The sequence below is a fragment of the Erythrolamprus reginae genome, chromosome 1 (assembly GCF_031021105.1).
Source record: "Erythrolamprus reginae isolate rEryReg1 chromosome 1, rEryReg1.hap1, whole genome shotgun sequence".
In the NCBI taxonomy this organism is placed as follows: domain Eukaryota; kingdom Metazoa; phylum Chordata; class Lepidosauria; order Squamata; family Dipsadidae; genus Erythrolamprus; species Erythrolamprus reginae.
Genome location: NC_091950.1, coordinates 143,128,646 through 143,272,824, shown reverse-complemented (window position 1 = coordinate 143,272,824; position 144,179 = coordinate 143,128,646). Strand labels below are relative to the sequence as shown.

The 144,179-nt window shown below is 42.9% G+C and overlaps 3 protein-coding genes across 7 annotated transcripts in view; 2 read left to right on the top strand and 1 right to left on the bottom strand.

The window, feature by feature from the left end:
* P2RX3 (purinergic receptor P2X 3) overlaps window positions 1-21,990 on the top strand; it is a 70,241-nt gene extending 48,251 nt beyond the window's left edge. The window contains exons 4-13 of the mRNA XM_070747549.1: window positions 230-301; window positions 780-846; window positions 4,089-4,182; window positions 5,584-5,661; window positions 6,713-6,854; window positions 7,435-7,571; window positions 9,753-9,846; window positions 12,613-12,678; window positions 15,218-15,295; window positions 20,062-21,990. Coding sequence (XP_070603650.1) covers window positions 230-301; window positions 780-846; window positions 4,089-4,182; window positions 5,584-5,661; window positions 6,713-6,854; window positions 7,435-7,571; window positions 9,753-9,846; window positions 12,613-12,678; window positions 15,218-15,295; window positions 20,062-20,190 — 957 coding nt within the window. The 3' untranslated portion in view covers window positions 20,191-21,990. The remainder of the gene's footprint in view (window positions 1-229; window positions 302-779; window positions 847-4,088; window positions 4,183-5,583; window positions 5,662-6,712; window positions 6,855-7,434; window positions 7,572-9,752; window positions 9,847-12,612; window positions 12,679-15,217; window positions 15,296-20,061) is intronic.
* Window positions 21,991-27,747: 5,757 nt separating this feature from the next.
* On the bottom strand, window positions 27,748-94,569 carry SLC43A3 (solute carrier family 43 member 3). Of its 4 annotated transcripts, XM_070727335.1 has the most exons (14): window positions 94,426-94,567; window positions 71,855-71,983; window positions 68,647-68,873; window positions 66,544-66,673; window positions 49,087-49,133; window positions 47,353-47,429; window positions 46,069-46,161; window positions 40,117-40,256; window positions 38,285-38,433; window positions 36,419-36,601; window positions 33,867-33,986; window positions 33,576-33,762; window positions 28,636-28,759; window positions 27,748-28,439 (listed from the first exon to the last, which is right to left on the bottom strand). In XM_070727335.1, exons 2-14 carry the CDS (start codon window positions 71,890-71,892, stop codon window positions 28,314-28,316), a joined length of 1,641 nt encoding a protein of 546 aa, XP_070583436.1. In that variant the 5' UTR covers window positions 71,893-71,983; window positions 94,426-94,567; the 3' UTR covers window positions 27,748-28,313. The 4 variants fall into 4 exon arrangements, with proteins under 4 accessions (XP_070583436.1, XP_070583445.1, XP_070583452.1 ...); XM_070727344.1 differs by lacking the exon at window positions 71,855-71,983 and having other exon boundaries at window positions 94,426-94,569; XM_070727351.1 differs by lacking the exons at window positions 71,855-71,983; window positions 94,426-94,567 and adding an exon at window positions 94,106-94,213.
* A 21,160-nt stretch (window positions 94,570-115,729) lies between these two features.
* On the top strand, window positions 115,730-129,332 carry RTN4RL2 (reticulon 4 receptor like 2). Of its 2 annotated transcripts, none has more exons than XM_070736199.1 (3): window positions 115,730-115,781; window positions 123,699-124,174; window positions 125,739-127,476. In XM_070736199.1, exons 1-3 carry the CDS (start codon window positions 115,730-115,732, stop codon window positions 126,564-126,566), a joined length of 1,356 nt encoding a protein of 451 aa, XP_070592300.1. In that variant the 3' UTR covers window positions 126,567-127,476. The 2 variants fall into 2 exon arrangements, with proteins under 2 accessions (XP_070592300.1, XP_070592309.1); XM_070736208.1 differs by lacking the exon at window positions 115,730-115,781 and adding an exon at window positions 116,083-116,513 and having other exon boundaries at window positions 125,739-129,332.
* The last annotated feature ends 14,847 nt before the right edge of the window (window positions 129,333-144,179 follow it).

Genomic DNA, 144,179 nt, shown 5'->3' with positions numbered 1-144,179 from the left:
GTTCTCCAGAACCTCTCCCAACCTGCTGATTTCCACCCCTGATTATGATTTATTTATTTTATTTATTTATTGGATTTGTATGCCGCCCCTCTCCGTAGACTTGGATGAGCAGGCAGAAAGAACTAACCAGGGGTTGATGTGCCTTCTCTGTGCTCTTACATTCAAAATATTTCACATCGTATTTTCTCCCCCTTTCTGCCTTCATCTTTTGGATCCGTCTACCTGGCAGGGGACATCAGTCTTTGTCATCATTACCAAACTCATTGTGACGGAGAACCAGGTGCAAGGCTTCTGCCCTGAGGTATGTTACTAAACCGAGAGGGCAGGGAGTGGGATTAAACTAGAGATTGGGGGCTAGGGGTGGTAGCTGTCTTCTGCTTTGCGCAGACTTTGAGCTGTTTCCAAATAACAGGTAGGAGACTCCAAAACTTTAGTGTTTTGCTTCATACTGTCAAGGAATTGTTTTTAGAAAGCTGCAGAGCCCCCATGACTTGAGCGAAGCTGGATTATAGCAAGTTTATTTTTAAAAAATAATAAGGCAGCAGCTTTTTGGCATTCCAGACAGAAGTCTCTTAACAGCAATACCTGAAGAAGTAAAAGTCTCACCTGGGAATAATTTGCATGCACTGGGTATGTTTCTCACTGAGTTAAAAATTGAGTGGTGGACTTTTGACTTTCAAAGCAGCGCGCATCTCCCTTCTTGCCTCATAATATATACATTGATTATGATGTTGGGGAACCAGTTAATTTCTTCCCTTCTCTTTGTCTTCCCCTTGTAGAATAACCTTCGTTACCAGTGTACCTCGGATAGCGAGTGCAAGAAGCCTGTCTCCATCACCAGTGGTGGTAAGCCAGATATCTCACCCGCAGAGGGAGGAGGGAAAATGCTCATCATAGACAATCTGCCTATCTGTTAATTGCCAGCGTGATTGTGGAGGGCTCTTATGGAAACTAAGAGACTTGATTTAACGTGCCGCATGCCTGATTACTGCTTTGAATGACACTGTTTTCCTGATAGTAACTGGATGGTAGCAAAAGCGAATGCAAACATTGCAGGAGGATTGATTTTTGAGTGTGCCTGGGAAAAGGCTTGGCAGACTTCTGACTGGAAGAGGACAAGAGGTGACAGTAAAAGCTGGGAAGAGCAGTGCAGCTTTACGCTAGGCGAAGGGTAGGCAGACCAGACTTTTGCACTTCGGCAAATTAGCAAGGAATCTAAAAATGTGAGAAAGTTTATTGTGTATTTATTCGTTTAGAGAAAGCACAATAGGTTTGAATTATGGAATTGTTTTGCATAAATATACAGATGGAGGTTGGCTGCTAAGAGTGATAAGCACAGTGTATTATGGAAGAAAGCGTGCATGACAATAAATGCTCAGCAAATGGTACACTACAAAGCCAGGGGCAGGACAAGGATGCATTTATGAGTAAAAGTGTAAGGAATCCTTGTGATGATAGTAGAAGTAAGTTGTTGGTAACAATATGCATGTATTGTAATTTTATATGCAGAGAGTGCCGTGTTATGATTTGAGGACCCAAATGATTTGCAGTCAAGGTTAGGTGGCCTGTATAATGAATCCTAGTGACCGATCCGGTCCCACAGATTCAGCCTTCTCCAAGTTCTGTCAACTAGACAATGTCATTTGGTGGGACATAGAGGAAGAGCCTTCTCTGTGAGGGGCCCGGCCCTCTGGAATCAGCTCCCCTTGGAGATTTGTACTGCCCCCTTCTGCAAGAGTCTCAAGACTCACTTATGTCACCAGGCTTGAGGCTATTATTTCTTGCCCCCTGGTCAATGAATGCGTTGAGAGAATGTTGAGTCTCCAGAGAGGGGCGGCATACAAATCTAATAAATAAAATAAAATAAATAAAATAAATAAATGGAATGACTGTTTTTTGATGGATTTTTTGGTTTTTTTTAGACTTTTAATTAATTAATTGGATTTAAGAAACTGTATATTATTTATTATATGTTGTGAGCCACCCTGAGTCCTCGGAGTGGGCGGCATAGAAGTCCAATAAATAAATAGATAAATAGATAAATAGATAAATAGATAAATAGATGATAAATAGATAGATAGATAGATAGATAGATAGATAGATAGATAGATAGATAAATAGATAAATAGATGAATGAATGAATGAATGAATAATGCAATGAGAAGCATGCATGTGGAAATTAAAGTTCTGTGTTGAAGATCAAGGAGGTAATGTTTAGATAATTTTTAAAAATTATTATTTTTTTTAAAAAAATATCTACAGAGGTCATGCAATCACTGCTATACTAATTTGGTTTTAAATTAACTTTAAACAAATTTAGTTTAATAAACCACCATGATGGCATACTCCGGGCAATGCTCTGTCTTAACAGAATGGTTAAAAATCTGTACACACGATGACCAAACTGGATATTGCATCCTTCACAATCGAAAAAAATACAGAGGCAGCAATTTAGACTACAGGAAAAATTTAATGGTTATTCATACAGTATATAAAAGGGGGAAAGAATTGAGCAAATAGATAAATTTGTGTTCCTCAGCAGAATGTTTGCTAAAGAAGTTGAAATGAATGGAGAAAATTTAAGATGGGATGTAGTTAGTTAGCAAGAAAGAAATATGTGTTGAGAGAATTAAAAAATACAGGTAGCTATGTTTAAGATTGCTGTATGGAAACATGAAGCAGAAATATAAAAGCAAGCTGAATCTAGTAGGAATGTTGTACTTATATATGGTCATCCTACAGTAAATCAAGAAGAAATAGAGTCAAGAATGAATGTGTGCCAAATAAATATGGATCAAGTATAAAATTTAGTGGCCAGTATGAAAAAAGAAGTACTGTACTTTATGGTAGTGTAATCCTATCGAGAGAATAAATGAGTATTGAATCACAAAAAATATAACACTGTATGGGTAGAGAGGGGCAAGAAAATTATAGCTAGCTGGAACTAATGAAATTCTCGAAGTGGGAGAGAGGTAAAAAGTTGAAAGAACAAAAGGTAACGTACAGACACGGAATAAGCAATGATAGTTTGCAAAGGTACAAAACAAATACACCCTGTATTCATACTGTATATGAATGTAAATCAAATTAACCATATTGCTTTTTCTCTCTTTTTTTTACTATTACGGTCTTTAATTTACTTGGCTTCCTATTTTTTACAACTTTTCTCTGCTTTATATAATATTGATGAGTAGGTTGTATTGGTATATTGTATTAAGAGACTAAAGACAACAGAGCTGTAAAATGCTTGCATTGGTACAGAAAGAAATAGCATCAAGATCATGTCAATTTGATATTTTTTCAGCCGGCAAAAGAAAATAATGACCATTATATTCGGGGACTTTAAGAGGGTATGCGGCCTATTCTTTATGCTCTGATCCCTAGGGGCTGCAGACTATATTCTCTCTATGCATCTCGAAGACACCTGATCCTCAAAAAGCTACTATACAGAGTTCCCTTCAAGTCCAACTCTATTTCTGCTTCAAATTGTCCCCTCCATTTTCTCCCTCTCTGGCACAATTTATTTCCCAAAACCTGGGTGATGCTGTCATTATATTGGTGAGATTTTGTACCTCTTGAAAGATAAATCTGATAGAAATATAAATTAAATTGTGCACAAAAAATATGGCTTCTAGGTACCACTATTGATGAGTATATAGATATATGACAGCCATGATGGAGCAGTGGTTAGAATGCAGTATTGCAGACTAAATCTACTGACTGTCCACAGTTCAATCCTGACTGGTTCAAGATTGACTCAGCCTTCGATCTTTCCAAGATCAGTAAAATGAGACCCAGATTGTTGGGGGCAATATGCTGATTCTGTAAACTGCTTAGAGAGTGCCGTAAAGCACTGTTAAGTGGTATGTGAGCCTTAAATGCTTTTGCTATTGCTATGTTCTTGCCCTTTTGCTGGAGTGCATTTTTCAGAAAAAAAGCGAGGGGGACATAAAAATTATAAGTCTTCTACTGATGAGGCAGACAGAAGCAGAATTGCCCCCAGATAACCTGTCAAAACATATCCCAAGAGTTGGGGTAAATTGGGCTTCTAGTGATTGAAATGATGGGGCTGTTTTCTTTTTTTGCAGGAATATTAACAGGCCGATGTGTCAATTTCAATGCTACTTTTCGGACCTGTCAGATCCAGGGCTGGTGCCCAGCTGAAATGGACAATGTGGATGTGTAAGCACTTATCTATAACAGTCTATGTTTTCTAGGAAGGGAATATAGGCCATACTGTAGTTGGGAACATAGTCACAGAATGTAAAACTAGTTGACTGGAAATCTAGAATCCCTTCTGGGAAAGTTGACGTATATGAGTCCTCGGAGAGGGGCAGCATACAAATCTAATAAATTATTATTATTATTATTATTATTATTATTATTATTATTATTATTATCATTATTATCATTATCTTTTGTTTTTATTAGCTTTTTTTAATGGGGCTTGGGTGATAAAGGCCTAAGCACATGGAAAGCTATGGATCGGACATTAGCCTCACTATCACTAAGGGAATTTTCTTGGCATGTGATCTGGACAAATTGTTGAATGCAATAGCTAGTTGTAATCATTATATAGAGTTACCATGTGTCAATACTTTTTGGGCATAAAAAAGATGATTTTGCTTAAAATATATATACAAAATGTAACCCTTCCCTGGTACAGAGCTGAAGGGATTGGATACTGTAGCCTAGAGGATAATTCTCTGCCTTACAAGGCAAAAGTTGCAGGTTCAAGTCCCAGTGGGTATGGCTAGCTGATGAGGCCAAAATAAGGCCGAAATAGATCTATCCTAGTCTCCCTTAATTTTCAAAATTCAGCTTAAACATGTGACATATGATGATGGTGAATGTGATTTTGCCGAAACGTCGCATAGACATGCAAAACATTACACAGGGCAAAACCCGAACTCAGAACAATCTACATACATATACCCGTGAAAATTTACGAAAACAAATATATATATATATATATATATATATATATATATATATATATATATATATATATATATAAATTTTGAAGGGTCAAGTATCTGTGTTGAGTTTTATGTAGGCCATAACACAGACTATAGATCATCATTCAATGTACCATGTTCTCTTCTGAAGAAAACTAAGGGTGTGAAATTTAGAGCAGGAATCAAGTTCAATATTGCCAAAGGTCCTTCCTCTTATTCTGTTGATGGAGTTGCATGCCTGCCTACTGTCCCTCTTACTTGTCAGTAAGGACCATGGGCCTCCACAATGACATCTCTGTATTTTCCTCACAAATGATTGATGCTAAATTAGAAGAAGACAGGCTAATAGAAGTTCAAAAAGTGGGGAAGTTCAAAGATCTGAAACCACAGCCTTGGTAAAACGGGGGGGGGGGAGAGATTCCCTCCCCAAAAAGGAGTATTAACTCTTTGCTTTCAATCCACATATTTTATCAAAAAGAGAAATTAAGATTTCCCTGCTTATGGTTTCTCCAGTTTGATACAGATTTCAAGAGGATAGCAAACGATTCTTGAATTGTTTTTCTTCCTTTTTTTAAATTCACTCCTGATTTCAATTCGATGTCAATCAGTATTTTTCTCTCTGCAGACCTGTAATGCTAGAAGCTGAAAACTTCACTCTCTTCATTAAGAATAGTATTCGCTTTCCACTGTTCGATTTTGAAAAGTGAGTAAGATAACACCGACCCAGATTTACTGTTACACCTTGGAATTTACTTCTCAATACATATTAGGTGCCCTTGAAATGAGAATTATTTATCTAGTTCGAAGGTTTTGCCTGATCAATACCACCTGAGTTTCAGGAGGTCACTTGGAAAAGCAGCATGGATAGAAACTGACTCCCACCTGGACCATAAACTCAATAAATAGCATACACCAACATACCTAATCAGTTGTTGGATAATGGGCATGTGTGTATATGTTCATGCGTCTGTGTGTAAAGAGATGGAAGGCAGCCACAAATTCACTCTGATGTGGAATCCAAATTGTTTACACCAGTCATTCTTGACTTGGTTCTCCCCAAATGAGGTGACCTACTCTTCCAATACTTCTTACCAACATGTTACTTATAAGTGAACTAGTTTATGTATCCTGCTAGCAAATATCAAGCAGCTGCTGGTACTTTTTATTAGCTAAGTGTTCCCTCGATTTTCGCTGGTTCGAACTTCGCGAAAAGTCTATACCACGGTTTTTCAAAAATATTAATTAAAAAACACTTTGCATTTCCCCCCCCCTATACCACGGTTTTTCCTGCCCGATGACGTCATACGTCATCACCAAACTTTCATCCACTTTTAATAAATATTTTTTAAATAAACTTTAATAAAAAATCATGGTGAGTAATAATCTAAATGGTTGCTAAGGGAATGGGAAATTGTAATTTAGGGGTTTAAAGTGTTACGGGAAGGCTTGTGATACTGTTCATAGCCAAAAATAGTGTATTTACTTCCGCATCTCTACTTCGCAGAAATTCGACTTTTGCGGGTGGTCTCTGAACGCATCCCCCGTGAAAATGGAGGGAACACTGTAGCTCTTAACTTTTGCATGATCTCTAACTGAGGCTAGATAAGGAAGTAGTTTTGAAAAAATCCCATAACCTACAATATGTTGTGCCAAGTTCACAATTGTTATTCTCTACCCTATCCTCTCTGACCACAACCACCTCTCTGGAGATGGATGGTTTGCTCTTGGGATAGTTTTCTTTGCTTTCTTCACAGGGGAAACCTGTTACCCAACATCACAGCCGAAGATATCCAAAAATGCCACTTCCATCCTTTAAAGCAGCCCTTCTGTCCAATCCTGCGCCTTGGGGACATTGTAAAATTTGCAGGACAAAACTTTACATCGTTGGCAAGGACGGTGAGAATTCCAGTTGCACAGCCATCATATTGGAACATCAACCAACATTTAGGTTTTGTTTATTTGCCTGGAAATTTGTTTTCAAATCCCGTTAGCTACAAAGATTGCTCAGGGTTCATGAAAAGCCATTGTCAGGCTGGCTGAAATTCTAAAATGCCAGTCTCTAACGTCTATGGTAATTTAGTAGTATAAATGGAATTATCAATGTAATAAATAGTGAAAGAGGAGAGCCATTGACCAAAATGAGGCATTGCAATTAGACAAAACAGGATTTTATGTGAACCCTATAGATTTTTTTTAATACAGACGTGTATGTTGCATTAATTGATGTGGAATAATTGCTCCCTCATTCCTAGCCAGTTATTAATAAGAAGCATAACCCCACATCTTAGAGGTATGCAGAGGAAATGTACTTTTTAAAAAATTTGCCAGTGACCTGGATTGTTTGATCGAAGAGTCAGTGGATTAGAAAGTGGATTAATGAGTAAATTGTACCTTTCGAAGCAGCTCTGATTTCTTTCTTTGGCTTAATTGCTAGGATCTCCTGAGAGTCCTCCTAAAGCTGTGCTTTCCTATGCAGGGTGGGATAATAGGAATCAAGATTGGATGGGTGTGCGATCTGGATCATTCTTGGGAGCACTGCATTCCCAGTTATTCTTTCAGCCGGCTCGACAGCGTCTCCGAAAAGAGCAAAGTTTCTAGCGGATACAATTTCAGGCAAGTCCTGCAGAGAAACAATGGACAAAAATCCCCCTTTCCAGTATTGGCGAAGTAAGATTTCTCTCTGCCGATGAACTGGCTTTTTGATTTACAAGTATGCTATCCTCCAGATTCCATCTAGTGAGAAGCTTTTCTTCTGTCTAGACACCCCAGAGACGTTTCTGACAAGGAGGCAATTTTTCATCCCAGGCAAAGCATAAAATAAGCTGCCCAACACACAAGCTCTCACTCTTCTACCCAGAAGCAGAGAATGTAATGGGAGGGTGGGTTATTCAGGCCTAGGCCGTTTGTTTTTCGCATTCAATATTTGGACATTTCCAACGGGGGAAAGGAAAAACTTTGTAGGGGAATTTTTCCAGGCTGAAGGGCCGAAGGGTCTCTGATAAGCAGACTGTCCCTGGGCGTATGGACTAATGGACTGATTTAGTGTACTCTGGGCCTGAGAGCTTTTTATCAATTCCTTTCCAATATACTAGTGGTTTTCTTGCAGCACACTAAGATATCCAGTAGAAAAGGTTTTCACTTACCTTCCCTACCGGTTTGCAAATGTGAGTGTGCCACCTCCACACATAGGCACGGCCTCCCGCGTGTTCTGCCGGTGTGTTTCAACCACCCATAATTACAGGGTAATTAGTCCAGGAAGACACACCCCACACAATAAAAGGAAAACCCAAAAGTTTTTATAAATAGAAAAACATCCATGAGGCTAAAACACCAAGCTGCACTTTTATCTGTAGCACTAATTACAGCAGCCCCACCCAACCACAGGTGGCCTCATTTTCTCTTGTAATAATCCTTCAGTTGTTGTCTCTTATTCATCACTCTACGCATGCGTGGATGTGTCATTAATTCTTGTTCAGAATCCAGGGATAATACAGATGATTGATCTCCTCCTGGGCTGTCTGCCAAACTCCCCTCTTCCCTGTCACTCACGCTTCCTTGGTCAGAGGAGACTTCGTCGGCAGATTCCATCGGGAGCAAAACAGGCCTGCGGCATGTGGATGTTTCCCCCACATCCACCTGCACATTCCTTGGGGCAGAAGTTGGGCCAGAGCTAACCACAATACCGCGTATGTGCTTTACTCATGCGTGAGCCTTCAATGCATGCACCCAGCTTCAAAAACATGCACAAATAGGATAGCATAGAGCCAGGACTCCCGCGATTTCAGCTACCAGTTTGGGTGAACTGGTCCGAACGGGCTGAATACCACCTATGGCAGTGATGGTGAATTTATGGCACAGGTGGCACACAGAGCTCTATCTGCTGGCACACGAACCATTGCCCTAGCTCAGCTCCAATCTGCATGTGTGTGCTGGCCAGCTGATTTTTGGCTCACAGAGAGGCTCTGGGAGGCATTTTTGGCTTCCTGAATGCCTCTGGGGTGGATGGGGGAGGGGGGGTTACCCTCCCCCAGCTCCAGTTATGCCTCCAGGGAGGGTGAAACACAAGCATCCCGGGCCCACCAGAAGTTGGGAAACAGGCCATTTCTGGCCTTCAGAGAGCCTCTGGGTGGCGGGAGAAGCTGTTTTTGCCCTCCCCAGGCATTGAATTATAGGTGTGGGCATTTACGCATGCGTGATAGCGCACACCCACATTCTTTCAGCACCTGAGGAAAAAAAGGTTCACCATCACTGACCTATGGTATACAGTCAACCCAATTGTCACAGATCTAAGGGGACAGAAAGCTCTATCTTTCCTCCCCATCTGTTATGCCAAAAATAGATATGTGTCCCTTCCCAAACCATAGTCTCTTGTAAAACTTCTTCATTGCCATTCTGTTGTACGGCAAATGTTGCATATGTTTGTTCTCAGAGTACCCAGGCCAGTGATGATGAACCTAGGGCAGGCGTGCCACAGATAGCACGTGGAGCGCTATCTGCTGGCACTTGAGCTGTTGCCCTAGCTGAGTTACAGTGCACATGTGCATGCCAGCCAGCTGACTTTTGGCTCATACGAAGGCTCTAGGAGGGCATTTTTGGCCTCCAGAAGACTTCCAGGGAGGGCAGGGGAGGGCACTTTTGCCTTCCCCAGGCTCCAAGAAAGCCTCTGGAACCTGGGGAGGGGGAAAAAACAGGCCTACTGAGCCCACCGAAAGTCATGAAATGGGGCAGTGGGAAGTATGTATATTTCTGTTTGTACAGATATAGGTGCACATACCCCCTTTTCCTTATCCACAGATATGCTAAATATTACAAGCAAGAGAACGGCACCGAGTTCCGCACGCTGATGAAGGCATATGGCATTCGCTTTGATGTTCTAGTATATGGAAATGTAAGTGAGGCAGGGAAAACCTGCCCATCTTGAAGCGCAGTGCTGTTGAAATCTAATGGGGGAGGAATTCAAACATAAAAGAGAGGTTTAGGAAATATCTGGAGGAGGAGGAAGTCCTGTTTTTTTTGGCTTTTGGAAAGGTGCTTGATTCCAGGTGTCCTAGATCATGGGTCTCCAATCTTGGCAATTTAAAGCCTGGGGGACTTCAACTACCAGCTTGCCGGCTGGGGAATTTTGGGAGCTGAAGTCCTCGAGGTGTAAAGTTGCTAGGATTGGAGACCCCTGCCGTAGACTGCAAAGAATTAGAACCATGTATGTAAAATGTGGAGCCACCCTCGCTGGGCCTGCCTCCTTCATCATCCATGACACATTACTTGGTTCTGATCACCTTCTCTGCCGCAGTGAAGGGCTGCAAATTTTTTTACTACCACACTGTGGGCGTGGTGTATGTACAGTATTTATTAAATAATTTGTTTAATTTAATTTATTTAACTTTTAAGCAGCACCTTTAGTACAATCATGATGGGGATGTCTGGGAATCTCCATATCAAAGGTTTCCCACAAAGCACTATTTACACTTTTAAGTCATGGAATATGGCAGAGCTTATTTTCACAGGTGCCATTTCCATTGTTAGACCTTATTAAGTAAAATCATCCTCCCTACTTCTAACAGGTAGAGTGAGCATCTCTTTCTGCAAGAGCCATTTGCTTCATCAAACCAAGGGATGCAAGGCGAAATATCTCAATGAGATAAATCTATTTAATATCCATAAGTTTCATCATTAAGAATTTTGCCTGGGCAATCCAGCTTCTAGATTGACATTCTCCACTGCAGAAGGCACCTTCAAGTGGGCATGCAGGGCCAGGAATCACATCTACTAATCTCCCCTTATCATGGATGATCAGAGGAAGACTTGGAGGATTTGATCTGCACAAAAAGGTTTACAGTTTACCTCTAGACCTAACGTCCTATCGAAGTTAACCGGCCACAACTTCTAATTTCCAGTCCCATGGATTTCATAAGAAATAAGTGCAGCTGAATGACTGTGAATCCAAACGTACTTTCTGAAAATAGTCACCTATGTTGCCATAACTCTGTTCCAGGAAAGAATCATGATTTCATCCCTGCAGAAAGAGCTCCATTGCAATCATGGTAAACAGTTTAATGACAAAAAAATCGACCATCAAGGCTAATACCCAAAATCATTGCCTTGATTAAAAAAAATGACCTGGAGATTTCTGAAGCAAAGAAAAAAGAAAAAAAAACCCTGTGCTTGTGTTGGGTTCCCCCCCCCCCCCCAGAGTCAGACACTGGACTTGTTTGTATTTTGAAATATAACAGCATCTTACGAGCACCAGGACCATGTCACCTGCGTGTGAGAGTTATAGAATAGAATAGAATTCTTTATTGTCCAATTATGATTGGACACACAAGGAATTTGTCTTTAGTGCATATGCTCTCTGTGTACATAAAAGAAAAGATGCAATTGTCAAGAATCATGAGATGCTTACTGGAAGATGATAATCATAATTATCATCTTGCAGTGGGACTCACTGACAATCTTTGTAAGAAGTTAGGCTTTCCAATCTGATTAACTTTAGGTTCAGAAGAAAGTAAACTTTCCCTCGCGCCACAAAACAATTCTGCTATTTACAAAGGGTAGATTATTGAGAGATAATAGGAAATGAATGCCCACACAGTAAAAATGGCAATCCAGAATACAGGTCATCCTCAGCTTATGATCTCCAATGAGGCCAGAATTTCCATTGCTAAGCAAGGTGATTTGTTATGACCTTTCCTGTCATGATGATTAAGCAAATCCATCTTAGCCCATTGACTTTGCTGGGAAGATTGTAATGGCAGCCCTATGATGTTGGCATGGTAAATATAAGCTGGTTGCCAAGTACCCAAATTTTCATCCTGTAAATGTGGGGATGCTATGACGGTCGTATTTGTAAGGGTCAGTCATAAATCACTTCTTCCAGTCCTTTTGTAACATTGTTAAACGAATGGTTATAAGTCGAGGACTATCTATAATTTTAAGATCAGTTTGTGGCTGATTCATGAGAGGATATATATATATATATATAAGGAAGCAATACATGTAGTCCTCAATTTACAACCGCAATTGAACCCCAAATCTCCATTGTTAAACAAGGCAGTGGTGAAATGAGTTTCTCCCCATTTTACAACCCATTGTTAAGTGCCTCATGCGACTATGAGCAAATCTGCCTTCCCTCCCTTGACTTTGCTGGTTGGAAACTGGCTGGGAAGGTTACAAATGGTGATCCCTGGGACAGTGCCACTCTCATAAATACATGTCCGTTGCTAAGCACCCAGATTTTGATCATGTGACCATGAGGATGATGCAATGGCCATTAATGGTGAAAACTGGGCTAAGTCACTTTTCTCAGTGCTTTTATAACTTTAAACAGTCATTAAACAAATGATTGTAAGCCAAGGACTACCTGTATTCTATGAATGGACAGAAAAGCCACCTCACAAAAGAGGAAATATTCAGCCACAACTGCTTATCAATGCCTTTATCCCCTCCACTCCCATCCCCCATTCATTTAAGGCAGTGTTTCCCAACCCATGAAACTTGAAGATATTTGGACTTCAACTCCCAGAATTCCCCAGCCAGCGAATGCTGGGTGGGGAATTCTGGGAGTTGAAGTCCAGATATCTTCAAGTTGCCAAGGTTGGGAAACACTGACTTAAGGGAACCTGTTTCTATTTGCTTACTCTGCCTTATCTTCCCTCAGGCTGGAAAATTTAATATCATACCAACACTAATCAACTGTGTGGCTGCTTTCACGTCTGTTGGGGTGGTAAGTGTTTTGGTCTAACTCAGCTTTTTCTCCAGGTTCCATTAGCTTCCCCTGCCCCGCTGTTGTTTATTCTGTAAGTTTGGATCAGAAAAAACCCACTGTTAAACTGAGTCTGATTTTCAAAGTTTAAAGCATGTACAGTAGTCCCTCGCTATACCGCGCTTCACCTACTGCGGCTTCACTTCATCGCGGGTTTTCAAGAAATATTAATGAGAAAAATCATTCACGGATCTTTGCTGGTTCGCGGGTTTCTGAGGAAGTTGATCGGCAGATTTAAACAGCCCGCCGAACTCGATCGGCAGGTTTTTGAAAAAAAATTTATATAAAATTGTAAATACTGTAAATACTGTATCTAAAATAAATACTGTGTGGGAAGGGTTTATAAACACTTAAAACAATGAAAACTTACCAAACAATTGCAATATAAATACTTAAATAAGTACTATCAGTCAATAAATTCCCCATCGCGGATTTCACCTATCGGGGCCAGGTCTGGAATGTAACACCAGCGATAGGTGAGGTCTTACTGTATCTCCAAAATAGTTTCCTTAAAGCTTGAGAAAACACAACTTTTTTTTGCATGTTTAGTACATTTGATACTTGGCATGACTTTACGTATAAAGAATGTGCTAAATGCAACAGAGTCATTTGAAAGGAAAGGTAGACATGGAACTTTTCTACAGAAAAATTCAGTCAGTGTAAGCCTTGTCTTCACAGTCTTCCATCCTTCTAGTGTTGGTAAAATGAGGACTCCAGATTGTTGGAGGCAGTATGCTGATTCTGTAAACTGCTTAAAGAGGGTTGTAAAGCACTGTTAAGTGGTAATAAGTTTAAATGCTGTTGCTATTTCAGAATTCTTAACTCATTAGAGCTGAAAATAATCAGAACTAACTTTTTGGTTACAGGTTGTTCTACCTCAGTGCCAAGCCCCCAAATAATTACACATACACAAGCCATTGAAACATGAATTGTTGTTGTAATTAAAACAAAGTCTCCTAATAATTTGTTAGGGAAGTAAAAAGCAAAAGAAAAGATAGAAGTTATTCTTTTCACAATCCTAGCTGTTAATACCCTATCTTAATAGCTGGCCAATGTCCAAAAGATAATTGGCAAGTCTTACTGGGCTTGGCACAAGTCCCAAAACTGGCAAATGCAAGAAACAAGATTCTTGCTGGAATGCAGACACAAAAGTCAAGATTTAGAAGCGACGTCCAAACTAGCAAATGCAAGAAATAAAATCCAAACTGGAATGCAAACTGTATCCACAGAAGTCAAGGTTCAGAAACTACGTAGTTCCCTGAAAGTAAGCTCATCGTGGTTAGGACTTAAGTAGTCTAAGGGCATGGCCAATTAGCTGACAGCTCTACTCTCGAGGAGACTTCCTTCTGTGTAGCCACTCTTGCCTGCTAGCAGTCCTGCGTGGCCTAGCATCGAGAAGAAGAGGCTCCTCCTCTTCTTCTGCTTTACTCATGTGCCCCTCCTCGCTATTGGACTCAGGTGCCAGGTGCACGGGCCAATGATACTGTGCCACACCCACCTCTTGGTCCTCAGGATCCATGACCAGCTGCATGGGATGTGGGCGGGCTACAACACAGGTAGTCCTCAACTTAAAATAGTTTAGTGACTGATCAAAGTTACAACAGCGCTGAAGAAAGTGACTTCAGAAAGTGAGCAACATAAATTTTGGGCTCACTTGTGCTCATACATGTATCTGCATCCACTGATACCTCAAAGTTAAATATGTGACATAATGTATTAGATGTTAAGAAATACTGTACCAGTGAGATAGGCAGCATCGAAGTTTAATAAATAAACAGATAGATAAAAATTAACTGCAAATAATTTTGTGACCAACTTTTAAAAATAGTGTATTGCAGGTTTGATTTTTCTGGCAAGTTTCTGTTCTTCTTAAGATCTAAAAATGAAATGTAAAAAGTATAAAATATAAAATTTAAACGGTTAAATAAGGTCCAGGGGGGAAGTGTTTTTAATAGGGAAGTGAACACAAGAACAAGGGAACACAATCTGAAGTTAGTTGGGGGAAAGATCAAAAGCAACATGAGAAAATATTATTTTACTGAAAGAGTAGTAGATCCTTGGAACAAACTTCCAGCAGACGTGGTAGATAAATCCACAGTAACTGAATTTAAACATGCCTGGGATAAACATATATCCATCCTAAGGTAGAATACAGAAAATAGTATAAGGGCAGACTAGATGGATCATGAGGTCTTTTTCTGCCGTCAGACTTCTATGTTTCTATGTTTCTATGTTTCTATATATTACGGTAGATACTTTTTAAAAAGATACATCTTTTATCCTGATTGTGCCATAAATTTTGGGTAGGGCATTAAAGAACACACTTGGGCAGAACCCTCAACATAATTGGATTTCTTCCTAGGCTGAAAGTATTCTGGCTTTTAGGAAATGTAACATTTCCCAGTGTGTTAAATTGTATAATATCAGCCTGTATGTCAGAACTGTACCTTCCACTATAGCAGTTAGGCTAACCATATCACCTGTTTCCTTCTAACCCCAGGGGACAGTCCTATGCGACATCATTCTCCTCAATTTCCTGAAAGGTGCCGATCAGTATAAGGCCAAGAAATTTGAAGAGGTAAATCTATGCAAAATATACCATTAGGCTTGCTGCGGGGGTCTTTCAGCAAGCAAGAGGCAGCAGCAGTCATAACAGAGCCATTTCAGACTTGGGCGGGTGGACTTTAAATGTGCGCTTGGGGCTATTAATATAATTTATTCTGCTATTATAGAAGAAAACAAGTTGGCATATCTCAGACACTTGGAACTATAATCCTCTTGATGAATAGCCATTATCCAAGCTCCCACTTGGATTTTTGGCAGTCTCATAAAAAAAGTTTCAAGGATATCCAATAAAGGAGCCCAGCCAAGCAACCGAAGACCAAATATGCTGCCTTCATTTATTTAACAAAAAGTTTTTCTACTCCCGCCTTCCCTTACGCAAGGCAGTCTCTTCTCTAGAATTATTTTCCATGAAGGGAGGGAAAAAAAACACAATTTCCTTTTCCAATTAATTAATTAATTCCTCATCATTTCCTACTTTGGCTATTTCCCCCCTCTCTTCCTGCCAGATTCAGTTGTGATTAGGCATTTATATATTGTATGCATGTCTGCTTCTTATCATAATGGCTCTCAAAGCATAAGAATGAGAATAGCAGTGAAAATGCTGTTAGAAATAACAATTAAAACAGTTGAATGATGTGCCAGGAATACTGTAAATGTGGACAGGGTGAAAACTACTAGACACTCTTTCATTTAACAGACATTGAGCTCCAATTAAAATTAAATTGCAAAGGATCATTATACTTATAGTTGTTCCCCCTGTGCAAAATGATCTCTTCTTTAGTCACGGCACAAATTTCGGCTTGGCAGCCCCTTCTGAGGGATCAGAGTTGGAGTTTTGCACCAGCTTCTAAGAGTCTCTCGTTCGCATTCCACGGTGTTCAACAAAGCAACCTAATTTAAGTGGAACACCTGCAGTTCTATCCTTAATTCCAGTTTCTATAATAATGAAGAAAAACAGATCTGGATGCTGTAAACAAAGTCTGCTGCTATTAGTAGTCAAATGTAGAAAACCAAGAGGTGAAGAGCTACTTTATGCTTGGAAGCCTAGTACCGTATGTCATTTTTCTCCATACCCTGTTTCCCTGAAAATAAGACAGCGTCTTATATTAATGTTTGCTCCCAAAGATGTGCTACGTCTTATTTTCAGGGGATGTCTTCAATAAAGAAAAATGCAGCTTAGATGGAACAGTGTCGCCGATGTGTGTTTTATATCATATGCATCTTTCTGATCCGTTCCAAGAATTGACATATCAATTCTTGATCCGAAAGATGCAGCAGACCCCCTACCGTATTTACAACTAGGTAGGGTGCAATCCTGCTGCAGCAAAAATGCATGCAAACACGTAGCCGCATGTTGGATGTGTGTTGGATGTGTTTTAAATCGATTGATGCAGCGTTTTGGGATGCCACTGATGGACAGCAGTGTTATATATGTTCTGTTCAGGAGTGCTGCGGAACGAAACGTCTCCTACGTCTTACTTTCGGGAGATGCCTTATATTAGGCAATTCTACGAAACCTCTCCTACGTCTTACTTTCGGGAGATGCCTTATATTAGGCAATTCTACGAAACCTCTCCTACGTCTTACTTTCGGGAGATGCCTTATATTAGGCAATTCTACGAAACCTCTCCTACGTCTTACTTTCGGGAGATGCCTTATATTAGGCAATTCTACGAAACCTCTCCTACGTCTTACCTGTTGGGGGTGAATTATTTTCAGGGAAACAGTGTAGCAACGGTCGCCAACTGTTGGTCTATGTATCTAGGTCCCTCGGAGGCTGTTGGCATGCGTGCGCACCCATCGTTCACGCAAGTGCCCATTGGCGCTAGATTTAGCTTCTGCACATGCACAGCAAGCCAAATCTCACACAAAGATGTGCACGAGAGCAAGATTTGGGCTATTCTCACCAATACTTTTGCTTCTGTGCATGCATGGAAGCAAAAAATTTGGTGAAAATAGCCAAAATCTCACTCTCGCATGTGTTCTTGTGTGAGATTTGGCTTTGTACACATACGCAGAAGCCAAATCTCATGCATGGGGGGTTGCAGCTGTGCACACATCCAGGATTTTCCTACCATAGCCGCACACCTGCTGCTGCCCGCCACTGTGTGTATCACCAGTGGTTCGTGAGAACATTTTTGAGGTCCACAGAAAAACTATTTGAATTTTTTGGTATTGCACTAAATCAGGGGCCCTCAACCTACAGCCCCTGGGCCGGATACATGCAATGAACACTTGTGTTGCCTCTTTGGGGTCTTTTTGTGTGGGTTGGAGGGGGATAGAAATTCCAATTGGGGGTCTGCTTCAGCCTCCGGGTGCGGGGCTTTGGGCGAAGGCTGGGCGGAAGCGCCAGAGGGCCTTGTTCTAATGGGCCTGCATCATGGCCTGGAACTGGTGGACCATCTCAGCTTGCTGAGCCTCCAGGTGCCAATACCTGGTCTTGCTCTCCCTCAGGTCTTCCATCTGCATGGAAAGCCTATGCTCATAGTCCTCAGTGAGGTGCTTCTGCTGAGCCTCCTCAATCAGATCTAATTTGAACTGAGGCAGCTGTCTTGCCATGGTGGCTGCTTAGCTCCAACAACTGCTTCCTGTTGGGGCCCTAAAGACCCCAGGCGGGCAGACAAGCTGTGATTGGGAGGGGAGGAGTGAGCAGACACCAACAAGTTGCACCTTGATGTGAGTAACATCAAATTGGCCACGCCCACCCAGTCACATGACCACCTAACCACGCCCACCCAGCCAGTCATTAGGCAGATCATATTAGTGGTCCGCAGGATTTAAAATCATGAATTTAATGGTCCCCGAGGTCCAAAAGTTTAGGGACGCCTGATCTACAGTAGGGATCCTCTGTGTTTGTGATTTAGTGGGATCCTGTTCTGGGCAGGGATGCTGCAAGGCTTGGACCATTCATGTATTATTCCTCCTGGGGGATAGAGGCCCTTAGAAAGGACCAAGTTTAACAGGATGCTACTGCTAGCTTCTCCCTGTTGTCTGTGTTTGACTTTGTCCTTGCCTAACTTTACAAAAATATTGCTGAAGACTGGTAGTTTTCCATAACAGTTCCTAAGCTTTGAAATTAAACATTTAATAAAATAATTTTTAAAAAGTCACATGAGGGAGGAAATGGGTAGGGGCCAGGGGAATTTTCAGATTCATGCAAGCAAAAAATGCCTTCAAAATATATCTTATCAGAAAACTTCCCATCAGATACCCTTTCAGAAATATTTACCGAATCTTTATGCTGAATTATTCAATAGCTAAATTCTTATGGAATTAGAAATCAGAGAAAAACAGATTCAAGGGGAAAATTACAGTTTTATACTCATTTATCAGAGAGTAAGTGCTACTTAAGTAAGCAAATCTCACATCTGATTAGACATGCAGGATTACACTGAATATATTAACAGAACATGTTATTTTTTTAGAGGAATCATGTAGAGGGAATCTTTCTTTTATTGACTGGTTCAGTATAATAAAATTACTTTAAAAACAGAAAAAAATATCTTTAAATTAGATTTAGTTAGGATAAGATAAAATGGATACATAAAGCATTCCACATTATTATTATACTTCCTCCAAAGAATTCTAGACGACTCAAGAAGACAGCTTAGTTTATCATAATCTATTTAAAGCAATGCTTCCCCTTCCCAAAGAATTTCCCAAACTGCTAAATCATTGAATTTGTTGAGAATTATGTTAAATTATTCTGGCATAAGATGAAGCAAAGAATCTGCCTAAGAACTTAAATAAAAAATGAATTAAAGAGTTAAAAGAAAGCCTCCCTTTTCTTACTACAAGATTTGTGTGACCTTGGCTTCTTAAATCAATTTTCCACTTTATTACATTTCAAATAAAATATATGAAATACAAGATAAAATGGGAAAGATTTCCATAGTGGTTAGAGTAGTCCTCCATAACGTGGTACTTCCTTGATCTATCCATCTTTCAAAATTCTCTACAACATAGAGTTGAAAAAAAAATCTTAAGTAGGGACTGCCTTCTGCCGCACAAATCCCAGTGACCAGTTAGGTCCCACAGAGTTGGCCTTCTCCGAGTCCCGTCTACGAAACAATGTCGTCTGGCGAGACCCAGGGGAAGAGCCTTCTCTGTGGTGGCCCTGACCCTCTGGAACCAGCTCCCCCCAGAGATTAGGATTGCCCCCACCCTCCTTGCCTTTCGCAAACTTCTTAAAACCCACCTCTGTTGTCAGGCATAGGGGAACTGAGACATCTCCCCCTGGCCTATATAATTTATGAATGGTATGTTTGTGTGTATGTCTTGTTTTTTAAAATAAGGGGTTTTTAGAGACTTTTTAATATTAGATTTGTGATACATTGTTTTTTGTTATTGTTGTGAGCAGCCCAGAGTCTGCGGAGAGGGGCGGCATACGAATCTAATAGATAGATAGATAGATAGATAGATAGATAGATAGATAGATAGATAGATAGATGATAGATAGATAGATAGATAGATAGATAGATAGATAGATAGATAAATAATAGGAATTCCTACAAGTTTAAATCCCTGTTTTGCCCTATGGGGACAAGTATCCCTGATCCAAAACCAACTCAAAAGGTACTTGGGAAAGCAGGGATCGGGGAAAGAATTGTGGGAAAAGCACATGTACTATCCTGAGCATTTTGGAGAAAGGATGAGCTATTAAGGTCAGATAAGTCCAAATGTCAGGAATTTATGTAGTGTCTAGTTCAGGTAAATTAAGGAGAGTACAAATGCTCATACTGGATCAGCATTAACAGGTCTCAATGTCCTTCTTACTAGGTATCAGATACGGTTCTGCGTCCCAACAAACTTCCTAGCAACTCTATGTATCGAAGTGACCAGACTTTGGGAGGACGTTGTGAGGAGAAGCAATCGACTGATTCAGGGGCCTACTCAATTGGGCTCTAATAAACAGGGACTTTGAAGCAGACACAAACAAATGCTGGTAACCTGCATGGACGTTGCCTTGCGATTTAGCCTTCACTTTGAATCTTCTTTTCAAAACCTGTGGTTCAGGATATGGCTTACATTTTTTTAGCCTTTTATCAAGTGCTTGTTATTCTTCCCACTTTGTCTTCTTCCTCATCTTAACCAAACACCTGTCATGTCTTATAAAGCCATGGCTTCTTCAGACTTCTGGAAAGCAGTGAGAAATACCAAAACCTGTTACTAACCCGTTTACTAAAACGAGAATAGTCTAAAATCTGAACAAAATATTAATGTATTATTAATTGAAGAAGTCATAAATCCTGGAAAGTTCTAGGCAGCAGCCTAGAACTTGTATGTAGTGTGTGTAACTTGTATGTAGTGTGTGTAACTTACACTCCTAAGAAGAATCCATGAGGCAACTGGGATGAAATACTGCCATTTGTAATCATAGACAGACAGACACACAAATACACATATACACACACACTAGGGGGGGAAATGGACATTTTCAATTATACCAGATGACGCACTGCCCTGCAGAGGAGGAAAACAAGCCATATGAGAAAAAAGAGCTTTGAATTTTCCATTGCGTGGCAAACTGGCAGGCTCTAGGGGAAAATGGCTAATATTTCTTGTAAATATTCAGACATTTGCCTTTGTTCCCAGGCTCTGTTGTTACAAACTCCCTAATTCCATACAGGCTTCTGTTTGATTTACAAAGATAAAAAGCAGAAGAAAGCAAAGTCCTGCATCTAAGTCTGAGATATCCAAAAGGAATACAGAAAGCTGTTTTCCAACATTGCATACTGACTAGGAGACATGGGTCTTTCCGTGGGAAAAAAACACCTACCACTGAATTTGAACCTCAGTTGCTTGAAAACATGGAGAATACTGGTTCTTCTTAAGAATACTGTACTAGCATAGATTCTTGCAATCCTATTTCTGGTCCAGCTTTTCTAGCTTTCTTCTTAAGGGTTTCTTTTGTTCTTTGATCTCTCATATGATCTCAGACCGCTCACTGTTTAGAACAAGTATGGATTCTCCCACTGACCATGTCCACTGTGGATTTGGAAGTGTCCTTTCAACAGACTGATTCTAACATTATGCTATGGCAGCTACACATGACACCAAATGTTCATTTTCGGAGAAGCAGAAACACAGAGCAGTAGCAGTAGAATTCACACAGTGGATTCAATTATTTCCAGAACTGGATTGAGAATGATTCAGATAGCTTCAGAAGATGTTTTAAGCTAAAGCAGAAGTTCTCTAAAAAAAAAAAGACAGGATTCTCACAAAGCTTTATTAGTAATTTGAAATTCAAAAAGTTATATTCGTGCGTCATCTGTGAAAATCAACTCAAATTCCAGAATGTGGATGGGAGGGAAGGAAAAAAGGATGTAACTTTTACAGCTGATGGAAAGTGCTTCTAATCAAAGTAAAGTATTTTAGGGTTTTGCAGTTATAATACTTTATGGGAGAAATGTCAAAATAATGTATCTTGAGGGTACTCACTAGCCTCTTTCAAAAATAGGAAAAAAAGGAAATGAAAGCTTTTTAGTTTGGATTTTGCGGAATTTGGCTAGAAAACACTGGATGTTATTGCCTATTTCTACTCCTGCTTGTATCACATGTATCATTTACTTGCCTTTTATTACATCCCCCCCTTTCTGTTGCTTCAAAGCATCATTTGTTCATTCCTTTATGAATCAATGGGTTATGTATAGAACTGATCCACATGATTGGTTTGCCCCAGCATTTAATAATAATCCCATTATTCTCCTTGGGTCTTGTGTTGTCTTGTTTTTTATTTATTAAGTTTATTTGCTGCCCACCTCACAGTTCAGGTGACTCTGAGCATCCCAACCAATTAGGAAAATAACCTCCAGCCATCTTTTTTTGCTATGCATCAAATGTAACTTAAAAAAATGGGTAGTTCAAGTCAGGCTCTCTGGTTCACCTGCTCTTTTTATTTCATGGTATGAAAGACTTGCACTCGAATTGGCTCCTGTGAATTGTGGCAAGAATCCTTTCCATCCCCACCCAGGTCATCAGTTGCTGTCCTACAAGCCATTTTGTCCTGGCTTTAGAAGAGTCTGCTGAACCTCGTTTTTATCTATATATTTCAAATTGATTGGCACAAAGATGAGCTATTTATGAAAATTAGGTTAAACTGTTTTTTTAACAGAGTTCAGATGAAAGTTCTACCCATGAAAACCACATGTGCACAAAAGCCCATTATAGAAATCTTTCAGTTTAGCTGGGAATAGTAATGAATCAACCAGTTGTTGGCCATAGTAGGCATGGTCTAGAGCAGTGATTTTCAACCTTTTTTGAGCCGTGGCACATTTTTTATATTTACAAAACCATGGGGCACATTGGGGGGGGGGGCTAAAAAAGGTTTGGACAAAAAAATTCTCTCCCTCCCTTTCGCTCTATTTCTCCCCCTTTCTCTCCCTCTTTTTTTCTCTCTCCATCCCTCTTTCTCTCTTCCTTCTTTCCTCTTTTTTGCTCTCTTTCTCTCTCCCTACTTACCTCTGTCTTTCTCTCCCACCTTCCCTCCCTTTCTTTCTCTCTCTTGCTTTCTCTCTCTCTCTTGCTCTCTCTCTTGCTTTCTTTCTCTCGTTCTCTTTCTCTCTTGCTTTCTCTCTCTCTCTCTCTCTCTTGCTTGCTTTCTCTCTTGTTTTCTTTCTCTCTCTTTCTCTCTTTCTCTTTCTTTCTCTTGCTTTCTTTCTCTCTCTGAGCTTCGCGGCACACCTGACCATGTCTCGCGGCACACTAGTGTGCCACGGCACACTGGTTGAAAAACACTGGTCTAGAGAAGTCACTAAATTATTGCTATGGCCAAACAAATGCAGTAATTTGTTTGACAATCTGGAAAAGGAGTGCTTAGTTGGGATATTATTCAGAGGTTTTGCAGAGTCTGTTATTAACTTCTAAAAGAACATGAACTTTTCTATATTGGTGGTGTACAACATCTAGGCCCGTGATGGTGATCCTTTTTTCCTCGGGTGCCAAAAGAGTGTGCGCCTGTACTATTGTGCATGTGTGAGTGCCCACACCCATAATTCAATGCCTGGGGACGGTGAAAACAGCATCCTCCCTCACCAGAGGCCCTCTGGAGGCCGGAAACAGCATGTTTTCCAATTTCTGGTAGGCCCAGTAGGCTCGTGATTCACCCTCCCCAGGCTCCAAAGGCTTCCCTGGACCCAGGGGAGGGTAAAAACTCCCTCCCCCATCGTCCCCCCCCCCGCAGAGGCTCTCTGGAAGCCAAAAACGCCCTTATGTTTACTCTGTGCAAGCCAAAATTCAGATGGCCAGCACACACATGCATGTTGCAGCTAGGGCAATGGCTTTTGTGCCCACAGATATGACTCCATGTGCCATCTGTGACCCCCATGCCATAGGTGTGGCATAACTGATCTAGGCTGTATTAGAATACGTTAATCTGCTTTCAGTTTGTATAAGTATTATAAATTATATTAGACAGAAAACATATTAATTCAGAGAATTAATACCATGTTAAATAGCATAGACATAAACAGACATGCCCATTATGTTAACCAAACTCTCTTTAAGTTAAAGCCAAAACTGACAAAATCATATTTCATAATAGTCCAAAATTAATTACCGTATATAGAAACAATTTGGTATACTTTGAACTGCCTGTATGTCTGTTACTTCAGTAGTTTCTAGTCTGAAAAGTAGCTCTTGTAATAGCAGTTTACAGTACTGTATATATTATCAGTTCCACAGAAGATAATAGTTAGACCACATAATGAGAACTTCACTTTAAATAAATTTTGAATGTGCAATAGGGAATAGTTGTTTTCCCTGAAGCAACCAGTATTTGAAAGCCTTATAAACATGATTAACTAAATAAAGAAGCCCAGAGGCCTGAGGTCACATAGAGGTCACCTAAATAAGGGGAAGATATAAAATGTTAATATCAAAAGCAGTATGCACTCTGATCTAGAATCCTTCACTTTCTTTTATTCCTCTCTTCCCTTTCACACCAAACCTGGACTGTTTTGAACTTCAGCTCCTGATCAACGATCTGTCCAGACAATACAGATGGCCAGCTTAGATTCAAAGTAGGTTAAGAATTACAATGCATACACTTTATTTTGAAAGGGACTGAAACAACGAAGCCAATTCAAATTAATGTCCAACATTTAAGAAAGTCCACATAAGAAAAACACCCAAATAACTCAATCTTATGTTTACTTAGAATGAAGCTGCACATCCCAGTAAAATATTTGGAAAGATCCATTATATCTATGAGTAAGTCTCATCCAAATATTTAGAAGATCTAACTAGCTGGTTGATATAATATATGACTAGTTTGATCTATCTATGGGATTAAGGCAACATATAGTTTCATTAGCTTTGGCTCAGCATATTTATTACACATACCCAGCTGCTGTGATTTACAATTTAGTGCCAATTACAGCTTTTTCAACAAATCTTGATTAAATAAACTTTGGCACTCTGTGATGGATAAACTTTGCTGAAGAGAAGAACTTGGTTATTTAGAGGTACAGTATAAGGGTTAAATGAAGAGATGCTTCTGAAAAAACATGCAAGGGTCTTTTAGATCAGTGTTTCCTAACCGTGGCAACTTGAAGATATTTGGACTTCAACTCCCAGAATTCCCCAGCCAGAGAATGTTGGCTGGGGAATTCTGGGAGTTGAAGTCCAGTTATCTTCAAGTTGCCATGGTTGGGAAACAGTGTTCTAGATGAGGTTTTCATGATGCAATTACTCTGCCTCATTCCCAGAATGTTTACACAGCATGAAAAATATAGTGCTCTTCTAATGCTCTGTGTCTTCCCCTTCTTTTAGTTTACTGGAAGTGGAAAGCTGGAGTTGCTGCATTGTGCCTTTGTTTGCTTGTATAAGGATCAGTCCATCTTGGAACTTCCTCTAGGTCAGCAGGGTTTTTTTCTGAGTCAGATATGTCTCAGAGAAGGCTCTAACTCATTTTCTACTTCTGAGAGTTAAGACGTGGAGAAAGAGTCAAAACAGGTTTTTCTCAGTTGTCATTCCTGTGAAAGAATTATAAGATACCCCAATGCAATGTTTTCACCACGCTCAATATTTTTGTCTGGACTAGCTCGGCCCTCTTTCTTGGCCATAAATAATTGTGGAATCATTTCTAAGCCTTTGGAATGGAGTGTGTGGTTATCTCACACCTCTTTCCAAAATGAAGGATGCAAGCAAAGCACTCAAAAAAAACAATGGCCATTGTTTTACTAGCTATTGGTTTCCAGCTTTTTTTAAAAAATGGACAGATCTTCAGATTGTATCTTTGTCTTACCCTCTCAAAGGAATGAAAATGTAGAAGACAAGTACAGTGATACCTCATCTTACGAACTTAATTGGTTCCGGGACGAGGTTTGTAAGGTGAAAAGTTTGTAAGACAAAACAATGTTTCCCATAGGAATCAATGGAAAAGTGATTAATGCGTGCAAGCCCAAAACTCACCCCTTTTGCCAGCCAAAGTGCCCATTTTTGCACTGCTGGGATTCCCCTGAGGCTCCCCTCCATGGGAAACCCCACGTCCGGACTTCCGTGTTTTTGTGATGCTGCAGGGGAATCCCAGCAGCACAAAAACGGGTGCTTCACTGGCAACTGAAGTCCGGAGGTGGGGTTTCCAGCGAGGGGAGCCTCAGCGAAATTGCAGCATCGCAAAAACATGGACGTCCTCTAAACCCCACCTCCAGACTTCCGTGTTTTTGTGATGCTGCGATTTCGCTGAGGCTCCCCTCACTGGGAAGCCCCATCTCTGGACTTCCGTTGCCAGCAAAGCACCCATTTTTGTGCTCCTGGGATTCCCCTGCTGGGATTCCCCTGCTGGGATTCCCCTGCTGGGATTCCCCTGCTGGGATTCCCCTGCTGGGATTCCCCTGCAGCATCGCAAAAACACAGAAGTCCGGAGGTGGTTTTTCCCATGAAGGGGAGCCTCAGGGAAATCCCAGCAGCGCAAAAACGGGTGCTTCGCTGGCAATAGAAGTCCAGAGATGGGGCATCCCAGTAGTGGTGGCTTGGGTTTGTAAGGTGAAAATAGTTTGGAAGAAGAGGCAAAAATCTTAAACCCCGAGTTTGTATCTCAAAAAGTTTGTATGACGAGGGGTTTTTAATTTTAAGACGAGGTATCACTGTATTGTAATAGAGCAGTGATTTTCAACCTTTTTTGAGCCGCGGCACATTTTTTACATTTACGAAACCCTGGGGCACATTGAGGGGGGGGGGGTTTGCTAAAAAAGTTTGGACAAAAGAATTCTCTCTCTCTCTCTCTTCCTCCCCTTCACTCTATTTCTTTCTCCCTCCCTCCCTTTCTCTCCCTTCCTTCCTCTTTCTCTCTCTCTCTCCATCCCTCTTTCTTTCTCTTCCTTCCTTCCTTCCTCTCTTTTTTGCTCTTTCTCTCTCCCTCCCTCCCTCTATGTCTTTCTCTCTCTCTCCTTCCCTCCCTCCCTCTCTTTCTCTCTCTCTTTCTTTCTTTCTCTCTCTTGCTCTCTCTCTCTTTCTTTCTCTTGTTTTCTCTCTCTCTTGCTTTCTTTCTCTCTCTCTCTCTTGCGTTCTTTCTCTCTTTCTTTCTCTCTCTCTTTCTTTCTCTCTGAGCTTCGCGGCACACCTGACCATGTCTCACGGCACACTGGTTGAAAAACACTGTAATAGAGCATTGTATTGTAATAGAGGTATCACTGTATTGTAATACTGCACTCCATTGGATTAGCACATGGGTCTCAATGAAAAGTAACACCCACTTGCTTTTGGTTCTTGATTGCCCCAAAAGTAATTTGCAAATTGCTTTCAGGAATGTTCTAAGATGTGGAGACATCGCTGAGTGAGAATAGCAGGGGATCAGCCTCTCCAATCTTTATCTGAAGGGTGGAAGATACACTTTTTCATACCTTCTACCAATGCAGAAGCCATAAAATAAAATAATGGAGTTTTCAGGAGTTGACATACTGTAAATTGTGCTATGGGACAACTCCCACTTTGCATGAGTTTTCCAGCATGTAAAAAAACTCATAGTCTAGGCTAAATCATTTATTTTTTTGGGGGGGGGGCAGCTTTGTGATCCAGTAACTGTCTACTTTTGCAAGGAGCTTGACTGTAAAGTATAAAGCCCCACTGAGAATTCAATGCCTTGAGAGATGGAAAATAAAGTGAAGTTTGTAGCTTCTTAAGCCTGAGCAATGAGATTTTAATCTTTTGCTGTTCTGTCATATTATATACAGCATTCATGGACTCTGTCTTTTGAATAATGTATGATATTGTTTTAACATTGAATCTTTGAGGTCCAATTATTAAAAAACAAACCAACCTCCCAGAGTCTGTTTCCTGCCTTTACAGCATTCATTGACTGGCACTTGATTTTATGATACATTCTTCTTCTTCTTTTTAATACCTGAATTTTTCCTCCTACTGTTCCTGGGCTTTAATTTTTTTTTTATTCTTCAAAGTTAACATGTAGTTCAGTTTGTAGAAACAAGCATTATAATATTTAAATAATTAAAAACTAGACAGTAGAAGATTTCTTAATACTGTATATTTAAAAGTTTAAAAGGAGGTTAAAATACTGTCACATTAAAAATACAGTGTCTGGTTATTAAACATTTCAGTTTGAAAAAAATAAATTGGTTTCTATGCTAAAATTTTATACAATCCACAAAAATAGATCTTTGAAAGAACAAAATACATAACAGTGAAAAATATTATAAATTCCCTCCATTCCAAAATATGAATCTGGTTTTAATTTCTATAAAAGGCTACAGAGAGAGAGAGAGAGAGAGAGGGAGGGAGGGAGGGGGAGAGAGAGGGAGGGAGGGAGGGAGGGGGAGAGAGAGAGAGAGAGAGAGAGAGAGAGAGAGAGAGAGAGAGAGGAGTATTTAAACCCTGTCTTGTAACATGGAATTAGTAACCCAGCCCAAATTTAGGCACAGTTAAATCCTTTTAACTTGAGGGATTTAAGAGCGCCTGATCGTATAGGCCTATTTTGCTGCTGTGAGATTTAGAGACAGTGTTTAATCCCGCACAGGTCTTCGTAAGGGTCCCTTTTATTAGGTGAGGTTTCCAAAGTCTAAACTGGGATGAATTCAGAAGGAAGATTCCAGGCCCAGCTTTCTTTCATCCTGCTCCTTCTCTCGTCGCTTACATTCCCGCCACACCGTGAAAGGATTGACGAAAGCCAGAAGAATTAACACAACGAAGGCAATGTTAACCTAGAAGGAGAGATAGAAAAAGAATGCAAACACCCACTCCTCAACCAAGTAACTCCCAAGGGAATTTGGGTCACTTCCGCCAAACCAGTAAATGCTGCCTTTCAGGCAACATATCCTGGATCCTAACACCCCACTGCCAGGGGTGTGACTGACATCCCAACAGGAAAAGGGGCAGAGCGGGATACAGAATACTTACATAAAAGGAATCCCCCTTTAGCGGACCCTTGATGAGAGTAAAACAGGCATACTGTAGGAGAGACACCACAGCTGACAGTCCCATCACCAGACCATAGAGTTTCCCAAAATGCTGAAGGGGAAAACTGTAAAATAAAATGAGAGCAAGAGGGAAATCATCTTGGAATTTTAAAGTGACTTGTCCTCATTGTTGCCTTTATGGCAATTTGTCCCCTTTGTTCCCCTTCTTGATCTTTCTGCATCCCTAGTAGGAGCACTTGTTTGTACCTACACCAGCACGCTCATACAAATGATAAAAAGGGAAGGGAATATCTCTGGGACCGCCTTCTGCCGCATGAATCCAAGCGACCAGTTAGGTCCCAGAGAGTTGGCCTTCTCAAGGTCCCGTCGACTAAACAATGTCGTCTGGCGGGACCAAGGGGAAAAGCCTTCTTTGTGGTGGCCCTGACTCTCTGGAACCAGCTCCCCCCAGATATCAGAGTTGCCCCCACCCTCCTTAAAACCCACCTCTGTCGTCAGGCATGGGGGAATTGAAATTTTCCCCTCCCCCCTACGCTTATAGAATTTATACATGGTATGCTTGTATGTATGATTGGTTCTTTAAATTGGGGTTTTTTAGATTATTTTTAATATTAGATTTGTTTACATTGTCTTTTTTATTGTTGTTAGCCGCCCCGAGCCTTCAGAGAAGGGCGGCATACTAACTAACTAACTAACTAACTAACTAACTAACTAACTAACTAACTAACTAACTAACAATAAACAAACAAAGAAAGAAAGAAAGAAAGAAAGAAAGAAAGAAAGAAAGAAAGAAAGAAAGAAAGGGCATTTTGGTATTCATCATACACCGTTAAAATATATATCAACAGATTGAATTAATGGATATCTCTGGGGAAAAGCCCAGGCTCTGGGATGACTGAATCAACTCTCATTGCAAAATAGAAATAACAAGAAATCATCCAGCTTTCTGGATGATTCTGTTCTGGCTCTGTGAGCCCAATCTTGGGTACTGGTGATGAGTGTAACTCTGGCCCTGGGCTCAGGTTGCTGCTGTTGAATGCCAGGTCGGTGGTTAATAAAGCTCTCCTCATCCGGGATTTGATCCTGGATGAGGAGGCCGACCTGGCATGTATTACTGAAACCTGGCTGGGCCCGGAGGGAGGTGTTCCTCTCTCTGAAATTTGCCCAGCCGGGTTTCAGATATGGCATCAACTGCGACCCCAGGGGAGGGGGGGAGGAGTGGCTATTGTAGCCAGGGAGAGCCTTTGCCTGCGTAGACTCATTGCTCCGGAAATAGCGGGTTGCGAGTCTCTCTTGATGAAGTTGGACTTAGGAGTTCAGGTGGGCTTATTTCTCACGTACCTGCCTCCCAGCTGCGTGTCAAAAGCCCTGCCTGTGCTACTCGAGGAGGTAGCCGGGTTGGCGGTAGAGTTCCCCAGACTTATTGTCTTGGGGGACTTCAATCTGCCGTCACTCGGCGAAACCTCTGGGTTGGCACAGGAGTTCATGGCCACCATGACAGCCGTGGACCTGACTCAAGTAGTTCAGGGTCCGACTCACGAGGGAGGGCACGCACCTGACATGGTATTCCTCTCCGAGCAATTGAGTAATGGTCTGAGACTAAGGGGCTTAGAAGTGTTGCCTTTGTCATGGTCAGACCATTTTCTACTACGGCTTGACTTCCTGGCTCCAATCCTCCCCCGCAGGGAGGCGGAACCAATGAAGATGTTCCGCCCCAGGCGCCTGATGGACCCAGAGGGCTTTCAGACGGCGCTTGGGGTTATTCCAGAGGCACTCGTCCACAGTTCGGCGGAGTCTCTCGCGGAGGCCTGGAACAGGGCTGCAGCGGGGGCTCTTGACCGGATTGCGCCTTTGCGACCTCTCCATGGCGCTAGACCCCGTAGAGCCCCATGGTTCAACGAGGAGCTCCGGGAGTTGAAATGCCAAAAGAGACGTCTAGAGAAGCGATGGAGGAAGAGTAGGTCTGAATCCGATCGAACACTTGTAAGAGCTTTTATTAAGACTTACAAAGTGGCGCTCAAGGCGGCAAGATGCGCGTACCATGCCGCCTTGATTGCATCAGCGGAATCCCGCCCGGCCGCTCTGTTTAGGGTGACCCGCTCCCTTCTCAACCAGGGGGGAGTTGGGGAGCCCTTACAGAGTAGTGCCGAGGATTTTAACACGTTTTTCGCTGATAAAGTCGCTCGGATCCGGGCTGATCTCGACTCCAATTGTGTAACAGAGTCGACTGACAACGAGTCAGTCGAGGTGACTGGGGCACGTACTTGTCCACCTGTCTGGGAAGAGTTTGATCTGGTGACACCTGATGAAGTGGACAAGGCCATCGGAGCTGTGAGTTCCGCCACCTGTTTACTGGATCCGTGTCCCTCCTGGTTGGTTTCGGCCAGCAGGGAGGTGACACGGAGCTGGGCCCAGGAGATTACCAACGCTTCCTTGGGGAGGGGAGTTTTTCCATCACTCTATAAAGAAGCGCTTGTGCGCCCCCTCCTCAAGAAGCCCTCTCTGGACCCAGCCGTACTTAACAACTATCGTCCAGTCTCCAACCTTCCCTTTATGGGGAAGGTTGTCGAGAAGGTGGTGGCACTCCAGCTCCAGCGGTCCTTGGAAGAAGCCGATTATCTAGGTCCCCAGCAGTCGGGTTTCAGGGCCGGTTACAGCACGGAAACCGCTTTGGTCGCGTTGATGGATGATCTCTGGCGGGCCCGGGACAGGGGTTTATCCTCTGTCCTGGTGCTCCTTGACCTCTCAGCGGCTTTCGATACCATCGACCATGGTATCCTTCTGCACCGGCTGGAGGGGTTGGGAGTGGGAGGCACTGTCCTTCAGTGGTTCTCCTCCTACCTCTCTGGCCGGTCGCAGTCGGTGTTAGTGGGGGGCCAGAGGTCGACTCCTAGGTTTCTCCCTTGTGGGGTGCCTCAGGGGTCGGTCCTCTCCCCCCTGCTATTCAACATCTACATGAAACCGCTGGGCGAGATCATCCAAGGACATGGGGTGAGGTATCATCAATATGCGGATGATACCCAGCTTTACATCTCCACCCCATGCCCAGTCAACGAAGCGGTGGAAGTGATGTGCCGGTGCCTGGAGGCTGTTGGGGCCTGGATGGGTGTCAACAGACTCAAGCTCAACCCGGATAAGACGGAGTGGCTGTGGGTTCTGCCTCCCAAGGACAATCCCATCTGTCCGTCCATCACCCTGGGGGGGGAATTATTGACCCCCTCAGAGAGGGTCCGCAACTTGGGCGTCCTCCTCGATCCACAGCTCACATTAGAACAACATCTTTCAGCTGTGGCGAGGGGGGCGTTTGCCCAGGTTCGCCTGGTGCACCAGTTGCGGCCCTATCTGGACCGGGACTCATTGCTCACAGTCACTCATGCCCTCATCACCTCGAGATTCGACTACTGTAATGCTCTCTACATGGGGCTACCTTTGAAAAGTGTTCGGAAACTTCAGATCGTGCAAAATGCAGCTGCGAGAGCAGTCATGGGCCTACCTAGGTATGCCCATGTTTCACCATCACTCCGCAGTCTGCATTGGTTGCCGATCAATTTCCGGTCACAATTCAAAGTGTTGGTTATGACCTTTAAAGCCCTTCATGGCATCGGACCAGAATATCTCCGAGACCGCCTCCTGCCGCACGAATCCCAGCGACCGATTAGGTCCCACAGAGTGGGCCTTCTCCGGGTCCCGTCAACTAAACAATGTCGGTTGGCGGGCCCCAGGGGAAGAGCCTTCTCTGTGGCGGCCCCGGCCCTCTGGAACCAACTCCCCCCGGAGATTAGAACTGCCCCTACTCTTCCTGCCTTCCGTAAACTCCTTAAAACCCACCTTTGCCGTCAGGCATGGGGGAACTGAAACATCTCCCCCGGGCACGTTTAATTTATGCATGGTATGTCTGTGTGTGTGACTGTTAGCATATGGGGTTTTTTAAATATTTAAATATTTTAAATCTGTCTGATTGCTTATGATTTGTTTTTTACATGTTGTGAGCCGCCCCGAGTCTTCGGAGAGGGGCGGCATACAAATCTAAGTAATAATAATAATAATAATAATAATAATAATAATAATAATAGCTTCATATCTGTTTTCACATAGGTTTGTGTAAGTACTGCTATCATGTCTCCACTTAATATTAGCATAGTTTGTCTGTGTTATTAGGATATTAAAAAAAACAGAATGCCCAATAAAGATTGGAGGGGTATTTTAGCAGAACTCTGAAAATCTAAAAAAAGTGAGTGTTGTGTTATCAATTGCAAAACCTTTTTTTTCTAAAGCAGAAAGAGGAGAGGAGAATTGGGTACGCCAATTGCAGAACAGGAAGAAATCTTAACCTCCTTTAGAAGTTTATGTTTGCAGCTGAAAACCTGCAAAACTGAGGAAAAAATATACAGTGGTACCTCTACTTACAAACTTAATTCGTTCCGTGATCAGGTTCTTAAGTAGAAAAGTTTGTAACAAGCATTTTCCCCCCCATAGGAATCAATGTAAATGCAAATAATGCATGGGATTGGGGAAACCACAGGGAGGGTGGAGGCCCTGTTTTCTCCCAGGAGATTCCTAGAGAGGCCCCATGGAGGCTTCTCCCTGCCTTTTCCGGCCCTGTTTCCTCCTAGGAGATTCCTAGAGAGGCCTCACAGAGGCTTCTCCCTGCCTTTTCCAGTTACAGTTTCAGAGGCTCGGGTTTGTAAGTGGTTCTTGAGAAGAGGCAAAAAAATCTTGAAGGCCCAGTTCTTATCTAGAAAAGTTCGTAAGTAGAGGCGTTTGTAGGTAGAGGTACCACTATATGGCACTTCCAATAGAAAAGGACTGACTGACAACATCAGAATCATAAACTTCTGTCATATTTCTGTGTCATGCTTAGCTGAAAGCTTCCCTTCCTTTCCCCACTCATTCCAAGTCTTCCTTCACAATTTTTCTTACGCAATCGCCAAGAATGCAGCATTGCCTCCATAGAGGAAGGAACGGCTCAGAACTTGCAGGATAAATGTGGCATACTGCACAGGCAACACGGGAATGGAAGCACAGATGGAGAAGGCCAGGCACTGAACGACTGTAATGGCCAGGGACAGGATACAAGAACGGAGGTCAGCAACAGGATCTGGCACCCCTACAATGAAGAGAGTGAATTCAGTTAGTGGAAATGCAAAGCACCAAACTTTTGGCAGGGCAATCTAATTTGGAAGGTAAATTCCCACAATTCAGAGGACACACCTGAATAACCTTCTCCCTTCTTTTTCCCACGTTTGTGCCGGTCGAGAATAAGCCCATTCCAAGGGGCACAGAAGATTCCACAGAGCTGTGTGAAGGCAAAGGCATTGGTGTAGCTGCTCACTGTGGATAGGAGAAAAGGAAGACCAAAGATAACTCATGCCCTCATCACCTCAAGGCTTAACTACTGTAACACTCTCTACATGGGACTACCTTTGAAAAGTGTTCGGAAACTTCAGATCGTGCAGAATGCAGCTGCGAGAGCAATCATGGGCTTCCCTAAATATGCCCATGTCACATCAACACTCCGCAGTCTGCATTGGTTGCCGATCAGTTTCCGGTCACAATTCAAAGTGTTGGTTATGACCTATAAAGCCCTTCATGGCATCGGACCAGAATATCTCCGGGACCGAATCTCGGCGACCAGTTAGGTCCCACAGAGTTGGCATTCTCCGGATCCCATTGAGTAAACAATGTCATTTGGCGGGACCCAGGGGAAGAGCCTTCTTTGTGGCGGCCCCGACCCTCTGGAACCAACTCCCCCCCAGATATCAGAGTTGCCCCCACCCTCCTTGCCTTTCGTAAGCTCCTTAAAATCCACCTCTGTTGTCAGGCATGGGGGAATTGAGATATTCCCTTCCCCCTAGGCTTATAAAATTTATGCATGGTATGTCTGTATGTATGATTGGTTTCTTAAATTGGGGAGGTTTTGGTTTTTTACATTACTTTTAATATTAGATTTGTTCATATTGTCTTTTTGCTGTTGTTAGCCGCCCCAAATCTACGGAGAGGGGCGGCATTCAAACAAAACAAAACAAAACAAAACAAAACAAAACAAAACAAAACAAAACAAAACAAAACAAAACAAAACAAAACAAAACAAAACAAAACAAAACAAAACAAAACAAAACAAAACAAAACAAAACAAAACAAAACAAAACAAAACAAAACAAAACAAAACAAAACAAAATCAAACAAAATCAAAAATAAATAAATAAATAACTGCGATGTCATTCCAAAGGCAATTTCCCCAACGCAATGGGTTTTTCCTTTCTATAACTCAATGGCAGTTATGGCTAGATGAGGTTAGAATGTGTCCAGGTTTGGGCTCTTTGGTCATTCAGTTCTCAGAACTGAGAAAACTCTCTCTTTGGGTATGGAACAAAGCTTCTAATATGAAAGGAGGCTGCTAGTTCCCTCAGTTGGCTGGCCAGTCCTATCTAGCAATCAACAGCCGAGTTCTGTCATTATTCATATCTGAGTTTCAAAATGACACAATTTAAATCTTAGTTCAGCAGCTTATCTCTGCTGAAGGCAGGGAAAAGCTTTCGGGGCAGGCCTGAGGCTATGTTTGATTACATCCTGACCCCATCATCTCAGGAGAGAAGAACACTGCGGAGGAGAAATCACCTCCCTTTTGTCCCAGGAAGGGGACAACATAAAATTAAAATACAGCAATGGAACATCTAATATATTCTAAGAGAAAAACTTTCTTTCTGAGATCTAAAAGGTTCACACGTTATGCTAAGCCACAATTTAGCATTTATAACATTTAGACTTACATACTGCTTCATGGTGCTTTTACAGCCCTCTCTAAGTGGTTTACAGAATCAGCATATTGCCCCCAACAATCTGGGTCCTCATTTTACCCACCTCGGAAGGATGGAAGGCTGAGTCAACTTTGAGCCGGTGGTGAGATTTGAACTGCTGAACTACAGCTAGCAGTTAGCTGGAGTAGCCTGCAGTGCTGCACTCTAATCACTGCGCCACCCCGGCTCTTATGACTATATGAAAGCATCATTTACGCGAGGAGAAGGGCAGCCTATAAATCAAATAAATAAATAAATGAATGAATGAATGAATGAATGAATGAATAAATAAATAAATAAATAAATACACAATTTTTTGAAGGAAAAATAATTGGATTCCAGAACTTATTAAGGCAAAGCCAGGTGTATGGTTGGTTTAGGGAGATATGAGAATTCAACAGCTGCATATTTATAATAATAATAATAATAATAATAATAATAATAATAATAATAATAATAATAATTCATTCATTCATTCATTCATTCATTTATTAGATTTGAATGCCGCTCCTCTCCACAAACTCGGAGCGGCTCCGAATACAAGTTCCATTTGCTCAAAACCTTCAACAGGCCCATTAAGGACCAGACTCCAGAAAGAACTGAGATGAGTCTCTTATTTTCTTTAATACCATTCCCCAAATTATTTTAAAAAGTAAACAAAACAAAACAAAACCAGAACTTGACCAAAACATTTTTTGCTGTTAGCTGATGGAACTCTGGCTCATCATCCTTTTTATCAGTTTTTCAGCATAAAAAGACAGCAATGTCTTTTAATCAGTTTTTCTCACGTTTCCACTTTTCTGCCTCAGTCAATACTTCTTTCAACTCTCCCTATTCATTTCCATAGCCCTTCTTTCTTATTGCTTGCTTCTCACTTACGTTAAATTCATTAGTACCTTTCCCTATTCCCTTCTCTTCCCCCAAAACTACCTTCCCTCCCCACAATTCTTTGGGTTCTCTCAGTACCAAGGTTGTTGTCGTCATTTGCGAGGTTTCTCAGCATGGGATTGAGGGTACCAATGAAGAGGTAATGGCGTAGCTGCATCACTGACAGCCATATCAAGTGCCAGAAAAATAACATGGAGAAAACGCATTTCCAGAAGGATTTAACAGGCGGTGGCTTGGCGTCTGCTCCAGTCTCAGCGTCACCTAAAAAAAAAAAAAAAAAAAGTGGATATACTCTGGATTATGTCCAGTCGGATTTTTGTATCGCAGAATGTCTACAAAGAAGACTAGTTGCTACTGTTTCTCTGACTGCACTTCCAGGATTAAATGATTAATTATATATCACACAGAGAGAGAGACACGTATAAGTTTTATTGATGCCAGGAGGGGGCAGGAAGGGTTGGTTAAATAGAGATGACATAATTATTCTTGTTGACTTCAAACCAGACCCGCCTAAAAATATGTGAAATAGTTTCTAGGGTAAAGAGGACATCAAAAGTCACCTTGGATGTCTTCAAGTCCAAATCCCTGCTAAAACAGTAGACTTTATACCATTTCAGACAGGTAGCTGTCCAGTCTCTTCTTAAAAGTCTACAGTGATAAAGCACGTACAATGTCCAAAGGCAAGTTGTTCCACTGGTTAATTGTTTTCACTATTAGGAAGGGTCTCCTTAATTCCAGGTTAAACTAACTCTGCCTTTGGTAACAGTTCCTGCAAAGTATGAAGTCACAAAGCGCCCTTTCACTTTTCTATCAGCCTCTGATCAATTGGCTGACAGGTTACAAATCTGCTGTTTCTTACTAGAAATTTGCAGCAGGGTCACTGGGAGGAAAAAGGAAACAGTATTTCCTAGTAACATGACATTAAATGTGATTAATATCTTGCTGGAACTTCAAGTAGTAGATCCCACATCCTGGGGAAACCATAAAAAGTGAAAAATTATGACATTTGAGCTCATTCTTTCTATCTGCTCTCCCATAAAAAAAAAAATAGTTGACTGAAATAGCCTAGAAGCACAGGGTAACTTGGGAGCTGGATCATGTTCCACAATGCCTAACAGCTAAGAAAATGAGTAATTCAAACCTGACTTCATATATGGAACTCTAAAGAGAGAGAATGAGGTAAAAGAAGGAGAATAAAAGAAACTGGCTACAAACAGAGGACCATCTCTCAATCCTGGATGAATTGTACAAATCCAGGGAAGGCTGCCCCAGAAATATAGACAGAAGCAGATTCATATTTTACCATTACTTTGCAGAGAACCTAAAAATTATACAGAAAAATGGCCCAGGCATTCCAAATAACGTAATCCTAGCTAATCCACAGGGGAGAATCCAAGATCTCTTCCAATTCTGTTGAGACTCTAGTAAAAGTCCAATGTTCCAACGCTGAGACTCTACAAAGAGTACAGAGAAGAACAACAAAGATGATTAGGGGACTGGAGGCTAAAACATATGAAGAATGGTTGCAGGAATTGGGCATGGCTAGTTTAATGAAAAGAAGGACCAGGGGAGACAAGATAAGAGTGTTCCAATATCTCAGGGATTGCCACAAAGAAGAAGGAGTCAAGCTATTCTTCAAAGCACCTGAGTGTAGAACAAGAAGAAATGAGTGGAAACTAAACAAGGAGAGAAGTAACTTAGAACTAAGGAGAAATTTCCTGATAGAACCATTAATCAGTGGAACAGCTTGCCTACAGAAATTGTGACTTCTCCAATATTGGAAGTTTTTAAGATGTTGGATAACCATCTGTCTGAAGTGGTGTGGGGTTTCCTGCCTAAGCAGGGACTTGGGCTAGAAGACCTCCAAGGTCCCTTCCAACTCTGTTGTTTTTATTATTAATGTTATCTGTTATTCTATTATTCTAAACCAGCCTCAGCCTCTACCTTTGTCATTGATGGCAGATAGTTCTTTTTTGAGTGCTGACTCATCATGCTGATTATTTGAGTCTTGGACTTCATCTGCAACTATGATCTTGGGGGAGCCTTGTTCCTCATAAGTGCGGTATGAACGAGACATCCCAGGACAGTTCAATCTGCAGACACAGGAAACATGACACACATCTTGTTCTCCTCTTGGCCTTGTGAACTTATTTCTACATACATCTTGTGTACAGAACCTAACCAATGTTACGTAGGCTCAGAAAGAAGGAAAAGGATTTACGAGAAAGCTTTTATTAATTCTTGAAGCTGCTGAACCCTAGCGTGAAAATGCAAAACGTAAATGAAATTAGTCAGGGCCAATAAACATCCTACAACATTTATACACATTAAATGGGTAATCAAACATACAAAGCAAAAGGCAGGGGCGGGGGGGGGTAGCCTCAGGGACACTTAAATTTGTATTTTTCTGGTACAAACCACTTTCAGCGTCACATTTGACTTAATAATTGTTCTTTTTATATCTTGCCCCTTTCTTTTACTCTTTCTGTGTGGTAGTATTTCTGAAATGCAAAAAAGAATTCCTAGTCTGCTTGCTGATACTGACATCTACCTTTATTTGGAAGTAAATCCATTAAACTCACTGCCCCGGTTCAGACATAATGCAACGGCATAATGTGATTTATTTGGTTTTGGCATGGAATGATGAGTTAACTCACTTAATGTGGCTCAGCATAATGCATGAGCTACACCAGCAGAGCCAGTCTAAATCTGGCACGCAGATGGATCTAACTGCAACTCCTTTTTGAAGAAGCAAAGCTACTGGTGGAATCAGGAATAGAGACAAGGCGATAAGGCCAAGGATACCTTTGCAAATAATATTATTTGAAATGAAGGTGCACTTGGAAGCACAGAAGAGTCAAGTGGAGAATCTAGCTCTTCATCCCTCCTGATTTTCACTCACAAGAAGTGGCTTCATCAATGCAAAGTGAACTTTGAGAACTATGAGATGTACTTAAAATTAAGTGTTCATATCTGTAAGTAAACATTTAGAGGTCTGGCCTGCTAATGACACTAACCTAATCTGCAGGCATCCTTAATTCATTTAAATGACATTGAGTCCTCCCAGTGCAGACTGCCTGCTCTATTGTCAGGTTCAGATTTTTCTGCAATTTTTGCAGCCCTTGAAACGTGACATAACAACTCAGGGACAAAAAAAGCTTAGGATGAATAGGCAGGCGCAAAGAAAGTTATGAATCTAAAATTGTTAGCAGAACAATGCATGGATGCATCTTTCACCTTAAGTAGCAGCAGGGTGTTAAGAATAGATCTACTGGTACAGCTTTTCTAGACGTCAAATTACTTTTGCACACCAAACTGCTGTTAAAGGTACAGTGACAGTCAGATGAGAAGCACATCCCTAGACCAGTGTTTTCCCAACCTTGACAACTTGAAGATATCTGGACTTCAACTCCCAGAAGTCCCCAGCCAGCATTCGCTGGCTGGGGAATTCTGGGAGTTGAAGTCCAAATAGCTTCAAGTTGCCAAGGTTGGGAAACACTGCCCTAGACAAATCCAAGGATAAGCTTTCATAGCGTGTGCCTGAAATAGCACTCGGAAAGAAGGATTGTCTTTATAGGATTATAACTGAGAGGATCTAACGATCCCTAAAATGCATTCTCTGGTCACTAAGATTTCAGGCATCACGATAAACAGCTAGAAAAGGGGAGAAGCCACTGGAGAAAAAAATGATAGGAATATAAGAGGGTGGGGGAGCTAGGATTTGGGGAAAGTCACACAGAGGAGTCATCTGCCACTCGGACAGAAGTGCTGCTTACCCATATGTATAGCCTGGGGGCAGTGGATAAGGAATATGGTATCGGGGCATCAGGAAAAAGGTGCGAACTAAGTGCCAGACGCTGCAGGCAGATATGAAGAAGAACATGGCTCCCAGGGAGAGGCCTGCCTCATACAGGAGCTGAGGACAAACAACGCATTCCAAGATAAGCTGGCTGTATTGTAACGCTCCTACCGCGTGCGCCAATCCTTGAATTCCTGCAGAAACGTAGCAAGGAAGATGGAAAGGCTTCAGTTCCCCCTTTCCACTTGCTCTATCCTGATCATTAACTGGTCCTTCTCAAAAGAGGCGGGGGGGCCTTGAAACAGTTGGGCAATTTTTTGGTACCACCATTGAACATTTCTAAAGGGCCCATGGGCACAGCGAAAGGGGCAAGTAATAGCCAATAGGGCAAAGCTAGGTGATTGATGTGAGTGGCCATGAGATTCCGTGTGTTTTTCCTGGGTGGTTTGGGAAGTGTATCTTTAAGGAGATAGGTACATGTATCCCCCACATCTACATTGGCATACAATTTTGGTTTCAAATCTAAAGTGCACTGCTTACCTACACTAAATACCTACATACTTACGCCTTCTGCCGCATGAATCCCAGCGACCGGTTAGGTCCCACAGAGTTGGCCTTCTCCGGGTCCCGTCGGCTAGACTATGTCGTATAGCGGGGCCCAGGGGAAGAGCCTTCTCTGTGGCGGCCCCGGCCCTCTGGAATCAGCTCCCTCCAGAGATTTGCACTGCCCTCACCCTCCTCGCCTTTCGCAAGAGCCTCAAAACTCATTTGTTTGTTTGTTTGTTTGTTCGTTCATTCATTCATTCATTCATTTATTTATTTATTTATATGCCGCCCCTCTCCGTAGAGAGGGCATGGGGCAATTACATCAAGCCCCCTTCCTCTGTTCACGAGATGTAATGTGTGGTTGTGAATGAATTGGCTGACTGATTTTATTATGTATGGGATTTTAGTAGTAATTTTTAATTAATTAGATTTGCTGTTGTGTTGTTTTCGTATCCTGTGAGCCGCCCCGAGTCTTCGGAGAAGGGCGGCATACAAATCTAATAAATAATAATAATAATAATAAATCCTACGTGTATTACCTTATAACTCCTAGGTTTATAAATCTGAAATTCACACAACATGTTATAACAAACAAATACACAAATGGTCTGCTCTCCACAGCAGGTTAAGACAGCATCAGAGTGAATACAAAAAATTGAATCCTAAACCTCCTCTGGATGCTGGATGAACCCACCCAATTAATAGTGCCAGCAGGCCAAGGATGATGAGGGTTATAGCCAGTGAAGGGCTGCTTGTCCTCGGTGCTACCGGTGAGCCCTCCGAGGCTATTGCGTGTGTCCGCGCGCACACCCGTCAGCAGTGTTCCCTCTATTTTTTGGGGTGGGTGAGCGGAAAAGTATAGTGTCTGAGCGGCAGTCCCTTCGGGACTGGGCGGCACAGAAATAATAAATAAATAAATAAATAAACAAACAAACAAACAAACAAACAAATAAATAAAAAACCACCCTGTTTTGCCTCAGAGAATTTCAAAATAAAATACTGTACTGTGTGTCTATAACAGTGAGCTCATAATAGGGCAATTCTATCAATATCAAAATGCCACTTAAATAGTTGAGCTAGTTTCAAACTAGATTTTGATTTTCTTTCTCTCTTCCTTACTCCCATTCTTTTTCTTTCTCTTTTCCTTCCTCTCTTTTTTCTATCTGTTTCTCTCTCTTCCTCTCTCTCTCCTTCCCTCTCACTCTTTCCCTCTCGGCTTCTGGGCAGGTTTGGAAAACTCTGAGTTGGTGATGATTTTCAAGTGAGCGATTGCTCACTGCTCAGCTTAGAGGGAACTATGCCCGTCAGCATGAGATTTGGCTTATGCGCATGTGCAGCAAGTGCAATCTTGGGTAAGGATGGGCACAGGAGCGAGATTTCGGTGATTTTCGCCGATATTTTTGCTTCTGCACATGTGCAGAAGCAAATAGTCGGCCAAAATCGCCAAAATCTCACCCACGTGAGATTTCACTTGCTGTGCATGTGCAGAAGACAAATCTTATGCGGGAAGCATGCGTGCATGGAGTTGCGTGTGCGCATCCCAGAATTTCCTACTGGGACGGAGCACCAGACCGTGTAAGCAGCAGCCCATCACTGATTATAGTCAATGCAACATGTCACATAGCGCAGTCACTTTGGGTTTCTCGGCCTTAGTTATTCATTCTGCTGGGAGTTGCCCAGAAACTCCAGTTCTTATTCTCCTCTGCAAGCAAAGTTCAGCCACAAAAGAGCTTTGAAAAGCTGAGTAATGAATTATAAGAAGCAACAGGACAAAGCATCCTCTCTCTCACACTTTAAGCGCAACTTGCTGCTGAAATGAGGCTCACTCTGCTTTCAACAGCAGGCCTCTCCTGCTCCCTCCTGGGAGCGACATGGGGAACAAGGGCCAGACTTTGGGTGGCAGGCCACTGCCTCCCACATTCCCACTCTGTGTGTCTGAAATGCAAAGCACTCTCCTGTAAATGGAAAGGAGGAGAGGAGGCCACCGTACGCTTTTCTTCCTGATGTCCACCTACTCAGCCCAAAAGGAAAGTAAATGTATGCTTTTTTTATTTGTAACCCACCTTTCCTTCAGGAGCGCAAGGGGGTATACATAGATTATTTATGGGACCGTCTTCTGCCTCACTTATCCCAGTGACCAGTCAGGTCCCACTGAGTCGGACTTCCCCAAGTCCCAACAGCCAGGCAATGCCATCTGGCGGGGCATAGGGTGAGAGCCTTCTCTGTGGTGGCTCCAGCCCTTTAGAATCAACTCCCTCTAGAGCTTCGTACCTCCCCCACCCTCCTGGCCTTCTTCTTTGCTACCAGGCCTAGGGCCATTGAGTGATAATATAGAGCTCTGGCGGATGATATGAATGTGTAATTTGATAGGATGAATGTGGATTATGGCTTTTATGAATGGGATTTTTTTAAGACTATTTTTTAACTTTAGATTTCTTACATGTTCTACCTCTGTATCTTGTATTTATTTCTGTTGTGAGCTGCCCTGAGTCTGTGGAGAAGGGCGGCATAAAAATCAATCAATCAATCAATCAATCAATCAATCAATCAAATAAGTAAATAAATAAATAGTAAATGGATTAATGAATGAATGAATGAATGAATGAATGAATGAAAGAATAAAATAGCATCCCCTCCTCCTATTTTCCTCTGCAACAGCCCCATGAAGTAGGCTGATCTGAGAGTTAATCATGGCCCAAAGCCACCACCAGAGTTTCTGTGGCTGACCCATCAGAACCCAGATATCTCTCTACTCCCAAACAAATTGCAAAAGGGAAAGGGATGCAGAGCCTCTTTCCCTGATAAGCTTTTGCTCAAAGTTAACAGTTCCATAAGACTGATTTTCATTGAAGAACCAATGCCAACACTTCAAAGAAGGATGAAACAGGCAACTCTCTCATTTATGGCTGTAACCTCTGCTCTGCTTCAGGTGGACTAACTGAATGCACAGGAGTGACTTTGGTATTGGGCAGTATCAGACTGCTGCTGATACAGTTCTACAGAAGAATAATTGAGTCTGTCATCTGCACCTCTATAACTGCCTGGTTTGGTTCTGCAACCCAACAAGACCGACACAGACTTCAGAGGAGAATCAGAACTGCAGAAAAACCAATTGCTGCCAACCTGCCTTCCATTGAGGACCTGTATACTGCACCAGTCAAAAAGAGGACGGGGGAAATATTTACTGACCCTTCACATCTTGGACATAAACCACAAAACGTCGCTACAGAGCACTGCACACCAAGACAACTAGACACAAGAACAGTTTTTTCCCGAACGACATCACTCTGCTAAACAAATAATTCCCTCAACGCTATCAAACTATTTACTAAGTCTGCACTACTATTACTACTAGTTTTCCCCCATCATTCCTATCACCCATTTCCTCTCACTTAGGACTGTGTGACTGTAACTTGTTGCTTGTATCCTTAAGATTTTTTTAATATTGTTTCCTCATTGCTTATTTGACCCCATGACAATCATTAAGTGTCGTACCTCATGATTCTTGACAAATGTATCTTTTTCTTTTATGTACACTGAGAGCATATGCACCAAAGACAAATTCCTTGTGTGTGCAATCACACTTGGCCAATGAAGAATTCTATTATTATCTATATCGTTTTTGTATATATATCAATGGGCTGTTCATAGCATTAATGGGTGAAAATGTCCATGATTCATGGCCAAATGCAAACGGTGACCTTTCTCTAATGCCCTCTAGCAAAGGAGCTGTCTTTATGCAACTAAAGCTCTAGGATGGGCTAATCTATGCAGAAATGTACAGTATTTCCAAATCAGCTTGCACATGTCCTTTAATGAGAAAATGAATCTGCCAGAGGCAGGAAGGAAAAGTATTACTTGTATAGTCTTAGTTTTAAGCATATAAATCCAGATCAAATATTACTGAAGTTTAAACCAATTCAATTATGTATTTATACTACTTTATTTTTCTCCCTGATCTTGCTTATCTCCTCTCTTGTTGTCCTCCCACATTGGAATTGTGCTTTCCTTATGTCTTAGCCTGCCTAAGGTTGCAGCCGAGCTTGCATGGGAGCAGGCGGTTTCTTTGAACGTTGGAACCGGTTATCATGAGTTCATTTAGTGCTGATAAGATGGATCTAAGGTCATGCCTCAGGGGTTGGTCCTCTCCCACCTGCTATTTAATATCTACATGGAACCGCTGGGTGAGATCATCCAAGGGCATGGGGTGAGGTATCATCAGTACGCAGATGATACCCAGCTTTACATCTCCACCCCATGTCCAGTCAGCAAAGCAGTGGAAGTGATGTGCCGGTGCCTGGAGGCTGTTAGTGTCTGCATGGGTGTCAACAGACTCAAACTTAACCTTGATAAGACAGAGTGGTTGTGGGTTTTGCCTCCCAAGGACAATTCCATCTGTCCATCCATTACCCTATGTGGGGAATTACTGACCCCCTCAGAGAAGGTCTGCAACTTGGGCATCCTCCTTGATCCACAGCTCACATTAGAGAAACATATTTCAGCTGTGGCGAGGGGGGCGTTTGCCCAGGTTCGCCTGGTGCACCAGTTGCGGCCCTATCTGGACCGGGACTCACTGCTCACAGTCACTCATGCCCTCATCACCTCGAGGCTCGACTACTGTAACGCTCTCTGCAGGGGGCTACCTCTGAAAAGTGTTCGGAAACTTCATGCAGAATGCAGCTGCGAGAGCAATCATGGGCTTCCCTAAGTATGCCCATGTTACACCAAGACTCCGCAGTCTGCATTGGTTGCCGATCAGTTTCCAGTCACAATTCAAAGTGTTGGTTATGACCTATAAAGCCCTTCGTGGTATCGGGCCAGAATATCTCCGGGACCGCCTTTTGCCGCATGAATCCCAGCAACCAGTTAGGTCCCACAGAGTCAGCCTTCTCCGGGTCCCGTCGACTAAACAATGTTGTTTGGCGGGACCTAGGGGAAGAGCTTTCTCTGTGGCAGCCCCGACCTTCTGTAACCAACTCCCCCCCAGAGATCAGAATTGCCCCCATCTTCCTCACCTTTCGTAAGCTCCTTAAAACCCACCTCGGTTGTCAGGCATGGGGGGACTGAGATATTCTCTTCTCCCTAGGCCTATACAATTTATGCATGGTATGTTTGTTTGTGTGTGTATGTTTGCTTTTTAAATTATTGTTGTTAGTTGCCCCGAGTCTATGGAGAGGGGTGGCATAAAAATCTAATCAATAAAATAAATAAATAATTGCTTTAGTGCTATAGATAAGGACAATTAAGTAATTCTGTGCCTATGATGGCAATCCGGCAACAAGAAGGCAGAAAAGCCCAAACATAGAAGTGGGAGTCTTTTTAAAATTAAACATAAATCGATATTGAGGCAAAACAAACAAATGAAAAAGCCAATTTCACCAACCTTGATGATAAGAAAGATAGCCGAGGAAGAATCAAAGGCCCCGTTGTAGAGGGTAATGATGGTAGACCGATGTTTTCCAAACAGATTCCCAACCTGGAGAAATAAATTAAGAGGGCTAATCTCCTTTTGTGGCAGCAGGACATAGTTTATGAACTCAGTTCTAAATAGGCTAGAACTGTGATGGTGGACTATAGCACATGAGCCCTCTCTGTGGGTGTTCATGCCGTCACCAGCTACTCTTCTGGTTTCTGGTGCACCAGCTGATCACAGAATCCAGAAGACCAGGTGAATGGTGCACGCATTTGCACCAGATGGCTGGTTTTTGAGTTTCTGGGGCCTGGTGCACACGAAGACCAACTGGCCAGCGCCCATGCGTGCACCAGCAACCAGAAGACCAAATGGCCATCATATGCATGCACACAACTCCTTCCAGTTTCCCAGGCTCCAGCGTGCACACGTGCATTGTGATTTGGGTGCTCAATGCCTTAAAGGCTTGCCATCACTGGGCTAGAATATAAAAAGTTAGATACTGTGGAAGAAGAAGCAATTTGTGAAACAGATTTCTTCCACGCCTGCGACCATTTTTCTTGGGATTTCATCTCCAGACTCCAGTGTCAAGCCAGTGCAGAAGTTGGTGATAAATTAACAAATTGCCACAATATCTATAGAAGACCTGATGTTTATGGGAACTTGGGAGGGGTGATTTTCCCGAGGGAAGAGATGCAGCGACAAAGCATTATTTCGACTGGTTCAAGGCCATCCTATGCGCATCCACCTGGGCGGAAGCGGAGGAAGGACTTGCCAGACTGGCACAATCTGAGTGGGCAACGTGACAAGTTTGTGGGTGGGGGACAAGGGATGTAAATTTTCAACTGGGTGGGAAACTCAGATTAAGGTTAATTGTCAAGGTTCCAACCTAAATCAGAGTCCAAGTCAAAGTACTTCTCAAAGTCCCAGGGTAGGTGCCAGGATGTCTCCGGCAAGAAACTGGATTTTTGAGGAGTACGTTGACTTGGAGACTGTGATTTAGGTTAGATGCCAGTTGGAACCACTAGCCTGATACATTCTGAACATGTAGGAAATTGACATCATGGTTCTCTTTTCCCAGCTGGATTTGAATATCCCCAAAAGAAGAAATAAATGTATCTCTGGGACCTCCCACTCCCTCAAGTAAAAGTTGTCATGATTAGACTTATGCTTGCACCTCCCTCCAAAGATCATTTTGAAGAGTATCCTTTCCCAACATCCCTCCCCAATAGGATGCGCAAGGGAAGAGGTTCAAACCTGCATATTTGTGAGAATGAGAAGGATCCCACCAACAGAAATAAATGTCATTGCCGGATATAACATTATTGCAGTGGCTGGAAAGAAGAAAAATCATTGTATCATCATGCTCATAACCAAGACATAGATAATCATCATTCAAAGTACAGTGGTACCTCTACTTACGAACTTAATTTGTTCCATGACCAGGTTCTTAAGTAGAAAAGAGCAATTTTTTCCATAGGAATCAATGTAAAAGCAAATAATGCGTGTGATTGAGGAAACCACAGGGAGGGTAGAGGCCCTGTTTCCTCCCAGGAGATTCCTAGAGAGGCCCCATGGAGGCTTCTCCCTGTCTTTTCCGGCCCTGTTTCCTCCCAGGACATTCCTAGAGAGGCCCCACAGAGGCTTCTCCCTGCCTTTTCCGGCCCTGTTTCCTCCCAGGAGATTCCTAGAGAGGCCCCACGGAGGCTTCTCCCTGCCTTTTCTGGCCCTGTTTCCTCCCAGGACATTCCTAGAGAGGCCCCACCCAGGCTTCTCCCTGCCTTTTCCGGCTCTGTTTCCTCCGAGGAGATTCCTAGAGAGGCCCCACGGAGGCTTCTCCCTGCCTTTTCCAATTACAGTTTTGGAGGCTCGGGTTTGTAAGTGGAAAATGGTTCTTGAGAAGGGGCAAAAAAATCTTGAACACCCGGTTCTTATCTAGAAAAGTTTGTAAGTAGAGGCGTTCTTAGGTAGACAATCTGTCATGCTAGTACATGAAAAGCCATTCAAATCACCCATTCAACCATTCTCACCTACTAGCTCCTAATGTTCATAGTATGGAACATAGCAAACTGTTGCAACAGATATTTTATACCAGTTCAGGAGACTGAAAAATTAGTCATAAAAAACATGAGGCAACCCAGTATTTCCATTTTTATATAACTTTTAAGATGTCTATATCTCACAGTCCTAATCTGAACTATGGAATCAGTAAAATTTACCTGAGTTTCCCAAACTGTGTAACTACAGGTGGTCCTAGACCTACAGCCTTCCATTTAGCAACCTTTCAAAGTTGAGACATCACTGAAAAAAAAAAGAATGACCAGTTCTCGCCATTTAACACCAGTCGCACAGTCCCTACAAGTCACATGATCAGAATTCAGGCTCTTGGCAACTGGCATGGATTTGTGATGCTCACAACGTTCCAGGATCGCGTGAATGCCATTTGGGCCATACCCAGCTGGCTTCAAATAGCCAATTAGTGGGAGAAGCTGGATTTGCTTAATGATTGCATCCTTCACTTAACAATAACAGTAATTCACTTAATGTCAAAAAAAGGTCATAAAATTGGGTGCAAGATAACTCTCTATTGGGAAAAAGAAGCTTTGGTCATAATTGTGTTCGTAATTTAAAGACTAACTGTGCTGTTGTTACATTCCTAATTCACAGCTTCCTACACAGAATGGGGGAAGTGTGTATGTGTGCGTGTTTATGTTTATGTGTGTTCAAGCCCAACAAGCCAATGGCAAGTTCTTTACTCAAGGCATACCCATATATTCTTGAAAACCACATTTTCTTATACTGCTAACTTGCTATGCTAGCAAAAGGAAACAATACCCCCCCCCTGCAGCCAAACTGCAGAAAACCTCCCCCATCTATTCATCATCTCCCAATGATTTCTCAGTAGTATTAATCTTACTTTCTTTAGTATTTTCTACATACAGAACACATGTTTAGTGAGCTCAAGAGGGCTCTTCATTCAGAAACACTCACCTGCTGAAGAAAATGCAATGAGGAGACTGCCGATGGTGTAGGAGGATCTGGAAAACAAAATGAACTGTGAGTGCATTTGAGGTTGTGACTAGTGTTGGGCAAACTTCAAGAAGTTTGGGTGAGTTCAGGTGAGTTCGCCGTGAAGTTTGGGTGAGTTCCCCGAACCTTACCCAAACCCAAACAGCAGCAGCGCTTTTTAAAAACTTTTTTAAAAGTTTGGGTAAAGTTCGGGTAAAGTTCAGGTTTGGCGTTCGGGTTCGGCGTTCGGCACGAACCCGAACTTTGCAGGTTCGGTTCACCCAACACTAGCTGTGACATATTTCCACTTCATCTCCATTAGATACTGTGGCTTTCTTCTCTAGCTGTCCAACCTGAACCTAGATATTGACAAAATTGAACGGAAAAAGATATTGACAAAATTGAACGGGTCCAAAGACGGGCTACAAGAATGGTGGAAGGTCTTAAGCATAAAAGGTATCAGGAAAGACTTAATGAACTCAATCTGTATAGTCTGGAGGACAGAAGGAAAAGGGGGGGACATGATCGAAACATTTAAATATGTTAAAGGGTTAAATAAGGTCCAGGAGGGAAGTGTTTTCAATAGGAAAGTGAACATAAGAACAAGGGGACACAATCTGAAGTTAGTTGGGGGAAAGATCAGAAGCAACATGAGAAAATATTATTTTACTGAGAGAGTAGTAGATCCTTGGAACAAACTTCCAGCAGACATGGTTGGTAAATCCACAGTAACTGAATTTAAACATGCCTGGGATAAACATATATCCATCCTAAGATAAAATACAGGAAATACTATAAGGGCAGACTAGATGGACCATGAGGTCTTTTTCTGCCGTCAGTCTTCTATGTTTCTATGTTTCTAGATAGGTAGGTAGGTTGGTAGATGGGTAGGCAGTTGTGGCAATTATGGGCACTGTTAGAAGACAGAAAGTCAACTGGTCATCCAACTGTATCAATAAAATGAAATTTTGGATCAAGGATACTGGAAATACTCAGGGGAGAATGAAAGAAAGGAGGCTGACCAAGGAAGAGAATATAACAGTGATGGCGAACCTATGGCACGGGTGCCACAGGTGGCACATGGAGCCAGATCTGCTGGCACACAAACCGTTGCCCCAGCTCAGCTCCAACCTGCATGTGTGTGCCGGCCAGCTGCTTTTTGGCTCACACACAGGCTCTGGGAGGGCATTGTTAGCTTCCAGAGAGCCTCTGGGGGGATGGGGGAGGGTGTTTTTACCTTCCCCCAACTCCAGGGAAGCCTTCAGAGCCTGGGGAGGGTGAAACACAAGCCTACTAGGCCCACCAGAAGTTGGGGAACAGGCCTCTTCCAGACTCTAGGGGGCCTCCGGCAGTGTTCCCTCTAATTTTTTTTTTGGGTGGGCGGAAAAGTATACAGTGGTACCCCGATTATCGCGAGGGTTCCGTTCCAGGACCCCTCGCGATGATTGGTTTTTCGTGAAGTAGCGGTGTGGAAGTAAAAACACCATCTGCGCATGCGCAGATGGTGTTTTTACTTCCGCCGCAGCAGCGAGGAGCCGAAGATTGGGGTTTCCCCGCCGCCCACGCAAACTCCTCGCTGCTGCCGCGCCCGCCGCTTGTCCGCCTGCCGCTTGTCCGCCGCCTGCCTGCCCGCGCGCCCGCCCTTCGCCCGCCCACACCGTTCACTCACGCCGCTTCCCAGCTGAGTCCTGAAGCGAACTTCCGCGTTTGGCTTCAGGACTCAGCTGAGAAGCAGCGCTGGGGTTTCCCCGCCACCCACGCAAACTCCTCGCTGCTGCCGCGCCCGCCACTTGTCCGCCCGCCGCTTGTCCGCCCCCTGCCTGCCCACGCGCCCGCCCTTCGCCCGCCCACGCCGTTCGCTCGCACCGCTTCCCAGCTGAGTCCTGAAGCGAACTTCCGCGTTTGGCTTCAGGACTCAGCTGGGAAGCGGCGCTGGGGTTTCCCCGCCGCCCACGCAAACTCCTCGCTGCTGCCGCGCCCACCGCTTGTCCGCCCGCCGCTTGTCCGCCGCCTGCCTGCCCTTCGCCCACCCTTCGCCCGCCCACGCCATTCGCTCGCGCCGCTTCCCAGCTGAGTCCTGAAGCGAACTTCCGCGTTTGGCTTTAGGACTCAGCTGGGAAGCGGCGCTGGGGTTTCCCCGCCGCCCACGCAAACTCCTCGCTGATGCCTGCCGCTCGCCCTCCCGCCAGCAAGAGGGGGAAGACCCAGGGAAGCCGCCCAGCAGCTGATCTGCCCAGCGCCATCTACGCATGCGTGGCCATAGAAAAAAGGGCGCAGATGGTGTTTTTACTTCCGGGTTGAAAACTCGCGATATAGCATTTCGCAATGCTCGAGATCGCGAAACTCGAAGGACCACTGTAGTGTCTGAGCGGCAGTCCCTTTGGGACTGGGCGGCACAGAAATAGTAAATAAGTAAATAAGTAAATAAGTAAATAAGTAAATAAGTAAATAAGTAAATAAGTAAATAAGTAAATAAGTAAATAAGTAAATAAGTAAATAAGTAAATAAGCAAATAAGCAAATAAGCAAATAAGCAAATAAGCAAATAAGCAAATAAGCAAATAAGCAAATAAGCAAATAAGCAAATAAGCAAATAAGCAAATAAGCAAATAAGCAAATAAGCAAATAAGCAAATAAGCAAATAAGCAAATAAGCAAATAAGCAAATAAGCAAATAAGCAAATAAGCAAATAAGTAAATAAGTAAACAAATAAACAAACAAACAAACAAACAAACAAACAAACAGGCAGGCAGGGAGGCAAGCAGGCAAACAGGCAAGCAAGCAAGCAAGCAAGCAAACAAACAAACAAATAAAAAACCCACCCTGTTTTGCCTCAGAGAATTTCAAAATAAAATACTGTACTGTGTGTCTATAACAGTGAGCTCATAATAGGGCAACTCTATCAATATCAAAATGCCACTTAAATAGTTGAGCTAGTTTCAAACTAGATTTTGATTTTCTTTCTCTCTTCCTTACTCCCATTCTTTTTTCTTTCTCTTTTCCTTCCTCTCTTTTTTCTATCTGTTTCTCTCTCTTCCTCTCTTCCTCTCTCTCTCCTTCCCTCTCACTCTTTCCCTCTCGGCTTCTGGGCAGGTTTGGAAAACTCTGAGTTGATGATGATTTTTAAGTGAGCGATTGCTCACTGCTCAGCTTAGAGGGAACTATGTCCTCCGGGAAGGTAGGGGAAGCTGTTTGCACCCTCCCCAGACGTCGCACACTCTTTTGGCACCTGACCAAAAAAAAAAGGTTTGACATCACTGGAATATAAGATTGAAATTAAAATGGGAGAAGTGATCAAGAAGGTACTTTTGGGGGCTAAATTCTACTTTCAGCTCATTAGCAATGCATCATATGATCGGCACAAGCTATCATGAAGTTTCACATGAAGCAGGCTTTGAAACTATTCACAAAACAACATCCAGTCTGCACTTTTTGAAACCAAAGCAGTTGCCTCCTTCACTGCTGAGGCTGCCTCTGGCAGTTTCAACAGAGACTCTTCTGATGCTTCCAGCCAGCTCCTGGATATGCCAGCAGCCACCTCTCTGCAGGCCCAGCGCAAGAAACTTCATCTGGTTAGTGGAACTTTAGGATGGGTGCTCTGGGATAATACAAAGCACAAAGCCCAACTGGAGATGCTTTGCACCAGTAACATGTCATCTGAAGCACGACCAGAAAGGAATCAGAGCTCTTCTCTTGAAAGTCCAAGCAACAGGAAGAAGAGCCAAACAGCTTACTAATCTTCTCTAAGATTGGTAGACATTTGTCCAGAAACACCCCAGCCAATACATTGGTGGGCTGGAGGATAAATATAGAGTGGAACTTCACTCCTGATTGAACTTCAGTTGCTGGTCAGCTGGGCCTTTTTTTCTTCTGGACAGAGATATATCAGCCTGACGTTAGTTGGGGGAAAGATCAGAAGCAACATGAGAAAATATTATTTTACTGAAAGAGTAATAGATCCTTGGAACAAACTTCCAGCAGACGTGGTTGGTAAATCCACAGTAACTGAATTTAAACATGCCTGGGATAAACATAGATCCATCCTAAGATAAAATACAGAAAATAGTATAAGGGCAGACTAGATGGACCATGAGGTCTTTTTCTGCCGCCAGACTTCTATGTTTCTATGTTTCTATGTTTTAAATTAAAAGACTGAAAATTGTTGGAAAAAGGAAAGTCTTAGTAAATTCACTCCAGGTGCCAAATATAATAATAATTTAAGAATAATAATTTATTAGATTTGTATGCCGCCCCTCTCCAAAGACTCGGAGTGGCTCACAACAGTAATACAAAATACAACTCCAATGTTACAAGCAAAAACAGTTTTAAAACCCTTAATTAAAAACAATCATACAACCCAAACAAACCATACGTAAAACGGAGCAGCAGAGGGGAATCAATTTCCCCATGCCTGGTGACAAAGGTGGGTTTTTAAGAGTTTGCGAAAGGCAAGGAGGGTGAGGGCAGTCCTAATCTCTGGGGGGAGTTGATTCCAGAGGGTCGGGGCTGCCACAGAGAAGGCTCTTCCCCTGGGTCCTGCCAAATGGCATTCTTTTGTTGACAGGACCCAGAGAAGGCCAACTCTGTGGGACCTAATCGGTCACTGGGATTCGTGCGGCAAAAGGTGGTTCCGAAGGTATTCTGGTCCGATGCCATGAAGGGCAAATATCCCAATCCATAAGTGCTGCAAGGTAACTCATGTCACAGGTGATTGCAGCGCCTATGAATATCCAAGAGTGTGTACAAAATACAAAGGTCTCACAGCAATTACATGGGATTTGCCACAATAGGATGACAGGGAGAGGCAAGAAAGTGGCAACAGCTCTTGTATAACCCACTCACATCACTTGAACATCTTCACACATATCTAGCAATACACCAGGGCCTCATCCCTGTAGGAACTGGCAGACTGGAGTTCTAAACCAAAAATGTTTTCAGGTATATAAAGAGTCCATGTAAGATTAGATTAGATTAGATTTATTGGATTTATATGCCGCCCCTCTCCGCAAACTCGGGGCGGCTCACAACAAAGTAAAAACAGTACATAATAGCAAATCCAATACCCACCAATCCAATTACAATTTTAAGCTAAAAAATTCATAAAAAACAACCCCAGAATATTAAAAAAACAAGCACACAATCATTCTAACACCAAAACGACATGGGCAAGGGGGAAATGTTTCAGTTCCCCCATGCCTGACGGCAGAGGTGGGTTTTAAGGAGTTTGCGAAAGGCAAGGAGGGTGGGGGCAATCCTAATCTCAGGGGGGAGCTGGTTCCAGAGGGTCGGAGCCACCACAGAGAAGGCTCTTCCCCTGGGTCCCGCCAGACGACATTGTTTAGTCGACGGGACCCGAAGAAGGCCAACTCTGTGGGACCGAACTGGTCGCTGGGATTCATGTGGCAGAAGGCGGTCCCGGAGATATTCTGGTCCGGTGCCATGAAGGGCTTTATAGGTCATAACCAACACTTTGAATTGTGACCGGAAACTGATCGGCAACCAATGCAGACTGCGGAGTGTTGGAGTGATATGGGCATACTTAGAGAAGCCCATGATTGCTCTCGCAGCTGCATTCTGCGTGATCTGAAGTTTCTGAACACTTTTCAGAGGTAGCCCCATGGAGAGAGCGTTACAGTAGTCGAGCCTCGAGGTGATGAGGGCATGAGTGACTGTGAGCAATGACTCCCGGTCCAAACAGCCTAAGATGCACCTTGCATGGGTTTATGTAGGAAAGTTCCTCCTAGGTGGGAGCAGGCAGCTCAAGACTAGACACCCATGAAAAGCAGGTACCAGTGATTGGAGGAGAGACAGCGTGACTGGCTTGCAACAACACACACTAGTCAATTAATGTGCCGGAAATGCATACCAGGAAATGTATTTGTGCTAGGGGAATTTGGAAAACACCACTTTTGCCAAACAAGCAAAAAAAGATTTAAAAAAAGACAAACAGAGACTGTCTTTATGGTGGGCAGAAATGAGGCTGAGGTCAGCATTATGCATTCATGTTCTCAACAAGTGGTTGGTGAGTCATTTTCGGGCCAACACAAGAAACACACAGGAATTCTTTCACACAAACTTCATCAAGCAAGTTAAGCATCAATTTGTATGAAGAAATGATAAAAGACCAAAAGTGTCAGCCATCGACACTGATTCATAGCAAGTCTCTCTAAAGCAGTATTCCCCAACCTTGGCCACTTGAAGATATTTCAACTTCAACTCCCAGAATTCCCCAGCCAGGAAATGCTGGCTGAGGAATTCTGGGAGTTGAAGTCCAAATATATTCAAGTGGCCAAGGTTGGGAAACACTGCTCTAGAGTGCTTTACCCTTTGCTCCCCCAATTAAGAAGAAAATCCTGTTTCTGAAACATAGAAACGTAGAAGTCTGACGGCAGAAAAAGACCTCATGGTCCATGTAGTCTGCCCTTATACTATTTCCTGTACTTTATCTTAGGATGGATATATGTTTATCCCAGGCATGTTTAAATTCAGTTACTGTGGATTTACCAACCATGTCTGCTGGAAGTTTGTTCCAAGGATCTACTACTCTTTCAGTAAAATAATATTTTCTCATGTTGCTTTTGATCTTTCCCCCAACTAACTTCAGATTGTGTTCACTTTCCTATTAAAAACACTTCCCTCCTGAACCTTATTTAACCCTTTAACACATTTAAATGTTTCAATCATGTCCCCCCTTTTCCTTCTGTCCTCCAGACTATACAGATTGAGTTCATTAAGTCTTTCCTGATACGTTTTATGCTTAAGACCTTCCACCATTCTTGTAGCCTGTCTTTGGACCCGTTCAATTTTGTCAATATCTTTTTGTAGGTGAGGTCTCCAGAACTGAACACAGTATTCCAAATGTGGTCTCCCCAGCGCTCTATATAAGGGGATCACAATCTCCCTCTTCTTGCTTGTTATACCTCTAGCTATGCAGCCAAGCATCCTACTTGCTTTTCCTACCGCCCGACCACACTGCTCACCCATTTTGAGACTGTCAGAAATCACTACCCCTAAATCCTTCTCTTCTGAAGTTTTTGCTAACACAGAACTGCCAATGCAATACTCAGATTGAGGATTCCTTTTCCCCCAAGTGCATTATTTTACATTTGGAAACATTAAACTGCAGTTTCCATTGCTTTGACCATTTATCTAGTAAAGCTAAATCATTTACCATATTACAGACCCCTCCAGGAATATCAACCCTATTGCACACTTTAGAGTCATCGGCAAATAGGCAAACCTTCCCTACCAAACCTTCCCCTATATCACTCACAAACATATTAAAAAGAATAGGACCCAGAACAGACCCTTGTGGCACACAATAGAAACTGCTATTTGCTTTGTGTAGAGCTTGCTTATTGTTACCACTAGATGGATTTCTTCACAAAGTAATGAGTTTCTTGGCTCATAGCAGGAAAGGAAAGAATTAAATCCTCTTTACCAGCCCTAATTCATCTGCCATCCCAGCTCTAGCTATAAAAACTGCAGGAGAAAGTTAAAAACTGCAGTCAATCATATACATTTTACCCATAACTTTCAAAAAAAAGGTTGGGAACCTTTCAACTGGCTACTTCATATTCATGACAACAGTTTAGTGGCAGTCCTACTGCAATACAGTTTAGTAATTAAATTTTGAGGGGGGGAAATACCTATTTGAAATATGGTTATTTTCACTTAATAATATCACATCTTCAGAATGGTGAGTCACATCTGACAATTAAGAAAGACCAAGATGAATTTCAATTCTCAAATGCTTTTTGGAGCAAGAAACAAAAATAACCATCTTAGCTAATTCCAGATATTCTTGGTATTACATTACTCTACAGCAGTGTTTCCCAACCTTGGCCACTTGAAGGTATTTGGACTTCAACTCCCAGAATTCCCCAGCCAGCATTCTCTGGCTGGGGAATTCTGGGAATTGAAGTCCAAATACCTTCAAGTGGCCAAGGTTGGGAAACACTGCTCTACAGTGTTACCACATTGAGAATGTTTCCTGCAGTTACCCAATGAAGTTCAGTGGTTTGTGAGGAGGGGTGAAATGATTCATTGATTTCTGCAACGTTTACTGGAACCGCAATAAGCATGCAACGGTTTTAGACATGAGAGGAAATGCCTGGATTGAACACAATAATTTCATATACAAAACAGCAGATTCAAGGAAAATTGAGCAATCCAGTAAATGGCTGGGAAAGTAAAGGGGGATTTTACCTCTCTTTCTTGCTCCTACTTCCTCAATGGAGGGAAAGTGTTAAACAGTGACTTGAGAATGTTCCTCTGAAGACAATATTCTCATTAAAAAATTCACTTGTTTGGCTCTCTGACCTTTTCTCGAGCCCCTATTTTTAGGCTAGTAATCATAATGAAAGGCATGGCTCGCCAGATCATCATGAAGATGAGTCAAAGACACTTTATATTTCATGATATAACTGAGAAAAGGCAGCAGCACACAGAAGCAAGCACCCCTGCATTCAACCAGGGAAGCTGGATTCAGAGGATCTATGAAACCTGATAGGCCTGATTATTGCAATTAGCAGCATTGGATACATCTCTCTCTCTCTCTCTCTCTCTCTCTCTCTCTCTCTCTCTCTCTCTCTCTCTCTCCCTCTCCCTCCTAACATAGTTTCTATTAAACAATTTTGTCTTTAAAAACAACATAAAAACAACCATAAATACAGAAAATAAATGTCACAAAACAATACATAGCATTTATGATCATTTTACAGCTTTCCATATCAGCATATGTAATTTGCTTTTGTAATTCTCTATTAATTATATTGTAATTCTCTATTCTCCATTACTATACAATGGTACCTCTACTTAAGGATGCCTCTACTTAGGAATTTTTCTAGATAAGAACCGTGTGTTCAATATTTTTTTGCCTCTTCTCAAGAACCATTTTCCACTTACAAACCTGAGCCTCCGAAACTGTAACCTTAAAAGGCAGGGAGAAGCCTCTGTGGGGCTTCTCTAGGAATCTCCTGGGAGGAAACAGGGCCAGAAAAGGTGGGGAGAAGCCTCCATGGGGCCTCTCTAGGAATCTCCTGGGAGGACACAGGGCCTCCATCCTACCTGTGGTTTCCCCAATTGCACACAATATTTGCTTTTACATTGATTCCTATGGGAAAAATTGCTTCTTCTTACAATCTTTTCTACTTAAGAATCTGGTGACGGAACGAATTAAGTTCATAAGTAGAGGTACCACTGTATTATAATTCTCTATTCTCTGTTACCTATATTTAATTCTCAATAGTAGTATAATATTATTATAACATATATTTTAACAATTATAATGATACTACAGTTTATATACATTAATATTTATATCTGTAAATTTTATACTATTCAATTACTCCAGTTTAAGTTTCGTCAATACTAATTTGAGCATTTCCTATTTTGATTTCTATTTTTGAGCCAATTATACATTTTATTCCATACTTTTATAATAATCCGAATCATCTCTCTCTTTTAACTCAATGGTCATTTTGTCCATTTCTGCACATTCAAGTATTTTCCTGTTTCATCTGAGGGTATGTTACTTTGTTTCCAATTTTGTGTAAATGTGTTTCTAGTTGCAGTGAGTATAGGTAGTGTAATGTATTGAAGTTTTTATACATTTTCAAGTCCAGTATTCCTAATAAGAACAACAGTAGGAATACTTAATTACTACTAACAATACTTCAGTAGCCCCCTACTAAAGTAATGATTTTGTCTTTCTATCTATAAAAGGAAACTACAGCCATCAGTGGGCTGCTTTAGCCTGGGGGATACTATGCTGACCACGGCTCTCACTGGGCTTTGGTGAAAGGCAGACGCCCTGAATTCCATACTTCCTTCTTTGGAATCTGCTATTTGTAACCCCTTGTCTGACTCTTCCACAGCACGTCATTGCTCCCATAAGTAATTCCAAAGGAAAGATTGTCCTCTCTGCTTTCTAGAGACTGAGATGGATTGTTTCATCCAGTAATGGTGAACCTATGGCACAGGTGCAAAAGGTGGCAAGTGGAGCCATATCTGGTGGCATGCGAGCTGTTGCCCTAGCTCAGCTCCAACATGCATGTGTGTGCCGACCAGCTGATTTTTGGCTCACACAGAGGCTCTGGGAAAACATTTTTTTCTTTCAGAGAGCGTCCAAGGGGGATGGGGGAGGGCATTTTTACCCTCCCCCGGCTCCAGCCTGGGCAGGGCGAAACATGAGCCTACTGGGCCCACCAGAAGTTGGGAAACAGGCCATTTCCAACTTCTAGAGAGCCACCGGGGGGGGGGGCAGAAAAAGCTGTTTTCACCCTCCCCAGGCATTGAATTATGGGCATGGGCACTCGTGCATGCCTGATAGCAAGCGAGAATGCTCATTCAGCACCCAAGGAAAAAAAAAGGTTCGCCATCACTGGTTTAATCCATGGACTCAACAGTACCAAAAGATTTCGTCACCCATCTTCTTTTTCTAAAAAGCTTTTCACCCAGTCTTTACATCCCCAATTGTCTCCTGTAATAAAGTGGCGGTATTCAGACACTTGATGGAACTCTTCTGTCTTCTGTTTCCACCCCGCCAGGCCTCTCTCTCAGCCTTGATTCTGCTGGCTGAGAGGCAACATTTGCTTTCATTCTACCCAGTGGGGAACCTGCAGAGAGCTTTGCCTACCAAACCTGAGCACCCTCCTCAGCCTGGGCAGTGCAAAGCTTGGTGTTTGGAGCCATTCCATTCTGCTTGGGGGGGGGGGACTTCTAAAAGGGTATTAATTAAAAGGGTAATTTTTAAAAGGGTAATAATGCTGGAGAGTTTCCACTTTTAAAGCATCGGTCTCATGTCTCTAACATGAGTTTTGCTAATTTTGGCAACCACAAAAGGACCCACTGTAACCTTTTCCGTTTTGTATGCTGCTCCCGCCCCCAGCTGCTTTCTGCGTCTTTCATTCACTGGCAACGAAGCCGCTTGACTTGACTCACAGGCGCTTTGCTAATGCTGGTTGACTACAAAGGCTGCCTCTTTCGTAGTGAAACTAAACTTCTCCCACCTAACTCTGCTACCATACCTCTTTTGAGCTTTTGGCATGAGCTCCCGGAAGGGAAAGTTTTTAAAAAATAATTCTTTACATTGTCATAGGTGATTTCTTCTTCCTGACCAGCATTCATTGTATTTGTCTTTTTCTATAGTTAAAAGAAGCCTACTGTTCTATAAGCCAGTCAAAGCAAGTCACTTCTTAACCATGCTTACTTTTAATAGAAAAATGCACCGCAGCATAGATTAGATGTTCCCGTTAAAATCAAAGTGGTTAACATTTGATTGACAGAGCTACTTGTGGGTAGTCTACAAACAGCTATTTTTGGAAGGAGGGAAATGTTTTTAATAGGAAAGTGAACACAAGAACAAGGGGGCACAATCTGAGGTTAGTTTGGGGGGGGGAACCAGAAGCAACGTGAGAAAATATTATTTTACTGAAAGAGTAATAGATGCTTGGAACAAACTTCCAGCAGACATGGTTGGTAAATCCAGAGTAACTAAATTTAAACATGCCTGGGATAAACATATATCCATTCTAAAATAAAATACAGGAAATAGTATAAGGGCAGACTAGATGGACCATGAGGTCTTTTTCTGTCGTCAATATTCTATGTTTCTATGAAAGAATTGCTGGTCCAAAATTCACACCGTTTCCTCACTTGCGTCATTTCTCTGCCCTAGACATAAAATGCCCTTCCTTTGCAAGACTGGACTGGCACCTTTTACCTTTGAAAGGATTCTTATTCTCAAAGTCTTTCAGTGATACTTTAAAAGTGAGGCAAATGTATAGTCTGGAGGACAGAAGGAAAGGGGGGGATATGATCGAAACATTTAAATATGTTAAAGGGTTAAATAAGGTCCAGGAGGGAAGTGTTTTTAATAGGAAAGTGAACATAAGAACAAGGGGACACAATCTGAAGTTAGTTGGGGAAAACATCAAAAGCAACGTGAGAAAATATTATTTTACTGAAAGAGTAGTAGATGCTTGGAACAAACTTCCAGCAGATGTGGTTGGTAAATCCACAGTAACTGAATTTAAACATGCCTGGGATAAACATATATCCATCCTAAGATAAAAATACAGGAAATAGTATAAGGGCAGACTAGATGGATCATGAGGTCTTTTTCTGCCGTCAGTCTTCTATGTTTCTATGTTTCTAATGTTTGCATTGTTTTGTTCAGGTCTCACCCACCACTGGAATGCAGGCCCATGAAGGTGTCATGAGATGGCACGGACCTTGAAAGAAGAGTCTTCCTCCCCCTGCTTTGCATGTGCAGCTGAGTATTTCCAGGAGACTCGGCCAGCTCCAGGAAAGTGGGAGGGAAATAGCCTCTTCAGCATTGCCCTCCTGCCTGTGGTTAATCAGTCCACTCACACGAGGTGCATAATTTTGCCCACTCCATTAATACTGGCAAGTCAATTAAGGAACTTAAAAGTGCAGCCACAGCAAATATCAGCTTCCTGGATTGTAGTCACGCAGGAAACCTTGGACTTCCAGCTGCATAAAACGAGATGAGGTTTGGCCCCGCTGAAAGTCTCTCAGAGACAAAATGCTTCGTAGATACAAATCAGCAGGGCTCAAAGATCTCGACTCTTATCACCCCACAAAGGAAACCGTCTACTACACTACAACTCCTAATTGATCATAAACACACTTCATTAACAGGCAACAGGATCAGGTCCCCAGGTACTGACCTATTCTCCCAATCAGTCCTGTCATCAACAGTCTATATTTAATGCATTGTAAAACTGGCTGAGAAAATGGGGAGTCATATTAAAGGGGCATGCATAAACACACCAGCGTGCCTAGCATCTCTGTCCTAATATTCATATCCATTTCATGTATTCAGAGTCAGGTTTATACTTATATCTGTTATCTAATACATGCTTGATGAAACAGACAGACAGACAGACAGACAGACAGACAGACGGACGGACAGACAGACAGACAGACAGACAGACAGACAGATAGATAGTGTTGTGGGTAGCTCTGGCCCAGCTCCTGCCCCAAGGACTGTGGATGTGGGGGAGACATCCACATGCTGCAGGCCACTTTTGCCCCCGGTGGAATCTGATGATGAAGGCTCCTCTGACCAAGAAGACATGAGTGACAGGGAGGAGGAGAGTGTGGCAGACAGCTCAGAAGGAGATCAATTATCTAGCTCCTCCTTGGATTCAGAACAAGAGTTAATGATACAGCCACGCATGAGGAGAACGATGCATAGGCAGCAACAACTGAGAGATTATTATCAAAGAAAATGAGGCCACCTGTGGTTGAGTGGGGCTGTAATAATCAGTGAGGCTGCTATAAATAGCAGCCTGTGGGTTTGGCCATTGTGGAGGATTATCTGATCCTTATGTTTCGTGACTGCTTTACTGACTTTGACCTTTTGTGTGCTGATTTTCCCCCGCTTTGAAACTAAGCCAGGGCAAAGTATGTTTCACTTTGTGAAAGAAGAAGAACTGTGAATTGCCTCACAGCTGCAAGCTAAGTATCACAGAACTGATAAGGGACTTGTACAAATTACCAGTTTGTTTGGAGACGAGTGCTCTTTGCTATACCAAAAGAGGGCTTAGTTTAAGTGAATTTTCATTATAAAGAACATTGTTTTGAATTTTCAAACGTGTGTGTGTCTGAAATTTGTACCTGTGAATTTTTGGGAGGAGTCTACCAGAGAGCCCGGCAGAACAGATAGATAGATAGATAGATAGATAGATAGATAGATAGATAGATAGATAGATAGATAGTCAGACAGACAGACAGACAGACAGACAGACAGTATTTTTCTGGCACTGAATTTCCATTTGGTTTGATACTAATAGACAGAGAGGAATTAGCTGAATAAATGGAATTAGTAGGTGTGCATGGGTGAAATTTTGTACTCTTGGAGTTCTTGATTTTGAAGGACATTTAACTGTTGAATCAAACCTGTGTCTTAAATTTAAATAAAAATTGGTTTGAATAAACTCAAAGCCATAAGAAATCGAATGCCACAGCATCCTGAATAGAAATTCCTAAGAGATAACTATAAGTAAACAATTGCAATGAAGGGGGGAAATGATCTACAGTAGATCAGGAGAAATTAGTGAAGCTGCCCAACACAGCTTAGTGAAAATCTAAACACAAAAATAATTGATGTAGGAAAAGGTAGATAGCCAAGAACAGCAGAACTGGTATCATTGATATCATGACAAAAAAATAATAACAATAACAATAACAGGGAAGTGCCTGACTGGTGATGAAATACAAAATCCAGCATAGTAATCTCATTTGCTGTGTCGTATTGTTGATATAGTAATGATAATAATAATAACAATAATTAATAAAAGAAGCTACACTTATTAAAAATGTTTCTTTAAATATATTCACAGTAAAAAAATTAATCTGTCCATATACCAGCGGCTCAGTAAAAATCAAAACAGTACTAGCAGCTAGCAAAAGAAAAGGCAGAAATGTAATTCCTATTTTGGTTCAATTTTCTCTCCTCAAAAGTTGAAGTCTTCATAGGAAACTAAAAAAAAAAAGATGAGGGCTAAGACCAAAGACTAAAATAGAATAGAAGTATCAAAAGGATATCTCAGAGATCCATGAAGATCAAGCAATCCTGGATTCTCCATTCTTCAATCTTTTTCTATACAAATATGGGTGGAATGGTTCTAAATCTTGTTACTTCGTATGAATTGTTTCACATTTCTATGATTTCCTTTCCCATCACAAATTTTTAATCAAACAATTAAAATTTGCCAAACGTGCTAACAAAAACAAAAGCATTTATCTTTGAATATCTAATTCCATTTGGTAGATGGCTATGATGAACACAAAACTTTAGACACATCACTTGGGGTGGGGGTGGGAATAGTGCAATTCCTATTCTACTTCCTAAGGGTGCAGCTCTCCCCTCTCTCCACCCAGAGGGTGGCAAACTATGCATTAAAGTATGTGGAGATGAGTATTATGTCAAGAAAAAACAGTTATCTGGGCTTATGGAGGCTGCCTGGGTTGTCAAAGATAATAGGCATTTATCATTTCAGCTGTCTGGCAGTTCTGATAGACTGGAAAGGCAAGAGAGAGAGAGAAAAGAAAGAGAGAGAGGGACGGAGGGAGGGAGGGTGCACATTTTTATATATGTACAGCACAGAATTTCTGATCAACATAATTCCCTTCTGTTACCATATGCTGAGCGGAAGGAACTTTTATCTCTTCTATCACCAAAGCCTGCTCCATGCATACAGCAAGCATAGATTAACTGTTTCAGACTGTGGGGCAATTTTAATGTGTCTTGCATTAACAAATTGCTTCCCATTATAATATGAAAAGAAGAGCGTCTCTCCACAATGTTCCACTTCATTATTTGCAGAGTGGTCTTGGGGAAAGAAGCCAGCCCCATCCCACCCCCCAAAAAAACGATGCCCTCCATGCACAGACTAAAGGGTGCGTGGATACCTCAGCACTCACTCCCCCGGATCATTTGCTTCAATTACAACACTTTTCAGCCCATTTGCATTGCTGAATCAGGTTGCAGAGACTGGAGATTTTTTGAGGCACTTTTGATGGGCAATATTTTGGAAGCAAAGGAATGCTCCCCAAATTTTATATGGGGTAGGGGAGGAGGCCATAATCATGGGGGGGGGGGGGGGGTTAATACAAGAAGCCACATTACACATGTAGAGAAGACTAAGAGTTTTGTAGATTTAGAAACCAAGTTAACACTGTTAATTAAGCATACTATATCACTGATGCTGTGATTAGCAATAGCACTTAAACTTATAGTATATACTGCTTCATAATACTTTACAGCCCTCTCTAAGCAGTTTACAGAATCAGCCTATTGCTCCCAACAATCTGGGTCCTCATTTTACCCACCTTGAAAGGATAGAAGGCTGAGTCAACCTTGAGCTAGGTAAGACTTGAACGGAAAAACTGCTGGCAGCCGGCAGTCAGCAGAAGTAGCCTGCAGGTACTGCATTCTAACCCATGCACCACCACAGCTCATGCGCTTCCAGCATTTCCCACTTGAAAATGCATGAGCCTAAAAATGGTGGAAACTTATTGTTATCTTATTCACAAAAAAACAGTAACAGGCAGAAAATGAGATTTATATGCTGGATTTCGTATCACAATATCACAAGTCGAACACTTCCCAAGCGTCTAGGACTGTGTGGTGTATTTTTGTATAATGATGCGCCCAGATCCAAGTACGGTGGCCTTTTGCAACTGACAGATTGTGATTTTGTGAATGTTTATTGTTTTCAAATGCCGGCTGAAGTCTTTTGGCACAGCACCCAGTGTGCCAACCATTACCACTGGGACCACCTGCATTGGTTTATGCCAGAGTTGTTGTAATAATAATAATAATAATAATAATAATAATAATAACAACAACAACAACAACAACAATAATAATAATAACTACTACTACTACTACTACTATTACTACTACTATTATTATTATAGAAACATAGAAACAAAGAAGACTGACGGCAGAAAAAGATCTCATGATCCATCTAGGCTGCCCTCATACTATTTCCTGTATTTTATCTTAGGATGGATATATCCCAGGCATGTTTAAATACCAACCATGTATTGCTGGAAGTTTGTTCCAAGGATCTACTACTCTTTCAGTAAAATATTTTCTCACATTGCTTTTGATCTTTCCCCCAACTAACTTCAGATTGTGTCCCCTTGTTCTTGTGTTCACTTTCCTATTAAAAACACTTCCCTCCTGAACCTTATTTAACCCTTTAACATATTTAAATGTTTCGATCGTGTCCCCCCTTTTCCTTCTGTCCTCCAGACTATACAGATTGAGTTCATTAAGTCTTTCCTGATACGTTTTATGCTTAAGACCTTCCACCATTCTTGTAGCCCGTCTTTGGACCCGTTCAATTTTGTCAATATCTTTTTGTAGGTGAGTCTCCAGAAGTGAACACAGTATTCCAAATGTGGTCTCACCAGCGGGATCACAATCTCCCTCTTCCTGCTTGTTATACATCTAGGTATGCAGCCCAGCATCCGACTTGCTATTATTATTATTATTATTATTATTATTATTATTATTATTATTATTATTAGTAGTAGTAGTAGTAGTAGTAGTAGTAGTAGTAGTAGCATTAGTATTAGTATTTTGTAAACTGGTGCTGCTCCAAGAACCACACACGTGCAAGCCTATGCCTATTCTTGACAGCCTCAGAGCTGTCTTTCTCCCTCTAGCAAAAGAAAAGCTTTCAGAGCTGGGGATTAAGTGTTGCATGACAGGAAGGAATTCAGCAGGTTCTCATCTGATCAAAGAATCTGCCAAGTTCTTTTTATGCAATTACTAAAGGCAAAGGTGCTCCTGAAATTCCACTTTGGTTCTCCAGCATAAGGTACCTCTGAGGAAAAAAGGCAGGGAGGGAGGGAGTGGGGGAGGGAGGGAGGGAGTTGTGTATCCAACACTTACACGGCAAGCAGACGGGCTGCTGTGGTGCCAAAGCGATCAAAGATGTAGCCAGTAGGGAAGGTCATGAAGTTGTTCATGAAGGAGCCAATGGTGAAGATGAGAGAGAACTGTCCATCTTGAGCAGTGCAGTCTGTAAACGAGTGAGGAAATTTAAATGTAATCCCTAATGCCACATAAAACCACAAGCAGATGTTTTCTAAGTCTTATCTTCCATACTATGGCTTTTCGTTCTCCAGGTTTTCCTGTTCAACCCCACCAACTCTGTATTTTTAACAGCCAGCAATTCTCTTCTGGAATAAGAGATGCAAGGAGACTTGAAAATTTCATATTCAAAACCCTTTTACCTTTCACCATGGCCTCAGCTAAGCTGTTATTAAATTCAGTGAGAAGACTTTAGTAAGCACAAAGCAGAATTTAAGCCCACAGGCCATATATTGGGATGGGCCATAGGGCTGATAACCATCTTTAGTTTTTGCACTTGGTGGAATGTTTTTTTAAAGGCTCAAGCAATTGATGGAGCCTAGTTCAGGATGATGGAATTGGTTTGAAAGAGTTACAAGTAGCATGTGCTTACCATATTTTTATTTTATTTTATTTATTTGTTTTGTCAATTACATATTGGAGGTATGTAAAGATGTAATAATATGAAGGTCTTGGAATATTCGGGTTTCTTCCCATGTAAGTTTCAGAGATTCCTGGCAGCGTTTTGACGAGGTCCCAATCATTATCTTTAGGCTGGTGCTTTTGTCCTTGTGTTAGGGTGAACACAAGGACAAAAGCACCAGCCTGAAGATGAGGAGTGGGACCTCGTCAAAACTTCACCAGGAATCTCTGAAATGTACAGGGGAAGAAACCCAAATATGCCAAGACCTTCATACTTGAACCGGTGAAAATCTATGAAAACAAATATAATAATATTTATATACATAGTAAAAAGAAAAATAAGGGAAAAACATTGGATATAATAATATTCATATACAGTGGTACCTCGGTTCTCGACCACAATTCGTTCCAGAAGTGTGGTCGAGAACCGATTTGGTGGAGTACCGAATTAATTTATCCCATAGGAAATAATGGAAATTGGTTTAATTGGTTTCCAACCCCTATTTCCTTTATTTCCTATGGGATAAAGATCTGCGGTCTAAGCACTCCAAGCTGTAGTAAGGGTGGGGGCAGCTGCAATACGGCAGTTTCGGGGGGGGGCTCCTTTCCTCAGTGGTTCGTCTTCTTCCCTTTAAGCAGCTACACCAACTTTCTCCTTCCCGGCGGTGGCGACGGCGGCGGCGGCTTTCCTTCGAGCAGCAGCAGCGTCGGGAGCATCACATGAGAAAGGGAAGCCACTGACGTTCCCGGCACTGCTGCTGCTGCTCGAAGGAAAGCCACTGCCACCATCGGGAAGGAGAAAGTTGGTGTACCTGCTTAAAGGGAACAAGACGAACCACTGAGGAAAGGAGCCCCCCCGAAACTGCCGGTATTGCAGCCGCCCCCACCCTTCCTACAGCTTGGAGCGCTTAGACTAGAGACTGGGAGGCTGTTTAGTGGGCAGCCAGGATGGGCATGTCGGATTCCGACTCCCATTCCGTCTTACCCCGTCCCCTCAGATCTTGTAGCATTTCGGATAATAAACAAAATTTTCTGTGGCTGTTCGGTATCCGAATTTTTGTTCAGATACCGAAGCAAATTTTTGCCAAAAATTTTGTTTGTTATCCGAAATGCACGAGAACCAAAGCGTTCGAGTACCAAGGTACCACTGTACATGATACTAGTAAAAAAAAAAGAAGAAACATTAGGACAGGGGAGGGAAGGCACACTGGTGCACTTATGCACGCCCCTAACTGACCTCTTAGAAATTGGGAAAGGTCAACAGTGGATAGTCTAAGAGCAAAGTTTTGGGGATTAGGAGATGATACTACAGAGTCTGGTAGTGAGTTCCATGCATCATGTACTCGGTTACTAAAGTCGTATTTCCTGCAATTGAGTTTAGAGCGGTTAACATTAAGTTTGTATCTGTTGTGAGACTGTATGAAATTAATTGCACGTTTAACCTTTGTAAATTCAACAAAGGATAAAATCCCTTCCCCCTCCTGTCTTCTCATATCATACCTTGAGTTTGATTGATGGTTGCATTGGGAGCTGACTGGCAAAGGTTCTTAAAGTAGCTCAGATCTTTGAGGACAAAAACCAGCGACGTCCACCCGAAAATGACGCCCGCAAAGCACATGCACTCCACCAAGCCTGTGATTAATGTAGCCAGACGTTTGGCTCTTTCCGACTTCCAAGACTCCATGGCATCAGGAGTACTTTCCTTCTGTTTCTCTGACTTTTCTAATCTGGCAGATGAAGGGGAAACAGGAATGATTAATGGTATGATTGGTCCCCTACTTCATTCTAAACTACTATTTCATTGCATAGCCTAGAGTTTTTTGGATAAGCTGCAGGGCAAATGCCTAGGTCACTTAACTCCGAGCCAGAAATAATAGCAGACAGGCCAAGGCACTGAATATATGTCTCACCCTAAACAAAAGTTAGCAAGTAACATTACGGTTTAGTACAATGGATGAACTAGTCAAACATAAATCCCTGGAACTAAAACAAAGATGCTCAACAATTCATACATTTCTGAATTATTCATTCATTAATTCATTCATTCATTCATTCATTTATTTATTTCAATACACAATGAAGGTTATAAAGGATATACTCGTAGTAAAATATATCAATGAAAGAATATAAGAGAAAATATAGGAATAAAATATATCAATGAAAGAATAGAAGAAAAGATATAGGAGAGACAAGAGGACAGGAGACGGAAGGCACTCTAGTGCACTTATGTACGCCTCTTACTGACCTTTTAAGAATCTGGAGAGGTCGATCGTGGATAATCTAAGGGTAAAGTGTTGGGGCTTAGGGAATGACACTACAGAGTCCGGTAGTGAGTTCCACGCTTCGACAACTTGATTACTAAAGTCGTATTTTTTACAGTCAACTATGGTAACAATTGAAAGCTTTCATCCAACACTGAGATGACTCAGTTGCTTCTGCACTGAAATGTATAATTGCTTTCTGACATTGGTAGGGTTGCTAGGCCTTTCTTGACAGCCTCCCAAGAATGCTGACCATATTTCTCATATCTTTGTTTTAAGTGAAGTCCAGGCAATGACAGAATGACAGCAGTAGCTACTCTTTGGACATGCACTCCCTAAACAATATTTGGCTGGCTAGCAATCGCTTCCACAACAAGGCTGGGGCATGGAGAAAACTTCTCGCCACTTGAAATGAAATTTCACAAGATTGTTCAAACTAGTTTGCCACTACAAAGCCTTTAAGTTCAGAAGGAAAAAAAGCAACCCAGCTGCCAATGAAAGCCCTTATCCAAACTTAAACACTGCAGGAGATGAAGGCTAGAGAAGTTTTACGTAGGAATGGGATAGGTAATTCCCCTGAGTTTTTAACATTCTTCCCTATTGGTCCAAGCAAGGAAAAAGGTTATTGTAACCTTGTCTATTTATCACTTGCTCTTTCCACCCCGGGTATTGTCTTGAGGAACATATTACTTATATTTATACCAACCCAGAAGAGGGGAAGGAGGATGAAAGTAAGAAGCCATGCCAGTATAGTTTCATCATTTATATTATGCAGATGATCGTTGCTAAACAGGAAAGCATTGTCTTCAGCATCTTGCAAGATTCAGAGCCATATCCTGCCATCTGCTCAAGTTAAGGCAACGAACATTCTGTCAATCACCTATCCTCCTGCTTGTCATGTGCCAGAGCCTCCAGGTACCCCCCTCACTTTCTATGCTTCTAACATTTTCCCATCTTTCATGGCAAGCTCATCACTACACATTTCTGCAACGCTACATGCCATTAGTCGGAAGCCGTTTTGTCTTCAGTTATTGTGTTAGGTTGTGTATGGATAGCTTCATACACGCCATGTGCATGCAATTCTTTGTGTGTATCCCCCCCAAATACACAAATATGCTGTATTGCGTAACTAATAACCGCATCCCTGCCTGTGAATCATTAATCACACATTCTTTTTAATAAAAACCTGTTCCCTCTAAACTGTGGGTGGTGGTAAATGTTAAAAATAATGTTCTGCCATTTCTGGGTTCTGCACAATTTGCAGCCCCTTCAAAATGTTAACTGTTCATACTGAGTCTTTGTTGCTAGTAAACAAATATCCCATCGTCCTCACTCATTTGGAAAGGGACTGAAGCCTGGTTTCATCCCTCGGGATCTGCTCCATTCTACAAATTCAGGGTCAAACTTCCTTTGCTGTGAAAATCTGTGAGCACACCAGGTGGTGTTGCAGAAACATAACAACAAGGAAAGCAATCGCTCCAGCAAAGTGGCCTTCTTATAGAGTAGAGTAGCCCTTCTCTAGTGAACTGGCCTTTTTGCATTTTGTTGAAGGTCGGCTTAAAAAAGCAAGCAAGCACTAAGAAAGCAAAGTAAGTTAAAATGCAGAAAGGCTGAAAAGGGACACAAAAGTTCAGGATATTTTCCCTTACAACTGCATTGTCCATTATAAATTATGATCTATAGCAAGCATCTTGTCTTGTCTCCTGCTCGGTCATTCAAAACGCAAAGTTGTGTGTGTATGTTATTGTTGGCTCCTACACAAAGAAATGTGTGCCTTTACGTTATTGTTGGTGTGGACAAGTCCCTACCCTTTTCTTAGCAAGATTTTCAGGATTAGCACGTTCTTTTGCCTGGTCACCCAGCTATCTCTGTGCCTAAGGCAAGATTAGAACTCATACTCACCCACTTTCTAACCTTCTGCTTTAAACCACTGCAACATACTGGCTCACAATAGCCTTATTCAAAGTAGTTAAAATGTTACAAAATAGCGAACAAGTTCTTGAAGCTCCCTGGATTATTTTTCCCAGATGATTTGAATAGCTTGCTTTTCGAGAGAAGTTTGAGAAGAGCTGGAAACAACAGAGTCCATTGCAATCCTCACGTAACCCGTACAGTCCAATGAGTCTGGAATCACCCTATTAGGATATTTCCCAGCTCTTAATAATCAACTGCCCTCCCAACAGAGCTCCATCGTCTTCACTCTCATCAGATACGTCTCCATAATATTATCCGTTCTACCCATTGAAACTCCCATCACTTTAACTCACATTTAAGTTATTTTCAACCTCACAGAACCCCTGATCCCTCACAGCCTCTGGTCTTTCTTACTTTCACTACATTTGTTTTCAGAATTGTATAATTCTCCAAAACACGTACCTATGTCAAGCTTATTTTAGGCTGTGCAACAACCAAAAATGAAGAGAAGAGTGTACCGATCTCTGACCTACCTAGTATTCTCAGCAGCAGGATCAGTTTTGTTCTCCATAAAATGTTCTTGGAAAGAATATGGGAGGCAGATGGATTTCTCAAGAGAGGAAGCTCTTCCAAGTGAAGACCGTATGGCTCAGAGGGATCATCTGTAGGAGAAAGCAGAAACTGATCCTTGACCACATCTAGCTATCATGTGCAACAGAGTGAACGATTTATGCCTCCTCCCTTGAGTCTCCTCCCTTCTCACAGGAAGGAAATGGATGAAGCAACATGAGAAACTGAATTGTGGAAACCTATATCGATTCTGCAGACAGTAATAGAAACATCATGATATACCGACATTTCATATTTTCACAAATTAATGCCTAGGCTTCTGTATCAGCTCACTGTACTAAGTTATATCACATGCCATTCTCATTAATATTCCTGGGAGCAGACTTACAAACATTCATTTTGCTACAGGTAAATATGACAGAGTATATGTGGGGTAAGTGAGGATTGCAAGCATCTATCTATCTGTCTGTCTGTCTGTCTGTCTGTCTGTCTGTCTGTCTGTCTGTCTGTCTGTCTATCTATCTATCTATCTATCTATCTATCTATCTATCTATCTATCTATCTATTGATTTATTGGATTTCTATGCCACCCCACTCCGAAGACTCAGGGCGGCTTACAACATATAAAAAGCAGTAAATTACAATAACATAGCTATCTAAACTCCCTAAATATTAAAGTCAATCACACCCATTCATACAACAATCATATAATCATTCGTTAGCCAGGGGCTAAGATCTCATTGGTCCAGGCCTGATGACATAAATGAATCTTAAAACTCTTACGAAAGACAAGGAGGCTGGGGGCAGTACGAATCTCCAGAGGGAGCTGATTCCAGAAGGCCGGGGCCGCCACAGAGAAGGCTCTTCCCCTAGGTCCTGCCAAACGACATTGTCTAGTTGACAGGACCTGGAGAAGGCCAATTCTGTAGGATCTAACCGGCCACTGGGATTCATGTGGCAGTATTTCTTTAAACTGTTGCACCTTTTCCCCCTTCAAGTCCTCCTCCTCAAAGATTAAGTGTAGAAAGACTCACTGGATCTACTGTTAGCTTCCTCAGCTCTGATTTAGAACAGGGGTGAGCAATTAATTTTGCCATGGGGCTGCATGAGAAATTGGGATGGTTTTAGAGGGCCGGACTAACGCTTCGTCATGGAGTGGGCCTGCGGTGCGCCTGCGCAGAGGAGGCCTCCCTAGCTCTTCCTGGCCCGCTGCTGCCCCCCTCCACTGCCGCCACTGCTTCTCCTTCTTCCTCTCCTTCCTCCGCTACCGCCAATTCCTTCGCCCGCCTGCACCTCAATCGCCACCGCTGCTGCTTCTCCCTCTTTCGGCCACTCGCTTGGCTCTGCCAAAGCATCTCTCTTGGGCTCCCGACATCACCCACAGTGATCTCATCGCCTAGCGCTCACCTTATTGTCAATGTCCTGAGCCTCCCTCGGGCAGAGGAGCTGCGCGGCTGCCTCCAGACCGCTGTTTCCAGGCTCCCACCACAGCCCCGAGACATTTTTCACAGATAGCGGCAGGCCGGTCACAGACAGTGGGCAGGCCGCATGCGGTCCACGGGGCCGCCTCTTGCCCAGGTCTGATTTAGAACATGGCCCCCAAACCTGGCAACTTTAAGACTTGTGGACTTCAACTCCCAGAATTCTCCAGCCAGCATAGAATTCTAGGACTTGAAGTCCACAAGTCTTAAAGTTGCCAAGGGTGAAGACCTCTGCTTTAGACTATGGTGTTTAAACGTGGGAAAGGGGATGAAAAATGGTGGATGCATGATCTACCTAGAATATTGTGAACTGCAGTCTTATTTTGTAAATGCATTGATTTCCACAGTAGAAGACAAGGGAGATCTCAGGTGTTATGGAATCATCATGCAGGTGAAACAACTTTTTTTTTGCTTTATGAGTATAATGAAATAGTGATGCATTTGATGTTATCATGGCTTGGACAAGACAACCACTGCTGTTTGGGCCAGAAATATGGAAACCTGGATGTTTAGTTGCAAACGACAAAGGGCTTGCAGCCTCACAACTGTTGTCAGCAGCAGTGTTTAGCCACAAAGCGCTACAGGTGCTCTTTATCCACTAACCCAGGGATAGGCAAAGTTGGTTCTTCTATGACATGTGGACATCAACTCCCAGAATTCCTGAGCTAGCATGGTTGGCTCAGGAATTCTGGGAGTTGAAGTCCACAAGTCATAGAAGATCCAACTTTGCCCACCCCTGTACTAACCTTTCTCAAATAGGATTAATGACAGTCTCCACACTTCTGTTTTCACCTCAAAAGATCACTTCCAGAAATGCACACATAGAACTATACACTGCATGAAAATTTTTACTCTTACGATATTTTATGATTTTGCTATGCAAGGGCCATTTCTTCCCAGATTAAAAAGTGCATAGGAATCTACATGTTTCCTTTTTCTCTTCCCCAGCCAGCTCCTCTAATATTTGCACCATAACAAAGTTCTTCTCCCTGCCCCTATCAAGCAAGAAGGAAAGGCTGGTGCCTCTTTGTCCCTTATCATTGCCTCCAGGCTAAGCAAAGTAAAAGGAGAGGCGGGCAACCAAACAATCCAATGGGAGGTGATCAGAAATTATCTAGAGGCAGAAGAGGTCCTCCTCCAGAGCTCAGCCTTTTGTACCATTTGACCATAGGTTCAACAATTAATTATTGCTTAATAACTGTTGAATGACTATTTGCAGTTTACAGTTTAAAGGTAGGTATTGTTAAAGATGTCTAGAATAGCTTAGAAACATAGAAACATAGAAGACTGATGGCAGAAAAAGACCTCATGGTCCATCTAGTCTGCCCTTATACTATTTCCTGTGTTTTCTCTTAGGATGGATATATGTTTATCCCAGGCATGTTTAAATTCAGTTACTGTGGATTTACCAACTATGTCTGCTGGAAGTTTGTTCCAAGCATCTACTACTCTTTCAGTAAAATAATATTTTCTCACGTTGCTTCTGATCTTTTCCCCAACTAACCTCAGATTGTGCCCCCTTGTTCTTGTGTTCACTTTCCTATTAAAAACACTTCCCCCCTGAACCTTATTTAACCCTTTAACATATTTAAATGTTTTGATCATGTCCCCCCTTTTCCTTCTGTCCTCCAGACTATACAGATTGAGTTCATTAAGTCTTTCCTGATACGTTTTATGCTTAAGACCTTCCACCATTTCTGTAGCCTGTCTTTGGACCTGTTCAATTTTACCAATCTCTAATCTTTGCAGCAGTTCTGCAAGTTTATCCGTGTAATTCCGTCCCCAACTACATTTAAGTTTGCACGTTTTAAAACAATGGCTAGGGAACGCACAATGGAGACGAGCAGCGAACATGAAAACTCAGCTCATACTATAGCATACTTATAGCAACCGATCGTGGCCCAAGAACCTTCACCATAAGTGTTGTGTTTGGGCATGGGCCAGCTGTTGCCCCCACAGATGGGGGAGACGCAGCACACAGTGACTGTGAAAGCCTGGCTGACAGCCAGGATGATGCAGCTGACAGCCAGGAAGATGTAGCCAGCTGTCAGGAAGATGGGGCAGAGAGCCAGGACGAATTGGCAGACAGTTCAGGGGAAGGGGCTGGCAATTCATCAGACAGTTTATCTTCTCTCAGCTCGTCTGCAGGACAATACATCAATTTACACAGCCGTAGGGCCTTACAAAGAAGGGGTCGCTTTAAGAAGTAGGAGAAACACACCTGGGCTGGGTGTGGTTCCCTTAATGAGGGATAAACAGCATAAAAAGGGAACTGGGCCAAGGCAAACTGTGGCTGATTATCTGGGTGGTTTGTGGTTTGTTCCTGCTCTGAAGTTCCTGCTCTGAAGTTCCTGCTCGTGGATTGTACTTCAGCATTGGGGGAGTTGAACGCTCTGGGACAAGCTGCTGCTTTTGTGCTGTGAATATTCAGAGACTCTTGGACTATTTCTGCTCTGTGACTTTTGTATGGGTTGGCTTTTCACTGAACTTTGTAGCTGATTGAATTTTGCAACAAATCCTCTTGGTTTCTCCTGAAAGTAAGGACCATTTGCTTTAGTCTTTTTTCTTTACTGTTTAAATACAAGTTTGCTGATTAACTATCCACGTGTGTGTTTGACCTTCTTTTCTGGACCATTAATCATTGCTTGAGGCCGGTCAGGCAGAACAATAAGTATTGTCCGCCCCTTAAACTTAGGATGGACTAAACGTTCCACTTCATCCAGCAGGAGGAAAGGACAAAGACAGCTGCAACCATCCTTTTGACATGGATTGTTTCTATATGATTTTGAAAATAGAACGCCATACATCGGAAGGGAGCATAAAGTTCTCCCTTTTCTCTTCCACTCAGCTACCGTGTTTCCCCGAAAGTAAGACAGTGTCTTACTTTCTTTTTATCCCCAAAAGCCCCACTATGTCTTACTTTCGGGGTATGTCTTATATTGGAAAAAAATTGTCGAATTTTTTGTTTTAACCATAAAATTAACATTTAGACGCGGTGACGTATGGAGGGGGGGTGGCGCGGAAGTGGGCAGGAGGCGGCGCTCATTTGGATCAGACGGAGGCGGCAGACGTGGCGACGTATGGAGAGGGGGACGGTGCGGACGTGGGCAGGAGGCGGCACGCAGCTAGATGAGAGGGAGGCGGCAATACCCCCGTGTTTCCCCGAAAGTAAGACATATGTCTTACTTTCGGGGTACGGCTTATATTAGCCGACCCCCCTGAAACCCCCGATGCGTCTTACAATCGGGGGTGTTTTACTATCGGGGAAACAGGGTATGTCCAGTTCTCAGAAATTATCTGGACAAGTCCCTGCAGGTATTTTTGGCAAGTTTTTCGAGAAGAGATTTGCTATTTCCTGCTTTTTCCTAGGGTTGAGAAAAAGTGACTGTGCCAAGATCACCCAGTTGGATTTGTGTCTAATAAAACTAGACCTTACACTCTACACCTGATGCCTTAACCCAAATCTCTGCTTGCTATAATGATAAATCTGTTTGCAATAATTTCTTAAATGTCTACTGTCTCTGCATTACAATCTCACCCATACAACTTTGCTTTCTTGCTAAATACTGTGCCTCAAGAGTGTAGTAATGAGAGTATCCACACAGAAGATATGTACAATGACTAAAAGCAAGGTCAAATGTATTTTGCCCTCCGAGTTTTCAGAGAGGGGTGGCATACAAATCTAATAAATTATTAATTATTATTATTATTATTATTATTAAATTTTGTTGCAAAAATCAAAACTAGAACCACACACAGATGATTGATTCAGCTGGATTCAATAATTTAGTTGTTTTATTAAATTGGATTGTTACATGTTGTTTTTTATCATTGTTGCTAGCTGCCCCGAGTCTGCGGATAGGGGCGGCATACAAATAAATAAATAAATAAACAAACAAAAACAAACAAACAAACAAATAAATAAATAAATCATAGTAACAGATGAATTTACGATACAATAAGCAGAGTTCTTCAAGCAATTACAGACAGCAGAGAACAGTTAGTTTCATTTCAGCAGAGTTCAGAGAGAGAGAGTACAGAGTGAGCTGAACCTTGGCCAGCCTTAAGCTTAAGTTCCAGTTTTGATTCTTTGCACAGATCCAGAAGTCCCATTGGGTGACTTATTTGATATGCCTATTCATTGGCTAACCTTGTTAACCTGGGTCTCCCAGTTCATGAATATCTTAACAAAATGCTAGCCTTGCCCATCTTCCATTAAACGTCAGGAACAAGGCACCTTTCAGGAATGATTGTCTATGTACCCACATGGCTACATACATCATAACAAACCACTATGTGTTTGACATAGCAGAATCTGTAAATCATGGCACTGTTTAGTAAAAGGCAGATAATTGTACTTTATGCAAAGCATCATGTTTATAAAAACTGCAATTCAACCTAATACAGATATCCAGAGACCACAAATCTCCTTTACCTAAAAATTCAGAGCAGCTTTTGATTAGAGAAGTTCAAATCACCAGGACCAGATGAATTACACTCCAGGATTCTGAAGGAGCTGGCAGATGTGATCTTGAAACTACTGACCCATATCTGTCAAAGGTACTGGAGTTCTGGAGAACTACCAGGGAATGGGAAAAGAGCTGTAATAGTTCCTATCTCCCCCCCCCAAAAGGTGGGGAGGATGGATCCAGGAAACTACAGAGCAATCAGTCTGACATCAATACCTGAGAAGTTCCTGGAAAAGCTAATAGCAATAGCATTTAGACTTATACACCACTTCATTGTGTTTTTACAGCCCTCTCTAAGCGGTTTATAGAATCAACATTTTGCCCCCAGCAATTTGGATCCTCATTTTACCCATCTCAGAAGGATGGAAGGCTGAGTCAACCTTGAGGAATGTGAGATTTGAACTGCTGAACTACAGCTAGCAGTTTCCTGAAGTAGCCTGCAGTGCTGCACTCTAACCACTGTGCCACCCTGGCTCTTATCAAATCAAGCAACAAATGTGCAAGTACCTAGAGGCAAGCAAAGTTATAACCAGAAGCCAACATGTGTTTGTCAAAAATAAAGTATGGCAAAGAAGTCTTATTACAGGTAGTCTTCAACTTACAACAGCTCATTTAATGATTGTTCAAAGTTGCAATGTACCTGGACCAGACTATCATTAAGTGTTGTACCTTATTATTCTTGACAAATCTTGCTGCGTGTGCACCAAGACAAATTCCTTGTGTGTCCAATCACAGTTGGTCAATAAAATCCTATCCTATCCTATCCTAAAGCACTGAAAAATGTGACTTATGACTGTTTTTCACAGTTATGGCCTTTGTAGCACGCCCATGATCATATGATCAAAATTCATATGCTTGGCAACTGGTTCACATTTATGACCATTGCTGTGTCCCAAGGTCATGTGATCACCTTTTGCGACCTTCTGAAGCCAGATTCACTTAACAACTGGGTTACTAACTTGTCAACTGCAGTGATTCATTTAACAACGGTGGCAAGAAAGGCCGTAAAATGGTGCAAAGTCAACAAATGTTTCCCATTTGCCATAGGAGGTACTACATAGCATAGTCATTTCACTATGAGATGGTTTAAGGCAGGGGTCTTTAACCTTGGCGACTTTAAGCCTGGCAGACTTCAACTCCCAGAAGCTGGCTGGGGAATTCTGGGAGTTGAAGTCCACCGGGCTTAAAGTCGCCAAGGTTGGAGACCCCTGGTTTAAGGTACAGGTGTCAAATTTGCCATATTTCTTTCTTTCTTTCTTTCTTTCTTTCTTTCTTTCTTTCTTTCTTTCTTTCTTGTTTATTTATTTATTTATTTATTTTTATTTATTTATTGAATTTGTATGCTGCCCCTCTCTGCAGACTCATGTTGTTGGGCTCAATTGTGGTAAGTCAAGGACTACTGGTAAGAGTAACTCTATCTATGGAGGGAAAGTTTTTTTAAAAAAAAAGTTCTATATTTTCTAAAGAAACTCATGATTCAAATGATAACCTGGTCATGTTGTTGAGGCTGACATCTTGAAAAACATAGTTGAGACAAATAAATGTTCAATTCCATAGAGGTAATAAACTATGTATCCAGAAATGCTTTATATGGTCAACCTCATGCTGAATATAGCTTTGTAGTTAAGGAGAAATTGAACTAGCCTAGGCAAAGAGGAAGAAGAACCTACTTTTTAGTCTATAGGAAAATGACTACCAGTTAATTTTTCATGCCTTGTTGTCAAAACCAACCAAACCTGTAATGTTCACATGCTGCTATAAATTGTCACAGAACAAATAGATATTTATTTGTAAGACTGTCTGCCATTGTCCTACCTGCAACATTCAGTGCTGTCCTTAATGAACATAAACATAATAAAATTCAGAAATTAAATCTCATAGGCTGGAGAAACTGCCATTCAGGATTCTGAGAAATCAAATTTCATATTCAATGTGAATTTATTTCATTACATAAAACCATTGACCACGGTATCCTTCTGCGATAACTAAGGGAGTTGGGAGTTGGAGGCACTTTGATCCAGTGGTTCTCCTCCTATCTCTCTGGTCAATCGCAGTCAGTGTTGGTGGGAGGACAGAGGTCGACCCCCAGGCCCCTCCTTTGTGGGGTGCCTCAGGATTCGGTCCTCTCTCCTCTCCTATTTAACCGTTAGGTGAGATCATCCGACGACACGGGGTGAGGTACCAACAGTATACTGACAACATCCAGTTATATATATCCACCCCGTGTCAGTTCAGTGAAGCAGTGGATGTGGTGTGCCAGTGCCTGGAGGTTGTGAGAGTCTGGATGGGAGTAAACAGGCTCAGACCTAACCCTGACAAGACTGAATGGCTGTGGGTGTTGCCTCTGAAGGATTATATGGGTTCTTGGAGGGGAAAAATGGTTCTTGGTTCTTGGAGGGGAAAAATTACCTCTTCAGAAAAGGTTCACAATTTGGGTGTCCTCCTAGACTCACAGCTAAAATTAGACCAACATCTGACAGCTGCAGCTAGGGGGACCTTTGCACAGGTTCGCCTTCTGCATCAACTGGCTGCCGATTGGTTTCCGGTCACAATTCAAAGTGTTGGTAATGACCTTTAAAGCTCTACATGGCATTGGGCCAGATTACATCCGGAACCGCCTTCTACCACACGAATCCCAGCGGCCGATAAGGTTCTACAGAGTTGGCCTTCTCCGGGTCCCATCAACCAAACAATATCGTTTGGCGGGCCCCAGGGGAAGAGCCTTCTCTGTGGCAGCCCCGGCCCTCTGGAATCAACTCCCCCCAGATATTAGAACGGCCCCCACCCTCCTTGTCTTTCGCAAATTACACAAGACCCACCTTTATCGCCAGGCATGGGGGAATTAAGATATTCCTTCCCCCTAGGCCATTACAAGTTTTGCATGGTATGTTTGTGTGTATGTTTGGTTTTATAATGAAGGTTTTTAGTTGTTTTATTAATTGGATTGTTACATGCTGTTTTTTATCATTGTTGTTAGCCGCCCCGAGTCTGCGGAGAGGGGCGGAATACAAATCTAATTAATAATAATAATAATAATAATAATAATAATAATAATAATAATAATAATAATAATTCTGACCCTACTTGGATCAGGAGCCCTTCTCACGGTGACTCATGCCCTTATCGCCTCATGGTTAGATGATTGCAACACACTTTACATGGGGCTACCCAGAAGAATGTTCAGAAACTACAGTTGGTCCAGAATGCAGCCACGAGAGCTGTTGTGGGTGCATGTAGGTACACCCACGTTACACCAATCCTCTATGGACTGCATTGGCTCTTGATCGCAATTCAAGGCGTTGGTCATTACCTTTAAAGCCCTACATGGCTTAGGGCCAGACTATCTATGAGACAGCCGCCTATCACATAGCTCCCAGTGACAGATAAAGGCCCACAGAGTTGGTCTTCTCCAGGTCCTATCAACTAAACAGCATCAACTGGCGGGTCCATGGGGGAGGGCCTTCTGTGTGGCTGTTCCGACCCACTGGAACCAATTACCTCCTGAGATACAGACTGCCCCCACCCTACTGGCCTTCTGGAAAGCTGTAAAAACCCAGCTATTCCGCAAGGCCTGGGGCTGTTGATCCGATGATGTGTTATTGAGTTCTAGCCATAAATGGTATCTATGTTTTTTTTAATTGTGGGATTTTAATTGATTTTTAGAGCTTTTAAATTAATCTTATTTTTTATGTTTTAACTTTTGTTGTAAGCCACTTAGAGTCCCTAGGGCAGTGACGGCGAACCTATGGCATGGGTGCCACAGGTGGCATGCGGAGCCATATCTGCTGGCAGATGAACCATTGCTCCAGCTCAGCTCCAATGTGCATATGTATGCTTGCCAGCTGATTTTTGGCTTGCACAGAGGCTCTAGGAAGGTGTTTTTGGTTTCCAGAGAGCTTCCAGAGGGACGGCGGAGGGCGTTTTTACCCTCCCCTATCTGCAAGGAAGCCTTTGGAGCCTAGAGAGGATGAAACACGAGTCTACTGGGCCCACCAGAAGTTGGGAAACAGGCCATTTCTGGCCTCCAGAGGGCCTCCATGGGGGTGGGGGAAGCTGTTTTCACCCTCCCCAGGCATTGAATTATGGGTGGTTGGCACTCACACATGCATGATAGCACATGTGCACGCTCTTTTGGCACCCGAGGAAAAAAGGTTTGCCATCACTGCCCTAGTGAAATAACTTTCGGACCAGGCTGGAACAGTATCTCAGAGTTTATTGTCTGACAGGAACGGTATTGCTATATGGATTCTAAATAACAAGTCTAGGCATGAGCGATCGTATGCCGCATCTCTAAGTATTTATACTAACCAGCCCCTGCAACAGGCAACTTTGACAGTGTTACAATTTTAGCGCCAAAGCAACCAACCAATCAGAACAGAATATGCAAAACCATGAACTTTTGAATTCTCCCCAGTAACTTATGCTTGGCATTTAGGGGTAGTGATTTCTGACAGTCTCAAAATGGGTGAGCAGTGTGGTCGGGCAGTAGGAAAAGCAAGTAGGATGCTTGGCTGCATAGCTAGAGGTATAACAAGCAGGAAGAGGGAGATTGTGATCCCGCTATATAGAGCGCTGTTGAGACCACATTTGGAATACTGTGTTCAGTTCTGGAGACCTCACCTACAAAAAGATATTGACAAAATTGAACGGGTCCAAAGACGGGCTACAAGAATGGTGGAGGGTCTTAAGCATAAAACGTATCAGGAAAGACTTAATGAACTCAATCTGTATAGTCTGGAGGACAGAAGGAAAAGGGGGGACATGATTGAAACATTTAAATATATTAAAGGGTTAAATAAGGTCCAGGAGGGAAGGGTTTTCAATAGGAAAGTGAACACAAGAACAAGGGGGCACAATCTGAAGTTAGTTGGGGGAAAGATCAAAAGCAACGTGAGGAAATATTATTTCACTGAAAGAGTAGTAGATCCTTGGAACAAACTTCCAGCAGATGTGGTTGGTAAATCCACAGTAACTGAATTTAAACATGCCTGGGATAAACATATATCCATCCTAAGATAAAATACAGAAAATAGTATAAGGGCAGACTAGATGGACCATGAGGTCTTTTTCTGCCGTCAGTCTTCTATGTTTCTATGTTTCTATACTTAACAGGTGGCATATAAACTGATTTAATAAACAAATTAATAAATAAATGTGTAGCAGGGCAAATATCAAACTTTGTCACCCACACCTTCTTGCCAAAAATGTACACTTCCCTCAATATCGCACGGCAACTATACACATTCTTATCATTCTAGGGAGTATGATAACAGTGCACAAATCATGGACACCCACACCCACACAATATACATTCTAGAACAAAAAGCGGAGGAAAGGTAATCAGTTCCTATAGTAGCACTTTAAACCGAAGAATAAACTAAACTAAATTAAAACCGAGCAAAAAAGAACAAAAGAAAAAAAACCCAGAAGAGGCTAAAAATGCACTAAGGAAAAGAAGAGCAGAAAAACAGGGACAAAGGAAAAAAGAAGTAGCTTTCAATCTTCCTTACAGCAGTTACGATTATAAATTGACGTCTCTCCCTAACATTACACCATGACTCTTTTTTCAATAATGTCTTCTATCTGGTCATCAAAACTATAAACCCTGATCCCATAGTGTTCTATTAGTTGTGGTTAGCTCTGGCCCTGCTCCTGCCCCAAGGACTGTGGATGTGGGGGAGACATCCACATGCTGCAGGCCTGTTTTGCCCCCGGTGGAATCTGCTGATGAAGGCTCCTCTGACCAAGAAGACATGAGTGACAGGGAGGAGGAGAGTGTGGCAGACAGCTCAGAAGGAGATCAATTATCTAGCTCCTCCTTGGATTCAGAACAAGAGTTAATGATACAGCCACGCATGCACAGAGCGATGCATAGGCAACAACAACTGAGAGATTATTATCAAAGAAAATGAGGCCACCTGTGGTTGGGTGGGGCTGTGGTAATTAGTGAGGCTGCTATAAAGAGCAGCCTGTGGGTTTGGCCATTGTGGAGGATTATCTGATCCTTGTGTTTCGTGACTGCTTTACTGACTTTGACCTTTTGTGTGCTGATTTTTCCCTGCTTTGAAACTAAACCAGAGCAAAGTGTGTTTCACTTTGTGAAAGAAGAAGGACTGTGAATTGCCTCACAGCTGCAAGCTAAGTATCACAGAACTGATAAGGGACTTGTACAAATTACCAGTTTGTTTGGAGATGAGTGCTCTTTGCTATACCAAAAGAGGGCTTAGGTTAAGTGAATTTTCATTATAAAGAACATTGTTTTGAATTTTCAAACGTGTGTGTGTCTGAAATTTGTACCTGTGAATTTTTGGGAAGAGTCTACCAGAGAGCCCGACAGAACACTAGTAAAGAAAGTTACTTCTTCCAACATGTCTAAAATAACCTAAAACCAGAAGAAACTCACATGTTTTATTAAAAAAATAAATAAATCACCACCAGCAGCACTTTTTGAGAGCTGGAGATGTAAGTATGTAGACGTGTATGTATGCATGCATACACCAATGTTTTCCCAAAAATAAGACCAGGTATTTATTTCCACTAAGGCTTATTTTCCTCCCATGTATGGGAAGCCCACTTCTGCTTGCTCGCAATGGAGCAGGCCACGCAACATGCCAGCACTACTGCAAGGGGGCGCTAGAGTGCCCCATGCACCCTGCACTGACTTACCTCAGGTCCCCTGCAATGAGGCCACCCATGCCCTGACACCTGCCTCACCTCATGACGGCAGCACTAGCAGCCGTGTTCAGCAGGAGCCCACATGGTCGCTGGCCCGCTTCTTCTACTTACTCGCTGCCGCAACCGAGAAGGAAGCCGAGAGATGTGCCGATGCCACAGCCACGAGGCGAAGCAGGGGGTGGAGCTGCCTCACGCACTCTGCACTGGCTTACCTCAGGGCCCCTGCAGCCAAGCCACCTACACCTGCCTCAGCTCACGGCCACGGCCCCAGCACACAGCTCAGCCTCCTGCTCCATTGCGGCCACGAGCAAGCAGAAGAAGTAGAAAGGCGGCCACAAGGGATCCCTCTGCGCATGGCTGCCAGTGCTGCTGTCACCAGGCAGGTGTCGGGGCATGGATGGCTTGATCACAGGGAGCCTGATGTAAGCTAGTGCAGAGCACATGGGGCAGTTCCATGCCCCCACTTCATTGCCATGGCACTGTGAGAAACCAGATGGAATGGGTGGGCAGCTGTGCAGGCTCTTAAGTAGGGCTTATTTTGATGGGGGGGCAGGTCTTATATTAGGTGCAAGTGTAAAAACATGTTAGGTCTTATTTTCTGTATAGGCCTTATTTTTGGAAAAATGGAGTATGTATGAATGTGTATAATTTGTTTGTTTATTTGTTTGTTTACTTACTTACTTACTTACTTACTTACTTACTTACTTACTTACTTACTTACTTACTTATTGGATTTGTATGCCGCCCCTCTCCGTAGACTCAGGGCGGCTAACAACAGTAATAAAAACAGCATATAACAATCCAATATTAAAACAGTTAAAAACCCTTATTATAAAACCAAACATACATACAGACATACCATGCATAAAATTGTAAAGGCCTAGGGGGAAAGGGTATCTCAGTTTCCCCATGCCTGGTGGCAGAGGTGGGTTTTAAGAAGCTTACGAAAGGCACGGAGGGTGGGGGCAATTCTAATCTCTGGGGGGAGTTAGTTCCAGAGGGCCGGGGCCGCCACAGAGAAGGCTCTTCCCCTGGGTCCCGCCAAGCGACATTGTTTAGTTGACAGGACCCGGAGAAGACCCACTCCTGAAAGATTCAGTGTACGATTATTTGTTGACCAACCGGCACCACTCTGACAAGGACTCAGTAATAATCAATGCTCCATATTTCATCTGATTGTCCCCAGAAAAAGTCTAATATAATCTATTCTCTGTAGAACAAGACTTTCTTGAAAGCCAGAATTTTAGAGGCATTACTTAGTGCAAGTCACCGGGTTTTTCAAAGAGCATGATCTGCTACTAAGAAACTGCATCATCAGCTACTCTGCACAACCTTAGGAGTGGCAGGGATCCCCAGTTACTCCTCTAAAAAATTGCAGGGATTAATCTTCAATCTGAGTGGGTAAGATTCTCAGAGACTCAATAGAATTCATGCTGTATTTCCATCAAGATGAGGTTGCAGAACTATCATTTAGGCATCTCCAGATAAAAACCAAGAATCTCCATGTCCAGAACTCTGTTAGCACTGTTTCATTTCCAGGCTGGGGACTTGTATTATTCTAAACTATAAGCAACTTATTTTTTTAGTTTGTTATTTTGTTTAACTATGTTGATTGACTGTTTACATGCCATTGAGTCAGTGTTGAGTCTTAGCGAGCCCATAAATAGATATTTAACAAAGATGGTTTGGTCCTTTAGGTCTTCCAACTGTTCACTCATCACTGCTGTTAATCGAACACATCTATTTTTCTGCTGGTTATCCTGTTTTTCTCTTTCCTTGCACCTTTGTCTGTATTATAATCTTTTCTAGGGAGCTTGTGATAATTTGAACTTGGTAATTTTTGCTTCAAATGAGAACTCTGTGTTAATGATCCATTTGTTCACTCTCTTGGTTATTCATGGTATTCTCAGGAACCTTCAGAGTTCGAAAGTATTAATATTCTTTCTATCCCGCTTCTTCAAAGTCCAACTTTTGCTTCCGTAGAGCGTCACTGCCTGCATGTTTCCGAATTTAGCTACAGTATTTACAGTTTAAAAGGCCTTTTTAATCCCTGACAAGACTTTGCCCCTTTCATCTGTTTATTCAACACCCTTAATGTGGAATAACATTAAGACACAACTATCCTCTTGCATATAAAATACACTTACTTTTCCTTCTACCCAGTCTACCCAGCTCCCTTGGGATCTATGCATTCAACAGGTTTGATTTGTTCAGCAACAATACAACATAAAAAAAAGACTCACTGGCAGTTGTTTAGGCATATTATTTATTATATTTATCCTCTATCTTCCTTCCAAGATGTACAAGATAAATCGACTTCCAAAGGTCATCATTATACCACTTCTGCAAGGTTAGTTAGAAGGAGACATGCCGACTTCAGTGGATTGTATAGAAAGCTTCTAGCCCTGTGGGTGATGTTTTGGTTAGAGTGGGCTTATTTAGTCACAGGATTTTGCCTTTTTTGTTTTATTTCTTATTTCTTTATTATTAGTAAGTCACTCAGGGTTATTTTGGAATTGGACAGCTTCTAAATACTGTATCTCTGAATTTTTTTAAAAAAATCACAATTTCTCTTATCAATGACTAATAGTGGGACTTAAAAGACTTGTTAGTATATTGCCAGATAAAATTAGGCGATGTGCTACTCAAAGTGTGTATTTCAGTTTTTTTATCATCAAAATCCTGACAGCAAGAGACAATGTATTTCTGTGCTGATCTGAACATAGTCAGCATTTTTTGGGGGTATTATTTAGACTTCTATGATTAGCAGAGTGATGGTAGCCCCTTTAATGTTAAATGTTGTATGTATTGTTTGTCTTGAAGAAAAATAATAAAAACATGTTAAAAAAAACAAAAAAAACAAAAAAACAAAGAGGAGCTGCATAGAAGTCCAATAAATAAATAAATAATAAATAAATATTATAAGGATGGGTTCTATTTACCTTCACCATCAGTTTGCATCGCAATGGAAGTGTACATTTTGCATGCGCGCACATCACTTCCCAGAAATTACCCCCTGTGCATGCGCAGTACTATTTTTTTTTAAAAAAAGGTTTCTGTGCAAAAAACAAGATGGCACCGCCCAGGGTATCGCCAAGGTAACCAGCTCAGGGGCATGGCAGGCCTGGGTCACTGCCAGTTCCAGCAACCCAGGCCGCCATGTTACTATTGGTTGTATAGATCTTCTCTGAACTGGGAGGAACCCACCTCTGCTCCAGACCAACTTTCCACTGTCAGGACTCTTAGCAATGGCCAAGCTGTGGCAGGGATAGGCAAAGTTGGCTCCTCTATGACTTGTGGACTTAAACTCCCAGAATAACTGAGCCAATCATGCTAGCTCAGGAATTCTGGGAGTTGAAGTCCACATGTCATAGAAGAGCCCACTTTGCCTACCTCTGAGCTGGGGAATTCAGAAAGCTGGATTTGGAGAAATTGGGGAAGGCTGCCTTGTATGAATGGTTCATCCATTGTAAAGTTTATCTGGGTCCCCCCCCCCCCCAAAAACAAGACTGTTTTGAAGGTAATGCCCATTCTCAGGAAGACACACTCTGTTAGGCAGTAGAAAATTAGTATTTCCTCTAGAAATACTTCAAACATTGTAGGGGCTTACTCTTTTGCTTTACTATATTTAGATTCTTATTTTGTTCTCGTCTTCAATTGAAAGTCACAAAAATCTAACATTTTACTTTTTTCTTAGATTATATTATGATGGTATAAATATGAGAACTGTGAGGAAAATAGGTCTATTTCTGTTCAAGAATAATTACTGGTATTTACTACTTTCTTTAATTTTTAAAATCAATTGTATTTAACATTTTGCATACATGAAAAAGGTAGGGGTAGTTCTTGCTTAGTTATGCTAACTTGGGCCAGAATTTTCATCAAAAATGATATGGTTGTAAAAGGCATACGTGTCATTTATCATTGCCAATTTGGGCAGTTCAGTTGCTTTCATTAAATGAGGACTATGACAGGGGTGGGCTTTAAAATTTTTAGCAAAGGGTTCTCTGCCCAGTTGCTTGGTGGGCGTGGCCATGGTGGGTGTGGCCAAGTCGGCCTCCTGCACTACAGCAGGTGTGGGGGGCATGTTTGCCTTCCCCAGGTTCAACCTTTCCTTGAGCCTCCAGGAAAACAGCCACTCCAGGCTCCGGAAGCCCTCTAGAGGCTGGAAACAGACTCATTTCCGGCCTGCCCAAACTTCCAGTAGGCCTGTTTTTCACCCTCCCAAGCCTCTGGGTGTGCCCTGCACTTACCTGCATCCAAAGCAGGCTGCATGAGGACTCCTAGGAGGGGAGGAGGTACGGGGTTAGCCAGGAGTGGGATTTGGGGGTTCTTGGTACTGCACAGAATCTTAGCTAGAGGTTCTCTCGAACCCCTGCTAACCCCCAGCAGCCCATCCCTGGCTATGCAGGTCCTTAAGCAAGACTGTGTCTGCAACTTGAGACTTCCTGCCAACCTCCCCATTGACTCTGTGGGAAATCTTCAGAGATGGTCACAAATCGTGATCACATGACTGTAGGACACTGCAACAGTTAGGCTAGAATCTAGATAAATAAAAATAAAAATAAAAATAAAAATAAAAATAAAAATAAAAATAAAAATAAAAATAAAAATAAAAATAAAAATAAAAATAAAAATAAAAATAAAAATAAAAATAAAAATAAAAATAAAAATAAAAATAAAAATAAAAATAAAAATAAAAATATAAATAAAAATAAAAATAAATAAAAATAAAAATAAAAATAAAAACAAACAAACAAATATTCCTATTGAAAAGGTGTACAAGAATGATGCTGGTAACAAACTCCCAAAGGAAAATGAGGAATAAAAGTAGCTTTCCAATAGTACACTACTCAAAAAAATAAATAAATAAAGGGAACACTTAAATAACAGAATGTAACTCCAAGTAAATCAAACTTCTGTGACAACAAACTGTCCACCTAGGAAGCAACACTGACCATCAATTTCACATGCTGTTGTACACATTCAACTTTGTACAGAACAAAGTATTCAATGAGAATATTTCATTCATTCAGATCGAGGATGTGTTATTTGAGTGTTCCCTTTATTTTCTTTGAGCAGTATATTTTCCATGCATTTACAATTGTTCTACCCTTAAAAGTAATAAGATAAAGCTTTTATCTCTTGGCTTTAAATGACACACAGGATAATTCTCTGAAGGAACAAATGAATAATATCATAATAAGCTTCAACAGGCCCAGTGAGCATGATGGAGAGGCAGTCCACCAGCAATCTGTCACATCAGATTGAAAGCATCTTTTTTCCAAGTCCTAGAACCAGTATAAATGTTGAAAGGAAATCCTATCTGGTGAATACACTTGCTTTTTTTCTTCTTGTGCATGAAGTTAATCATTCACAAACTAAAAGCAGCAAAGATATAGCACATATGTATATCGAGCCAAATACACTTGATAAACAGTCTAATTGCTAAACAGTTGTTAGAGGCTCTGATTTGAAAAAGCAGGTAGCTCAAGGAAGATGGGTAGCTTCCTTGAGCTACCTGGGAAGCCCAGGAAAGTGAAATTTAAAAACGCTCAATTACGAACAACTAACAGTCCTATAACTTAAATCGCATTGTTAAACTGTGAGCCAGTTTTATGCATTTAATTTAAATTGCATATATTTCAGTTGGCCTTGAATTAGAGGCCGCAGTAAGGAAATTAAATACTGAGAATGAAAGAATCACACTTAGACATGGATTATTGAATAAACTACAATTGGTTGTTTCTATAAGAAGCCATATTTTATGCCATGTTATTTGGATCTGACAATACACAATATTAAAATGGCTCAAATTTCCTCCTCTAGGCAATTATATATTTTTTTATTATTAGATTTGTCCCATTGTTACACTGTTTTTTATTACTGTTGTGAGCCGCCCCGAGTCTTCGGAGAGGGGTGGCATACAAATCTAATAAATAATAACAATTATAATTATACAATTTTTATACAATGGTTAAGTTGCCATAAGATGCTTTGCTGTCCATCAGGCCATCTTAGACAGATCAAAGTTTATCTAGGATTTAAACCTTCACTACAAGCTTAGATGGGGTTTCTGTTAAATTCATTGGCTTGTCTAATGTTGCCAGTGGTACAAACCTTGAAAAAATGTGGGGGGAAAAATACATTTTCTAAACATGAGAGTCCTGCATTTTCCAAACAATGCCAAAATGTTCCATAAAAGCTGTGCTTTCAACAACATGCAGCAAAGTCAATCTTTTTATTCTAAATAGAAAGGGGAAATCAAAGGCATACATTTTGTTCTCCCTCCACAGTAAGCTCAACTTACTGGAATTTCCCCTGCTTCAGAAATCATATCTGGGGTTTTTTTTTCTTTTTCCTTTTCGCATGCCCTCTTCTACAAAGTGAATAAAAGTTCTATTATGAATACATAGAGAATGGCCAGGTGAAACAATGGAAAGGTGATCAAATAATGGCCAGGAGAAACAATGGAATGAAGACTTCCAGTACAATCTCTGTAGGTATAGGTCTTCGTTGTACACATTGTATATTTTCTTAAGGTGGCTGTATAGTCAAAACGGCACAATCTATGGAGGAATTCCAAGGGTTGAACAATAGGAAACAAAAATGATCCTGAAGAGAGAAGATGCAGGAAAGCTCAGGGGCGACTGTGGATGCCCAAGAGACTATGGGATGCTAGCTGGCTAAAGTAAGAATAAAATCAATGAAAGCCAAATGGATACATTTAGTCAGTGTTCTATTGATTAAATAATATAGTCCACTCTCTTGTATCACTCTTTATAACAATGGCTAATTTGTTTCTATCAAAAAAAGTGAAGGGAAGAAGCAACTATCATTTATAGCTACTCTCTTACCCCAGCTCAACCCTACAGCAGTTGTTGTTATAGGATAAATAAGAGGAGGAAAGATGATTAAATATGTTTGCTACCTTGAGTTATTTGACAAAGTAATAAAAATAAAATAAATAAAATAGTGTCTTGACCTGAAGATATTTAAATTTTATTTATTTTATTTATTTATTCATTTGTCCAATACACAATACATATGGAAGAGAATAGACATGAAGTAATGTACAGTATATATAAAGATAATATGTAAAAATAGAGGAGAAGATATATGAAAGGAAGAAAATATATATGATATATGAGATAAAGGAAAGACAATTGGACAGGGGACGAAAGGCACACTAGTGCACTTATGTACGCCCCTTACTGACCTCTTAGGAACCTGGAGAGGTCAATCGTTCATTGCAGATGGAATGGCTTAAGGGTACAAGCACAGCCTATATCTTAGTGAATCCTTAAGTATGTTAGGGGGGACTTTTCCTTTGCAAAGGGAAAGCTGGTTTGGCCCCTGAAACACATGTCTCTTTCACAGTTGTCTGGCACCTGAAGCAAAAGAAATCGGGAGGAACAGGAATGCGTGCAACAATCATTCTAATACCCATATTCATAGACCAGAACCAATTCCACTTTGGTGAAAGGATTACTATAGGATTTTTTTTTTTTTTTACCCAAGCTCTGATCTCACTTACATGTGATATTTATTTGCATTAGCTTGGAACCTGATCCTGAACATTTGGCTGAAAGAATAAAAATCCATTCTGGTGCTACAGCCACATCTGTAGCACCCTGGAACATGGAGCCAAGGGCCCTATTCAAGCAGCTGTTTTCTGAGTTGAGCAAAACAGCAGAGTTTTTTAATGCAATTTCAGCAATGACTGAAGTAGTCAAAAAGAAGGAAATGACCGTACAAGACAGTACCCTTGAACCAGCCTACAAAACACAGTAAAGTAAGGCAGACAGACATATTTCTTCCCTCCCTTGTAAGGGGAGAATCTATAGGTTTCTACTGGCTTTGCTTGCATTATCTCTGCCTGCCATTTCAGAACCACAAACAGTGGACAGGACTTCAGAGGGAAAAGGACAAAGAGCACTTTTCAAAGGCAATGTAATGCTGAGCACACACACAAAATGATTCTGTTCCTAAATGTATTCCTAACTTTCATATCATTGTAAATATTTTCTGCACCTGACTCTATCATGTGTTCTAAAGACTTCCTTAGCTGTTCCCTTCCCAGCATTGCTCCCTGCCAAATTCTCATCAAGCAAGTTGGTCTCCCAACTTTGCCCCCTCCCCCTCCCAGTCCCAGCTCAAAACACAGGTCACTTCACATGCTTGCAAGTCGCACCAAAGTCAGGCAGTCAACACCACAAAGATTGTCTAGTTAAAGGAGCTGTAGAGATGTTTTACTTCCTGTGATATACTCTACACTGTAACTTCCTTCCTTCCTTCCTTGCTTCTCTCAGAAAGGGAAACAATGCAAAATGTATGCTTGCCTTTAGCAGTAAGGCTTTCTGAGAACATTTCACCTCTTCAAAAACAAACGAACTCCCATTTGTCTCCAGCTGGAGAGGTTTTCTGGGTTTACATAGATTATCAAACAAGGAACACCCCCCCCCCCATGGTACATCATGACTTTTACTTCACAGCAACAAAACCTCTGTGTGTTTCAAGAAAAAGCAGCTGTGGAAGAAATCCAATAGTAATTTCTCAATATTAAGGCATATACATTTGTTCTGACAACTTTCCAGAAATTCAATTTCACCATTTATGCTTACATAAACTGCTACGAGAGTTTAAGTATCAACTTCTGCAAAGTTCAACTGTAAAGCTTTATTTATTTATCCATCTTTATTGGAAAGCCCAATTTCTCAACTTTTCTTTCAGAGGATAAAACAAATGAGAAATGGGAAACTATTTTAATTTTGTACAGAGCTCTCTCTATATATTGATTCTTGGATATATGTCAATATTAATGCCTTCCAAAATAGCCAAGTATGGAAAAACCTAATCAAATAATCTCTCAGTTTGAAGAAAAGAAATGTCTAGTTGGTGATCAATTCAGGCTGGATTGGTTAGGCTTCTTCTATACACTATTTCTCTCTCCTTTGCTTATCCAGGCTTTCTTGCTTTCTTTCTTTCTTTCTTTCTTTCTTTCTTTCATCGAGAGGTATTTGGCATTACCTCTTCAGGTCTTAAAACATCTTCCATGGGGAACGTTTTCTTTTCTCCCCCTCAAAAAAATATTTTTTTATTTTTCTCCACAAATTCAATTTTTTTAAATAAAACACATAAGCCTTAAAATATAGTGCTCAAAAAAAAAATAAAGGGAGCACTCAAATAACACATCCTAGATCTGAATGAATGAAATATTCTTTGTCCTGTACAAAGCTGAATGTGCACAACATCATGTGGAATTGATTGTCCATCAGTGTTGCTTCCTAAGTGGACAGTTTGATTTCACAGAAGTTTGATTTACTTGGAGTTATATTGTGTTGTTTAATTGTTCCCTTTATCCTTTTGAGCAGTGCATATCAATAAGATACAGATACATTTTCAATATTTCATAAACCAATATCTTATTTTGCACTTTTTTCAACTCCTGTTCTTCACTCAACACTCCCCCTCTCTCATCCTTCACCCCCTCTTCATTTTCTCCCTCTCTCTAATACACACACTAAAAAGTTCTCCCGTGAAATTAGGAACAGAGAGAGTTGTAAGCCAGCGCACCAATTCTACTTACAAGCGGTTATGTCCCACTCAAAAAATTGCTCCAAAGCGGCTGGCGTAGCCCAAAGGTTGAGCTCAGAGGGATTTCGTTGCAACTCCCTTGTACCCCCGAGACTCTCCCGCACTTTAAAGAGAGCAGCTGTTTAATGGCAGGTCCTTTTGCGGATGGTAGGTTGTCGAAATAGGAAACACCTGGATCCCTTAAAGTGAAACCACTTAAACTATTAGCGGGCAAAAGATTGAACCACGGCTGGCTTGTGAAACTTACGCTCCCTTATACTTCAAACCTCTTTTATATATATATAGGGGCGCCCCCACCTCCTAGAAACGTACCTCCTTCCTAAAAGGTCAAAGGTCCACTGCCATTCCGTCCTCCCCAAAAAGCGGAACGCAGGTCGCCGGCAAGATGGGCCGGGCGGTTGAAGGCGCGAATCCCTTATCCTGCAGGTTGCTGGTGGTTTTTTTTTTCCTCCCCCTTTTGACAGGCAGCGGAGAAAGGAAGCCGCAAGCCCCGCCCCCCGGTTCCCTGGGGGAGGGGGGCGACTCTTTCCGATTGGACGCCTCACATCTCCGCCTCGACGCCGCCGCCCTTCGAGAGGAGGCTGGCGGAGTTTCACGCCCCTCGGAGGGAGCCTCAAAGAGGCAGAGGGGGCTTTGTAGCCTTCCCCGCGCGCTTCACCGAGGGTCCTTCGTCGCCTCTGAAGCGGCCAAGTGGGCACGGAGGGTCTCTCGTCACGTCATGGCTGACACGCCCGGGGCTCCTTCCGTCGACCTCCTTTGAAGTTTAGACTGTCCCGGGTTTTGCCCTGTTCCCTTAGAATTCTTTCAGTCTTTTCTTTTAAAAGAGAGGACGTATATCTAAAAACTGTACTTTTACTTTAGGCTAGTGCTTCTCAGTTAAGAAGTACAGTAATCCCTCGCTACTTTGAGGTTTATCTTTTGCGGATTCGCTACTTCACGGGTTTTCAAAGGGGGCTTAAATCCACTGAAAATTTTAAATCCATTAAAAATCCATAAAATTCTTCTACAGTACTACTGTACTCTATTAAAGAAATTGCTAGGATATCACATGTAGTTCCAGCTGAGGAACATTATAGAATGACTGTTTAATGCAAAGGGTGGGTTTTAAAAGTCCAAATACTGGTTAAATACATAAAAAAAATTATCTTCTACTTCACTGAAATTCGTTTTTCACGGGTGGTCTTGGAACGCATCCCCTGCAAAAAATGAGGAATTACTGTAAACTTTTGTCCCCCATCCAGTGAAGGGCTACCAAAATTTTTACCACCACTTTGTGGCTGTGGCTTATGCAGGATGCCCTGCACTTTCTTTCAATATCTTCCAGTGCAAATTGGGTGCTCTGAGGTGGAGCTTCCCCACTGTATCTCCCCCCCATCCAGGCAGTAGCCCACTCCTGCCCCCACCCCAATTCTCCACCTGGACATTGTTTAAAATATTCCATGCATTTCCCTGCAAAAAAACCCCAAGTAGCTTATAAGTGTGATTGGCATGTAATGTGTTTAAGTGACAGCTTGCTTGGCTTCATGCTATCTACTGTCAACATTTTTAGACACAGAAAACATACAGGTCTTTCCTCATTTCCTACCATAGTCACAGTGAAGCCAAGTGCTACGTATCCTTGTCTAACTTATGGGAGACTTACGTTTGTCTCATTATCTCCATCTCTCTCCTCCTTTCTTTTCATCTCTATTCAATATTTTTCCATGGTGTCTCTTAAGGGTTTGTTATTTGCACTTCATCTCCTGCACTGTGCTGTGCACTATTGTTCAGTGCAAAAAAAACCCCTACTCCTTGTGCAGTGGACTGCCATATTTGGCGCTACCGGTGCACCTGCTTAGGCCATTGCAGGCGGGCGCATGCCTGTCAGCGTGAGATTTGGCTTCTTCGCATGTGCAGGAAGTGAAATTTTGCATGGGGACGCACATGCGAGCGAGATTTTGCTGATTTTTACCTATATTTTTGCTTCTGCGCATGCAAAAATATAGGTGAAAATTGCCGAAATCTTGCTTATGGAGCATCTTCATGTGAGATTTCGCTTGCTGCGCATGCACATAGGCCAAATCTTGCACAGGCACGCATCAGGGATGCACAGCTACATGCATATCCCAAAAGTCACTACCGAAACGTAGAACCTTATCGTTCCAATAGCAGGCCATCGGTGTCCCTATGCAGGGCCACCGATAGACCGGTACTACTGGGAGTGGTGTCACGGGCCCGGCGAAATTGAACAATTAGGGGGGCCCGCAGTCAGCAGCTCCTTGCACATGCGCAGACTGTACCCTCCCTCTTTTGCCGGCCGCCTGCCTGAGCCTCACCTCAGCAAAGTAAAAGGCCCGGCCAAATTGATTAGGTGAGGCAGGCGGCCCGGCTGGCAAAAGAGGGAGGGTACAGTCTGCGCATGTGCAAGGAGCTGCTGACTTGGCACCAGGAGGCTGGCCGGCGGGGGCGGGGCTCCCTAATTGTTCAATTTGGCTGGGCCTTTTACTTTGCTGAGGTGAGGCCCTCACCTCAGCAAAGTAAAAGGCCCGGCCAAATTGAACAATTAGGGGCAGCGGCGCCGGCAACGGGTCAGTGGAAGAGAAAGAGAATGGGAAGAAGGTGCTTCGGCCTCGGAGTTCGGTGACCACAGCTTGGCTGATCTTCTATAACATCAACATGACGGCCGGAATCCCACCCCCGCAAGGAAAGAAGGCAGGGAGGCCGGCAGATAGGCAGGGAGCCCCGATGGCAGCCGCGGAAGGAGCTCGGCCCTCCGGAAGCCAAGCTCCCCATCGCTATGGGAAGCCGACTGCTTCTCCTGCTGAGTCCAGTCCTCGCCCGGTGGCTTTCGGCTCCTCCCGCTGAGGAGCTGCAAGGCTGGCCCCGGAGCCCCGCTCGGCCAGCGTTCTCTCGTGCCCGGCGGGCTCCCCTTTCCTAAACCCCTGCCAGCCCCCTCATTCCCTTCCCGCCCTGCCCTCCTTCCCCGAGGCGTCCCTTGCCCATCATCCCCTGCCGGGCATGGGGGCTTCTGCCGCCGCCGCCTTCCGCAACGCCCCCCGAGGAGCCGCGTGGGTCTCCAGCCTTCTCCTGGTGAGTCACCGCGGCAAGGATGTGGGCGAGGGAGAAAGGGAAGAACCCGGCGCCTCGGGCGCTTCCCTCTTGCGGTAGAGGGGTAGGTGGTTTATGGGGAGCGGGGGAGGGAAGGAGCCGGCATAGTAAAAATCACAATTTCTTTCGTTGTTTTTTCTTTCTTTCTCTATTTCTCTCTTGCTCTTTCATTCTTTTTTCTTTATCTTGCTTTCTTTCTTTCTCTTGCTTTCTCTCCTTCCTTCCCTCTTTCCATTTCTTTCATTCCCCCTCTCTTTTTATTTCTCTTTCATTCTCTTTCTTTCCTCTTTCTTTCTTTCATTTCTTTTTCTTTCTCTCTTTCTCTGTTGCTCTTTCATTCTTTTTTTCTTTCTCTTGCTTTCTTTCTTCCTCTTTCTTTCTCTCCTTCCTTCCCTCCTTCCATTTCTTTCATTCCCCCTCTCTCTTTTTATTTCTTTCATTCTCTTTCTTTCTTTCTCTTTCTTGCTCTTTTTATTTCTCTCTTTTACCTTCCCTTCCTCTATTTCTTCTTTTCTTTCTCCTTCCTACCTTCTTCCCTCCCTCCCTTCCTTCAGTCCTTCCTCTCTTACTCTCCCCTTTCATAAGTTTCCTTCCTTCCTCTGTTCCTGTCCCTTCCCCCTTTCTTTCTTTCTTTCTTTCCTTCCCTCCCTCCATTTCTTGCTTTCCTTCTCCTTCCTCCCTTCTTTCCTCCCTCACTCCCTTCTTTCACTCCTTCCTCTCTTACTCTCCCCTTTCACACCTTTCCTTGCTTGCTTTGCACCCTTCCTCTGTTCCTGTCCCTTCCCTCTTTCCTTCCTTTCTTCCCACCCTCTGTCCATTCATTCACCCATTCCTCTCTTGATCGCCCCTTTTACCATTCCTTCCTTCCTTCCTTCCTTCCTTCCACCCTCCCTCCTTCCTTCATAGCTCGCCCTCGCCTTTCTTCCCTTCCTTCCAGATGGGAGTGCCCCCTCAAGACACCCGCCCGACTGCTGGTACCCTGCTTTTTCTCTCCCCTCGTCCTTTCCAGCTCCTCGCCGGTGGCTGCCGGGTGTGGGATCCCCCTCCCCTCGCTAGAAAGCACATGGTTTTGTCAACAAGAAGGGAGAAGTGCCAAGGAGCCGTAAATAAGCCTCGCTCTGCCTGACCGATGCCAGGAGGATCTTTCTTTCCCTTGTCACTCCCGCTTCTTTCTTTCTCCTGGACGAGTCCACACAATCGGCTTAACCCAGTTCCTGAAATAGCCTATGGCAGTGCTTCCCAACCTTGACAACTTGAAGATATCTGGACTTCAACTCCCAGAATTCCCCAGCCAGCATTCACTGGCTGGGGAATTCTGGGAGTTAAAGTCCAGATATCTTCAAGTTGCCAAGGTTGGGAAACACTGGCCTATGGGACCACCTCGCTTGGCGTGAAGCGGGAAATGATCCCCGGGGGATGGAGTGGCTTGGCGACTTAAAATAGTTTTAAAATGGCGGGGGGGGGCAGACACTTAGGCTGTATGGGCCCCCAAAATTCCTGATGGTGGCCCTGTCCCTATGGCAAAAAAAGCAGGTTCTCCAGGAGCACATGTTCCTCCCCCCAGCATCATTCCATGCCCCCCCCAAGGGGTGCCACCTCACTATTTGAGAAGCACTGCTTTAGGACAAAGTGTGTGAAGCAGAATTAAATCCCCAAGTTTTCTCACAGGGAATGCAGACAAGTCCAAATTTACCTATTCTTTCAATACTGTTTATTAGAGACATATATAATTTGACTATAGCAATATCATTTAGACTTATATACTGCTTCACAGTGCTTTTACAGCCCTCTCTAAGCAGTTTATAGAGTCAGCATATTGCCCCCAACAATCTGGATCCTCGTTTTACCCACCTGGGAAGGATGGAAGGCTGAGTCAACCTGGAGCCGGTGGTGAGATTGGAACTGCTGAACTACAGCTAGCAGTTAGCTGAAGTAGCCTGCAGTGCTGCACTCTAACCGCAGTTCCACCCCGGCTCTTAAAATTTCCAGGGACAGCAATTTTCAACCCTTGCTCTTTAGAGTAATATTTGTTTGTTTGTTTGTTTGTTTGTTTGTTTGTTTGTTAAAACATGTACAAGATAGCAGATATTGATAGAAACATAAACAAAAGAAAAGTAAGGTAAATTTGAACGATAGGACACTAAACCCTGTCATTCCCCAACCATCCAGTCAGAGCAGAAACAGCTTTTTGTCTTCAAAGAAAAAACAGTTGCCTCTTGAAAATAAAAGGGCCTCCCCTTCTTCCTTTCCCCTGCTTTGACTGCCACCCATGGCAAGCCAAGCAGAGAAGGGTGGGCTTGAAGCTGCAGGGGGTGGCCCCTTTACAGCCAATGAGCAGCAGAAGGTCCTATTTTAGTGGAGGCAGCATCTTTGTTCTGATGTCAGGACAGCAGTCCAAATGGCGGTCCCCCTGCTTTGAGCTGTCCTACTTTGTGCCACTAAAGATTACGACACTTTAGTGCTAGTGTCTGGCGCACCAAACAATCCCTTTATATAGACTTTTTAAAAAGCTTGCTAATCACTCATTGAACAGGTTCCCTCTGGATAATACTGACCTTTGTCCTGACCTTTGTCCTTATGGATGAAGACATTTTTATTTGTTCCCATGGATGGATTTCTGTATGTATGAATATTTTGACAATGCTGATTAGCTGATGAATAATATTTCCCACCTTCCTTCCTTACATGCAGATATTCCACTCAGAAATCTAACAATGAGTGAGTAAAGCTGAAACCCTATTATTTAGTCTGTCAGTCATCAAATTTCTGGGCTATCTAAGTCTAGAATGGTTTTGAATGGTTTCAGAAAGTAAAACTGGTGAGAGTAACATCATATGAAAAATAATAATAGCAGCCATCCAGAAAGAGAGCCAGCCAAGAAAAATACTTGCCCTATCCCCCAGTTTAAAAGTGTATGACTGTGTATTCACTAAAGTCCTAATAGAAGAATTGAATTTTAAGGTCTGTTTAAAGGGTGGAGGCTGTGCAAATTGGTGAAGGGGGAGGAGGCGGCAGACATATTTATTATCTATCTATCTATCTATCTATCTATCTATCTATCTATCTATCTATCTATCTATCATTTGGCGGGCCCCAGGGGAAGAGCCTTCTCTGTGGCAGCCCCGGCCCTCTGGAATCAACTCCCCCCAGAGATTAGAACTGCCCCCACCCTCCCTGTCTTTCGTAAACTACTCAAGACTCACTTATACCACCAGGCATGGGGGAGTTGAGACACCTTTCCCCCAGGCTTTTTTATACTTTGTTTTATGTTTGGTATGAATGTGCTGTTTGGTTTTTAAAATAATGATAGGGTTTTATATGTTTTTTAATATTAGATTTGTTCTACTACTATATTGTTTTTATTACTGTTGTGAGCCACCCCGAGTCTTCGGAGAGGGGTGCCATACAAATCTAATAAAATATAAATAATAAATATAATATAATATATTTGTCTGCCTGCCTGCCTGCCTGCCTACTTACTTACTTATTTGATTTCTATGCCACCCTTCTCCTTACCTACAACATATTAGAAACCCACATAAAATTGCATTCTAAAAAACCCACAGTTAAAAACTCAACAAACAGATTCATACGTCATCACATCCTACATTCATTCATTGGGCGGGACAAGACATCAAAGTTTCAATGGCCCCAAGCCTGCCGGCAGAGGTGGGTCTTCAGAGCTTTGCAGAAGGCAGGGAGAGTGGAGGCAGTACAAATATCTGAGGGGGACTTGTTCCAAAGGGCTGGGGCAGCCACAGAGAAGGCTCTTCCCCTAGGCCCTGCCAGGCAACATTATCTGGCTGACGGGACTTGGAGAAGGCTGACTCTGTGGGACCTGACCAGCCACTGGGATGTATGAGGCAGAAGACGGTGCCGTAAGTAAGCTGGTCCCATGCCATGTAGGGCTTAATAGGTAACAACCAACACTTTGAATTGTAGCCTGCAGTGCTGCACTCTAACCACTGTGCCACCCTAGTCTCTTAGTCTAGAGACTAATTGGCAACCAGTGCAGCACGCAGAGTGCTGCCGAGACATGGGGATGTCCCGGAAGGCCCACGATTCCTCGCACAGCTGCATTCTGTACTACCTGCTGCAATCTCCGAACACTCTTCAAAGGTAGCCCCATGCAGAGAGCATTGCAGTAGCCAAATCTCAAGGTGATATATTGTTCCAGTAGGCAAATGCAACAAACAGATTTGTGCCATGAATATGCCCCACCAAAAAATGGGGCAATGGATATGCAATAGAATGATAATTCTCCCTGGTTCTCCAGTGGCTTAAACAGGTACACACACACATTTTTCAAAATGGGAAGAACAGGAATAAAACTACTTAAAAAAAGAAATTATTTAAAAATTATACATCAAGAAAAATGTCCAACTAAAACAACGTGTAAAACCAGTAAACAACGACATGAATCATAATACCAAATTGAAACGATAAAATGGAAACATCGATTGACACAAATTTTGAACTACAAAGAAACTGAATAAATAATTTTATAAATCACTGATAAATGATGGCACTAGCAACTACGTCAAATACATAGGGATAAAACTTCAGGAAAATCTATACCACCTATATGCTTAAACCACAGGTCACAAAACATAGAAGCCCCAGCTCTAACGCTGGCCCCCCACACTCTTCTTACTACTCTTTCCTTGCTCTATTTTTCTATTCGTCCTCCTCTTGTATTTCTTTCCCTTCTTTCTAAATCCCTTTCCCTTTCTTTCCCTCTCCTCCCCCAATCACGCATGCTATATAAGTAAACTATAATTTCTAGAATGTACGTTATATATATTCCCTTTATTTTTCTGTACCCTGTTTTTAATGTATATAACCAATAAACATATTTAAAAAACAAACAAGCAAACAAAAAACAGGAACACACACACATTTTTCAGAATGGGAAGAACAGGAATAAAACTACTTAAAATATGAGGTATGGGGAAAATGAGGTACTGGGAAGGATTGGAGTTTTCGTGGCATTCTGTACAGTTGTAGATATGGTTGTGTAGTTTTCTCCCTTTCCCAGGGATTCCGTTTAGCATTTTTTTGCTCCTACTGAGCTTAGCACATTTCTCTTGTTATTTTGTCATAATTCTGTCCAAACACTGGCCAAAGACACGGGTCACCAGTATGCATTCTTTGCTTACAAAGCTGTTTGGAGTTGACAGATCATCAGCATCAAATTAGCAGCATTAAAACTTATTTTTCTATTTTCAGGGGAGAAAAAAATCATGAGGCAGCATTTGTAACCACCCAGGAAATGTCTCCACAAGGGATGATGAGAATTCAGGAGCTTTATCGCTTTGGATGCAGTTATAAGCTCGGATCATACGGCATGCCAGGGTTAATCCACAGTGCAGTTGCCATAGTTGTGGCTTAGCACATGTTGTTTATGTGATCGTAACCAAATTTGGCTTATTGAGCAGATCACAGCTAAGCAAACTGTAGCTTAGTGCAATGTGAGATCCTTATCAAAGAGAAGCAGGATGAGCAAATTTCAGAAATAGAAATCGCCCTAATTTGCTTATCTCTCTGTATGTTCCCATACGCATTGCCTTGCTTTGGGATCATCAGAATGTGCAACACTCAGTGCCTGTCCTATTTATAGTTATTTTTGACATGAGAATAATGGGTCTCCATAACTTACTACAAGTGCTACGTTGCAAAACTGTTCATTAAATAATTTACTTAAAAGCATGTATAAGTTCAATACGAGTTGGGTAAAGGCTTCTATACTGGGAAAAAAATCCTTGGGGAAGGATGGACATTATGATATCTATGTTGTTTCTTTCAATAAAAGCCATTTTCCCAATATCAGAAAGGTATGTTCTCACCACCTTAATGCCAAGTGCCATTCTTTTATGAAATAACAGTTTCCATTAAAAGTCTATGGAGATTCTCAGTCAATCAGGTCATGGTTGAAAAAAGAGCCAACTGGACTTTATGGTTTTCCTTCGTCTCATCCAAGGAGCTGCTTCAGCTCGAAAAAAAGCACCTTTGGGATTTCCATTAAAAGCTTCTGCTATTCAGTTACCAAGGAATAAATCTTACAGTATCCTCACTTCCTCTTCCTTGACAGTGGCACCATGCATAACAAACTAGATTTCAATGGCCAGCATAGCTTCAAATCTCTGTGTAGCTGATGTGCCTTTACATTCTACGTAAGAAGGTATCTTGTCTTACAAGGATGGCCTCACACTGCAGAAGGGATGGTAAACGGAATGATTTCACTAGTCAGATGTGGAATGTGTGTCTTTCTACTACACTGGGAAAATAGCAAAGGGTGTTCACCATTTCACACCTGCTGGGTGAATATAGTGCGGGCGTCCTTGAGTTAGTCTTTCTTCACTGGGTGGGCCAAGCGTCTGTCTAAGCAGGAAGTGGAGATTTAATTAAGATACGGCATTTTGGAAGAGCCGTCCCAATCTTTAGCGTTCACTGAAATAAAGATAAGACTGTAAATATTTGATTTGGAGAGTCAGTTCAAGAGGGATTTGTACCAGCCAGCAATTTGCTTTGGATTTCTGAATCATATCACCAAAGCAGTTTGAACAATGAAAAATATGCTCTTGATCAATTCAGAAAATTCAGATCCAATTTGGAAATGAAACAGGGTTTTTTTTCCCCTCTAGCACTTTTTTTTTCTGAATTAATCTCACTGTTCAAATCAAATCAATTCCATTTTCAGAGTTAATTAAAAAATCCCACTTGGTTTGGATAGATTTCTAAATTGATTTGAAGGTCTAAATTAATCAAATTTGACTTTTTAACTTTGTTCAGAAGTTTGAATGGGATCAAGACTGATTCATCTATCAATCTCCCACCCTCAAATTGATTTCCAGGATCAGATACAATCCAATCTGTGCCTGAAGCAGTAGGACAAAAAAAAGGAAGATGTAACAATAGAGTTTTATTCCTTTTCCTGATAAACGCTTTGACATAAAATTCAACAAGATTCACTTTGTGGCAATATAGGCAGTAACCAAATGTAGTAAATAGTAATAATACAATTCAGAATCCAGCTATAGGGTATGAATAGAAAAAAACGATTCCCTTGTAATATTTAGTTAAGGTCCTCCAAATAACATTTAAAGCTAGTAGAAACATATCTTTTTCCTTCCCGTTATTAGTGACTTAGACCACTACAGTTTTAGAAAATAAAACACAGTTCAGACCTCTTGGTTATTTCCAATTTTTGGAAAGTGATCTGTGGCTCAAGTTGCTAAGTTAAACTCATGAGCTGTTTAGCCACTTTCTCTCAGTATGGAGTGTACCACAGGGAAAAGCTTTAGCTGCACAAGTAAGTATAGAAATAAGTAGCCTTTAGTGGTTGTGTTCTTTTGCTCAAGTACCTATGCCAACATTTGCTTGAGTGGGCTCTTAAGTATCCCCCTGGTGGAATAATCAAGGCATTGTAGGGATGTTTTAGAAACCCAAGCTTTGTGTGCTACTCAGCACAACTCCAATAAGCCTATAGCCCCCTGAGTGCAGTAGATAATGCTGTCAAGTTGTCAATTCTGAAGTAAGAGGATTTTTGACAGGACACATTTTGCCAATTTAGAAGAGGTTCATAACCTACCCCACCTCAATTATCAGCTGTATTTAGGAACTTTTTATTTTTTATTTTATTATTAGAGTTGAAAGGGACCATGCAGGCCATCTAGTCCAACCCCCTGTTCAAGCAGGAGACCCTACAGCACCTCAGTCAGATGGCAGTCCAGTCTCTTTTTGAATGTGTCAAGTGTTGGGGCATTCACAACCTCTGCTGGCAAGCCGTTCCACTGGTTGATCACTCGCACCGTCAGAAAGTTCTTCCTTATTTCCAGGTTGAATCTCTCCTTGGTCAGCTTCCATCTGTTGCTTCTGGTCTGGCCCTCTGGTGCCCTGGAAAACAGTATGACCCCCTCCTCTATGTGGCAATCCCTCAAGTACCTGAATACTGCTATCATGTCCCCTCTGGCCCTCCTTTTCGCTAGACTCTTCATGTAATCTTTCTTTGTATGTCTTGGTTTCCAGTCCCCTTATCATTCTGGTTGCTCTCTTCTGAACTTTCTCTAGGGTTTCAATATCCTATTTACAGCGAGGTGACCAAAATTGAATGCAGTACTCCAGGTGTGGTCTGACTAGGGAATTATATAGTGGTATTAGTATTTCCTTAGTCTTGGAGTGTATCCCTCTGTTGATGCAGTTTAAGATTGTGTTGGGGGTTTTTGGCCACTGCTGCACATTGCTGCCTCTTATTTAGTTGGTTATCCACCAAGACTCCGAGATCACTTTCACAGTCACTACTGCTAAGTGAGGTTCCTCCCAGTCTGTAGGCGTGTCTAGGGTTTTTCTTTCCTAGGTGTAAGATCCTGCTTTTCTCAACATTGAACTTCACTTTGTTAGTTTGAGCCCACAGTACCAATCTATTGAGATTTTTCTTTTAACTCAGTTAAACTGTTTCTGGTTCAGGGCAATCTGTTTAATGTTGGTTTTGGGGTGCTATATCACTGTTGAGAACATTGGCCTCACACTCCTTCTAATTCTTCTGTCCTCCTTCCCCCATAAAGTTTCAGCCATCACAGAATTGCCCACAAGGTTATATGCTGCAACGTCCTGCCTGTCACGACTACTTCAGCTTCAACCACAACAACACAAGAACACACAACAGATTTAAACTTAATATTAACCGCTCCAAACTTGACTGTAAAAAATATGACTTCAGTAACCGAGTTGTCGAAATGTGGAACTCATTACCGGATTCCATAGTGTCATCCCCAAACCCCCAACACTTTACCCTTAGATTATCTACGGTTGACCTATCCAGATTCCTAAGAGGTCAGTAAGGGGTGAGTACAAGTGCACTAGAGTGCCTTCCATCTCCTGTCCTATTGCTCTCCTATATCTCCTATACCTTTCTTCTATTCCTATATCTCTTCTTCTATTCTTTCATTGATATGTTCTATTACTATATCTTCTTTTGTATTATTTCTTAGATATATTTTACTATGAGTATCTCCTCTATAACCTTCATCATGTATTTTACTATGTGTATATAGATATATACCCACTAAAACACTCATTGTGTATTGGACAAAATAAATAAATAAATAAAATAAATAATTATTGTCTGCAGGTTAAGCCCTGCAAAAGGAAAAGAAAACCCGGAGAAAAGAAAACCCAGAGTTGGTTGAAACTGCTTTTGTGGAGTTTAAGGGCTACCAAAATTTTTACTACCACATTGTGAGCGTGGCTTATGCAGGATGCTCTGCATTTTCTTTCAACTTCTTTCAGTGCAAATTGAGTGCTCTGGGGTGGAGCTCCATTTTTGCTACCCCACTGCCCACCCCTTGATTCTGGATATGGTATACTGGGGGAAGCTCTTCATTAAAAAGTCAATCTAGTTTGCTCTACACACAAGTTATTTATAAAATTACCATAATAAGAACAACCTATCATTAAAGCACCTGGTCAACAGTTTTGATAATATAAGAAATTCTTAAATCTGATTGTGGGAGAAATGATTGTGACAAGAGCAAGACTCGATTCAAAAGTGCAAGACACAGGCTTTCCACATACTTATAATCTCCATCAAAGGAAAACAGTATAAACTAATTTGTGTGGAACAGGATTTTGCAAATTTTTATGCATACCTTTTGTAACTAGCTATGTGCAGTAACAACCTTGGGTTAACTCTGGTTGAAAAGTTGTGTTCATATGCATTAATTATCTTGGCAGATTTGTGTGGGTTTCATATGCATCAGTATATATGAAAATGTTAGGGGAAAGTGTGAATTGTCCTTGTAACTTTTCATATTACATACATAAGAAAGAAATGATTTAGGGAACAGCACTTAAGTAAAATTGATGGATCAGCCAGACAGCAGAGATTAAAAGTAGCAGTTGTGCGCACCTTAAAAATAGTACATTATTAGAAAGTTGTTTTGGCCCAAATAAACTTTGTAATATCTGCCAACCTTCACAAAGTGCCACAACTTTGTAAATGAGATAGATGAGATAAAATCACTTTAATTCTATTTGAATGGAACCATTCTGGAAGTGGTGACTGGATATTAAAATCTTACCAGCAGCCACTAGAGGGAGACTTGGGCCCACATATATATGTCACAACATTTTTGAGGAGCTACTTATCTAGTCTTTTTGATTAGCCATCATTCAGCTGCCAACTAAAGGGGCACAAACATTTGTTTGGAATTTGAATCATTCAAAATTATTTCCATCTGGGAAGCAATACCAGCAAATTTCATGACATAATTCTGCCACTGTAATCAATAGCATGAATCAAATATTGAAATACATCTTGCTTATTGGATTTCTACCCCAAAATGGTGTAAAGGCATCTAGTAGCATTTTTTAAAAATGTCCAAAAAGACCCTGGGCATTCAGTGAAAATAAGTTCCATTTAATAGAGAAGGAGATCCTTCCGAGAATTATAAGAAGAATCAACATAAAGGAATTGGAAATTTCAAGGATTCTGAGACATGCTGGGAAAATGTATATTTTAATCTACTTTAACAGATTGTTGAACTTGAGCCAAACTTTGTCATTTCAGTCCCAGGATTTAACTCTAGAATAGATGAGACATCCTAAGAACACAGATGCAGGGTGCTCACCACTATATTAAGTATCTATAGCAAGTTGCACTTTTTAAATATCAAAATGGGTCTAGGAATCAGAAAATATGGGGGTTTATGTAGGTTTTGAATAAGCACTTTATTTTTTAAAAAAAAGATGTAGACCTTCAAACAACTTCACTGCCTTGAGAACTCTTTTGAAAATGAATAAAACTAGTTGGATCCTTAATTTGGGGATAAATATGTAACTTATTCACAAATGACACCAGTATCAAGAGTTAGCTAGAAAAGTGATCAAATGTGCAGAATGTAACTGAATTGCAACAGATGATAAAATTTAAACAGACTATAAAGAGTGCCAACCCGTTTCTTAATTGGGTAACTTGGCAACAGATAACAAGAGGAGATCCATCACATAAAAGTGTTAGCTAGATAGATAACTTATGGTGGGGGTGGAGAGCTTGTCTTCTATCCAAATTGACAGTAACCACCTATGAGTAAAATATTTGGACCATGGGAGAAGCAAATAGGTTGTGGCAATTATCCCATTGAACTGCCATGACAATTCTTAAGGCTGTTTGGGAAGGGCCTACAATTAAATCAGCAAGCATCATAGTGTAATTCTTTCATATTCCTCTATTTCCCCTATTTTGGTTTTTTTTCCTTTAATATTAGATTTGTTCCATTATAACATTGTTTTTTATGGTTGTTGTGAGCCGCCCCGAGTCTTCGGAGAGGGGCGGCATACAAATCTAATAAATTATTATTATTATTATTATTATTATTATTATTATTATTATTATTATTATTTCAAACACTGGAAGCAATTCTGGGTAGGATGAAGAGCTGAAGAAAGTATTTAATAAAAGGAGGTGTTAATGAAAGAAAGCTCTCCTACCTATCTACCTGAATGAAAATACAGTATGTCAAGAAACCAAGGCGTGGGGGTCATTTAGAAAGTAATTTGGGTGGGGGTACATGCTGAGATTTAGTAAACTGACAGCACTTTAAAAAATGAAATAGCCCATCACCTCCAACATATGTTCCTACACTATATAGCTGAGGGTCCTCTGCTGAAAATGATTGACAGGGAAGTTCTTGGCAAACAAAGAGAAACAAATGCTCTCATTTAACATGGAGCTGATCTTAAGAATTAATTGTCGCAAGGTCTGCTTGGTTTGCCATCCTGGAAGTTGTTTTTAAAAAGAGTAACACCTTCCTAGGAGTTATCAATCAATGACGACCCCCCCCCCCCCAAAAAAAATATCACACAGAGTCAAACTAACAGGTTTCTGTTTGTGTTTGTGTTTGACAGGCTTGTGTCTGAGTCCTTCCGGACTGGGCGGCATAGAAATCGAATAAATAACTAAAACACGGAAGCTGGATCTATCTATCTATCTATCTATCTATCTATCTATCTATCTATCTATCTATCATTTATCTATCTACCTATCTATCTATCATCTATCTGTCTGTCTGCCTATCTATCTATCTATCTACCTACCTACCTACCTACCTTTCTATCTGTCTGTCTGTCTGTCTGTCTATCTGTCTATCTGTCTATCTATCTATCTATCTATCTATCTATCTATCTATCTATCATTTATCTATCTACCTATCTATCTATCATCTATCTGTCTGTCTGCCTATCTATCTATCTACCTACCTACCTACCTACCTACCTTTCTATCTGTCTGTCTGTCTGTCTATCTGTCTATCTGTCTATCTGTCTATCTGTCTATCTGTCTATCTGTCTATCTTTCTATCTTTCTTTCTATCTATCTATCTATCTTTCTTTCTATCTATCTACCTACCTACTTACCTTTCTATCTATCTATCATCTATCTATCTGTCTATCTATCTATCTTTCTATCTATCTATCTATCTATCTATCTATCTATCTATCTATCTACCTACCTACCTACCTACCTACCTACCTACCTACCTACCTAAGTTGAAAGGGACCTTACAGGTAATCTAGTCCAACCCCCTGCTCAAGCAGGAATCTACACCACCCCAATCAGATGGCAGCCCAATCTCCTCTTGAATGGGGCGTTCACAACCTCTGCTGACAGGCTGTTCCATTGGTCAATCGCCCTCACAGTCAAAAAGTTCTTCCTTATTTCCAGGCTGAATCTCTCCTTGGTCAGTTTCCATCCTTTGCTGCTGATCTGGCTCCCTGGTGCCTTGGAGAATAGTGTGACTCTCTCCTCTGTGTGGCAACCTTTCAAGTACCCATGTGCTGCTATCCTGTCCCCTCTGGCCCTCCTTTTTGCTAGACTATCCATGCCCAGTTCCAGTAACCTCTCTTCTTGTGGAGTGTTACTACCGCCTCCCTCTCACTACCATCCCTAAAGAGTAAGCATCAGAGAGCACCTGGCCTTTGGGGATAGAAGCCAAAGAGGGCTGTGGAATAGAGCCACAGGTCTTCAACCTTGGCAAGTTTAAAACTTGGGACTTCAACTCCTAGAATTCCTCAGCCAGCAAGCTGGCTGAGGAATTCTAGGAGTCGAAGTCCACAAGTCTTAAACTTGCCAAGGTTGGAAACCCCTGGAATAGGGGATGGGGGGGGGCGCATCTTGGAGGGCCCAGCTTGGTTTGCAGGCCCACTGCAGGCTTGGGAGCAGCCCTCCCTCCTCGAGCGGAGCGCACATGGCCAGCCTAGCGGATGACGGCCCCCCTGAGTCAGCCTGAGCTACCGCCCGCCGCCGCCCACCCGCACCCCTCGCCGTCTGTCTCTCCATCTTGTGATATTTCACTCCGGAGGCAGCGAGGCAAACAAACCGCGGCGCCAGATTGTGCAGAAGAGCCCTTCCCAGCCCTCCCGAGGCTCTCGAGAGTTCCTCCACCGGCGCGGGTGGGCGGGGTCGCGAATCCGCCTCCCTCCCAAGCCGAGAGGCGCGCGCGGGTGCGCGCGTGCGTTCCCTGGGGGGTCCCCCGGACTTGCCCCTGTCAATCAGCGACGCCCCTGTCAATCAGCGACGCGCGTCCCCTAATAAATGACAGCCGCGGCCCACTCCGCTGCATTGGGAAGATGAGGTCATTTCTTTTTTACACCCCGAGTTTTCCGTCTCCCCCCCTTTTCCCCCACCCCTCCGTTACTTAATGCAGATTATGAGGCTCCCGCGCGTACATTCTGCCACCCGAATTGGAAGAGAGAAAGAGAGAAAGAAAAAAGAAAGAAACGCGAAAAGAAAGGCGGCGCGTTCCAAGTTAGAATCGCTAAAGCTGTTCGCCGTAGGCTGGTGGGGGGGGGGGGGGGGTTGGTCAGAAGCGAACGCTTTGGTTAAAGCCTAAGAATGTGGGGTTTGCCCGGAGTTCAAATGCATGGAAATTCTGGAAATTGAAATGAAAATTCTCATGAGCGCTGGTCGGTTACTTGGCTTTGGTGCGGATGTTGCCACCCGAATAGAATAGAATGGAATAGAATAGAATAGAATAAGAGAAGAGAAGATAATGCTTTATTGGCCAAGTGTGATTGGACACACAAGGAATTTGTCTTGGGTGCATATGCTCTCAGTGTACATTTAAAAGAAAAAGACCAGATCCCCAAATCCTTCGTCCTCTGAAGCAACGTAGAATAACACGGGGAATGTCCATCCTTCCAGTCATGTCGCTGCCTTTTCATTTTCATTTTTTTATTTTTAGGATACTCTTAAAGTTCTCGCCCAGTGACCGAGATTGACCACTGAATAAACACGCGTTGTCAACCGGTAATCCTAAATCCAGGGCTACGCGGGAATCAGTCGCAGTTCAGCGGACGCTAACTTCCAGGAAACACAGAGAGAAGGACGTCGGTTCGAGTTGTTGATCTTGGCTACTATGGTCAGAAAGTGGAGGTGGGAAGGAAGAGAATGGGAATTGGAGTAGCGTGTTTGATCTGTGTCTTCCCGGAGGTGATGGACTGACTGACTCCAAACACCCGAGGCCAGGGGTGAAATCCATCAGGTTCCGACAGGTTCTGGAGAACCGGGAGAGGAAATTTTGAGTAGTTCAGAGAACCGGCAAATACCACCTCTGATTGGTCCCAGAGTTGGGTGGGAATGGAAATTTTGCAGTATCCTTCCCCTGGAGTGGGGAGGGAATCGGGGTTTTGCAGTACCCTTCCCCAGCCATACCCAGCAAGCCACGCCTACACAACCGGTTGTAAAAATTTTGATTTTACCACCAAACAGCCTAAGAACTTGGTGTCGGGGTTCCGGGGGGGAGTCGTGATAAGCCATTTTAGCGTGTTCAGAGCGCATCTCCCAGCGAGGTCCCTGCGAGAGGTCAATTCAGATGCTCCCTTTTCTTCTACAGAGGAGGCTGATCTGAGATGTTCAAGGCATCCCAAAGAGAGATGGGGGGGAAGGGAATGTCCTGCTGATGTTGTTGGGATTGCCCCCTCCTCTCCTCAAAAGGAGATTGAGGGGCGGCGGGTAACTGTATTTAAACACTCCAAATGGAGAGCGCCACTCAAGTCCAGCTCCAGCTTAAATAACCCCTAGGACCCGCTCTTCTCTTGTCCCTTCGTGCGCTTCCACAGACCTCACGGACTCCGAGGAGATTGGCTCTCCCGAAGACCGCAGCCCTAAAACCTTTGCGCCCCTCCAGCTTTCTTTGGGGGCGGGCAAGGTTTCCCCTCCCATCTCCCCCCCACTCCCCCCCCCGTGGAACTTGGCAAGTGAATTGGCCCCGAACGATCGCACTAAACGATAGAGGAGGAGGAGGAGGCGGTGGGTGCGCGCTATTTCCTTTCCTAGGAGAGCAGAGATTATTGGCAGGGGAGTCGTTGGCAGAATTTCCCACCAGCTGGCGCCTATTCCAGGTTATCGCTTACCCGGGATGCTGCTTCTCCTTCTCCTTTCCGCGGCTTCTTCTAAAGCTTGGGTGCTTTATTTGTTTATTTATTTATTTGGAGTAACTGGGTTTCTCTAGGTAATAGCTTTCAGGTCCTCTTTGCCAGCGCCGTCATTTCTCAGGGAGGTCGTGAAACCTGGCTGATTTGCAGTTTAGCCCCCTGTGCGGCTCCATCTATTGTGGAGAGTTTAACTTTGATTAATTAAATCACATATTATGTCTATGTATTATTTATTGATTATTTATATGAACATGCCGCCCAACTCCCGAAGAACTCTGGGCAGCTTCCAACAGGTTAAAAAAAACATTTCTAAAAGAGTAAAAAAAAACCAATTTATTAATAAAACCCCTATTAAGATAAAACATTCTTCATTCATATCCAAATGACTCATACATCAGCATGCCTACCCAGTGGTATGTCAGGGACTTCTAGAGATACCCTGAAGGGTATCACAAAGTGGCAAGCTATATTTTAGCCCAGCTTATCACGCCAATATCTTCCCAGTTTAACCCGGAAGGTGAGATAATTCAATGGCCCATGCTTGACTGTGTCTCATAAACTCAGACTTCCTCTTGCCCTGTGACTTTTCATAAAAGAAACTCAACTTTTGTTGTCTCAAGTGCCAAAGGTGGGTAATGCAGGACCTTCCCTATGAATAATTCGCTTCATGCTGGATCAGGGAAAAGGGAGCAAACCAAACGATGCCCCCACCCCAAAGTGGGACTCATCCACCTCTCACCGTGTGCTTCTTTCCCTTTGGCTAAAAGATGGCCCCTTATGTTAAGGCTAAGTATGGCCGATAAGTACACCTCCTTTGCATACCCCATTCCCACCCTGCCCTCCCCAGGTTTTGCCCTCCCCAGGAAGCCTCTGGAGCCTGGGGAGGGTGAAAAACAGGCTTAAAGGGCCCACCGAAAGTTGGGAAATGGGATGTTTCTGGCCTCCAGAGGGTATGGGGGGCAGGGAAGCAATGTTTGCCCTCCCCAAGCATTGAATTATATGTGTGGGCACTCAGCAGGCACAATAGTGTGTGCGCACACGTTTTCGGCACCCAAGGGAAAAAAGGTTCGCCATCACTGCCCTAGGAAAATAGGTTAAACTGAGAAATAACGTCTCCATGGAATATCATTGCTGAGTACCGATTAGAATCCAGGTCCTAGTTTGTCATTGTAAACCCCGCACCTCATTGGCGTTGGGCCATGCATGTTTCACGGGTTTTCTAAGAGATTCAGGGATAGGCCCCTTCACCCTTGGGTGATAACAGACTCCAGGATGTGTGGTTTGGGTGTAAGGACCAGCTAAACTCTCGCGGCCTGTTTATATTGTACTTCGAACCTGCCATTCAGCTAGAATCCCGCAGGAGGAAGCGGTGCACTGCAACCCAGCGCTCGCTCCATAAAAAAAGAAGTTATGCCTGAGCGTCGCCGTTGTCCATCGGAAGGACGAGCTTCTGCTTTCTGGAGAGGCAGGACTTGACTGCTGATGCCAGGCTAAGCCCCTCCCTCCGTCCCTCGCTCCCTTCTTCCTTCTTAAACCAACCGCTGTAGGAATTTCGAAAAGAGAAACAGAAATGCGTCCTGAAGAGATACGCACGTATTCTGGGCATGAATCCAACTAGGGTTTGTTGTTTTTTTGTTCCCATTAGAAAGCGAGGATTGCGCGCTGCAAATTATTATTAGCGGATGTGGAACTTCAGTTCGCAAAGTTGCAAGTAACCAACTGCTGGCAGCAAGCGAATGGAAACAAAGCGTTCCCTTGCATTTTCAGAAGGCCCCGGGTTTCATATTAGAGGCCCCGGGTTCACCACGCTGCTTTCCCGGAGCTATAGTTTCAGGGGTCTCCAACCTTGGCAACTTTAAGCCTGGCGGGCTTCAACTCCCAGAATTCCCCCGCCAGCAAAGCTATAGATCAGTTACAAGCTATAGATCAGGGGTCTCCAACCAAGGCAACTTTAGATATTTAGAAGCTATAGATCAGAGATCTTTAGAAGCTATAGACCACGGGTCTGATCTCCAACCTTGGCAACTTTAAGCCTGGCGGACTTCAATTCCCGGAATTCCCCGGCCAGCGAAGCGTTAGATCTCCAACCTTGCCAACTTTAAGCCTGGTAGATTTCAACTCCCAGAATTCCCCAGCCAGCAATTTCTTCCAAAATTTCCCCTGTTGTCTGGGGAATTCTGGGAGTTGAAGTCCGCCAGGCTTATAGTTGCCAGAGTTGGAGACCCCTGCTATAGATAGGCAACTCAGCAGTTTCCATCAACGTTGCCAATGCGAAGGCGGCCTTCTCTCGGGAGCTGTCCTTCAGCACCATCCGGAGGGTCCAAGTTCCAGATCGCCGCGTGAAACTTTCTTCTTTCTCCTCGCTGCAAACTGACCACACACATTTGTTAATCCTGCTCCAATTACTGTAGGATTTCAGCTACAATCCTTCATCCCTTCGGTCTTCGGGTCATGAAATGGGAAAGACTAGGAGAAGGCGCCCTGCAAATATAGTCCTCCTGGGGAAAGCGGGACCTTTCATTCCTTCCCATATATTCTGAACGATATCGCTAAACTCCGGTTGCTCCGACTCCCCAACTTTTAAAATTCCGACGCCAGTGTTCCCAAACATATCCTCTTTGATTTCGGCGGGACAAGCCAGAGTCTGTGGCATGGAGGTGTATTCCCACTCATGCACTCGCCTGATTTTCCCAACTGAGATTTCTCAACCACGTTGGACACCACTCTTCCCTGCAAGGCCCTTCCTCCTCGTTTTCACTCGACCTTTGTCAGGAAAAAGTTTTAACTCGGCCTCACCCACCCCTTCCTAAGAGCCTGGCTAGAACTTGGATTCAGAGCACACACCCATTACAAGCCTTCCGCTTCTCCCAATCGCCGGAGTCCCGCGTTTGGAGCAGTGGGAACAGGTGCGCTAGAGGCGCATGCTCAGATTTTTCTACCGCATCCCAAGCATCCCTCAACTTTAGTCAACCAGCCCATTCAGCGGCAACGTTTTAAGTCCCACCGAGCCGCGAGGCAATGTCTCCAGCCAGCAGGATTGCAAAGGCTTGAGATCGACCGGGCTTTATTTTCTAAGCCAATGCTGAAAAGGCAGACCGAGATGCCCGGGCGTGGATGGAAATGGGAATTGATCCGGATTAATAAACCCAAAGGTGATGTATCTGCGGCGCTGCGTCTCACGCCGTTGCTTTTTCTGCTTTGGGCAAAAGGGGCAACGGGGTTCAAGCCACCCGGGGGACCCCCAGACGCGATGACGCCTGAAAGGAGGGGCTAGGCGCGTAGGGCTGGAGGAGTGCTCACTGCAGGGCGGGCGGGCGAGCGAGCGCGCTGGTGGCCTGTTCGGGAGTGGGCGAGGAGGGCCCTCCCGTTCTGCAAAGGGTTAAAGCAGCAGCGGAGAAGGCGGAGCCCGGCCCGGCCCCGAGAATAAGGCGCCGCCGCCTGCCTCCCTTCCCTCCCTTTGGCGGTGCGGTCGGCTGAGCCGCGGAGGTGCGCCTAAAGCCGAGCCCATGGTCCCCGAAGGCTCCTCCGCGATGGAACCTCCGTCCGGCAGTTCTCGCCGGAGGAACGGAGGCTAACGGGACTCATGGTCGTCCCGGAGGGCCATGAGTCCCCCCATGAGATCGTAGAAGAGCTGAGCCCGACGAACCAAGCGGCTCCGGCCGGCAAGGATCCCTCGCTTTAGGGATCCTCGGAACGATTCCGCCAGGGATTCGACCCACCGCGCGCTCCCCCGTCGCGCCCCTCCCTGTCCCCGCCTCCTCCTCCTCCTTCCTCTTTATTCTTCTCCGGAGCTTCTGCTTTTTTGGACTCTTCTGCCGCCAGCCACTCCGTCCGCTAGAATCTGCTTGGCACCATGCTGCTCCGTCTAGGATCCACTCTGTACGGTAAGGGACAGCCGGGTCCGCTCCGGCTACTGCGTCCGGCGCGAGACGGCTTTTTTCTTCTTCTTCTTCGGGACCAGGAGTCGGATCGACTCGATTTACGCTGGAGAAGGGAGAGAAAGCGCGGAGCGGCAAAGCGGCAGGACCTCGCTTGGGGAGAAGGGCCGTTTAAGCGCCCGCGAAAGAGCTTGACCGGGAGAGGGATCGACTGGCGAAGGGATCGACTTGGGGCAGGAACCGGGAGCCCTTCTGGCTCCTTTCGGACCCCCCTGGGAGGGGTCCGAAAGGAGGACGGCGGGCGCCTCCCGTGGGAAGATCCTCCCTGCCCAGTTGCGAACAGTTGGAAATCTCCGGCTGCTGTTTTTCGGACGAGAGCTGCGGGGCCTCGTGCGGAAGGGATCCGGTTTCCGCCGTCACGGAAGGCGCTGGACCGCAACGGGAGCAAAGTGGGGGAGGGGGAGGGGAGGGGCAGGTTCTCCTTTCCCCGCCTCAGCTGTGTAGGACACCCCCCCCCCCCAGGCGGAGGGAGAACTCGCCCGCCGCTTTGGATCGCGTCTAAAGCTTTCCCGAGCCCCCCTCCCACGAGAAAGAACGGGGGGGGGGGCTCTCTCCGCTGAGAAAGTGATAGTGAAGGATGGAGAAGGGGGGGGGATGTCACTACTTAGCAGCATAGAAAGAGCAGGTGGGGGGAGGGTCACAGGGTGCATTTATGTAGGGAACCTTCCCTGGAGTGGCTTTCTTGGTTGGGAAAGACTCTCCGCCCTCACTTAATTCATTGGCCAAAGAACCATACGGCAGAAGCCCGAGGAGAGTGCTCTAAATGCAATGACCAGCCACCGCCTGGACAACTGTGTAGCCCATTAGGCGCCACCAGAAGGACCAGAGTTTAAGATAAAATTCTCCAGGAGGACACGGTGCCCTCCTGGAGGAAAAATAAGGGGGGGGGGGCGGAGTTTATGCTCAGCTCTGTTTCTTGCCTTTTTATATAGCCTGGTCTTCAATGGGTTACACAACCACAGGCAGCTGCTTATTTGAGGGGTGATAAATTATGGAGGCAAAAAGAGTTTGGGCTTCATTCACGTCACCAGCCGTGTCAGACTCGTCACTGCCAGCCTCTCTCTCAAAAAACACCACCTTTATCCCCTATGCCTGTGATGTTGTTGGGGGTTTTTTTGGTTGTTGTTGCTTCCATGCCAGTCAGATGATGAGCAGAGGTCAGCAGTTGCCTATCTTGTCCCGTTTGGTGGCCAGAGTCTTCTGCCACCGGCTGAATTGAAAAGCAGTAGATCCCCACAGCTACTTATGTTGATCCTTTCAGAATGGACTTTGCCTTGGTTCACTTGGACCTAGCGTGGTTTCTAAAGGGATTTGGCTAAAGCTGAGCATCACTGTTTGGGTTGTCCATTCAAGGATATTGAGAAATTGTTCACAGCTTCAGGAAACATTGCAAGCAGCCCTCCAGAAAATGGATTTTTAAAGTCCTGGCAACTGTTAAGTTTTCCTCAGAGACCTGAAGGGACATGAAGATCCCCTTGAAAATGGAACCATGAGAGAGACAGCCAATATCTTCCTTTGGACTTTTTCAAATGACTCATTGGCCACCTTGACAATAGAGAGTAGCAACTGGAGAGAATTAGACGAGGCTTCCTATTGAGAGGAGCAACTGGAGAATTAGTTCGAATTCCTGAAGAGACTTGATCTGGCCCAACATCCACCAGCCGTCCCTGTAAAAAAAAAAAAAGGTTATAGACGATGAGTAAAGAATAGGAACATGGTGGTGAGAATGAAAAGTCTTCATTGTTAAAAAGAAGATTCTAGTGATACGATGGGAGAACGTCTCATCCCTGGCTCATTAACACATGGAGCCACGGGCACATATTGAATTCTGATCTGGCATCAATTGTGGGATGGGAGGGGGGGTTGGGGCCTGGGTGGAAGCCCCTACAGGATGAAGGAAATGTTGCTGGGAAGAATGACAGGGATAAGTTCAAAGCCAGGGTTTAGGAATGCAAGGAAAGCAATAAAAATATTTAAAGATCCTTTAAGCATAGTCGGGATTTTCAGAATGAAACCTGCAGATGCCAGAAGGTAGATGAAGACAAAACCAACTGTGGCAGGTGAAGAACTGGTCTCATTTCCTCACTGATTATTAAAATAGGGGAGAGACAGAAAGAAAGAGGAGGAGGAGGAGAGGTGAATGCCTCCTTTCTCCTATTCTAGATATATATATATATATATATATCAATACGAGCTTTGGAAAAACACTGTTAGAATGCAGGGCAAACACAGAGGCATTGATTCTCCACCTCTCCATTTAGCAGGAGCTATTTCCCACAATAAGTATGCCCAGCCAGATGATGGTTACTTTTAAGTAGTTGGGTGGGAGGGGGCAGTCCTTTTGTAGAGTCTGAACCTTTGCCAACCTTCTCCTTTCCTCCTTGGGTTAGCAAACACATCTGCTAGCCGGTTATTTTACTCCTACATCTCAGGATATAAATGGAGCTGTTGGAAGCAGGCACAGTTATCGCCCTGCTCACATCGGATGGACCTCCGTGGTGCTAATTCCTTAACTCTTTCTAAAGCGCCTAGACCACCCAATTCCCACCAATGGGCTGTTGCACCGTTTCCGAAGATGTCTAAATGAGATACGGAAACTGCACGCCTGATTCCAGATAGCAACACAAACCGGTTTTGCTCCAGAGTCTTCTCGCTTCTCGCTTTCCTTCAATTGCCCTGAAGGCCTGGCTTGTTTTGCCAGGATGTACCATCGCTGCCTCGCCTTCCTGAAGGGTAAACAATTGTGTGTGGATTCCCTGCATTTTGAACACCTGGAGTTTGGGGGGGGGAGGGGAGGATCCCTCTGTCAGAAGCTGCTGCTTCCTCTCCAGAATGAGTTTGTTCCTGCTGCCTTTTCCACGGCGCGTGGCAATCCATCATAGCAATGTGGCTAAAAAGCTGGGAGAGGCAGAAGGGCTGGTTTTAACACGGATTGCAAACTCTGACCATCTCCCAAGGTTAAGTCAGTGAAGTTTTTCTACTGAGAATCAAGGAGTTTAATCTTGTTTCTTTAATGCATACATTAAGGCCCACCTTGGCTTGTGATTACAGTGACTCGCCCGTGAGAATTACAGTCGGACAACAGGGCCACCCCTTACATTGTGCGTTAGGAATGGACTAATGTCATTCCCTTTGCAATCCAATACACTCTGCTTGAACTGGTCTTGATGGTTTTTGTTTTGGGATTGGGAAACTCCAGGAAGACTTTGGTTTTTTTTTTGAGAGGGTGAACCATTCCAAAGAGCCAATGAGGTGGAAGAGGCTGAAAAATGAACATGGACGGATGGGTCATCTCCAGAGGCCTATATATAAAAAAAGGAAGGTTCAACTGAACGAAATGAAATAATGTGGCTCCGTTTGGGTCTCAAGGAAGCAGGAAGGGGTCATCGGCAGCATTGGGCACTCCAATCTATCAATTCCTTTCCACCCAGATGATGCAAGATAAGGCCAGAGAGCTTTTATGGGGAAGAAAAGAGACGCTTCCAATTTCTTTCCCCTCCTCTTTTATTTTTTTTCCCCTGCACGAGCTCCAGCGAAAGCCACAGGCCTGAATTATGGATGAGACTCCTTGGGTTACAGCCGTTGCTTGCATCGCACCAGAGAAGAGTCCAGAGACCGTCAACATTAGCTGTGCAGCTCCCTTCCGCAGGCTCAACAGAAAGGCTTTGTTTCTCTCTCTCTCTCTCTCCTCTCTCTCTCTCTCTCTCTCTCTCTCCCTCCCTCTCTCTCTCTCTCTCTTTTTTCCCTGGAGGGAAGAACCCGGCCTGCCTTATTAGAGGAAATGGCTATCATTCACACGGGGGTCTGTGTTATGTTTCTTTCCCACTCGGTTAACATATGAGTAGCAAGGTGGTTTTTGCGGGAGGGATGAGGAGGATGATGGAGAACCAGATTCTCCTCCCTTATTACACTGCTGGGGCAGCATTGGGCTTTTTACACCTTGGTGGGAGTCAGCAGCTGGCAGGTGAGCTCCATTTGGCCTAGTCCTGTTCCTACCGCCTGCCTCCTCTGGCATGTGGCTTCTAACTGGGTCATTATAAAACCTGAGCTTACTGTTTTGCAGCACAATAAAGGGACAGAAAGATAGATGCAGACTAGATGGGGGCCCTTTTCAGGGTCAGGCCTGAGGGCTGCCAGCTTTTTACCTCGCCAGGTAACAATCCTCCTTTTTCAGGCCTCCCGTTTCAGTTGAATTCTTCCAGCAGAAACATAGAAACATAGAAGAGTGATGGCAGAAAAAGACCTCCTGGTCCATCTACTCTGCCCTTATACTATTTCCTGTATTTTATCTTAGGATGGATATATGTTTATCCCAGGCATGTTTAAATTCAGTTACTGTGGATTTACCAATTGGAAGTTTGTTCCAAGGATCTACTACTCTTTCAGTAAAATAATATTTTCTCACATTGTTTCTGATCTTTCCCCCAACTAACCTCAGATTGTGACCCCTTGTTCTTGTGTTCACTTTCCTATTAAAAACACTTCCCTCCTGGACCTTATTTAACCCTTTAACATATTTAAATGAAGGGAGAGTCACAATACAGCTGCCCCAAGTCCTCCGAGAGGGGTGGCATATAAATCAAATGGATGGATGGATGGATAGGTGATAGATAGATAGATAGATAGATAGATAGATAGATAGATAGATAGATAGATAGATAGATATGCCAATAAAGTTAGTTTATTATGGCTTTTATTTAATGTTTTATTCTTTTCATTGTTTTTGCAATTTATATGGTTGTGCGCTGCCCTGAGTCCTTTAGGATTGGGTAGCATAGAAGTCGAATGAAATAAATAAATAAATATCCATTCCAAGGGAAATGGCCTGAAATGAAGTAGAAGAAAATGCTTCAGCCCTCCCAATCCACGCCCTCCCAGTTGAATCTCTACTAGACAATGCCAGTTGGCGGGGCCTAGAGGAAGAGCCTTCTCTGTGGGGGGCCCAGCCCTCTGGAATCAACTCCCCACCCTCCTTGCCTTCCACAAGAGTCTCAAGACTCACTTAGGTCGCCAGGCCTGGGGCCATTAGATTCTTGACCCCTAGCTGATGAATGGACTGAGAGAAACTGATTGAATGGGAATGACTGACTTTTTTATGGTTTTCAGTTTTAGATTATATATTTAATTAATTGGACCCGAAATGTTATGTATTGTTTTATTATATGTTGTGAGCCACCGCGAATCCTCAGAGAGGGACGGCATAAAAGTGCAATAAATAAATACATTCATACACATACATACATACATACATACATACATACATACATACATACACACATACATACATAATACTCCTGGAGAATCTCTACTCCTCACACTCCATCAATTGGAGCCTTTTCTCAGTGCACTTTGTGTAGAAGGATTTTTTAAAAAGCACCCAAAGGGATTGCAATTTGTAAAAACACCCAAAGGGCTACAAGAATGGTGGAAGGTCTTAAACATAAAATGTATCAGGAAAGACTTTAATGAACTCAATCTGTATAGTCTGGAGGACAGAAGAGAAATGGGGGACATAATAGAATCATTTAAATATGTTAAAGGGTTAAATAAGGTTCAGGAGGGAAGTGTTTTAATAGGAAAGTGAACACAAGAACAAGGGGACACAATCTGAGGTTAGTTGGGGGAAAGATCAGAAGCAACATGAGAAAATATTATTTTACTGAAAGAGTAGTAGATGCTTGGAACAAACTTCCAGCAGACGTAAATCCACAGTAACTGAATTTAAACATGCCTGGGATAGACATATATCCATCCTAAGATAAAATACAGGATATAGTATAAGGGCAGACTAGATGGACCATGAGGTCTTTTTCTGCCGTTAATCTTCTATGTTTCTATGTAATGCGTGTCTTGCTGAAGGAACTTTCTTGCCTGGTGCTGATCAGAATAGGGTTAGGTCCAGAATCTCCATTGATGGAGGAGGTAGCTTCGAAAAGCTCCTGATTTTTTGCGTGGTGCTTCTCAGAAAGAGACGGGAGGCTGGAGGGAAGAGTGGGAAGAGACGAGGACTTGAGTGGAGGTGGTGTGAACTACCGAAGCAGCCTTGGCAGCTTGTGTTACTCGTTCATCACGTCACACCGCCCACGCGCGTGCATTACAGAGGTAGGGAACCGTGCACACGTGCACAGAGAGAGCTCATGCAAGACCATCTGGAGAAGAGACACGCATGGCCAAACCTTTGCCTAGTGAAGCGCACACAAAGGCATGCTTACGTCTCACGTGGGATTGTGCCTTGCATGGTTGCCAACTTTGTGCCTGTGTAAATCTCACAGGATGGAGGATGTTTCTCTCGGCAGCCAAGCTCTTAGAAAATGGGGGGGGGAGAAGGAGTTTTGGCTCCCTTGTAATTCAATTAAAACAACAGCCCGTACTCAGAGACCAAAGGTAAGAGAAGGAATATATAACTAGCAAAAGGTTGGTGTTTTTTTTTTCAAAATATCTTCAAAAAGGAAGTTGTCTAGATTGGGATGTTGCCAATCTATTCTGATCGTTTACCCTTTCATTGAAAACATTACAACTGAGCCGACTGCTTTGTACCTAATGAATGTATAATGAGATAATACAACGTACTGTTTAGATAATATAATGTACCTCTACTTACGAAGTTTTCTAGATAAGAATCGGGTGTGCAAGGGGTTTTTTGCGTCTTCTCAAGAACCATTTTCCACTTATAAACCCAAGCTTCCGAAACTGTAACCGGAAAAGGCAGGGGGAAGCCTCCGTGGAATCTCCTGGGAGGAAACAGGGATGGAAAAGGCAGGGAGAAGCCTCTTTGGGGCCTCTCTAGGAATCTCCTGGGAGGAAACGGTGCCAGAAAAGGTGGGGAGCAGCCTCTGTGGGGCCTCTCTAGGAATCTCCTGGGAGGAAACAGGGCCTCCATCCACCCTGTGGTTTCCCCAATCGCGCGCATTATTTGCTTTTACATTGATTCCTATGGGGAAAATTGCTTTTTCTTACAAATTTTCTGCTTAAGAGCCTGGTAATGGAACGAATTAAGTTCGTAAGTAGAGGTACCACTGTATATAGCTTTCTTAGAATAGCTCATAGGATCAATGGACAAAGAGGAACGAGGACTACCGAATAATCCCATTTGGGAAGCAAAGGGCCTTAACCCATGTTCTTCTCTTGCAGGCTTGGCTCCTACCTTCCTCCTTCTGTTGACCTTGCCCTTGGGATCTTCCATGTGTCCTATGCTTTGCACCTGCTATTTTTCCCCACCCACAGTGAGCTGCCAGGCCAATAACTTCTCCTCTGTGCCACGGATACTACCGCCCAACGCCCAGCGCCTCTTTCTACAAAACAACCTGATTGGGACCCTGAGGCCTGGGATGTTTGGGCCCAGCCTCATCACCCTCTGGCTCTACTCCAACAACATCTCCTCCATCCAGCCCAGCACTTTCCGCCACCTCCAGGTTCTCGAGGAGCTGGATCTGGGAGACAACCGCAATTTACGCACACTTGAACCGGACACTTTCCGTGGACTTGAACGGCTGCAGTCTTTGCACCTCTATCGCTGTCAGCTGAGCAGCCTCCCGAGCACGATCTTCCGCAATCTTTACAGCCTCCAATACCTCTATCTTCAGGAAAACAACCTGCTTTGCCTACAGGTGAGCAATCTGCGGAATCTGTCCTAACATGAGTGGGATTGGGAAATATTTTCTCAGGCAGAAGGCCAAACTCCGAAATATATGCATGGCTGATTAAAAGATACGGGCAGGATCAGGGCAGAAAGTCAAGAAGTGAAAGGAACGAGGAAAGGAACGCTACGCAGCCTGTGAGCCATAAATTATCCTGTTCCACTCTAGAAGGATGGTGGGGCAAAGAGAGAGAGAGAGAAAAAGAGAGGTGATCCTCCTTCCCCTATGGTTATCCTTCTCCCACTTGGAAGATGTTGGGTTCTGGTAAAAAACAAGCTTGGCTCTGCCCAAAAAGTTTCTGAAACTACACTGCTCAAAAAAAATAAAGGGAGCACTTAAACGACAGAATATAAATCCAAGTATATCAAACTTCTGTGAAATCAAACTGTCCATTTAGGAAGCAACGCTGATTAACAATCAATTTCATTTTGTTGTCAGCACATTCAACTTTGTACAGAACAAAGTATTCAATGAGAATATTTCATTCATTCAGATCTAGGATGTGTTCTTTGAGTGTTCCCTTTATTTTTTTTTGAGCAGTGTTATATATAGCAGGAAGGTAGGTGGGGAACTGAATTGGAAGAAAATGTAGCTTCTGGGAATAGAGTAGAGTAGAGTAGAGTACAATAGAATAGAATAGAATAGAATTCTTTAATGGCCAAGTGTGATTGAACACACAAGGAATTTGTCATTGGTGCATATGCTCTCAGCGTACATAAAAGAAAAGAAAAGTTGGATAGGTGGGAGAGAGCTAATTTGGCAGAACAGGGATGTGACATGAGGAATTTGCTTCTTAAGAATAATATGAAAATAGACGGTTTCATGTTTGAAATGTCTCCCAAGGGAGTTAATATCTCCCAATTATTATTTTTTCCCTGAAAACTGGCAAAGAAAACTGGTGTTGCTCTCAACCTTCATCTTCATGCTGGATCATCCCGAAAGGCACGATGCCCTGCCAGCAACTCACTCTAAAACCACACACCTATTCCGGCTGCAGGCGCTGTGGCTTAAGAGTGGAGAAACTGCAGTCTGGCCCCTGCAGCACTAAAAATGCATTTTACAGCTTAGGCCTCCCTGCCTCCAGCCACATCCTTAGATGGAGGAGACGATGTTGGTTGCACACGGGAGGCAGGACATTTCTCTCTTTTTGCTGCGGGACATTAAAAAACAAGGATCGATATAATAAAAACATGCTAGGCTCCCATGCGACAGCAGACTGGGAGAAGCAGGGGAAGGCTGGCTGAAGAGTCTGGGATGTGGGCAGTGAAGGGCTACCAAAATATTTACTTCCACACTGTGGGTGTGGCTTATGCATTTTCTTTCAACATCTTTCAGTGCAAATTGGGTGTTCTGGGGTGGAGCTCCATTTTCGCTATCCCACTGTGTCCCATCCCCCCATTCGGGCAGGAACCCACCCCTGGATGTGGGGCAATGAATTGAGTCTGCAGGTGTTCCAGGGATAGGAGAGGCCACTCGGGTGCGCCGTGTCACAAAAGCCGAATTTCACCGCTTTCCTTCCTCCCCTGTCTCCCAGGATGACCTTTTTGTGGACTTAGCCAACCTGAGCCATCTTTTCCTGCACGGGAACAAAATCTGGAAGCTCTCCGAGAACGTCTTCCGTGGCCTCTCTGGATTAGACCGCCTGTTGCTGCACCGGAATCACCTGCACACGATTCCCGCGTGGGCTTTCCGTGATCTGGGGAAACTTACCATCCTGTATTTGTTCAACAACAGCCTGACAGCCCTGTCTGGAGAAACGCTCTCGGATTTGACCTCCCTGGAGTTCCTGCGCCTCAACAACAACCCCTGGGCCTGCGACTGCCGGGCCTACTCCCTTTGGTCCTGGTTCCAGCGCTCGCACGTCTCCATCTCAGACGTCCTGTGCGCCTCTCCTGCGGAACGCAAGGGGCACGACATGCGATATCTGAACGAAGCGATCTTTCAAGGCTGCCTCCCGACCAGCCATCACCCTATTGAGTTTGACTGGAGCTGTAGGCCGGAGTGGGAAAACGGGCTGGCTCACCCGCATCCTCGCCCCCACCCTCACCCTCACCCGCATCCCCACCCTCACCCTCACCCGCACCCCAACAGCTCATCTAACCATCTCTATGGCCTTGGAGGATCCCCTCCTGCGGATCCTTCCTCCTTCTATAGGGATGTCCCGGCCAATGACATCCAGAGCCCCAAGTATGACCCGCCTACGGAGGATGACTACTGGGGGAGTTATGGCAATGGAGAAGGAAGCCAACTGAAAAAGGGATGCTTAGGAACTTCTTGTTCTTCTCTGGACTCCGGAGCAATCAGGATCGGCTTCCGGTTATTTCTCCTTTCCTGTCTATTCATCCTTTTGGAACTTTCATAGTTTTGACCACTAACGGTTGCTGACAGAGTCTGGGGACTTTTAGACTGTGGGGAGGCTGGATCCCTACCCAGCACTTAGCTGAGGCCAAAGTGATTCACCTTCACCCTAACCCAGAGGGTAAAGGAAGACTTGACTAGGTCTGTTACTGCTGCTGCTGCTGCTTTCTGGCCAATTGTGAGACTTGAAGCCACTTTCTACGTGGCACCTGTTATATTTCATGAACATATTAAGGCAAGGGCAATCCATTTTTTTTTCTATTCCTAGAGTGTCGCAAAAACTCTCTCGTTAGAGACGTTCCTTAAATCCTACTGCTTCTTGAGTGTGTAAAGGGGGCCTTCTCTAGTCTCCGTATCCTCTACAGGGCAAGGATTTCTTCTGTGCATGAGAAGGAACTATGGATGAGGACCTCTTTTTTTCAGAGCCTCCGTTCTTTTAACAATATCCTTTCACGCATATAAGTGCCTCCTCTGTCTCCTAGGATAGGATCCCCTCTACTAAAGGATACCATGTCCTCTTCCAGAACTAAAGAAATAATAATAATCATAATCATAATCAAAATTTGGGGCTCTGATCACTTTTGACTTCTTATTATCTGGTGTTTTTTTTAAAAAAAAAATATTTGAGGGGGGGGACCCCAGGGGAGCAATTCACATACTTAATTGTAATGTTGATCATCTTAATTGATAGAGGTGTGATGATGGAAGTTTGCTCCACTGGCTATTGAAACCAGAAATTGTTGGATGACTCTTGCGTAGATAGGGGACCATTCAGCTTCTCACTAATCCACATCAAATAGTCTTAACAATGGGTTTTCTGCACTGACAAGCCTTCCCCAATTCAGTGACATCCAGACAACTTGAACTAAAACTCCCAACACCTTCAGCCATCATGGTTATATCTACTTGGTTTGACTGGAAATCTGATCTAACATAAGAGGGCACCAGGCTCTGGATTTATTTTTATTTTTTATTTTGCAGTCCCTTCACTTCTGTAATTAATTCTTTAGAGAAAGCCTCATGTGAATTGATCTTTATTCATAAAAAAATAAGAATGGTCTTAATTTGGATGGGTGTGACTTTCCTCTGGTGCCTCCATGTCTCCCCTTTTACGACAATGGACAGCTAGAGAAATATGAAACTATTTTGATACGGCTGTAACAACTTAGTCACTCAACCAAATGAACAATGTAATACACGACAATTCAATGCATTTTGAACTAAGCTGCTTAAACATTCCACTTAATAACCCAGAAAGTAGCTTGAAAGAGAAGCGTCCTTCCTATCCACATTTCCCCCACTACTCATTCTTGTATTGGGACCAGTTGAAATACTTTCCCATCCAGTCCCATGCCTTTGGTCTGCTGGAAAAGATCACACTGAAGTTATCTGAGCTCATTCAAAACACACATCAGTGCAACTATTCTTCCTAAGATGAAGACTGTAACTGAGCTTTGGCAAAGGACACATGCGCTAGAAGGAACCTGCGTGAGCCTGACTCCCTGGTGTACACTTCTATAATGCAAATGGTTCCTGCAGTTATGTGTTTACTTTGTCAAATGCTGTTCCTAAAAATAATGCGATGAACTGAAGAGATTCTGGAGATTTCTGACCAGACTAATTCTGAGTGTACTGGTCAGCAAATATGGTAGGTTAGCATAGATGTGGTTACAGACTTAGATTGAAATGGTTTTCTCCCCACTGATCTGGTCAAACTACTGACTGAGTAGCCTGATTGTGCTGCCTTTACACACAAATATTTCAGTGGTTTATACAGTACAGAACGCAACAATTAAAATGCCTTAATTTTAAAGCTTTGGTCACCCTTAATCTGCCCTTTGGGGAGGAAATTGTTGGGACTGCTGGGAACAGAGACACTGCTTAACCAGGCCCACAGCAGCATTCTCCTGGAAATGTGTTGCAAAATGTTAGGTCTAGTTGGAAAAGAAGAGTTTAGTGAGATCAAATCAGAGGAAGCAGGGCGGAAGACCCCCATTCAGAGTCTCAAAAATAACACCTTCGAAACCAGCCCATTTGTTATGGTGTCAGGTGGAAATATTCCATCTGACTAAGATGGCAAGCCATTGCAAGGATTCCTAGGAGTGTTAAGAATGAATCAGAGTTGTAAGCTACTGTTCATTTTTCAGGTCCATTCAGTTATTCCTTCAATCATAGACGAGAACATTTTCCAAAGCCTTGCTAGTGTAGAACTGATCATGAAATGATGTTCAGAATCAGAAACTGACCTTGGTACTTGATTGCTTTGAATTTGGTACCGAGGCAAAAAAATTGTCCCGATACTCATCGTTTGTTTGGTACTCAACGCACAAGCTAGAACCTGTCAGTGACTGACAGGTACATTATTCCTCAAGGGAAACATGTGTTTGGGACTCATCATTTTTGGTACTCGTAGAACCAGGGAAACAATTAACAATGAATACCAAAATACTACTGTAATTTTCCCCCTCTGATCTCTTGTTTTCTCGTTATGCAGAATTCTTTCTGGGTCCCACATATTTAAAAAAATATATACACAGATATATTGTTCTCATTCTAAAGAAGAAAGCTAAAGAAGAAAATTATTGTCACCAATAATTCAAATGAAACAGAAATTGTCCTTTAAGTGACTTGTTACTTTGAAAATGTTCTGTGTTGGCACTTCTCATACAGATTTCCTTTTGTTTTAAAATTTGTTTCACTTGATTTCTTTTGTTCATTTGCCAAAACCTTTAATTTTTGGCAACACAAGATATTAAAAACATTTTTTTCCTACTTCTTTCCTTCCCTGTGTTTGCCAACAGGAAGACAGCCTAAATCCAACACTCCTGTCTGCTCTATTAGATTTGTTCTGTGTTTTCAAAATGTGCTGCAGCTTAGTCTGTTTTGCAGCAACACGCGAGAGATCCAGTGCTTTCTGAAATAAAGAAGAGCCCTGACCTATGTATCTAGAGGGATCTGTGGGGTTTATGGCTGGCACAGGGGGGGTTTCTGGTGCTTAATAATATTCTGGAGACTGCAAATTGTGGCAGGGCAGTAGGGCTAGAGAAGGGTCTTTCTCAGCATGAGGAAAGGGGCAGAATTGTTGGCATTTGGGCTGAAATGGCAGGAAGTGCATGCATCCTCCTAGTCTAAGGGCGGCTTTCTTAATTTAACTTCACATAAGGGAGAGAGAGAGGAGAGCTGGAAGAGAGAGCTATTTTTAGCCTATGTCTGCCAGTAGCCAGAGTTAAATGCGAGCATACAGGTGCAGGGTGTCTGTGCATGCTCTCGGACATATTTACACGTATTTTCATGCTGGGGGCAAGAGTTAAGCAGAGAGCAGGTTATTATCAGGCTTTCAGAAATGAGGAGAGGGAGAAGAACTGGGGCTGGGGGTGGAAAGAGGTGTAGGCACAATGATCTGCAGAATTACTCCGCGGTGTTGGGGAGGGGGTTATGCTGGGAGTGAGTGGGTCAACTGAAGTTAGGGTTAATTGGCAGGGGGCTGCACAAGGCTGTAGTAAGGGCCATGCTGAGCCGTGAATCAGGAGGAAAGTGCCATTAAATCTGCCAGCAAGACTCCAGCAGGCTGAGCCTTTCCAGGTCAGGTAATTATCCTTGTGAAATATTCATGACCCCTTATCCCAGATGCTATTTCAGAGCAGCAGGGGGAGAGAGATTGGGATGTGAGAATGAAAGCTCCAGAAGATATACAGCCACACACCTACCTCACAGCACGAACCTTTACAAATTACACACATCCCAGGGCTTTCCAGCCCACCCTTTCTCTTCAATGCACACAAACACCCGCAACTTGTGCACACATGGTTTCATCTTCCAGGAGACATTTAAGGTTGTGGATTTGGAAACCTGGGCAGATCCTAATTAATCTTCGCCCTTTCGCCCTCTCCTATAGCATCTGCTTGGGTGATCAGCTGCTACATAAATTGGAATAGTCAAGCTCAGCATTTCCAAAACAACGACGACAACAACAAAAATGTTTTCCTAGGAATCTGTCCATTTTTCCCCAGCCTGGCACAGCTGGGCTGAGAGTTACATGGGTTGAGAATGTCAGACAGGCAAAGTTTGGTTGGGCAAGGCCAATCTAAGTCAGCAATGGTCTATGCAAAAGTCATTGGGAATTTGCCCCCTCCTGTAACCATAGGCATCAATTTTCTTTTCCTCCACTTATTTTGGCTGTAAGCTTTTAATTCTCTGTTAGGTGAGTATCAAATCGGCAGTAAGGCTAATCACGCATGGATTAGAACTGCTGAGACAGTAATTCACGGAATAAGTGAATAACAGAGCTGAAAGGGACCTTGGATGTCTTCTAGCCCAATCTCCTGGTCAAGCAGGAAATCTATACCATTTCGGACAAATGACTGTCCAATTCTATTTTTAAAAGTCTCCAATGATGGAGCTCCCATATCTTTCAAGACAAGCTATGCCACTGGTTTATTGTTCTCACTGTCGGGAATTGTCTCCTTAGACGTTCATTGTGGCCCAGATAATCTTAGAACAGCGTAACGCACAAGGTTGCTTGATACTTTTCTATCCCATTTCCCCCCCCATCACCAATATGGAATTGATTTCATTTGATTGGATTGGATTGAATTTGTATGCCGCCGCCCCTCTCCGTAGACTCGGGGCGGCTAATAACAGTAGTAAAACAGCATATGACAATCCAATATTAAAACAGTTAAAAACCCTTATTGTAAAACCAAACATACATACAGACATACCATGCATAAAATTGTAAAGGCCTAGGGGGAAAGAGTATCTCAGTTCCCCCATGCCTGGCAGCAGAGGTGGGTTTTAAGAAGCTTACGAAAGGCAAGGAGGGTGGGAGCAATTCTAATCTCTGGGGGGAGTTGGTTCCAGGGAGCTGGGGCTGCCACAGAGAAGGCTCTTCCCCTGGGTCCCGCCAAGCGATATTGTTTAATTGACAGCACCCGGAGAAGACCCACTCTGTGGGACCTAACTGGTCGCTGGGATTTGTGCAGCAGAAGGCGGTCCCTAAGATAGTCTGGTCCAGTGCCACGAAGGGCTTTATAGGTGATGACCAACACTTTGAATTGTGACCGGAAACTGATCGGCAACCAATGCAGACTGCGGAGTGTTGGTGCAACATGGGCATATTTAGGGAAGCCCATGATTGCTCTCGCAGCTGCATTCTGCACGACCTGAAGTTTCCGAACACTTTTCAAAGGTAGCCCCATGTAGAGAGCATTACAGTAGTCGAGCCTTGAGGTGATGAATATCTATTCAAGTCCTTTCCTGACTGTTTTCTTTCCATCTCCTTATGTATCCCATCCTCATATCTTTGTTCCAGGGATGTAGAGGTAAGAGAGAAATTGATAAACCTCAATCGTTCCTCTATGTGTGAATTTCTGATCTCTCTCTTTCTGGGTAATTTCCCACTCCTACATTCTTTGAAGGTCATGTTTCCTCGTTCCTTTCATATTAATATGCATGTTTGAGAGGTATAGGAAAATATAGCTTATATCCTTTGTACATTGTATATATGCTTTGGGCAGGAAAAGTTGAATCTTTGGTGTATAAAGGAGGGTGCATTTTTCTCAGTGCCCCATTTACACCATCCCACACCAGCTTTACAAAATCCTTGCAACTAACCCTGGATTATTTTTAGTTTCTGGTGAAGTTGTGATGTCTCCCTTTGACAGATGGGATATGATGAGATATAAAATATGAAGGGATGGCCTGGTGCTGAGTCTGTACAGTAAACCTACATCTTCTGAAATAATCTGTATTCCCTCCCGACCAGGACTTCTATATATAGAGCTAAGTCCAAATAATAATAATAATAATAATAATAATAATAATAATAATAATAACAACAACAACAACAACAATAACAACCACAACATTGGCTGCCGATCAGTTTCCGGTCATAATTCAAAGTGTTGGTCATGACCTTTAAAGCCCTACATGGCATTGGACCAGATTATCTCCGGAACCGCCTGCTACCGCACAAATCCCAGCGACCGATAAGGTCCCACAGAGTTGGCCTTCTCTGGGTCCCGTCGACTAAACAATGTTGTTTGGCGGGCCCCAGGGGAAGAGCCTTCTCTGTGGCGGCCCCAGCCCTCTGGAACCAACTCCCCCCGGAGATTAAAGTTGCCCCCACCCTCCCTGTCTTTCGTAAACTACTCAAGACTCATTTATACCACCAGGCATGGGGGAGTTGAGATATTCCTTCCCACTAGATCATTTCAAGTTATGCATGGTATGTTTGTGTGTATGTTTGGTTTTATAATAAGGGTTTTTAGTTGTTTTATTATTGGATTGTCACGTGCTGTTTTTATCATTGTTGTTAGCCGCCCCAAGTCTACGGAGAGGGGCGGCATACAAATCCAATAAATTATTATTATTAATTATTAATAACAATAACAATAATAGCAACAACAACAACAACAGAGTTGGAAGGCACATTGAGGTCTTCTAGTCCAACCCCCTGCTTAGGCAGGAAACCCTACACTACTTCAGACAGATGGTTATCCAACATCCGCTTAAAAACGTCCAGTGTTGGGGCATTCACAGCTTCTGGAAGGAATCTCTTCCACTGATCAACTGTTCTAACTGTCAGAAAATTTCTCCTTAGTTCTAAGTTGCTTCTCTCCTAGTTTAGTTTCCACCCATTGCTTCTTGTTCTACCCTCAGGTGCTTTGAAGAATAGATTGATTCCTTCTTCTTTGTGGCAACCTCTGAGATACTGAAAGATTCCCCTGGTCTTTCTTTTCATTAAACTAGCCATGCCCCATTCTTGCAACTGCTCCTCATATATTTTAGCCTCCAGTCCCCTCCTCAACTTTGTTGCTCTTCTCTGCCCTTTTTCTAGAATCTCAAAATCCTTTTTGCATCATGGCGACCAAAACTGAATGCAGTATTCCAAGTGTGGCCTTACCGAGGCCTTATAAAGTGGTATTAACACTTCACATGATCTTGATTCTATCCCTCTGTTAATGCAGCCTAGGATTGTGTTGGCTTTTTTGGCAGCTGCTGCACACTACTGGCTCAAATTTAAATGGTTGTCCACTAGGACTCCAAGATCCCTCTCACAGTTACTACTGTTGAGCAATGTATCACATATACTATACCTGTGCATTTTGTTTTTCTTGCCTAAATGTAGAACCTTACTTTTTTCACCACTGAATTTCATTTTGTTAGATAGCGCCCATTGTTCAAGTTTGTCAAGATTCTTCTGTATTTTGCACTTATTTTCTGGAGTGTTGGCTATTCCTGCCAGCTTGGTCTGCTTATTCATGGATTTGTACAGACTTCTGAACATCAGAACCATTCGCATAGCACTTCTTTCTTCTTAACTCCACCACACTGAAGCCTGAAGTCCATGAATTCAGGGCATCCTTAATTCTAATGCATAAAGACAGAACATCTATCGATGACAGCATCTTTAAAAACTCAGGTTTCTTTTAATGCAAACCTTTGGTAGTGCAATCTTTAAAAACCATATTGGAAGCCTACGCAAGCCTAGAGAAAGCCAGAGGCACAGAGTGAAAGTTTTTCTGATCCAACATTGTGGCTACTACTAGAGTTCAAACAGTGCCAAAGAAGCAATCAGCCAGATTGACTAACATCAAATAAGTTACTCAAAGAATAAGCCGCATTATCTTGATAGTCAATGTAATCTTGGGGATATGCAATGTACTACACATGATCTTACTGACCGCCTAGTGCCTGTGCCCCTTCTATAAAAGAGGCCAAGCTTCAAACACTTCAAAGGTAAACACTGAATATAGAAAAGCTTAGAGGACAGGGATCAGTTTTTACTCATTGTGTTTGTGTTTGGATGTTAGGAGAAAGAATGAAGGAAAAAAGCACAGGGTAGAAGCTGATGTTTGCTCTGTGTGACCCACTGGAGAAGCATTAACAGTTCATGAATTAACTAGCCTCTCCTTCTCTGAAGACTAGGGCAATACGTTGATAAACAAAGAAGTTGAAACTACTGATAATCCCAAATGTTTCTAAATGAATGCGCACGGACACGATGAAATGCAGATCCCAACTCCAAAGCCATCTTTTTGGCTCCAGAGTGAAAGGAGACCACCCACAAGGGCAACTGAAATCAGCCCAGGAGGTGTATGCCATCTTATGCATTCACAACCTTAACTCAGCCTTTTGGAGGGAATGTGGTAATGAATTTGCAAGGTCACCATCGCTGGAGTGAGTTATTTCTGAGCATTTTGTGGAGGAGGGTATTAAAGGCTCACTAAATTTCCTGGATCAATCCAGAGCTGCATACCAAAGATCTTTGGGTTTCGGATGGCGAAGTGCCATGGTGGAAAGCTTTCTTAAGCAAGGCCTGGCATGGCAAGAAATTAAACAGAGCCTGGTGTTCCAGCCATAAAGCTATATTTTCCTCTCCTGGCCCCACTAGGATCAATGTAAGTAGCTTGCATTGGCCTTGCCAAGGCTTTGCATTAAGGTGGGCAAGGGCGGCATTAAAACCCACAAGCAGCATTACTCAGGAATGATTCAGGATCATCCAGAAGAGGGCTGGTTGTCCTGTACTTTAAGGCTATGGTCCTGTGCCCTTGTGAAAGCTGAATTTGGCAGAATGCACTTCGGAGTAAGGAGGCAGATGATCAACTTACAAAGGAACCCTCCCAAATTGCAAAAAATGCTTCCGTGCCAATAGTGCCATTTTATTTGCATACGTGTATTGATCAAGCAATTTTATCACCAGAGCTGGATAAGCTAGAAGCAAAAACGAAAACAAAAATTTATATTACCTCCCTGAATCAAAGCAGGGTGCTTTTCAATTTAGAAAATTAAAGGGAGTTTAAGCAGTGGTTTAAGCATAAGACTTGCTAACGCCAGGAAGTAATTGGAAAATGAGTTCACTCTAGCAAGGCACGAAAAACACTATTAATGCATATCTGTGCAGACAGCTGGATTTGAGTTTAGTGCTGTGTAAAATGCACATTCTGTAGACAAGGAGAAGGTTTTAGAGTAGGTGTGTTTAGCCTGTGGCCGAGGGGGTTGCATGGACAACTAATAATGCAGCCCCATAAGACCTTACCCTACCCACAAAATAAAGGTTTGTTATTTATATACATTGGTTATAATATATACTTTATATGTAGCCCAAGACAATTCCTCTTCACTCAATGCAATCCAGGCAAGCCAAAAAGTTGGACAACCATGGTTTAGAGCAGAGAAGGGCTACCAAAATTTTTACTACCACACCGTGGACGTGGCTTATGAAGGACACCCTGTATTTTCTTTCAACATCTTTCAGTGCAAATTGAGTGCTCTGGGGTAGAGCTTAATTTTTGCTACCCCACTGTGTTCCCCCTCGTCTGGGCAGTAGACCCACCCCTGGTTTAGAGGTTGTTGATTGTATCAATGATAAAGTGACCAGATTATAAATTCGGTAAAGCAGGACACCATCGCCCAGGGGGGGGGCAGGAGACGGATGGACAACTAAAAAAGTTCTACAGGACTTTACCTCAGTGTTGTTATAGTGTTAGGGTGGGGCTTCTAACGCCGGAGAGGTGCGCACTCAGTCACTTCTACAACCCACCGATCTCTCCCTCTCCCTCTCCCTCTTTCTCTTTCTCTCTCTCTCTCTCTCTTTCTCTTTCTCTCTCTCTCTTCTCTTTCTTTCTCTCTCTCGTTGTTGGGCCGTAGACTATCACACCAAAATGCATGAAGAACAGGTCCTTCTGGCTCCAACGCAATCTCCAGCCGGCGTTCAAGCCTCGGATTGGTATTTCTTTCAAAAAATCGGGACTTTTTGAAAACGCCATGGGATGCGGGATAAATTGCTCAAAAATGGGACTGTCCCACCAAAAGTGGGACTTTGAACTTTGATTACTAGATACTCTCTAGATGTGTTGGAGATACAACTCCTTCTATTTCCAGCACTCATGACTCTTGGCTGTGACGCCCAGGAATTCTGATGCCCAGTGGTGGGTTTGTATGTTTGTTTGTTTGTTTGTTTGTTTACTTACTTACTTACTTACTTACTTACTTACTTACTTACTTACTTACTTACTTACTTGATTTTTATGCCCCCATTCTCCTTAGACTCAGGGCAGCTTGCAACATGTTAGCAATAGCACTTTTTAACAGAGCCAACTTATTGCCCCCACAATCCTGGTCCTCATTTTACCCACCTCGGAAGGATGGAAGGCTGAGTCAACCTTGAGCTGGTGATAAGATTTGAACTGCTGACTTACAGATCTACAGTCAGCTTCAGTGACTTGCAGTACAGCTCTCTACCTGCTGCGCCACCCCGGCTCTTTTGGTTCAGTTCAGCCCAGTTCTGTGAACCATCCACCCACCTAGGACGTTGTGCGTGAACTGGATGTAAAGGCTTTAGAACCCACTGCTGTTCTATTCCCAGCATAACTGGAAGGCTCTGGGTTGGGAAGGTTAAACTACAGCAAATGACGGATTCAAATGAAGCAGAGCAGCTTTATGGACCATTTTAAGTAATGTATTATCCTCGTGGAACAAGCATGCGGCACCAATTTGAACAAGTGAGTTGTGTTTTCAGAATGGAACAAACATTCACTTACACAGCATTTTCTTTCTTCTCTCGACTGAAAAATGAATCACCCGACAGGTGAAAAGTCAAGAACACATTTCAAAATCTGATTCTTGAAGTAGTGAACAAGTGCCTCTCCATCAAATAATGAAAAATAAAATGTGAAGGAAGGTCTAGCAGTCATGTTGCCTCCCTGACTGGATCACCCCACAGCAAATGGTGAACAAAATGCTCTCTGAAAGTATTGTATTACAATTTCTATGGTCCCATTGGCCAGGAATAAATCAAATGTTTATCCATTTAATAAGATTATTCTTACTGGGTATTTCTCATATTCTTTTCTCTCTGGTAGAAAGAGAGAAAGAGAAAGAGAGAGAGAAAGACAAAGAGAGAGAGAAAGAAAGAGAGAAAGAGAGAAAGAGAGAAAGAGAGAGAGAGAAAGAGAGAGAGAAAGAGAGAAAGAGAGAAAGACAGAAAGACAGAAAGACAGAAAGAGAGAAAGAGAGAAAGAGAGAAAGAGAGAAAGAGAGAAAGAGAGAAAGAGAGAAAGAGAGAAAGAGAGAAAGAGAGAGAGAGAGAGAGAGAGAGAGAGAAAGAAAGAGAAAAAGAGAGAAAGAGAGAAAGAGAGAAAGAGAGAAAGAGAGAGAAAGAGAGAAAGAGAGAAAGAGAGAAAGAGAGAAAGAGAGAAAGAGAGAAAGAGAGAAAGAGAGAAAGAGAGAAAGAGAGAAGGAAGGAAGGAAAGAAGGAAAGAAGGAAAGAAGGAAAGAAGGAAGGAAGAGAAAAAAGGGGTATTGTGAATTTTTCTTGTTTGGGCATAGCAAAGTCATTTGTAAAATGGATATTCCTACTTCTCAGTATTGACCTCCCCTTTAGTCAAATCACTGAGCTTTATTGTAATTGGGATTTGTTTCAGCTGCAGTTGAAAACACTTCTGCTTCAGTTCCAGCTTAAACCTATGCCACTTGGGTAGAGCCAGAGCAAACGAAGGAGCATCTTTTCTACTGAAAAGCTACTTGCAGGGGACTCTGCAAGGAGAGGCATTACTACAGCCTTTCTAACATCAGATCTGATTGTGCAGATTGTTAACAACTCAAAATCAGAAATGCAGAAATCACCAAGTGACTGCTCCTTATAGTAAACTACACTGCTCAAAAAAAAAGGGGGGGAACATTTAAACAACACAATATAACTCCAAGTAAAATCAAACTTCTGTGAAATCAAACTGTCCACTTAGGATTTCACATGCTGTTGTGCACATTCAGGTTTGTACAGAGCAAAGTATTCAATGAGAATATTTCATTCATTCAGATCTAGGATGTGTTATGTTCCCTTTATTTTTTTGATCAGTATATTTTGTCCACTTCTTCTTTGGGAAGACAATCCACATATCTGACATCAACACAATTGAGAGAGTCCAGAAATATTTCACAAGAAGAGTCCTTCACTCCTCTTCTCACAACAAAATACCTTACTCCGCCAGACTTGAAATTCTTGGTTTAGACAACTTACAACTCCGTCGTCTCCATTCCGACTTAATTATAGTTCATAAAATCATATACCAATGTTCTGTCTGAGTCACTCCGGAAGCCAATACCAACCCAAAAAGAGAAGTCAGACACACCAGTAAAAGGCAAAGGCAGTTTATAAAATTCAAGAAAAACACAGGTAACAGAAAATGTCCTTACAAACAGGAAAACGCTGTATCTTCAAATATATATCCACGAAGGCAAAAGTCCATGCAGCAATACAGGATTCTTGCTGCCAAGACGAGGCTGTAGATAGCAGACCTACACCTCCCATGGGTCTTCCAAACTGCTGGGCCACAAGCCAGGAACAGAGACATCGAGAACAAAACAGGACACCGTAACTCCAACTGATAACACTCCACATGGCTTCAAGGCCTTGCCTGCCTTTTAAACCCTGCTAAGGAGGACCACACCCAAGCCCAACTGTTCCTAATTCAGTGCTGATAATACTTCTTTAATTGCTCCTTTCTCTGATCTGAACGTCTCTGTTGCATGTCAATGACGGCTTGTGCTTCATCACCTAATGACTCCAAGCTACTGGCTGGGGAGAGCCCCCCCCCCCCCCGGGGTCTCATGCTGTTCTCCTTCATCCCATTCCTGACTTTCCTCTCCCCCGTCCGACTGTTCAGCCCCCTCCTCTTCGCTGTCATCCTCCTCCGGGCATGGAGCCAGCAGAGACACAGCCAGTCCCTGAGCAGCCTCAGGCTGAACCACAACAACCAAAATATCCTACCTGTTAATTACTACTTCACCCTCAACTGCAACAACATACGAGCATGAAATTGATTTAACCCTGCTGTTCTGTTCGAAAAAACTTCCTAATGTTATGTTCGGGTCACATACGACCCGGACCAAAAACTCTTCATTTGAAGTGCTTATGTTTGGTCAATTTGAAAACTTCTTTCACTTGGAAAGTAGTCTGAACATTTCTGCACACAATGATATGAAAATTGAAATGAAAAAAGTAAATCTTATTGGTTTATTTTGCGGATATATTGCATGCCCCCCCGTTTTTGTGAATTTTTTCAATTTATGGATAGTTTTGCTTGCAAAATCTATTCTATTTTATTAAAGTTGGTGTGGGATTGGTAGCTTGAACATTTGTGAACATAATGATATGAAAATTGAACTGGAAAAATTGATGCATATTGGTTTATTTTGTTGATGAAATGCATGCCCCTCCGTTTTTTTTAAATAGTCTTCACTTTATGGATAGTTTTGCTAGCAAAATCCATTCTATTTTACTAAAGTTGGTGTGGGATTGGTAGCTTGAACATTTCTGAACATAATGATATGAAAATTGAACTGGAAAAATTGAAAAAATTGAACTGGAAAAATTGACAAAAATTCACAAAAATGGGGGGGGGCATGCATTATATCATATCCACGAAATAAACCAATAAGATTTACTTTTTTCATTTCAATTTTCATATCATTGTGTGCAGAAATGTTCAAACCTGTTTCCAGGTGAAAAAAGCTTTCAAAAAGACCAAATATAAGTACCTAAAATGATCAATTTGCAGTCCGGGTCAAATAGACCCGGGAACATAACATTAGGGAGGTTTTTTTTTTCAGCAAGAAAGAAACCCCCCACCCCCCCAAAAAAAATTCTCATAGAGAGAACCCCTGAAATGATGAAAACTCATGGAATTTCAAGTTTCAGATATGCAGGGAAAATGTTTTACAGGGACTCAAACTTGGTTTCGGGTCACATACGACCCAAACAGAACAGCAGGGTTAAACTAAATGTCAACCGCTCCAAACTTGACTGCAAAAAATACGACTTCAGCAACAGAGTAATCAACGCCTTGAATGCACTACCAGATTCTGTGGTTTCTACTCCTAACCCCAAAACATTTAACCTTACACTATCTACAGTTGACCTCTCCCCCCTTCTAAGAGGTCTGTAAGGGGCGTGCATAAGCGCACCACTGTGCTTACCGTCCCTGTCCTATTGTCTTCTTTTGTTACTTTTTTATCATTACTTATCTAATGTTTTATTTGTACAAATTACCACCCTATAATTGTTTGACTAACTAATTAACTAACTAACTAACTAACTAACTAAATAAATAAATAAATAAATAAATAACATAAAAAAGAGCACATGCATGAATAGATTTCATAATAACAAAGTAATGCTATCATTACTGCTTTTTTTTAAAAAGGAAAGAAATTTGCGCAATATGAAGAATATTATAAGTAGGTTTTGGAGAACTGATCTGCAGACTTGACAAACGTTAAGAAAGCCTGTAAACCACAGAAGCGTTCACCCTTGAAGTTAAAATGCAAAGGAAAGGCCCTGTCCAAATTCTGTCAACAGCTCGGTTTCAGCAGATAAGGTCAAAAGAACCTTGTCAGGTCCAGATGAGGAATCAAGAAAGGACCCCACAGCTCAGAGACAAGGCACCGAGTGCACAAAACCGACAAGATAATCTGTGGCAGGCAATGTTTCTGTGCCACGCAAGGTGTATTTGGTAGGACTTGAATGAAGAGCGCCCAGCTTGCATCTAAGCATATCAAAACCAGCTCTCGTAATGAAATCCAGGCTACATAGTGAACATTTACCACAAAAAAGAGCATTCCTGCCTAAAGGGCTTCCTCAGGCAATGGAGCACTATGTTTTTCTGGATTTCCATGTGGCAAGCTGTGGTATTCCTGTTGGTCAAATAGCCACGGCTTTGTTCCAGTCTCCAAAATTAAGACAGGGACAGCAGGCAAGAGTCTACCCCACTACTGATACCCACCTCTGGTTTTCCAGCATGAGGCTGAGGTGGTATCTCACCTGGTCCGCCTTCCTCCTCTGAAATGGATCTATACGCCCATAGCACAATACTCCTGTGAAATGATCTCCGTGAACCACCTCTGGAGAAAACCATCCCCCACTTTGCTACTAAAAATTTGGTTGTCCTTTTCCTCTAGATCAGTGGTTCTCAACCTGGGGCTCAGGACCCCTTTGGGGGTTGAATGACCATTTCACAGGGGTTGTCTAAGACCATGGGAAAAGACAAATTTCCCATGGTGTTAGGAAATAAAGCTCCTATTCTGGTACCTTGGAACATATTTTTACAATCCGACCAATCAGGCGTTTACAGTGGGGGTGTCCCTCTGACCTTCCTGCCAATCAGCTTAAAGCTCTGTTGGGAGAATTGGCGCTAGATGCATAGTTTGGGTCACCACAACACGAGGAACTGTATTAAGGGGTCGCGGCATTTGAAAGGTTGAGAACCACTATTATTATTATTATTATTATTATTATTATTATTATTATTATTTATTAGATTTGTATGCCGCCCCTCTCCGAAGACCTCGGGGCGGCTAACAACAATATAAAAAGACAATGTAAACAAATCTAATATCAAAAGACAATCTAAAAAACCCCAATTTAAAGAACCACTCATACATACAAGCATACCATGTATAAATTCTATAAGCCTAGGGGAAGGGAAATTTCAATTCCCCATGCCTGACGACAGAGGTGGGTTTTGAGGAGCTTGCGAAAGGCAAGGAGGGTGGGGGCAACTCTGATATCTGGGGGGAGCTGGTTCCAGAGGGTTGGGGCCACCACAGAGAAGGCTCTTCTCCTGGGTCCTGCCAAACGACATTGCTTAGTCGACGGGACCCGGAGAAGGCCAACTCTGTGGGACCTAACCGGTCGCTGGGATTCGTGCAGCAGAAGGCGGTCCCGGAGATATTCTGGTCCGATGCCATGAAGGGCTTTATAGGTCATAACCAACACTTTGAATTGTGACACTGCTCTAATAAGGAGTAGGCAAAGTTCGTTCTTCTCTGACATGTGGACTTCAACTCTCAGAATTCCTGAGCTAGCCTGATGGCTCAGGAATTCTGGAAGTTGAAGTCCACAAGTCATAGAAGAGCCAACTTTGCCTAACCCCGCTCCAGATCCAATCTGTTTGAGTGCCAAATTTGTAGAGCTTGAGGCAAGTCTAGGATGCTGCCCCCTCTTCAGTAGGATCAGAGGGGACAATAAGGATGGCACTGAAGGCCAACATTGTCCCATCAAAGAGAAGGTAGACCTTCATGGCACTGGCTCGGGTATCAGCTCTGCATATGGTCTCCACTGAGAAGGGCTATGCTAACTATTGGTTCCCCTGCCTTCCTCATCTAATTGGCATTCCTGCCCAGCACACAGCATGGCTTCCATCTGCTAATGGGGGTCCATCGTCCTGAAACAGCAGGTCTCAGTCATGCTTGCTGTTCCCCAACTCTTCAAAAGTGCCTGGACATCTGGACACAAATTAAATATAGACAAATTTCCCAGGCTCTATTTTTTTCAAATCTTTGAGGCTGTTTCTAATTGGTACCAAAGACTGAACAATCAAGAATGCTTTGTTTATATGTTATAAAATTGCACCCATAAGCTGGATATTTCCTCTTCTCCTCATTATTATTTCCCCTTCCCGGTTGCTATTTAGTTCAACCAACTTTAAAAAAAAAAAAGAAAGAAGAAAGAAAAACCACAGTTCATCCTAAAAAGATTAGCCTGGTTTTCAGTTTAATTTTGCTTTCATTTCCTATATCTCCAGACAACAAATTTGGTGGAAGCCTGGATCCTCTTGAGAATAAGTTGACATGATTTTGAGCTTAGCTTTTGATTCCACTACCCCTCCACCCCCGTCCTTGCTTCCAGTGTATTGGAGTAGCTGCAGTAATGGCTTTATATGAAGCTCCGTAGTGATAGCGGTTGTGTGTCACACCTACAGTATTTATCCGTATGGTTATTTTTGCAATTCATTGTGTATAACCACAAAAGTCAATTAAGCAAATCTTCATTACGTTAGGCATGACTGCACATGTTCTGCAAACAAAGGATTGCTCTTATCAAATCTGAGATAGCCTTCCTTAATCTGGTGACCTCTGGATGGGTTGGACATCCGCTTCCATAATCCTCTGGTACACCAGGGCTGATCTAAGAATTGCCTTTTAAGTGCTCGCAATTTGCACAAACATTGACCCATTTCTGACATGCAGCTACGAGGCTTAGGGGGCTAGGCTTACAGGGCAGAAAGGGAGCTTCCGCAGAGATGTATCTCCCACGCTGGCTTTTTAGCCTCTAGCTCCAGCTCTGCTCTCCTCTTCGTGTGTCAATTCGCAGAGAGGGCTCCCTTGGTTTTGGATCGGGACTCCACCGAGGTGAGAGCATCTGTGTGCAATAGGCTGGAAACCCTGATTTGGGAGAATTTCTTGAAGCTTGCTATTTACCCTTCCAACTGCTAATGGCATCTCACCCCGTTTGTCCCTTAAGATCACTTGCAGCGCTGCTTTTAGAAAGAGAGGGCCTATGAATTCATAATTGGTTGGTGAATGGGAGTGCTCTCTCTCTCTCTCTCTCTCTCTCTCTCTCTCTCTCTCTCTCTCATATATCCCCATGGTTATTCTCCTGGCCGTCCATATATCTTGCTGTGGAAAGCAGTGAAATGCCTTGCTGGAAAATAGATGCTGGGCTCTTGTTTCATCTCACTCCCTGCCCTGTTCTGTTTCCCTGGGCATACTGCTTCTCTCTCTCTCTCTCTCTCTCTCTCTCTCTCTCTCTCTCCTCTCTCTCTCTCTGTCTCTC

Excerpts from the sequence above, each read along its gene's own strand:
- RTN4RL2 (XM_070736199.1), top strand. The coding sequence starts at position 115,730 with ATGCCCGGGCGTGGATGGAAATGGGAATTGATCCGGATTAATAAACCC. Across the intron at positions 115,782-123,698 it reads CCGGATTAATAAACCCAAAG|GCTTGGCTCCTACCTTCCTC; the intron begins GTGATGTATCTG and ends CTTCTCTTGCAG. Across the intron at positions 124,175-125,738 it reads ACAACCTGCTTTGCCTACAG|GATGACCTTTTTGTGGACTT; the intron begins GTGAGCAATCTG and ends CCTGTCTCCCAG.
- SLC43A3 (XM_070727335.1), bottom strand. The coding sequence starts at position 71,892 with ATGGAGAACAAAACTGATCCTGCTGCTGAGAATACTAG. Across the intron at positions 40,257-46,068 it reads CTATCTTTCTTATCATCAAG|CTCCTGTATGAGGCAGGCCT; the intron begins GTTGGTGAAATT and ends GTTTGTCCTCAG. Across the intron at positions 28,440-28,635 it reads TAAAGGGGGATTCCTTTTAT|GTTAACATTGCCTTCGTTGT; the intron begins GTAAGTATTCTG and ends CTCTCCTTCTAG.